Source organism: Primulina eburnea, chromosome 10 (genome assembly GCF_022965805.1).
Source record: "Primulina eburnea isolate SZY01 chromosome 10, ASM2296580v1, whole genome shotgun sequence".
Classification (NCBI taxonomy): Eukaryota; Viridiplantae; Streptophyta; class Magnoliopsida; order Lamiales; family Gesneriaceae; genus Primulina; species Primulina eburnea.
The window spans coordinates 2,805,341-2,943,431 of NC_133110.1; the positions used below are offsets into that span (position 1 = coordinate 2,805,341).

Sequence of the window (138,091 nt, forward strand, 5' to 3'; positions counted from 1 at the left end):
ACTTAAAAAATAATATTTTTTCATCGAATGACTAAAATATAATATGTATCTCAAATAATTGATACGTGACAAAAACTTGTGTGAGACGGTCTCACGAGTTGTATTTGTGAGACGAATATCTTATTTTGGTTATCCATGAAAAAGTATAATTTTTTATGCTAAGAGTATTACTTTTTATTGTTAATATGAGTAGTGTTGGCTCATCTCACATATTTTGATCCGTGAAACGTGATAAATGACCGTGATTTTTTGTGGGAAAAAAACTGGGGAAAAAAAAACTCAAATATATATCCAAACCCTGACTAGAGTTCTGAAATTCCCAAAGCACCCCCCCACCCAAGGCTTCGGCCCACATTTAAGACGAACTAGGTTTTATAAGATTGAGCCTTCACAGCAGTCGAAAGAGGATTGAAGCTAGAAGACGCCGGCGGCGCTGTAGCTTGTCACAGCTGCTAACGAGATGGTCAGTTATATCGACGAGTATTTATATTATTTTCAGAAAAATCTGTTAACTTCTATGTGAGAATGATGTTATGCCTTGATTTGTACATACTTTTTTCCCGTTGATTTTGAGGTGAGAAAATTAGTCATTTCGTTAAAGCTGCATTTTTGGACTCCGATTTGCAGATTTCGGTTCTACGTTGTAGATCTAGGATTCTCTGTTGTGCTTTCTTTCGTAGTTTTGATTTCTTTTTGTGATGTTTATCGTGCAACTGGCAAACTTGGTGGCTTAACGCATGGAATCCTTGTGTATCTTTTAGAATTTTTGTGGCCATTTAAATCTAGGACCAAATTGTATCTCTAGTGAATCGTGAAAGAGCCATGAGTAGAAGAATGACAATACATTAAACTGTAACTCTTGTGTTAGTGTAGAAATGTAATATTTTAATATGTTATTGGAAGATGCATCGACTTTCCCCATTATGACGAGGTAAATAGGCCGGGTTGGAAAAAAATTGCGGCTATTTGTATGTGAATGAAATGGTCTTCCTGTACGTTTATCTTAAACTTATTCATTGTTCCACTGAAATGAAGCCCATCTTTGGTGCTTTGCTTTAACTTCAATATGATGTTATTAAAAAATACAATTGAAGTTAGTGATTTTTTTTCCAACCGTGACATTGTTAACTGGTGTCTTCTATTATTGCTGTTCAATTAATTACAGGCCAGAGGTTTGAAGAAACACTTGAAGAGGCTCAATGCCCCAAAGCATTGGATGTTGGACAAGCTTGGTGGTGCTTTTGTAAGTTACTCGTCCCCTTTTATTTTTTGAGATATTCTTTGTCCTTTTTTGTCCATGTTCTTTTGTTTGGACGTTGTATTATCCTCCAACGTGTTTTAGTCAGATTACCAGGTTTCATAAATCTATATATATGTGTGTGTGTGTTTATGGTTGATTTTAATTTTATGCATATATATATATATACTCAGGCGCCTAAGCCATCATCTGGGCCACACAAATCTAGAGAATGCTTGCCCTTGATTCTTATCATACGGAATAGGCTAAAATATGCTCTCACTTATCGTGAGGTCATTTCCATTTTGATGCAACGCCATGTGCTCGTTGATGGGAAGGTCAGGACAGATAAGACATATCCTTCTGGGTTCATGGGTATGCACTCCATACTGAAATATAAATATTTTAGTGCCCTATGTGTTCCAACACGTGGTGTCTGGGGGATGAAGTAATAGGCGTATTAGAAATTATATGCTCTGATTAAATTTTCTGTTTCTGTTCGTAAAGAAAAGTGCGTTCACCTTTGAAATGGATAGATATTTGTCTAGACTTGTAACTTGACTGTTTTTGCTTTATCCAGATATGTTAATTAATTAACTGGTCTAATTTTATCATCCCTTTTTCTAGATGTTGTCTCTATTCCAAAGACCAATGAAAATTTTCGCTTGTTGTATGACACCAAGGGTCGATTCCGTCTTCACTCTATACGGGATGAGGAGGCCAAGGTCATTCTCTTTTTCCTTCTTTAGTTTTAGATGATTGTACTTCATTTGATATATTACCGAGATGTTATGTGAATTTATTGGTACTTGTATGATCTAGATGCTAGTTTACTTAGCTTTTTTCTATTTATTGACGGAATTTAATCTTAAGCTCATTCAACGCTTGGGCCCCTAAATTTTGACTCATAAAAGATTATACTGATGTTGGTATACAATTGCAGAAACCTCAAACTAGATGAAATGTTTTTCTATTGGTAAATAAAATTTCATAGCTAAAAATTGTTTAAATACAAATACACCAGGCGTACTTGGGCAAACTACATCTCAACATAACAAGAAGAAAACAATAAAGTCTCGAGCAAGCCCAAGTCAGTCTAAACCAAACAACTGCAACTAATAAAGAAAACTAATAGGTGCCATCAGAAAAGGCAATTAGAGGCAAGGAAACACAAAAATCTCGATCTTGTGAAAAATAGCATTCAAATGTTTTTCTATTTACTTGGTTGGGAGTTTATTTGTGGTTTCGGGATTAATTTGATGGTCAGATGAAACACAAACAATGTTCCAATACAGGGTCCTCAATTTTTTTTGTTTGACGTGGATTTCTTTTTTGTAGTGTTGGTTTCTGTACATTATATGACTTTACGTTATCCTTTTATGTCCCTGCAGTTTAAGCTTTGTAAAGTTCGTTCAGTTCAGTTTGGGAAGAAAGGCATTCCTTACCTCAATACATATGATGGAAGGACGATTCGTTATCCTGATCCGCTGATCAAGGCTAACGACACCATCAAACTTGACCTTGAGACCTGCAAAATTGTTGATTTCATCAAGTTTGATGTTGGGAACGTCGTGATGGTGACTGGTGGTAGGAACAGAGGACGTGTTGGAGTAATCAAGAACCGTGAGAAGCACAAAGGAAGTTTCGAGACTATTCACGTTCAAGATGCTACCGGGCATGAGTTTGCTACCCGATTGGCCAATGTTTTCACAATCGGTAAGGGGACAAAACCTTGGATTTCTCTTCCAAAGGGCAAAGGTATCAAATTGTCTATCATTGAGGAGGCCAGGAAGAGGATTGCTGCTCAGTCTGCAGCAACAGCTTAGAAATCTTTATGGGAGCCTTTTAAGGTAGTTTTGTTTCAGTGGCGGGACCTACACATGCAGATGCCTTCGTTTATTCTGCTATATTTCCTTTGAAGAATTTAAGTTGTTCCCTTTGAGTTTTGACATTTTTATCTTCAGTTTGAAACGTTTTGTTGCTCTGGATATTTCTATGTTGGAATTTGATATGTGACGAGATTATGCTAATTATGGAGTAATATTTACCAAAGGAAAAAATTATGTGAAAGGAAACAATGCTAGTCCGTATTTTGACTACAACTCTGAAGGTTTCAGATCCCGATTCCGACGTGTTTCTTTCGAGGGGCGGGGGTGTCGAACCTCGGTCCTTGAGTTTTCTTATAAAACCAAAATAATTTTTTTTATGGATATTGAGATTTGAGAGTAATGATACATCATATAAAATAAATTGTCAATAATAATAATAGTAATAATGTAAACATTTTTAAATTTAAAAATTTATTAAAATTAATAATAATAATAATAAATAATAATATTACCAAAATTAGGGAGGAGTCATGGACAAATTTTTTTAAAACGAATATATCGATTTAATCAACAATTTGGGTTTATAAGAAAAAAATGTTTTATAGGGTTTCCTTTTGAATACTTCTACAAAAGATTGATAAAAATCGAACAGAGAGAATTTTAAATAATATTCAATATTTTCGGTTTATTCAAAAGATTCGATTTAATTTTCATAAAAAGTTAAAAGCATTAGAATTTTATTTTAAAAAATCTAATAAATACTTGTATTTAGAAACTTTGTTTTATTCGGTCTGTTCGATATTTTATAAATAGAAATTAAATCGAATAAGCCAATTTAAAGATATGAAAACCAATTATATATGTCAAAATATATTTAAAGCAATTAAAATTTTATTTAAAAAACTCAAGATGGGTGTTATTTTGGTAAAATTTATTTAAAATAACAAAAAAACCTACCCTTGAATACACCCGAGCCAAACTTCCCCGCCGTCAGATCGTGCGAACCCTAACCCTAATTTCAACATGAGACCCTCTATAAATTGGGGACTTTTCCACTGCCGATGCATCCCCAGGCTCCAGCCTCACCTCTGAATACAAGCTTGATGCATTTTTCTGTTATTATACATGTCTTGAATTTCTTTATTTTAGTTTCGAGCTTTTTATTTTGTTTTCAATTTTCAATCGGGGATCTATGATGATAAATGGAAAGGCTTGTTTCTCAAAACATTCGCGGTGGCCGCCTGAGAGCTTTCGCCTTCGCCAGGCTTGAGAGCTATGCTGCTTTTATCCTTCCTTGGATGTCTGAGATCTACAATCCCCCCATAAATATTTATCTTTTTTAATTTTCCTTCTGATATCTGCTATTGGTCACTTCTTCGATTTTAATTCTTCTCGGTTTGATTTGGATTGGGAAATTAGGAATGAGCACAGAAATCGGGTTGAAAAATTCTCGATTTTTAATTTTTTTATTAGATTTGTGGATTAAATCAACGCAAATACTTACATGTACGCTTATAAAACAGTTTTTGTGGGTTTAAAGTATTTATTTGAAGGATAAAAATGATGAAAGTAAACGATGGTGATGGTTAATTCCACTTGATCAAGATTTCAATTTGTTTTCGCTACGTTCTTTCTGATTTATCCTGCATCAGCTTTTATTTTTTCTAGTTTTGTTTTCAAATTCATTTTTATTAGTTTTAAAGTATTAAATATTAAATATTTTTAGTTATAACTTACGTAGTCCGACCATCACTAAATTTGTGTAGGATTCGGTTCATTAATTTAAGGTTTTGTTCTATTTTCTGAAACATAAAACCAATCTTTGTTCATTTGAGACCCAAAACAACAATTTAAGTTTTGACTCGAATCTGAATTGGAAATGGATACGTTTTCTGTCGGACTTTCCAAAAACTTGTGGAATTTCCTCTGAGTGAAATAATAGCTCATTTAGATGTAGACTTTGCAACAATCGGAGCTCCGTAATGTCAGATAACTCGTATTCGAGCTTATGACAAGTATATTGAATTTCATTCTATCAAGGTCTGCTCGATATCGTTATTTCTGCACTTGGTTTATTTATGTAGGGGAGCAAATGCAACAACTTTCAACCACAGACTATTATCGAACACAAATATTCCACTAGTCAAATTACACCAACAAATAACAATAATAGAATAATAATAAAAAGATGCAGAATTTAAAAGTAATTACATCAAACGACCATCTTAGAATTTTTCTATGCTTATACCATCTCTAAGAACCTCATAAGCATCTCTGTTTCGAGATTTCTTCATATCAGCGGTGAAACAGAGCTTTGAATTCTCAGATGAAATACACGTCACTTTGACCCACACCATCACTTTAGTTTTGATTCCGTCGATGTCTGACAACTTGCCTTTCTCCAGATAACAAGTTACAACGGTGGAGAATCGCAGTACGGATGAATCTCTGTAACCCACCCACTTCACATATTGATGGAATGTAAACAGTAAGCTTTCTAGTCTCCTCGTTGAACTCATAATGGGTCGTGTCACGTGGGAAGATGCCTATGGCAAGGTCATACTCCTTGAGGAGCTCCGGCAATGGCTTTTGCATTTTTCCTGGTTCAGACAAGTTTCGCATTCATGATCTATACAATAAAAACTAGCACATGATAACTTCAAGGGAGCTACATATTGAGTAATCAAAGCAAAACTCTTTTGTAACCAGGAAAACATTGCCATAGTTCTTCTCAATTGAGGAGTCGCGATTTGATTTGGGTTCAAATTCATGCTGAAACTTTCTCATGATTTGTTCATGCCAGCAATCTTTTCAGGCGTCAGATTCTAGGAATCACATGTAAACTTTCTGATAATGCATTATACCATCACTCAGCAGATTATTTAAACGTGAATTATTTTTTTGAGGATATTAAACATGAATATTTCATCGTGTGCAATTCCTTGGTATCAGTCAACCCATACATACCCATAAGCAAACGGAAATATAAGTGAATTTTCACACGAATAACAATTTATTGGCTCGTCCAACAGCAACATCCTATGCTTTCGAAAAGTACACGATAATCGCAAGGACACAGATGCAAATCATCTCTGAAACTCACAAGATCACAATTGACCTATATCTATTATTAGGAATATCACAACTACAACACTCACTAATCCATATCAATTAATAACATTCCCAAAACCAACAAAATCGCAAAAAAAGCAGCATTTCAGCTAAAACCTCAGCTGCACAGCACTAGACAATCCACAGCTTACATCTACTACAAGGATTCTAAATCAAGCGCCATCAAATTCAGCACACACAAAAGCCAAACAAACCAAATTTCAGCAGACAAATGAAAAATGAAAGTGAAAATCCGTAAACCCAAAGAAACAACAGAACTTAAAAACAATAATCCAAAGCCTTACATTAATATCATCGCCAACTGAGCCAATTTCCTTGTTCGCCTTTTGACCCAACCAGTAAGCGATAAAGAGAATTTCGTTGTCTTCCTCGAGAATTTTGCTACTTTTCTAATTTCTACGAATATTCAATGTTCACAATGTAACTATCCAAGTTGAGGTCCCCCACTCACACAATTTTAGTTATTTCATTATATTATTAGTAATATATTCAAACTCTTGATAAAATCATAATTTTTCCAATAATCTTTCTAAATAATATATTATTATTGAATTGAATAATAATGATTATTTTTTTTCTCTGTAATTTTTTTTTTTGCCCAAAATATATATTCCTCCACTATATTTTTCATGAAAATATATATTTAAATAAAATTCAAACCCCAAATCAAATCAAATCGAAAAATTAAAATTCTAACATACTTATAATGTATATATTTAGCATTTTTTCAATTAAGAGTACGTTCGGCAAAACCTATGTAAAACAACTTATAAACTCTTTTAAAAACTTATAAGTTGTAATATTTTATTTTACAAATAATTTATTAAAGTGGTTGGATAAAATAAAACAATAAATTTTAAAGATTTTGATGTGTTTAGTATTAGAAGATAATTTAATATGACAATTATAAAAAAAAACACATAACACTATAAAAATAACAAAATAGTTATTTTAACATATTATTAATTCAACAATAGTTATAACTACAATTATAATATTTAATAATATCAGTATTATTATAATATCTTTTTAGTGTACTCTATTTGATTAATGAGTAAGAATCTTGTAAGACGGTCTCACGAATCTTTATCTGTGAGACGAGTCAACTCTATCGATATTCTAAATAAAAAATAATACGTATTCATTAATGATCCAAATAAAAGATCCGTCTCACAATTTTCGAATTATGCAATTTTCTATATTTTAGTCTGAACTTAACATTTGGTCGGATATGAATCTCTTATTTTCTACACAAACAACGTTTTTTGGTCAAATTCAACACCCGCAATATACATGGATTCCGGCGTGAATTAATCCGACGGCTCAAAATGAACTAGGCCCTGATGCGAGATACGAATTTTCAGTAGATATATCCATCTGAATGAAAAGATGGATTATGTACACAGTGAACCTTTTAATAAATAAAGAATATTACATGAGGGTTGTTCCGTAATTTCAGATCGAGCAAGTTGAATTTTTTGTATAAAGAAAACAGCAAGTGGATCCTACCTCCGATGTCATATCTTCTAAACACATCTATTGCTTCTTTTCTATCAACCAGCCAATAAAATGGCGATTTTCTTGGCAATTTAATTCACTTTCAGTCCGTCTTCTGATCTCTCTTTCCTTCAGCTCAGACATCCGTCGATTGTAAAACAAGAAGAAAATGCCTTCCGATCTCCCTAAATCTTCCCTTTTACTCCAAAGAATCAACGAAGCTGCTGCCACCGCCTCCGCGGCCGCATGCAAACAATCCTACTGCCATCTCACCGCTGCCCAGGTCCCGGACCACGGCGCCGGATACCAACACCACGATGCGAGAGCCAACAAATGCTGCTTCGCCGTCACCCGACACATCTCCGCCCCAGTCTCGGCAGTATGGTCAGTCGTCCGCCGCTTCGACAACCCACAAGGCTACAAACACTTTGTCAAGAGCTGCCACGTCATCCTAGGGGACGGCGGCGTGGGGACCCTACGCCAAATCCGTGTCATCTCCGGGCTGCCCGCTGCCAGCAGCGTCGAGCGGTTGGAGATCCTGGACGATGAGCGGCATGTGATCAGCTTCAGCATAGTGGGTGGGGAACACCGGCTGGCCAACTACCGCTCCGTGACCACCCTGAATGAGGCGGATGAAGGCGGTGGAACTGTGGTCGTGGAGTCCTACGTTGTTGACGTGCCGGATGGTAATACTAAAGAAGAAACCCGAGTTTTCGTGGACACCATAGTCAAATGCAATCTTCAGTCCTTAGCTCAGATCGCTGAAAAATCAGCCAGTATTTTAATATAAATTGTTCTGAGTTATTTCTAGTGGATTCTGGTTCTTGAATATAATACTTTTGTTTGTAATTTTTTTTGGCCTTTTAAAATTAGCATATTTGTCGTTTATAAATCAGATTGTATAGTTTAAAAAAAATTAAAAATGAAACATTATTATTATTATTGAAACTGCAAGTTGGCTGCCCGAAATGTCGGTAGATTCACCAACTTCTTATCATATATAATATATTATATATTGCGCGCAAGTTGCTTTGGGTCTTTATTGACTTTAACGCACAAACGCTTTCTTCCTCTCCATTTTCTTATTTTTATTTATTATTTTTTTAAACACATTTTAATATCTCAAACTTCTCTTGTTTTTTCTTCCTCCCAAGCTCACAAATTAAAGCATGTGAAATTTCAAGTTTTACTATACAGTGATTGATATATACAGATAAAAATTTCTAACATGTGAAACTTTAATTTTGAATTCATACTTCATTTACAAATTCAATTTAAAACGATTACAGCCAAATTCTGTCCGGCCCACTACTAACCGGATTTGGTTTGATAATTTTCTATATTGGAATGGGCTTCGTTATTCTGTCCGGCCCACTAAATTATCAGAATAATGGACCTCATTCCAATCTGGAAAATTATCAAACCCAACCTGGTTGGTTGGCAATGGGTATGAAATAGTTTTTGTATATCATATGGGAAAGTGGCAAAATTTTATTTGATAAAATAGATTTATTTTTTTAAAAAAAAATTAATATATTGTTAGACATATACTATTTGTTAGTCTATCTTTTTACTTACCCTCAAACAGCACAAGATATAAATATGTATGTGTTAGATCGATGATTTATTTAATACATATTGAAAAATAATGAATAACGGTGGTGTATTCGAACATAGAAGAAACTATAAGTATGTACCTAACCTCTTTATTAAAATCTAACGCTTAAAAAATTATATAGGATTATATAGGTTATATTTGGATAGATAGATTTTGATTATGTTTTTATTATGAACAATGAAACGATAGATGCTATAAGAATTTGTTGACCAAGAAAAAAATCCACGCAAGGAAGCAAGCCCACATGCTCCTTCGTGTGGGCTACTTTGCCCTACACTGGCCAACCCACGTGGGGGCAAGCCTATGTGCCCCTCGCGTGGTTGGCTCGGCAGACACCTGCGCGAGAATCCATCTACGTGCGAATACGTTTTCTTTCTCCCACATGCACGCACAACTCGATCCAACACATCCATACACAGTACCTGATTTTTCTCAATTACTTATATCTATAATACACATCAAAACACCGTTTTTTCAAATCATACTCAATAATTTGTACTCAAAAACATATCAAAAAGTTCTTCGAAATTAATAAAACCAGAATTTAACCTTTTCAAACCCTATAAACCCATAAACTCGTGCTTCTAAATTGTCGAGAATGTCTTACGCTTCACGTGTACATATATCATCATACATCACTTCCTTCAAAATATTGAGATTCTTTGCAATAAAATATCATAACTTTATTATACACACATCAATATCAAAATATTTAATATCACTTGGATAATGATTTCAAAAGATTGAACAAAACTTGCTATCTTTTATGTTGGTATGGAATAATCTGGAATCCGAGAACACTATCCTAACCTTCACTGGAGGGAACAACGTCAAAATTCTCTTGAACGTAAAAGTGAAATTTTTGAAAGTGAGGGAATGTGTTGGACTCTGATTTTAATTCAATAGAAATATATGGGCTGGAATCTGGCTCATGAGACTAAAATAAAGAATTTAAAATACTTTACATTCTCCATATTTTAAAATTAAATGCTACATACACTACAAAAAAAATCAGGTGTTAGCGACAAGAAACGGTTTCAAAGTTCGCTGTTCATGTTCACCGTCAGTAGGAGTTTGATTTGTTCAAGGATAACACGGAGGGTCATGCTCGGACAGCGAACGAGGATTCTTGGTTTCAGCATGGAGAAAACACTACCTTTAGCGACTGTTTTCCGAACATCGTGGCCAAATTTTACGAAGATTTAAACAAAAACTGTCGCAATTTAAAAATTTATGACAGTTTTATTAAAATCAGCACAAATTTTAGTGACAGTTTATAAAACGTCGCTGATTAGCGACAATTTAATTAAAACTGTCGAGAGGGACAGTGTTTCTTAAACCGTCGCTAATTCAGAACCGTCGTTATATTTAGCGACCTTTTCTCATAAAACGGTCGCTAATAGCGACGGTTTCCGATTCAACGAGGCGACATTTTTATGAGAAACTGTCACTATTAGTGACGGTTTTTGAAGCTCATTTTCTCCACACCTCTTCAGATTTGTAATATATTTTTTTTCTCTTAAACGATTTTGTTGTTTGCTTATTATCGCAAGATTTAATCGCTTCATAAATTATTTACAAATTTGAAAATCATTAATTTAGATGAGTTGAGGAGATCATTTAAAAATTTGTATAAATAATTATAAAATAATTTTTTTAAGAAATTATAAAACAAGATTTTTTTATATAAAAAAGAAACAATTAACGACGGAATTGGCGACGGTTTATGTCAAAAACCGTTGGCTAGTCTCGCTTGCCTTCGTCACCAGAATTATACACATACCTGATAAACATCAAAAACTAAATTCTGCATAAATAATTTCATAGTTTAAACATTATGGTGTGTGTTTATTCATATTTCTTATCGGTTCATATATATGTCAAAATCTGAGATATTTATTGAAATATTCCTCGAGTGTTTTATGTACGTATTATCAAATAAATGTTCATTTTTATTCATCATAAAGTACAGAAAAAACGGATGCTTAATTAGTTTAGCTTAAAGCAGGCTTTCAACAGCAACAACAAAAAAAAAAAAGCCACAAAAATAACCCAGAAAATAAATAAACCCCGTCACAATCACTGACCCATTACCAGAAAGTAGATGAAAAATTCAAGAATTAGGCGTCCTTCTTGCGGAAATTGAAGAAAATCTTAGTATGGAAGAAAGGATCTGAAGTATCAGAATTGGAGATGGCATCCTCATCATTGTGATCTTCCTAGATTCTTTTCTCTATTTTAATTTACAAAAAAGACACGCCAAGAGAAATAATTTAAGTATCATGCACATGATCGAATTCTTGCCATCGAAATATTTTTTTAAAAAATTTAAATAGTTTAAGCATCACCTGTCCATAATTGTTATGCCAGATAAACAGCTATACAGGGTTGTAGATGCAATTAGTTGTTGATGTCTAAAATTTTATTTTCTAATAATTGCACCAACTTGTAACTATCTCGGCAATCAAACAAATGAACTTGGTTCTTATTGCAATTGTTGGACCGAGATATCCTCTTATATCATGTACTATAGCTGATGATAACTATGCAAACCTCCAACAGATTAATTAAACTATATACTTAGTTGCTCGAAATATTTTGATCGTGTTTGTTTTTTACCATGTTTTGAGGTTCAATGACACTAAATTATTGGAGAAAATAAGAGGGAAAAGGATCGTGTTTGTAGGCGATTCTTTGAACAGAAATCAATGGATATCAATGCTTTGTTTGATTGAGTCGACTCTTAGCTCATCATTCTCTAAATCAGTCATCAGCACGGGGAGGCAAATGTAAGACAACTTTTTCTTTTCCCCTTGAAAATTAAAGAAAGAATTTTTTTTAAAAAGGTTATGATTTATTGATCTGTTCATATTTATAAGTTATAACGGTTTTAAACAAATTTCTTGGTTTATATATACATGAAGGAATACGACGCCAGCATAGGGTTTTACAGTTCTCCATTTCTAGTTGAATCTAACAATGATGATCCATACTTCCACCGGCTAAAAGATCGCGTAATTCGAGTCAAGGCCATTGAAAAGCATGCTAGGCTCTGGAGTGATGCAGATATACTCGGATTTGACTCATTCATGGTGGGTAGTGCCATCGATGACAATATTGTAAGTACATTACATTCCAAGAAAGTGAAGAAACTAATAGCACGATAGCTTTCCCTGCTTCATTTAGCGGTATATATCTAATGCATGCACTGTGTCAGGTGGGGTTCATTTGGGATCCCCGACTCGATCTACAACAAGGTAGAAACAGGGCCACGTCTCTACGAAATGGCACTAAATACATGGTCGGGTTGGTTGGAGTTCAACATCAACCGAACGAAAACAAAGTTGTTCTTCATGAGCCTGTCACCTTATCATGAAGTTTATGCATATTTGTAATGCAAAATATTTGAACTTTAGTTGTTTAATATATATATAAATGTTAACAATAAAGTCGAGTATAGTTCGTTAACATGGAAGGGGCAAAGATTGGGACAAGGAGCAAAACTGCTACGGTGCAAACGAGCCTATTCTAGACGAGGGGCATTGGGGGTTTAATTACCACGAATGGCAGCTTCATACACGCAGTAATCCGCGATGCAGCGGCTGGCCGCGCGAGGGCTAATAGTCGAGTATCTGAATATAACACAAATGTCGGATTACAGGAGGGATGCTCATCCATCCATTTTTGAAAGTTTTTTCACAATGTAAGCGAAGAGTAACTGAGGGATAGAAGAAGTTAAATTGCACGGGACAAATTTTGTGTTAAAGTCTAGTTCGAGAAAATGTTGACGATAAAAACAAATTTCTGATAATTGTCAAACATTCACGTAATCCACAACTCAAACACCTTGAGCTCAATTAATTTCTTTTTGTTGGTGATATGAAGCATTGGTTTATACTTTAAGATAGGCCACACAAACCGATATTTGAAATTCAAAAATATCATTTTTAGTACGTACATAGATATTATCAAATAAAATGATAAACATGTTAACAATGTTCAATGTCATTTTATCAATTTTCGATGTGATGTTAATACTTGGGTAAAATAAGACTAAACTTGAGAATGAAAACCAACTCACAAAACTAAAACCGTAACCTGTAAACTTAAGTGACTAAAAATAAAAAAAAATGGTCTAGTTATAGGACCCAATTTGTATTTTCTCTTAATACAAATATTACTTCGTTTTAACAGCAAATGTTAATATAGAATCGAACATTTACCGTTTTAACAAAAATTATAGTCGATAATAATAATACAACTTTAATATTTTAAATTATATAACAATCCAAACATCACGTTAGACAATTATTACATCTCAATAATTAATTAATACCATCAAAATCTAACATACTAGGAAGAGGGACCTCGGCATTAAATCATAGCAATTATGGGAATACACTTGTGGTGCTCGAGGGGGCAAGGACCATATGCGGAAGCAGGAATTTCAATTTATGAGCAAAAATTCCTGCTTTTTTGCTCATATATACTTATAAAATATTTTACAAGTATATTTTTAAAAAAAATCAGATATACTCTGTGAAGTTGAATTTTACATTTTTGAACAAATACGTATAAAATATTTATAAAATCTCACATTAAATACAATCATTATTTTTTCGAGAAATTGGCCTTCAATCCTCAGTCGTCCATTTTTTTGTGTTCAGTCTCTGGGTACTTTTTTAGTACCACATTTCTACATGAAATATACCACATTTTTATATGAAGTATACCATATTTTGTATGACATAATACCACAATTTTGTGGATAAAAAATGAACCCAAAAAAATATTTTGATCGAAGATTTTTAATCAACTTCCCTTGTTTTTTCCCTCTGGTTACATCCATTGGTTACTACGTATGACCCCACTTACTGCCATCAACCGATCATCATTGCACTTGCACATATTTATTTACGGTTTGGTTTCGCCAGAGGGACCATTCACAATACTTAATTTTCTGTCAGGGCAATCATTTTCTCAAGAAAACGATGGCTGAATTTTACATTTATTTCTGTTTGTGTATTATAAATATAATTTTTTTAACAAAAAAATTATTGTATTCAAACTAGAGAAAATAATTAGCGAAGGGAATTTATGACATTTCAAAAATAAACACACAAATTTTATATTCAAACATTTTATTTTTATGGCAAAAATTGTGTGAGACACGGTCTCACGATTCATATTTTGTGAGACATATATCTTATTTGAGTCATTCATGAAAAATTATTACTTTTTATTGTTAATATCGATAGAGTTGACATGTCTCACATACAAACATTAGTGAAATTGTTTATTTATTTTGGGTTTAAGCGTGTAACCGGCAAATTCTGAAATGGATGCACCCCACATATAAATATATTCCCATCATAAAACACCAAGTTTGTAGACAAAAGTTCGTGCACGAGAGCTTCCACCACATATTTCCGGACCATCTCAGACCTCTGTTTCAATATTTATTTCTTCTATTTCATATATATTCCACATATCAAACTGGGAGAATATATATATATTTTGTTTACTACATTTATTGGCTACGGCATGGACTATTATTATAATTGCAGTTTATAAGGATATTTTAGGGATTGTTTTGTGATTTTTTTTATGGGTTTTTTTTTATAATTTCAGAAAAGTTTGAGGATTTTACTTAAGAGATAAAAGCTAGAAAAATGAGAGAAAACAATTTGGAGATATTGCAAAATTAAAATTACATTTATAACAAAAAGAAGAAGAAGAAGAAGAAGAAATGAAATATTATAGAGTTTTCAAAATAATTGTAAATTGTAACAGATGAAAATTACTGCATCGTTTCCACTTGGCAAGTTGATTTTACATTAAAAGGGGCCCTGGCATATATTTCACCAATCCAGCCAGTTGCTGGGCCTGCCGCTGGAGTTAATTAATATTTGATTTTTTTTTTCCTATAATTAATTAAATTTTTATTTGATAGTCAAAGTGTTAAATTTTTTTTCCTATCGAATCTAAATAATTCCATCCAAATGCTACCGATGCAAAAATATGAGATCATCACATTAATAATAACTTTAATTGTTAATATATATATATATATATATATTATACATATAAATATATTATATATATATATATATATATAAATTATATGTAGAATTTAAAATATGTTGTGGTTTTCTTCAATTTCGAAATATGTTATGGCACGAAAAATGTCAAATCGATTGATTATATTTTCCATTAAGAGAAAATAGTTGAATGTCTTGATTGGTTATGTGAATTTACTTACTTTTGCGAATACAATTCAGCGATTGTTTATAGTTTTTAGCCTCATTATTTTTATCATTACAAACATTTATTTTGTTCTTTTACCGTCTCTAGTTTATAGGTCCTAATAATTACTAATGGTTTCGAATATACGATCTCACATGTCGTATTTTATGAGATAAAAATCTTATTTAGATTATTTATAAAAAAATATTATTTTTTTTGGCTAAAAGTATTACATTTTAAATATCGATGGGTTGACCTGTCTCACAGATAAAAATTCGTGAGATCATCTCACAAGAGACATAGACTGTTATTAAAGCAAAATAAATCTAGATGATCTCGAATAAAAATATCATAAATGAATAATTTTTAGAAAATTCGATATTTATTTATGTATTAAATGTCTAAAATATTTAAATTTTCCACAAAAAGATGGAAACTTTATCGATTACTGAACAGAAGTCGTATCTGACTTCGATTTTATTGTTGAATGAAATCATGATCACTCGAAGACTTGGGAGTCAATTCTGTTGCCCAAAACTAGGACCTAGACAGGGGTACGAGCCTCTCAAATTTGTCTGCTCGTATCCGTGTTTTATTTTACTTAGAAACACTTATTTAATTTCATAAAAATAATCATGCCATGAGATATGTATGTATTTTTTTTTTTTTTTTTGGAGATACATATGTATTAATTTCACATAAAATTTTGTTGATTAAAAGTTTTTTTCCCTTGTAACCTCCGAGTATTTGGGATCTGATAACTTGGGATCAAGCATTCGAGACGTCAAACGATGCAAGAAATTTTAATTTATTATATATATATATATATATATATATATATATATATATATATATATATATATATATATATATATATATATATTCAAGAGTAATGCAATTCATTTCTCCGAAAAGAAAGATGGCCAGTTAATTATAAGATTTCGGGAAAAATTTTGTGTGAGACGGTCTCACAGGTCTTATTTGTGAGACGAATCTCTTATTTGAGTCATCCACAAAAAATTATTACTTTTTATGCTAAAAGTATTGCTTTTTATTGTGAATATGAGTAGGATTGACCCGTCTCACAGATTAAGATCTGTGAAACGGTCTCACATGAGACTCACTCAAGATTTCGATGTTTAACATGAGATGACGGGGTATATTTTACTATTCTTACATTAATTATAAGTTGTTATCTTAAGATATGAAAGGGACCAAAAGGACCAAAGATTTTGTGTTCATAAATCATAAATATCTCGAAGATTAGTGGGAAAAGGGAAAATTATAATGATGAAGCAAGAAAATAAAATTGGACCTTTAATTCAAATTCAACCACACAAATACGGGATATTTGAGAATTACGACTGTACGTCTTCAATTTTCCAAGAGACCCAAAAAGTAGTAGTCGGCAGAGGCATTTACGACGTACACTAAATTAGTGAGGAACCTACTGAATAGAAAACACATCCCACATTTCAATGTCGTAACTGAAAAATATGATGCTTTAATTATGTACATCATATATACAAGAGAAAGACCAAAAATTACATGATATTCTATGAAGTAATAAGCTATAGTTCTTTCAATATAATCAGCCATTGACAGAACTAATTCTTCCACGATTTGAGAAGATAATGCCCTTAAAACTGTTAATTGTTCCAAATCGGTTGAATAAATAACTTGTGAATTGTGTATGTTGGTTTGGACAATCCTCCTCCTTGAGCTAGCTTTTGGGGTTGAGTTAGGTCCAAGTTCCAATCTTAACATGGTATCAGAGCTCGAGTTCCACCGTTATGTGTTGTTCCAATTGTTAGGTCATGGAGGGTGCGAAACATCCGGTTCGACACGAAAAAATTCGTGAATGAATCATTTGGTATAGACTTAGTAGAAAATTTTGCTGGTTGAGACGAAGAAGTAATATATCTAGTAACAAGAGACATACTCGATCGTAACTTTAAACTTAACCCATTTTAATTTACAATATGAGATTTTGTATATATATAGATTATAAAATCCAGTCAAAGATTTCTGAAGGAGGGACTCTTCCTCGAGGGAACAAGTAATTGGCGACGACCAATATCTGCCGATCCCCACGTTACTTTCCTGCTATAAATACTCCCCCATTCGCATTCATATCTCCCCCAACCCTCTCTCATTTTTCGAACAATATATACACATTATCAATATAATAATTATAATAATATTGATGCGGATTTCTGCTTGATTAAATTAGTATGGCGAACCCGCGAAGCTCAGGAGGGATAGCGCCTGATCCGACTATCATCTTGACCGGCGCTATCCATCTTGAGTTTCACGGTTTCTTCGTGCTGTCTTTGCTTCGAGATCTTGATGAATTTTTCATGCATACCAGAGGAAAAGGAAAGGTACTGGAGAAGGGCTGCAAGATCCATAATCGTTCGTATTCATTTATTGATGCTCGATGTTTTATTTGATTTATTATTTCTGAGTTATGCCTTTTTCTTTTTCATTTGTCCCTTTTTTGGGTTTCTTAAAATCAACGAACGATGAGTTTCGATCCTGGCCTGAATTGGTGTAGATTTACCCCGTTTTTCATGCAGGAATCAGAAGCAGTGGACTTCTTGAGAAATCTTAAAAAGAATTATATATTATATAGTAGACCTTTTTCATATGTACGAATGTAGGAAAATTTGGGAATCTGAACCCAACTTTTTTTGTGAAAATTATATTTTTACAAAATTTATCAACTAAAATTTTATTTTTTTAAAAAAAAATCCATTTTAAAGAATTTTTATATAAAAAAAACAAACTGGGTGGTTAAAATGCTCTATTTGCTGTCTGAATTACACTTGCAAATTAACGTAATCAATTATTTATTATAAATATAAGTTTTAATGAGAACTTAATCTATATTAACAACTTTAAATTTATCATTATTTAAACAAAAGTCAACCTTTTTTTTCTGGGTTTATGGTGAAGAACATTTGAGATTACAATGTCTAGCTTTGAATTTAAATCATACTCATTTCTCTACAACTCCATTTATTTTGTAGTGATATTTACAATTGATGACCATAAATTTTATCAATCAGAAAATTTTACATGTGAGGAGAACGAGTTGTTCAGTTCATGAATAAGGATGCACAGATTAAAATTGAGTTATCTTAAAATAACGTGTTGTCAAATTTCAATATGTTATTTTATTTTGATATAGTTATTTTTCCGACGTAACATTAATCAATAAACGCTAATGCCGCGAATGGCGAATTCTCTGGTGACGGATAATCGGGACAGTGGGTGTGAGTGTGACACGGATCCTGGCCCAGAACTGGATGATGTTTCTGGCGGTTCCGTTTCCAAGAGCGTTGGTGCTTAGTTTAAGGTGCTTTATTTTTCGTGTATTTCTAACGTTTCGTTGGGATTTATTGGTTTAGCGGGTGACGCATTTTGGCGTTTTGTAGGAGCGCATTCAAATTTAATGTGCTTGGGATGAAGATATCGTCGACATTGGCTCTTGCTGCTGACCCTATTGCTTCTCTTGTAGATGCCGCATATGTTGGCCATTTGGGTAAAAAAAAAATTGTCAAAAAAAATCTTGGATTAACAAATATTAACAATTCACCTGAAAATGTGTTGCTTAAAGTCGTGACAGATGTGAGCTAGAGATTGTTTGCATTTGAAAATCTATGGAAGGATCTGATATTATTCATTTTCAGTGTTAGATTATCCAACAAACTTGATAACGAGATTTATAGAGCATTTTTTCTTGAGCATGAGTGTCACGCCCCTATCCAAAACCGTGTCACACATCAGCAATATTCTAAAAAGCTCAAAATAAATCTTTAGAACACTAAGGCTCATATATGAAGAAATTCGAACAATAATGTGTAAACCGGAACACACATTTAGACCAATCATTTGGTGCTAAAACATATTTACTTCATTTTTCAAGATTTTATGATTTTAAATCATAAACGTGTTTATTCATTTTTTATATAAAAAATGAGTCATTTCAAGAAGTGAATGACTGAAAGTGGGAAGCAAGCCAAAAATTTATTGTCCTCGCTGGAATTAGTGCCAATGTTGATTTTTATACTTTTCAGAATTCTGTAGCTTTTGATGGGGTATTTATATAGGCGAAATCAGAGGCATTTATATAGGCGAAATCATTTGTGCCTCATTATTTACTGCCATAATTTGTTTGATAATATCCTTGACATCAGCATTACTCGGGGCACTTGTCGTCCAGAAACAAGTCATCTTGCTGTTAATCTGTGATCAGAAAGAATCCTTGTCAAAGCAAGAATTTTGGGGAACACTTACTGTTTTTAAAATTAAAACATAGCAGGTAGCTGAAAAATGATCCCATAATATCCGGGTATGTCAAATACAGTAGGACTGTTGGTCTGAAACCATACTTGATCATCCTTATCACTGTTGTGGCTAAAGAAAATTTTGACTGGCATGAAACAGTCAAATATATGAGCCGAAGTCAGTTGTCCACATTTATTTTTAATTTCATTTCCCAGGTGCTCTCCTGACAGGAAGAACTATAGCAGTTCTTATGACTACAACATTAGCTACATCCATAGCTGCGCATGAAGGTCCCATACAAATGGCTGGGCATCAGATTTGTTTTCAAGTTTGGTTGGCCTTATTTAGTTTTTTTGTATTGTTCAGGTCTTGTAAACTGGTTTAGTTATGCAATGCAAATTCCAGTTTCCATTCAAGCGTGCACTTCATTATTGCAAAGTTTAGTTTGAGTAATTTCATATGGTTACGGAGAAAACAAGAGGAGGAAAATTTTGAACAACACGAGTTAGGGCATTTGGATGTGAGGATTTCAAATCCAAGTTAATTTTAAATCCATCCCACTTGTATTTCAAGTTCTAAAAATATACAGTTATATGAAATGCTTCTCTGAAATCCCTTCCTTCTGCTACAAAACAGCACACTTTTTCGCCCCTAAAGAAAACCGTCAATCAATGGAGGTTAATATACCAGCTAACACTAGGTAATGGTGGAGGATCAAGTATCATTGTCAAAACTTATTATGTTACAGAATTGAGCTGCAAAATCTCATTGTGCATCACCATGGAAATGACAAGAGGAACTGAGCAACAAAGAAGTTAAAAAATATATCAAATAAATAAATAATCAATACATCATTCATTCAATTTAAATAAAAAATATTTACATTTCATAATTTCTAACACAACATCTAATATATAAATATATATTGTCATTCTCACAAGTATTTAGCTAGAACAAATTACATGAGCAAAAGAATTTCAATACAACCTCATATACATACATACATGGAGTGACTATTGAAAAAAGATCCATTATTGTAATTTCAAGGCAAAATTATTAACACCAAAGAATAAAATAATATAGTAAACACTTCAAATTCTCAAAGTGTACTCACTTTTGTCTCACTGCCGCTGTATCACCATCAGAAAGCTGGTAGAATAACATTGGTGTCCATTTCAGGCTTTATTTCCTCCAGTTTCTGTAGAACTTGATGAGCCTCAGGCCGGGCTGTGGGCGAGGGGTCGACACAATGGAGGGCTAATTTCAAAGTACTCAATAATTCATCGCTTATATTCGGCGCATCCCTCATAAGCTCGACATCGAAAACTTCATTAGTCCATTCATCTTTAACTGTTGATGCCACCCACTGAGGCAGATCGAGCCCATCTGTGGCCTCGCTTGGGGATTTCCCTGTTAAGAGCTCCAATAATATCACCCCGAGGCTAAAAACGTCGGTCTTTGTGGTGGCATTCTTGATCTCGGAAAGCTCTGGTGCACGATATCCCATTGTGCCCGCTGTGGCTACAATATTCGTGTTGGCAGCACTAGTCATTAGTCGAGAGAGGCCAACATCTGCTATTTCAGGATTGTTATGCTCATCAAGAAGAACATTGCTTGAGGTAAGATTTCCGTGTACTATATCTTGTTCGGTGTGGAGATAGTAAAGTCCTTGGGTTACGCCAATGGCTATTGCCATTCTTTTTGGCCATTGAATGTTGGTTTCTGGCCCTCTAGCTGCATACAACGAACGAAAATGTGATGGTTAGCGAACGAAAACATAAGTTTAGTTGCATAAATAATGGTTCGGGCGAGTAAACTAACCATGGAGAAAGGAAGCAAGGCTTCCATTAGGCATATAATCATAGACAAGAAGCTTTTCCCCTTTAGGTCCAACATAATAAGCTCTAAGGGCCAAGATATTTGGGTGTCGAATCTTTCCAAGCTCTGAAACCTCGCTTTCAAATTCACTCTGTGGCTTAGTGATCTTCTCTCTGAGCCTTTTTACAGCAACTACATTATTGTCCTCCAATGTTGCCTTGTATGCTGTTCCATAACTGCTCTTTCCCATTATCTCTGCAGTAGCACACAACAAATCATCAGCTGTAAATACAAAAGGCCCATCAAAATGTACTAATTTTCCTCCTGTTTCGCCTCCAGATTCGGCTATATTCCCTGATGCTGGAGTTGCCTTTGCCAGAACACCACCTGGTTCGCTATTTCTTGAAGCTGCTTTCTTTCTGATCAAGCAGCACATCAAAATACAGCACAGAATTAGTAGGACAATTAGAAGAGCTCCAGCAGATATGAGAATTATGTCCTTTGAGCTCAATTTTCGGCGATGTTTTTCTGGTGAAGGCAGATTTTCGGGTGGGTGGGGAGAAGGACATGGAGTCGAGCTACTGTATCCACACAGCTGAATATTGCCCATAAACGAGCTCGAACTAAATCTACTTGCAAGAACAGATGGGACGGTTCCCGAAAGATTATTGTACGAAACATTGAACGAATCAAGATTGGATAAATTCACCAAGGAAGTTGGGATTTCCATTGAGAGATTATTGCGAGAAAGATCAAGAAAGGTAAGAGTGGTGATGTTACCAATGGTCTCTGGGATTTGCCCTTTGAGCTTGTTGTTACTCAAGTTTAGAACAGAAAGATTCCTTAAATTTTCGACTGATTCTGGGATCTGGCTATCTAAATTGTTGTTTTCCAGATTTAGGGTTACAAGAGAAGAGAGATTGGTGAGCCTGGTAGGAAAGGTTCCTGTGATTGCGTTGTTTGATAAATCCATGGAATTTAGCTTCAAGAGATTACTAAACTCTTCGGGTATGTTCCCATTGATTAGGTTGTAACTTAAATTCAAAGACTGAAGGTTATAAGAATGGTTATTATTTTTTCTGTTCCAAGAATCAGGGATAGAACCAGAAAGATGGTTATTTTGAAGGGCAAGGAAAGTTAAAGAAGGGTTCTGAGAAAGTGTTGATGGAATAGAACCAGAAAGGCCATTAAAGCTCAGATTAAGCCTATACAACCTTGTGGAATTTGCAAGACTCGGAGGAATCGTACCAATGAGCTGATTATTACTAAGATCAAGAGTTTGTAAAACCAAACAGTTACCAATTGATGGAGGGATCGAACCCGAAAGCCGGTTATTGAAAAGATAAATCCCCCTTAGATTGGGAAGGAAACCGAGGGACGTTGGCACCGGACCAACAAGAAAGTTGTCATGGAGGCTTAGTCGTCGGAGAGCCTGAAGTTGCCCAATTTTTTCTGAGATTCGGCCGCCTAACACCTTCCATGGAAGCTGGATAGCTATAACTTGTCCATTAACACACTTGATTCCAGTCCATTCACCAGAACAAGCACCATTACTGGTGTCATTCCAGCTCTTTAAAACCCCTTTCGAATCGACCAGTTCGTGCTTTATGGCCTGGAGAGCTTGATAATCTGCTTGCGTCACAATCACCCCGTCCCATTTCTCACCCGAAACGAGCCCCAGACCAGAAAATAGCACAAGAAAAATGTAGAGCATGAGGTGGGGTTTCCATTTTTCTATCTCGGTATCCGAATCAGCCCTGCTCCGACCAGTATTTCCATTAATCAGACAGCCTGAAAAACCGTATGAACCATTCCGACATTGAAATGGCACTTGAATTCGAATACCCATGAACTAGCAACTAGTTCAAATTAGTTTAATGAAAAAATGGGAAAGAAAATCGAGTACATGCAAGCTCCGTTTTTTTTTTTGGGCAGATTTATTTCTCTCGAAGGGTGAAGGAGGGAATCTAGGATATTGTTCAAGAAGAAAAGATTGGATTTTTTTTTTAGAGTGGGGAGTTGGGATAAATGGTTTCAAGTTTAATACATCTCAACGGCTAGTTTTATACTGGTAAATGTTTTGGGTCACAAACCACATTAATAGAATTTTGGAAATTCCCAATAATATTGATAACGACTATATTCTTGTAAGCTGCCTTCTTTCTACTCAACCGTTGCAATCACATTGACTTTTCTCACTACTCTTTTTCACTCGTTACAATTTCGTGATGCCAGTTTTAATTTTGATAAAAAAAACAATTTTTTAATTCCTTATTTTTATTTGTAAAGAATTTGTTTCCGCACCATATATTATATATATTTCTTACATTGGTTATGTGGATTCTAGCTGGTCAAGCAATTTGGCTCAAACAATATTTTTATATATAAGAACCATATATTTTTTTATATAAGAGAAAAAAAAAGCAATTTCAGTTACCATAATAGCGAAATTATTATGTTTCAACTTTTTCAACTTCTAACAACGTGCCATCCAAACATGATTTAAAGGTGTTTTTGTTTTTCCCTTTTTCTTCTATCCGACTTCGTGTCGAAACGCACACTCCTAAACCAACCCGTTGTTTTTCCAACCTCCGTATTTTTTCATGGCTACGAATAACATTAAAATTTTATTTAATTTTAAAACACAAAGCTGAGCTTGAAATGCAATATAGAATTCTAGCAGGTATGGACTAAGTCTTCCCTCCAGCCAATCGTACGGCACAGTACAAAGGACCTTAAGAAAAAGAGTTCACTGTTTCTCAATGAAAGATACACTATGATTTATGTCAGAAAGAAACCATTTTAAAAAAAAGATCCCGGGTCTCACACTTGAATCCAAATTAATCTATCAAATCTGTGTTTCAGCTTTACACAAATGACAAAACAGTGTTTACATAAGAGGAAAAAAAGAAGAAAAACTAAGCGAGTTGCAAATTTTACAATTCAAACTGAAAGGAAATGTATCTAGCAATTAGTATAGTTGTATTGGAAATACAGAACAAAGAAAGCTAACTCAAAATTTGTTGTTTCACGTACATTTTTGAAAGACTTCGCATCAATTTGTTGACAACTTGAGCGGTTCCTGCATTCAAATTACAAACACCCGATCGATTGATTATTCACCCAGTAAAAACATAAATATACCAACCTTTTTAATGAAAAAGTAGGACCACCAACATTCAACTAAGTGATCTGCGTTGTGCAAAAGATAACTGTACAATTACAAATTTTTCGGTCACAAATCTGAAAATATACCGACTAAATATACATGTAACTAAAGCTACCAAATTCAAGTTAGTACAATGAAACAGTCATCTAAACCACAAATCATAAATGTCGTTCACGTGAAGGAGTCGTGAAAGGCTAACTACAGGCAAATTCTCTACTAATGGAAAAGGCAGATAACTAAGGATCTGAACAGTACATATCAGGAATAAATGACAAAGTCATATAATATTGTTGCTTAAACAGGGCAATAATTATCAATCAAGAAGGGTCGGAAGCGTGACAGTAAAACTGCCGAACGATTTTGCGCTCAAGAGAAATCTAAAAAAAAAAAGAACAAATCCAGCAATTGACCGATGATGCTGTCACACTGTCCAGATCAAAAATCCATCTAACATGCCAATATGAAACCAATTAAAGGAAATAAGTTATAGCAAATTAAATTTTGCAGAAAACACTTGTAAAGCCGTTCCGTTGAAAAACACTGGATTTCCTGCAGCATATACATAGAAGATATAGGTAAATAAGCTAGAAAAAGATACAAAAACAGGTAATGAGCATATAAACCCCAATAAAATCCATTTATGAATTAAACTAATAGATGAACTGGCCATCAATAAGACTTGTGCGGGACACGCGACTTTTATTCACATATTATTCATGAAGTTATCTAGAAATTACAGTTACTGAATTCAAATGTATTAGTTGAATGTAATAAAAAGATAAATATGTTTATATTCTTTCTCAAAATATTGTGTAATATATATTAATTTGAGTGAAAAATATTACTTTCCATATTAAAAATATCATTTTTTATCGAAAGCATAGACCAGACCGACATGTCTTACGGATATAGATATGTAAGACTATAGCACAAAAAACTTACTCAAAAATAAATAAGAGTAAAATGCCAAATGTATATAGACTATAATCATATCCCGATTTATTTAAGAAATAAATAAATAACTATTCCTCTATATTAATCCGGCGAAAAAGCCTGCATACCTAAAATACCAAAAAACATAGAGTTAATGATTTAAACGAAAATAATATATATTCGTGTGTCTATTTTTTGATCATAGATCCGTGATATCATTAACCCTAGATGGTTGCAAATGCCCCATGAATTCTCAATAGTCAACTTAGTCACCGGTGAATTGGCACGCGACTCGGACATGGCCGCCGCATTAACATCGTCGCCTGCTTTCACTGAACAATGGTACATGAGTTTCAGACATTTTGACACAACATAAGGTCTCTATGCGATTCACACATTCAAACTTTGCAGAACTACAAGGTTTGGTGTAGTGCACACACTTGGAAATATCACTTTTACCCATTGTACCATTAAAATTTTCTTTCAGAAGATGCCAACATTAAATTAGAGTTTCTTTGACACTTATCTCCCAGCAGCAAGTTTTTTTACGGTCTTGCTAATTTTTTTGAACCAGATTTTGGTGCTTTGCATCCTCCAATTAAATTAATTTGCATATCGCACCTGAAATTTTAATTTTTGTAATGATATCATCATATATGAAAATTTTAGCTAATTAGAGAATAAGAAGTCCCAAAATAATGTCTAGAACAAAAATCCCAGTAAAACCGTTAATAACTTAACGAGGGGGTAAAGAAAATCTAATATAATGACATAAACCGCCAAAATAAAGTAGGGTGTAATGTGCCAAACTGACCCATTTAGATAGTGCACATAACAAAAAAAACCCAAAATTACTTCAAGATTGGGATCCTAGTTCTATCATTAGTTTTGTAAAATAAGCTATAATCGAAACAAAGTTGACAATCAAGAATCAGGTGCAAAAATAAAACAGACCATAATCAAAAAACATGCATCAGCATATAAAGTTATATATCAAGCATCCACCGCAATGCACTTTAAGAAATTACCAAACACAGTCCCAATCAACAAAAGAATATGTCGCGTGAATAAGTCGATAAGATAGATTTTCAAAATTTCTTATGTGGCGTGAATCTTTCAATATTTCAATCAACAAATTAAAGATATTAACACCCTTAATTAGCTAATAAATCCATCCATTACCGTCATAAGTATGATGCTCAAACCCTTGCGGCCACCTGAGTCTGAGTAATCGCAGCATTGGCCCCGGTGAAGAAAGAAAGGAATCCAGAAGCACCCGTGCTCTGCTCCTGCTCGTCAAGGAAAAGATCTTCGGGAACCCTAAAAGCACCGTGCGCGCAAACAATCGCAACACCAACCATAAGAGCCGACACCAAAACAGATCCGACGCTAGTGAGGAAGATCACAACGACGGTGGAGATGACCAAGAAGAGAAGAGTCTCGCGATCCGAAAATTGGCGGCCGAAGACGACGAGCGGAGGATCAGAGGACTGGCGGAAGAGGTAGAGGAACATCCACGCGGCGAGGAGGCCCGCTAGGAGGATAAGAGAAAAAGGGTTTGTTAAAAGGGAGATGGCGAGCACGGCGGTGACAACGGTGAGGTAATTGATGCGAAAATATTGATAATTCTTGCGGATGCGGAGGGTTGCTTCGGAGATGGATTCAGGCTTGGAGAAGGCGGATCGGTCGACAAGCTCCGGCCAGGGGCGACGATTGGAAAGGCCGGATCGGACGGTTTCAGAGATCCCAGCAAAGAACATGCGAACGGCTGATGATGATTGCTGACCGTCGGTGGCAGTGGCGGTGGATTGCTGGGGATTGGAGATGGGTAGGATTGCCGGAGAGGAATTCGCCATGCTATTGGGTTGGAAAGTTGATTTTCTTCAGACGAAACAGAGATTACAAAGCGGACGCATCGCGGTTGAAATCTCTATATATTGTATCTATTTGGTAAACTAAAATTCTACCCATTAAATAATAACTAATGATAATAATAAATACTTCTTTTGTAAGAAAAACAAGTTAGCAATACATGGTAAACGTAATATCAATTTTAAAATAAAATATCATCTTAATACATTATTTGTGTGAAATTCTTATTTGGTGGCACATGCTGTCCTGCTTAGAATATAGTCTGTGAATTCTTCTTTCCTTTTTTAAGCCAAACAAACAAAGTTAATATATATCAAACAACCACGAATGAAAAACAACGTACGGATATTTTTTAAAGTATATCATTCATATGCGAAATAGTCGTGTCTACATCTAAGAAACGTAGCACGTAAACTAATCACCATATCCAGACAAAGTATATGGATTTGAAAACAATATTTCGACAACCTCAACCCAAACGCACACTCTAGGAGAAAGGAGAACGGCCAACAATTGGATAGTTTAGAATACACGAAATAAGAGCTAATTTCAGCTCTTGCATCAATTTCTCCTCGCCTTTGAAATACACGGTTTTTTAAGCTATGAGAGAAATCATGGATTAATGCACTTCCACCTAAATAATATCATGAGGAAACGATTTAATGTGTTGGAATTGGTGAAACTTAGAATTTCAGAGCGGGGGTGGGGGTGGAGATCTCGTATGAAACAGATGTTGTCATGTTGGGAACAGATGACGAGAATAACCACCAGTAGCACTTGTCCATACCATAGATAAAGAATCATAAATATTCCCCGAAACCATACAAAACCAAGTATCATGTCGATGAAGGGCCATTCAATACAAGGTAAACAGATGACGAGAATAACCACCCGAAGCTGTCCAAGATGGTTAATCAGAATTCGGATACATATTATTCAGACATCAAAGTTTCTGAAGGGGTGAAAAATCACACAAAATAAACCTAGAAGGTCGACCCATTCCACCCAAAGTTGGAGCCCTGCAAAAAGCAAACAGATATCAACGAGTGCGACAACATGACAATATATGGAGTCGATTTTTTAAGACAATATAAACAATTGTTTATATGCAATTACAAACACTAGCAAACCAGTACTTGATATCACAATTACATGGACGATCTGATCAATAGTGAAAGTTCATTCACATGATTTAGTACTGGTGTAAAGCATGCAGACATTGTGCATTTTCTTGGCTCTGACTGGCCTAAACAAGCAGCAAGAATGCAATGAGAAGACCCAAGAGCAAATCCAAGCACATTCAAAAAACAACTTAAAGGGTTGACTTCCTTGCCTTTGTATCATCAAATTTGAGGAAGAATCGTGACTTTGAGACAGACAACTTGGTCTCCAGTATGTTGGCAATAGCACCACTCAGCTTTTTGTTCACATCGGGGTTGAGACCTCCGATAGAAACCAGCTCTCCATAGGCAGCAGGCTGTTCTGTCCCTCCAAATGCTATCGGTACAGATCCCTTCAACACGATCATCACATACTGCAAAGAAGAAGGTTGGATTCCTTATCGTGCCAAGAAAAGAATATATAAAATTTCTTTAAGTAGAATAAAAAATGTATTCTACTTTCACGCAATTCACATGATTCAACAAGTAATATATTTCATGATCAAGGCCGTAAGGCTCTTTGTAATAGCAATCCTAAAATCAGAGCAAGGATTGAAACACTGAATTACGAATCAAGGAAAGTGTATACTGTAAAGTAGATTCAAGTTATAGTTATCCCAAATAAAGGATCTACAATACTAAAGCCCAAAGCAATACTAAAGCCCAAAATAATTGAGAAGCCAAGCCCATCCAAGATAGCAAGCCCATGCAATAGCTGTACATCTGATCCAATCAAAGGATCATTCCAGAACAAAGGAATTGGTTAATTTGTTGTAACAAACTATTAGATTCCATTACAGATGTCAAATTCTTAGTGACACTCTTTGTACTTAAATAGTGTAAATGTGTTTCGTGCAAATCAATAAGGGATGACTTCATTTTCCCTGAAATTCAATACTTTTCTTTAACTATCCCGTCAATATTAAGTCATCAACTCAAGTCCAGCACATCTTCTTATATGGTTGAATACGAACATGGTTCCCAACATAGAATGAACCTCAGACTCATGAATACGAACATGGTTCCCAAATTTTGTGATTGCAACATTAGAATTTGGGAGTAGTTTTTTCATAGTGCACCAACTTAACAGAAAAGGAAAGCATTACCACATTCAAATTGCAGTGTCAACTTTGACACTAAATCAACCAATTTAGTAACTCTCTAGCTTAGAATGCTACTATTTCATGTTTGGGCTCCAGCTAAAGACCTCCACTCACTGTAGGTTTCTACTTCACAGATTACCCAAAGAACATTAACAAGCAGACCCAAATAATTAATAATCCAACATGCCAGGAAATTCTACAGCTTTTATAGTCAAGGAACCACAAATCTGCCACAAAATTTTCAGAATGCCATAAAAAATTAATCGCATTACGTCAGTTGCTTCAAAGTGAAGCATAAGGCTGTGGATAAAAATAAAACAAGAAAATAAACAGATGGAATCCAATAAAACATAAAAAAATCAAGAAAATTCCTCAATAGAAACTTGATGAAAATTGATTCCAATTCAGTTAACCATTGGAAACCAAAAAAAAAGATACAGACAGCCTCGGGTTTTCCGATGATCTTGGCTACAGTGGAAGTTGCTTCAGAGAGGATGGTGGAGGTGTCCACGCCCTCCAGGCTCACGTTAGTCGACAAGTTCAAACACGGCATCGTCTATAAACCCTATCTCGCAGCCGCAGGCTCTCTTCCTTCTCCCGCAGTTTCTTATCTACTGTGCTGTCGAAATCAACCAAAAATAATAATTTTTATTATGAAATTTTGAGTTGCATTTGCATTTTTGGTCCTTTTATTCCACGAGTTACATTTAAGCCCTTATCATTTGTGAGAGTACAATATTTGGTCCTTTTATTATGTTTATTTATTTGTAAATGAGAAAAAAACATTTCACTAAAATAATATAATATCTCAAGTTTCATGTTTCGATTACATTATTTTTTTAAAAATCGTTACTTTTCAACAATTAATTTCAATGAATTGCTATCGATTGGATATTTCAACTCCTATACCAATTTTAAGTACTTCAATGATCACAATACAAACTCTTTTCATTTGTTTTTGGCATCAACACTTTATTCATGATATATGATCATTGTTTTATCGATATAAGATATTTAAACTCTACGGAATAATAATAAAAAAAGATCTAGCTACTTATCATCTTATATTTTACTGTTGTTTTAAAAAATACTAATATACACTCGTGCAGTGCACATAGTGTTATTATGTAATTAATTATTAGAATCAATAAATATTAACGATTGCATAAAATTAAAAATTATTGATGTAATATAAAGAATATATTTGAATTTTAAATATTATCATAAAATATTATATTAAACACTGGTGAGAACTAAATATGTGAAAGTTTCACAAAACTCAACTATATAACTAAAATTAAATGAAAATGTAATTTATATTTTCAAAAGACATCATATTCAAATTTGAAGTTTTAAAAAATAAACTGAAAATATAAAAATAACACAAAAAATAAAATTCATAATCGAAATTAAATTAAATGGTATAAAAAGTATAGAAACTTAAATATAAATTATATTTTCATGAGACAACATATTCAAATTTGAATATTAAAAATAAATTGAAAGTATTTTACATTTAATTATATATTTATTTTTTATTTGTTTTCAAATATTTTAGAACTGACAAAAAATCAATTACTTTCAGAATTATAGTTCAATTTTACTAATATTCTCATATATATGTCTCTTAAATTTTAAAAAAAAAATGGTAATCTCACTCATATACATGAACTTCTGATTGTCGTTTGTCCAAACATGTTAGTTCAACTACAAATAATTAATTATAACATTTTCTGCCTTAATTAATACGATTAAGCGTGCAAACTTCGAGTAATGAACATAGACAATAAAAATTTGTGAGACGGTCTCACGAGTCGTATTTTGTGAGACGGATATTTTATTTGGGTCATCCATGAAAAGATATTACTTTTTATGCTAAGAGTATTATTTTTTATTGTGAATATCGCTAGGGTTAATTCGTCTCACAGATAAAGATTCGTGAGACCGTATTACAAGAGACCTACTTATGAACATAAGCTGATTTATAATCGACGTCAAACTGCATTGGTGTGCGATAATAAATCAGACAACCTAAATTTTATATAGTAACGGCCGTACATGACGTGGAGTATGTTTTATTTGAAACGAGACCGATCAAATAAGAAATTCATCTCACAAATTTGATTAATAAGACGGTGTTATAAAACTTTGTATCAATATGTTGAGACTTGAGATTAGCAAATGTACATGGCTGCGTTTGGTTGAAAGATAAAATAAACTAATGATTAGTATGTAAATGATAAAGAAAATGATTGTTGTAGAGATGTAATATACGGTAGTATGTTTGGTAAGATTTTTAAAAATAGGATAATTTTGAATTTTTTTATGAAAAGACAAAATTGCCCTTCCTCTTTTATTTTTCTTCTTCCACTCCGACGGCGGCGGTCCGGCGGTCTGATGGTGGTCCGACGGCGACGGCGATCCGACGGCCACGTTCCGGCGACGGCGGTGAGTCAACGGTGGTTCGGTGACGGCTGTGAGGTGGCGTCCGGGGACTGTCCGGCGAGAGTGGCGGCGGCGACGGGTGTCCGGCAACGGCGACGGTCCGGCAGCCGAGGTGGTTAAGGAAGAAGGGTAAAATTGGGAAGAGAGTAGGGATAAAGGAGCGATTAATAATCCTACGGAAGAAGGAGGTATTATTTAATCACACGTAATACCACCTAATCACTTATAAGAGGGATTGAGCTGGATAAATAAAAATCGTACCAAACGCAGGATAAAGTGTGATAAAAAATTTAATCCTTCCTAATCCGGCCTACCAAACGCAGTCTATAAAGTATTAAGTATGACAAAAAACCGATCAAAGAACGTACTACAATATAACAAAACTTGTGTAATGAAGTTGGGATAAAATTTTATTGAATCAAAACATAGAAAAGTGCAGGCAGAGCAGAATAATTGAAAAAGTGGGTTACAATTTAGAAGTATTTTGGGTACTCCTTACGTTAAAAACCTTGAGAACAAATCGAGTCTTGGGAATGGAAAGTGTATTTTGTAAAATGGAACCAATGGTAGCAATGAGCTTTCTTTTAACTTGAGAGTCGATGCCACTCATGGATATGATTTCAGCCAGTGCTGCGGGTTCTTTGTTCCCTCCAAAGGTCAGTGCTACCGATCCTTTCATCAGAATCATCACAAACTGGACATCATTCAGACAAGCACATATCATTTTAGATAATATATTCTAAAAAAAACGTTAATATATAAAATATATCGTGAAAATCGCAAAAATCCGTAATGTATGTTTGATGATCTTTTTACTATTTTGGTTCTCTGTTGTCGAAATTGGGTATTTTTTTTGTAAAAATTAAAATTTGATAATATAGAAAATCAAAATTATAAGTATACGAGAATATAAAATATTAAAGACAAAATTTTGAGTCCGCTCCAAAAATTTGCATGCCCACTCAAATGTATTGATGTTTGTTTGGTTTTGTTTTTCCAAAATTTATTTTTATTCCTCGAAGCAAAAAACAAAGTAACTTCATAATATTGTCAATTATTTTCTTTATATCAAATCATTGCATTATATTGTAAAATTTTATGATTTCTTACTTATTATTTTCAAAAATATACTAATCTATCACACGAACCGACGAAAAATGAACACGACGTTACTATTTTTGTAAGCTGATCAAATAATACTAACCAATTAACAAAAAAATGTTTCAATTTATAAAATTTGTTTAGAATTTTTTTTCCACGTAAAATATGAATTGATTCGAAGATATTTTCAATAAAATATCAGATAAAATTCAGGATCAGGTCAAATCCTCCTTATTCCCCGCCATGATAGAACATGAAAGTTTTTTTTATTATTTTTTTTAAAAATAAATTATAAAGTATACAAGTGGGGTACACTATTTATTGATTATAATTTATTGCATTAACTAGTTGGAGGAGAGTTGTTTGTAAACTTGTGGTCTAAAGTTTTTGTACCACCATCCCGGTGCTCCATTATTATCCTTGTCTGTCTCAATGGTAATATGAACACAAGTGGACCCTTGAATAAAATAATAGAGAAGTCCAAACATGTCACTCCTTTTGTTTTATTTTTATCATAAATATTTCTATAATCTCGGGCAAAAAATATTAATCTAATTAATTTTCGATGTCATGTTCTGTTTTAATAATTATATTATAGCTCAGTTGATAAAGTATTGTATTCTCTGACACATTCTATTCTTAGTTGGATCTTTTTACTGTACTTTTTTTTCATTTATTTTTTAATTCATATTGATCGTGTAATATTTCACTATTTTTTATAATTATATTTTGATCTTTATTTAAATATAAATAAAATGAATTATTAAAAAATTATTACACAAAAAGTTTAAGTAAAGGAAAACCTAGCTATAGATTGAATTTAAGTTTAAGTTTCCAATTATATAATTAGCATGTACGAAGAAGAACCTAAATTATAATCATTATCCATCTCATTAGAAAGACAAACAATAGTGAATTTGGACAACGGAGTAAATCTCGTGTTTGGATTGAAGTAATTGATTTTGAAAAAACGAAATTGGATAAGTTAGATTTCCATAACTATGATCATATTTTACAATTTTGAAATGTCTCCAAAATTTTGCAGAGACCGATGAATCTACTGTTTCATTCCTAAAGTTGTTCACTTTCACCATTGATTTTCACACGGAGAAGCCGAAAGGAAGCCATTGTCGATCATGCTTCTGGTTAAACGACTTCCAACTCAAATCAAGCATATTCAAACTGGAATTCATATAAACAAGAGCAAAAAAATCACTTACGTTTTCGGGTTTTCCGACAATCTGAGAGACGGCTTTCGTGAGCTCGGAGAAGATGGAATCAGTGTCCACTCCATCAAGATTCACGTTTGTGGAAATATCAAGACAAGGCATCTTTTCTTCTTCTTCTTCTTCGTGTTAATTGGACCTTATTTCTTTCCGCAATTTGCCAATTTTTTCTAAGAGGGGGACGATGGGTTTTTGTATTTCAGGACCAGCGATTGTTGAGGCAACAACTAATATTTATAGATTGGACAAGTTGTCTCAATATCGTTGGTCGTTTGGCCCATTCAACAACGTACCGTATTCAATTGAGGTTGCTTATTATTGGACTGTGTGTATTTTTTCTTGTAAACTCAGTCAAATAAGATTTCTTGACTTGTTCTAATAGTTTCAAGTCTTGCTTGAACAAAAATCAGGGTATGCATGCTTCGAGAATCCAAACTCAGAGGCAGTGGATTTAGATTTTTTATTTTTCATGTTCGATGGATAGATACAAGTTAAGAATTTAATACTTCAGAAAAAATAAAATAAAATAAAAACTCATGTTACAATAAAAACATTTCATGAGATTAATAGTTTAGTCCATATAGTTTTCAAATAGAATCCTTTGTATATATGATCTTTATATAATTATGTGTAATTATATAATCTTTTAACTATATGTAATTTTACTTATATAATCTTGAAAAGTGTGAGAAATTGTAAAATTGATCTTTATGTTGGTCTGATTGTAATTTTGACCCATTAAATAGTCGATATCAATCTTAGTAAGCAAATATATTTTTCCATTTTATTTTCTCTTTTGCTCGCCTCCCTTTCACAAACAAAATAATAAACCGAAGTATTTACTTTATAGTAAATTACGCGTATTGTATAAGATATTATGTTAATGAAATTATCAGTATTCTACGTAGGTATGGCCAGTTAAATATTTCAAAGGAAAATGTAAAACTAGTTTCAAAACTTTTTAAAAGCTCTATAGTAAAAAAAAAAAAAAAAAAATCAACAAACGAACACGTACAGAAATATTAGGAATCCTAAACAAGAGAGGCGATGCGAGGTTTCAAAACGATAATCGAAGATTAAAATCAGCAGTATGCCAAGTTTGACACAAACAAAAGGCTCAACTAATTTCGGTTTGTAATGCAATGTGTTTTCAGAAGCTTCTTGTTCTTATAATGTAAAAAAAAGTCAGTTAAGGAAATTACTGTATACTCATTCTCAACCTCCAGAGAAATTTGTTTCTGCTATGATATACGTCATCTATTTACTTTGTGTTTCTATCATCAAAATAGTCAACATAGCATTAGAAAGGAGGTGAGTTGCCACAGATTTGGCCCTTACCAAAGTCAAGTGTGGTCTTTGTCCATCGACTACGTTATTGCTGAGTGCTATCAAAACAACTTTAGAGAGTAGAGCTATCAATTCAGGTTGGGCAAGTCCACTCTGCCCAACCCGCTAGCAAATTTAAGTGGTTATGTGTATAAATAAGCAAAATTATCTTCAAGGATTCGTAGAGTGAGAAAGTACAAGACTTAATTGAGAGAAGAATAAATTGCTGAGTTTTTGAGTTATTCAATGTGAATAAATGAGCTCCTACACCTTTATATACAAATCTCGTCATACTTAGATCTTTCTAATGTCTAGAAGATTGTATACTGCTCTACACAATGGAGTAATCTAGATCTTCTTACATATTATGTGGGGACCCGGACGCTAATCATGTTCTTAATCATCATTGGGACTAATTAATCAATTATAAAACAGGGTCTAAATTTTTTTTTAAAATACAAAGCGGAAACGTAATGTAATTTTACTCAAATTACATATTAAACATGAACATAAAAATCTTGTGTTATCTACACAATTAAACTAGGTTCAACTATATATCAAAGCTGAATCCTAAGTTGCTGCAAAGCCCGGATCTCCACGCTATCTATCTTCTCTCATCCTCTTCTTGACCCTGATCCAGCCCCACCTGTTGTCATGCACACATACAAAACAAGACAACAGCCGGATAACTCCGGTGAGATATGAATATCCCAGTATAAACAATGTAAACATGCAGTCATATAAAAGCATATACGAAAGCATATAAGAGTTATTCATAACATGTCTCAAATCAGAAACATAATTCCATATCAAACATTCAATAATCATGAATGGCATAAACAATGTAAATCCACATGTCATATCATACCCAACTCAACCGACGCGTCATCTCAGACTCGACTCAACTGACGCGTCGTTTCAGACTCGACTCATTTCTATTCTAGGGATCCCGATGTCTGAATATAGGTAATTATATCGAATCTCAGTCGCTAGGAATGAATCAATCCCTAAACGGCATCGATATAAATCATATATCAGTGTCTGGGCGAATCAGCCGCAGAATTGACGACTCAGTCAGTAACCCGACGAATCAGCCGGTAATTAGGCGAATCAGCCAATAACCAGACGAATCAGCCTGTAATTAAGCGAATCAGCTTAAGTTTAGACGAATCAGTCAATAACCAGACGAATCAGCCGGTGACTAGGCGAATCAGCCCATGACTCAACAACTCAGTACTCAATACATACAATCAGTATCTAAACCAATCAGTCAATGACTAGCGAATCAGCAGTCATTACATGCAGTAGTTATAAATCAATAGACTACAAATATCAATCTTATCAATTGCAAATATCAATGCAATAAATGAAAGTATGTGATTTAGGGAGACTCGAGTCAAACCTCACTCGAGTTGTGCAATCCCAACTCAACATTAATTTATACCTTTCTTTCTGATACTCTGGCTCTGTCGAAGTCTCGAACCCCAAGCCTGTCAATACTCAGTCTGACAATAACAATATCGAGGAGTATAATATCAATACACCATTCGAATTAAATCTGTCCTGCTCAATACTCAATCTAATTCAATATCGATGGTATAACGGTATAATATCAATATACCCAACAATACCATATCAATCAGATATTAATTCTAATATCTCATAATCAATAACAACTCAATTCTGATATCAACTCGACTCCGAAAATCATAACAATTCCATAATCAGTCCGTTTCTTAATCTGACTTCGATTCTATGATGTCTAATATGTCAAGAACAACATATATGAGTTCCATTCAATTCTGACAATATCATAATTTCAAAGCATGTCAAAACATAGCAAAACTTACGTCCAGTTGTAGCCTACGTTGCTAGGAACTCGATACCGAAGTCGGATTCAAAATCAGACGGACGGATTTCTCGCAAAAGGCGTAAGGATTTTCTTTCCTTCTCCAGAGACTTTTCTCGATTCTTTCTTCTGAATGCTGAAGAATTCGTTTGTACATATATATATATATATATATATATATATATATATATATATATATATATACACGTAACATGCAACAAGCCAAATGTCAAATTTTCGTTTCGCATGCCTCGCGCTCGGGCGGTAAGAAAGTACCGCTCGAGCGCGGCACTTTCTGCCCGGATTCTTGGCTTATCACACATTGGCGCTCGGGCGGTAATATTCTACCGCTCGGGCGCCACTTCTTCTGCCCGAGACACATTTCTATTGAACATTGGCGCTCGGACGGTCAAAAACTACCACTCGGGCGCCACTAGTTCTGTCCAATTTTGTATAATTCATACACTTGGCCCCGTTCGGTCTCGGAATAATGCATCTCTAATCATATCAGATCCAAAATCAATAATCTCAAATCATTCCGGATTACAATAATCAAAATCTTGGGCCTTACATATTATTTACATTTTACAAAATATACTAGTGTTGCAGAATCATTTAAATCTCCATTTAATTCACCACATCTTGCTAGATTGCACCATAAGCTTCTAGATTCAGCCTTTCCGACAACATTCTAGGTAAGTCCAAATAAGCTTAGAATGTTTAAGTCGTGTCCACAATGTTTTAGGTTTTTTCGCACAAAAATTAGAATCTTCGAGTCTTTCTCAACTTCTTAATATATCCATACCCAAAAATCCAAGAAACAAACATGTTCAAAAATGATTGGAATCTTCAACAAGAGAGGCAATGCGAGGTTTCTAAACGATAATCGAAGATTAAAAATAGCAGTATGCCAAGTTTTCAGAAGCTTCTTGTTCCTACAACCTTTGAAATAAATGATTGTGAAGGAAATTATCATATTCTCATTCTCAACCTCCATTGGATTTGTTTCTGTACAGTGCATGCCATCTATTTACTGTGTGTTTCTGTTGTCAAAATAGGAAACATAGCATTAGAATTTAGCTTACTGTCCAAGAGAAACATCGCTTTCCCTAATGGGATGGTGAGTCAACTGAAATCGAATGAACGAAGTCTTTATGCGTATGAACTGCAAGGATTCTGTTTTTAGACTTCTAAACAAATGTCTTCACACTAATCTTTTTAGACCTTGATTTCAAGTTGAGTTTACCCTTCTTATGCACAAATGAAATGAGTTGCTGATTAACTTTGGAAACGATCATCTTTCTTTCGTTAAGAATTGTGTGTGTGAGTGGAATCTTGGAAACTAATGAACACTCGAGCAATATCATCATCTGACACAACACAGATTCAAACCAACACTTCAAAATCCGTGAAGTACAAAATCAAAGTGTAAAAAAGGAGACTTCACCCACCAGTATCCAATAATCACAGTTCTTTCCAAGAGCATATCTCTGTAATCAACCGCACAGTCGTGGAGAATTTGTAGCTCATACTCAGGTAGATACGGAGAGATTAACAAACCATCGAAGACAATAAAAGATTGAGCATGCGTGGTGACAAAAACACCACCTTTTGAGGGAACTTCGGCATTTGAATCTTCAACAGTCACTTCTAAATCCATTGATCATGTTGTCATAATCATATTTGACCCATTTCACTCATTTCAGACAATACAGAAACGGGAAACTTAACCCATTGATCAGCATATGATCATTACTACCAACTGCGCGCATAATGTTCACTAATCAATCCTCTTTGCACTAATCCTAAGTAGCCCTATATTTAAAATATACGAAGATCCCAAAGTCCATTCCGCTCACACTTTCTATCAACGGAAACAACCCCAAGACTAAACTTCTAATATCCATTTCAATTCCAGGCGGTATTCGGACCTCGATCTATGACATAAAGAGCAGCCGAATACGTCTCGAAAGTGAATCGGTTGATCATGATTCCACTAAAAAAAAATTCAGCCATCTTCAAGAGTGCCTAGTCCTAGATTCAGGAGTTTCTTGAATGGGCCTTTGGTATGAAATGGGCTTGGATCACAACCAAATAATAAAATAACAAAGAAACAAAGTTCTTATTTAGGTGGACAACAACGTTGCTAATCCATTAGATTATGGAAATATGGGAGGTCGGCTTGCTGAGCTCTCGGATGATCTCTTAACGAATCTGGATAAATGGAGCTCAAGAAGGGTCTCTAGATGACCTGACAGATCAGGATAAATGAGATGACCTCCTACTGAACCTTGGCCATTAAGATGATCTCCTGAACTACTTCGATATTAGGCATGAATTCTACCGAACTATCGATAATGAGCCGAGTCTATCTCTTGGGATATCATGAGTTAATTTTATAAGACATATATTCTATCCAGCCGACCTATGAAAAATATTATTTATTATGTCAAAAATATTAAATTTCATTCAAAATATGTATCAAATCGGCACGTCTCACAAGAAATAAGTGGTTGAAGTCAAAATATAAACAACAGTATTAAAAAGTGACGAGATAAAAAAATTTCAAATTAGATAGATGTTACAATATAATTACCATTTTAATTGGAAATGATAAATCATACACGTAGGATACATGTGTAGTATATATACCTCCAAATGTATAAAACATATGTAGGGATGTTATTGGGTTGGATAGGATGTCCTATGGATCAAATTGAATAGATTTTGGGTTGTGAGGTAATGGAACCAGACCAACCCGTGAGAATGAATATAAGATTTATCAGATTCAGAGTGTAGCTCAATCTGAAACTAGAATTGAATTGAACCGGATTAGATCTAAATTGAAATTTGACAAAAAAATTCAATCATGTAATTAAAAATTTAATAATCAGACAACATACTCAATTAGATATATTACTTATTAAATTTAGAATATGAATGATAATTATAAAGTAATATATTATTCAAAATCATTTGGAAAAATTACAGATATGATAGTTCATAAATTAATTACGATATTTACCATATTCAGACCAAATTCAATCAGATCGGATTAAAATGGTTTCCAATATGTTTTTTCGCAACCTAATTAGTGACATATTTGATCCAACTTGGAACCGATTTAACTGATTGAAGATTAAAACTGATAATATCATACTAGATCTTGATTGATTCCGATATAATCCGATCCAATAAACATCCTAAGTCCAATAAACATCCTAAGTTGTAGAATGTTAAAACATGAAAGATTTGGTGGCCCTTTCCAACCGATATAGCAACTCATTTAATGATGAAAAAGTTTCATAAAATTCAGACGCGGAAACCTTAAATGGAAGCCGACAGAGCCAGCTTCCCGTGGGCCATGGAAACGGGAATTCTGTCCTGTCAAAGCTTCCATGGCCTGACCAATCACAACTCTCCACGCTGCCAAATAGCTGTATTCTGACTTGGAAATCGAATCAGGGTTCCACCCTGAGACCCAATAATTGATTCAATGATCGTAAAAAGTCACACGTGTCTTTTTATATTGACTCACATATTACATCAAATTTGATGAGAAAGAAAATATGTATACGACACCTCTTTTTTTAGCCGTTGGATTAATCTTTTTATGAACTAACCGGTTTCAGCTTTGCCATCCTAATCAAACGAATAAATAAATAAAATATTTGCCACTTTAGTGTTTTTCTTATATTAATTAAATATTTATTATTTTTTGTCTTTTTAATGATATTATTTTATAGTATTGACAAGTAGGGTTAAGCAAAACTGGATTGGATCGATTTAAGATAAAAACTCGAACCAAATCAATATCGTCTATCGGTTTTACAATCAAACCAAACCATCGATAATTAAAAACCAAACCAAACGAAACATTGGTTTCAGTCCCTAGAATGAGAAGTTCGTGGCATCATATGTGTAAAGAACAAGCGAAAAGTAATTATCCCGTTGCTATTCCAGTTTGGATAAATTTATTAAATATTAGAAATTAATGTGGCAAATAATTATCAGTGGGAAGAAAGATTTTAGAAAATCGAAAGGAAAAAAAAATCCTGACCAAAATATCATTAAATATTTATTATACACGATTATTTTAGGAAGAACAATGAAAACAAACTAAGAAGAAAATATATTGATATATAATATAATATAATATAATATAAGACGTTAATGAATTATAACAATCCACGCTATTATCGCGTGTATAGATATTTTGATTCTAATTAATTAATTTTTATGATTCTTCAAATTTAATAATAATGTAACATTTTAGGTAATTCTTCATAAATATTTATTATACACGATTTTTTTTTCTTGTGTATAGATTTGTTGAATCTGATATGTTATAAATCAAAAGCATATATATAATGATAAGTAACATTTTAGGTAATTTTTAGAATTCGAAATATGGTAGTTATAAGCGGGTAATAAATTCATAATAGTATTTTATGATACATACTTTTATTAAATGAACCGTTCCAAAAAAAAAAATCGGGTTTTGTTTGTTAACTTGAATGCATAATATATTTATATAGTTGTGTTTGGATTGATATATTTGAAACGATGGATTTATATAGTTAACAATTTTAATAGTAATTTTAGTGGATTTTAGATACTCAACAAACGAGCGTCATTTGACATTCATTCTCAAATATGTCTCGAATCAAATTCATTAATCTAAACGCAAACTAAGATATTGAGACTTAATTATACAATATAGATAATGTGGTGAATATATATACAATAAATATAGTGGTGGAAAACGGTAGATAAGATCCTACCTATGTGGATACTACCTTCACTTCATTTCAAAGAGTAAGATCTTGTCACACATACAATTTCAAAAAAGAAAAGTGGGTCCTATATATGCATGGGCAAATCTTGGTCATCCATCCGGGGCAATGCCCACATGAGTAGGATGAAATAAACCATGGAAAACAACTCTGCTCTCTAAAAATGTCGAGTATGATATTTATCCTCATTTCCTGAGTTATCAATATGTGGTGCATGTATTGATTTATGGCTCAAAGATTTGAAATACATTATTATCATTAACTATAATTTTAAATGAAGATGCAAACATTTAGTCTTACATTCATTATAAAAGATAAGCATATTCGATTTCCATAAAATATAAATTGTAGCAATCGAAACATCAAACACGAGTTGTCGTATGTGTAAAAAGATTCAGTTACACTCGATTCTGTGCAAAAGTTTCATATAAAAATTTTTTCGCTTCCAAAAATATGTAAATAGAAGCGACGAGTATATTAGAAAAATGCAAAAACTTGTGTGAGACAACCTCACAGGTCTTATTTTGTGAGACAAATCTTTTATTTGGGTCATCCATGAGAAATTATTATTTTTTATACTAAGAGTACTACATTTTGTTGTGAATATCACTAAGATTGATCCGTATCACATATAATGATTCATAAGACCGTCTCATAAAAGACTTAACCTTAAAAAAAAAAAAAAAAAAGCTTGGAAATGACATTGAAACACTTGACTACTATATATACAGTACAAAGTTTAAACGACGACAAATCAAAGTCACCCATTCACACGAATCCCTCTGAGTTGTCTCCTTAAATCTCTCCCCGTCATACATAATTATAACAACGAAAAAACGAACCGAGGATTCCTTGTTCTTCCACCCCGCGTTTTCTTTCTTTCCATGATCTTCCTTCCTATAGAGGTTTGTTCCATTTCCGTCGTTTTCTCGCCGCGAGATGTCAAGCGGCGGAGCCACAATTAATTCGTCCACCGCCAGCAGCCCAATTCACGGCGGAGCCACCGTGACACATCACCGACGACGCGTTCCTGATTCGATGAATGATCAGGAGAAGGACAAGCCCTCCGAGGTGGTGCAGATATCCTTAGAGCATTCGAAGAGCGACATAGATACAGAAGCATTGTTCAATTGTAATAATGGCGGTGTTGTGTACCCGTACAATAGTTTGCATCATCACCACCCGGTGGTCAGGTACTTCTTGGCACGTAAGAGGCTGCCGGAGAAATGGGTTTTGTGCGTGGAAGAATGTGTTGTTTCCGTGGGGGGAGCTTTGAATTCTTTGACGAAGAGGAAGCACTTGGGGCGTGTTGTTTTTGTGTTGCTTTTGATGATGGTGGTGGTGTCGGCGTTCCTGAAGTTTTCTATCCTGATGGTCGTCGGTGGCGGCACGGCGACGGACATCGCCAGAAATTTCGTGAGGCCGAATTTCAGGAACGAATATTCATCTAATGCTCAGAAGGAGATCTTTGGGTCAGAGTCATCGAGTTCAGTCGGGCAGAAACGGAAGATGAAGGAGTTTCCGGTGAGTTACCAGAATATTATGTCATTTATTAATGGAAATTAATCTGAGAAAAAAATTATATCAAGATTTTTTACTGCACCGAAATTAAATTTTAGACTTTTGAATGGAGTCAATGGATTTTCTTGGATTTTCAGTTTCTGATTTTCCAAGATTCATCTGTATCTGTTACTAGATATATCCAACATCTTCCATTTACTGAATTTTGTTACTACAAAACTTTCAGAAACTTTCTTGTTTACATGACAGTTATTTGTGAGTAATATTTAGTATTAAATTTAGAATTAGTTATTTTTATATATTACCTTAAATTCAACGAATGTTTGGAATATTATCAGTTGATTTTTGACCCATGATAAGTTGGTGGGTGGCAACCATACGAGCGTTGGAATTTTACTCCTTTTTTTTTCCTTTGACCACAATTACATTTCATAATAATGATGCATTAACGACCTTTGGGCATTTATACCCCTTATTTTCCCTAAATTCAATTAGGCAAAAAAAAGGTTGAAAAAAATAAACATTTTTTTTCTTGTACGGAAAGGTTTTCTTGAATTTTCTAATGGAAAGGTTTTCTTCCCCTAGTGTATTATTACAAGTGTTGTACGGAAAAAACTTTAGGCTTCGTTTGGAAGTTCGAAGGGAAAAGAAAGGAAGAGAAAGGCAGAGAAAAGAAATTCTACGGATGCATTCCCTCTAACATTGTTCATGTGTTGTTTATTTATGGGCCTTCATTGCCTAACATTTGATCTATATGTCCCACCATGTGAGTTATATTCATTAGTAAACATAAAACTAATCAGTAATCAATGCCCTGCTCTGCTTATCAGGCAGCAGTGGAAGAAGGAAAAGAAATTCTTTTCCTGAGCTTATATCTACATATTCTTTTATGGCAGGTCCCAGAAATATGGACGAAACCGAATAGTGACAACTTTAATCAATGCATTTCGCGATCCAGAAATCATATAAGTATGTAATCTCCCCTACTGAAATGTATGTCAACTGATGCAGCAAGCCCTTTTCTCTTCTCATGATCGATATGTTGTAAATCCTTGCAGAGACGGGAGCTGCCACGAATGGCTACATTTTGGTTCATGCCAATGGAGGATTGAATCAAATGAGGACAGGAGTGAGTCCTAACTTCAATTTTACATACCTTTTAGCCCATAGACGTTCTTAAATCGAATTTGAATTCCTACTTTTTTTGTCACAGATATGTGATATGGTTGCAGTGGCAAAGATAATGAATGCCACACTTGTGTTACCTTCGCTTGATCATGAAAGCTTTTGGACAGATCCTAGGTTTGATTCTTCGTCACCGAGATTTTCATTCTTTTCGTTTGTTTCCATCTTTACTAAGCTTCTGTTATCTCCACAGTGGTTTTAAGGATATTTTTGATTGGAGACGGTTCATCAAAGTTTTAAGTGACGAAATTAACATAGTCGAACAGTTGCCAGAACGATTTGCTAGAGTGAATCCTGTTAACAAAGCTCCTATTTCTTGGTCTAAGGTACATAGACTTAAAGAACAGAAAACAAATACATATGGTCATAAACTTTAGTTGAGTTCAATCTAACGGTTGAGGATTGGCATATATACAGGCTAGTTACTACAGAAAAGACATTCTTCCTCTGCTAAAGAAACACAAGGTGATCAAGTTTACGCATACAGACTCACGGCTTGCAAATAACGGCCTTGCCTCGTCTATCCAGAGGCTAAGATGTCGAGCAAACTATGAGGCCCTTCGCTACACGCCTGCGATTGAGGATCTTGGAAAAAAACTCGTGGATAGACTTAGAGATGAGGGTGAACCCTTTATTGCCCTTCACCTGAGGTGACAATTTCACCAATTTTTCCGGCAGAAATTTTAATAATTTTTTTGAAATGAACTAAACTTTATATGTATCTCAATTTTTCTCAGATACGAAAAAGATATGTTAGCATTCACAGGTTGCAGCAACAATTTGACTGCATCTGAGGCCAATGAGCTTCGTATAATGAGGTATAATGTGAAGCATTGGAAAGAGAAAGAAATCGACCCCAAAGAAAAGAGACTTCAAGGGGGGTGCCCGATGTCTCCCAGGGAGGCTGCGCTGTTTCTCAAGGCAATGGGGTATCCTTCTTCAACCAGAATATACATTGTGGCTGGAGAAATTTATGGTAACAACAGCATGGATGCATTTCGGGAAGAGTACCCAAATGTTTTCTTTCACTCGACTCTGGCAACAGAAGAAGAGTTGGAGCCCTTTATCAACTATCAGAATCGCCTTGCTGCCCTAGATTACATCATAGCCTTAGAAAGTGATGTTTTTGTTTACACATATGATGGGAATATGGCAAAGGCTGTGCAGGGGCACAGGAGATTCGACGGGTTTAGGAAGACTATAAACCCCGACAGGTAATTTAATCAACTGTGAATTCCATTTACCTTTGTCTTGTCGGTCTACGGCAATTTCTCTTATTAACCTATAGGACTGCATAAACAATACCGTTTAGATTGTTCTATGGCTTAAATTATTTGAATTGTAATTGTACCGTAGCTCTACCTTTTGGCACAACAGATGCTCAACCTTATGATTAGCATTAGAACTAAAATTCCATTTTTTATTCCCATAAACTACTGGAATCGGATACATTGATGCGAGTAGTTACCAATAGGCCATATGATTCTTATTCTTATAAGATTAAAACTTTGAGTTTTAACATCACCAATAGTGATAACTTTTGACATAACAAAAACCATTCGATCTTACCCTACCCACTTTGTATTTATGTGCTGAATCGAACCTTAGCTCTTGTATCTTTTGCTATGCAGGTTAAATTTTGTTAGATTGATAGATTTGTTGGATAGGGGCTCAATTTCTTGGGAGGATTTCACATCAGAGGTCAAGAATTTACACACCAAGAGAGTTGGAGCGCCATACGAAAGAAAACCAGGAGAATTGCCTCGACTAGAGGAGAACTTCTATGCGAACCCTTTTCCTGGTTGCATTTGTAACAAAACCCGGGAGCATATTAAACATCAGCAACTTGATCGAAGACCTGGTCTAAGAGTTGCTTCACAACGTTAGGCTTTTCTCCTTTTGCTAGCATTTTTTCGACATCTAAAACTGTACAGTACACGAAGAGAGACGGACAGGTGTGGCAAGAAACTGGGTGTCCACCAGCCTTGATAAAATTAGCAAGAAATGGGATCACAAAGGTACAGGTGAAAATTGGTCCTTGTGTCATACAATCGATAAACTATCAAGGTTTTAAGAGCTCAAAAAGTGGTCAGATTTCAGGAAAACACACAGCAGAGCAGAAACAGTGCATTCTTGTTACAATGAAGTACAGATTTATTGATTTATTGTGTTGATTTACATAATGTAACAACCGAATCGCAGTTTTGCAATGTATTATTCCTTTTTTTGACTTCTTCTGCATGTGTTTTACAGCTCTCTGTTTTGAGATTATCTCAGCAAAGGAGAATTACATTAAAGGGACAATAATAACTGGGAAGTACAAGTCATTTTCATAATATCACTGGAGAAATCTGCAAGTTTATACTCGAAAAAAAAATAAAAACTATCCATTCATTTACCAAGTTGATGCTGTATTCTAATGATCACAACATAGTTAAAACTTACCACATGATGATTGATCACTAAATTACAACACAACACAACACAACACTAAACCAACATTCCAAGCACAAAAAACAAGGAAAATATTCAAAAAAAAGCACCCAACCAATCTGCAATTTAAGCGCTCACTTTATACCATCCTCTGCAGCCTTGTCTGCAGAAACACTGAACTTTTTGTACTCGGACTCCTCGGGTTGGACATCATACTCCTCCGGCACCACAGGCCGCCTTTTCCCAAGAATGGTCCACACGGACAAAACAAAGAAAGCACCGAGCGCTCCAAATCCAGATCCAAGAATTAGGGCAGTAAGTATCTTTAAGGCACAATCGTTTCTTCTTGAAGCTCTCACCTCTTCTCCCTTGTGCATGAATTTGTTTGGATCCACTGGTTCGGAATGCATCCAATGTGGCACAGTTCTCAACTCAAAACGTAGTGAATAAATGTTACATGTGTGAGATGAATTCCCATTTAAAGAGCTTAATCCTACTGAGACATCAATCCCTTCCCACATTTTGGACAAGTCCATGGAGTAAAAGAGCACTGGTTCGACTGGCCTATCGGCACCTAATTTACTCAACCTAACTTCAAATCTTTCAGAACTGGCTTCATAATCGATCCAAGCTTGTAATCTTTCCCCACTATTCAGCTCCAAATGAAACGATGAAACATTACTGACCTTAACCGACACCATACTATCAATATCAACCCCGACGTGATTATCATTCACATCGCCATACTTCTCATCCTTAAAGGTATCAAATTCTATAGCAAGGAACTGATGTTTTCTCACATCAAAAGGATTCAAAATAAATCCACTAGGAACCATATAAAAAGCCAATCCATTCCCATGTTCCCTAGGCATAGAAAAAACAAAATAGATTGAAAAAGACATCTTCTTCCTCAAGCCCACATCTACAAGATTAATGGGATTCTTTAGTACAATCCTCCCCCCGCCAGTAACCCCTGAACCAGAAATCTGAACTGACGAACTACCATTATCAACCTTAGCATCACCGTACAGAACAAGCTGTGAAGTAAAGTTCGAATCTTTACCAAAATTCTTGAAAGAAAACGATCCATTGGAATCAGCAGACAAGGCTTTCAAGCAAAAATACAGTAACAAGAAAGCCATCAAGTCCCTTGACGATGAGAACGAAGCCATTCTGGATCTTACCATGTTCCTCAGCTACAACTCGAGCTTGTCTCGTCCTATATCCTGGGATCACAAGGGTTTCTTGAGAAGGAAGAACCCGTGAAATATAAAATGATCAATTTTCTTCTTTTTTTGGGTTTTGAGCGCAGAGAGAGATGTAGACTGCAAAAATTCTCGGGGAAATGGATAAAGTACGTAGATTCAACTTGGAGGTCGGGAAAATTAAATAAGTTTGGCTTTGTTTATGTACTCTCTCTCTCTCTCTTTACAGAAAACACCCGAACAAAGCAACATAATATAACTACACGATTATATCTCCCTTGCTCACAGTGTTGGTACGTAGTATCACCATCATTTATTACATCTTCTGTATAATATGTAACTAATCAGCTTTATAATTTTAGTAATATATATTAAAGTTGTCTTCCGTATGAAACTGAAAACAAGATTCCTCTGTTCAACAACTTTGCATTGTGCGCTAATCTTTTTTTGAATAAATCGTAAATAAATACTTTTCTTAAACAAAAAATCAATTTATTCTCAAAATTACTTACTAACGTGTAGCGGAGATCAAAGGGAAAAAGGAGTAGGAGAATTAATGCCCGCGTGCCCGTTTTGTCTTGTTGACTCTTATATGCAACGGTCCAGTGCCCGAGTTATACATACACTTGACTTGTATGTATAGGAGTTCCATTTACATCCATATTGGTCACAAAACATACAGACAGAAAAGCACACAGTATGGATATAGAGATGACAGCACGATGTGTGGACCCGTGTTATGAGAGGACGACTGGGGGATATTTTTATAATTTGGTTTTCTTGATCATCTGCGGGAAGGACCACCGGAAGGGTCGAAATCAAAATACTAATATCAAGATTTGGCCTGATTCCTTCAAATATAAAATTTTGGTCTGTAAATTTGGATGATAGCGTTGGTCAATCAGTCTGAGAAACTTGAACAATTGAATTTGTCTGTCTACACGATTCTAGCAATAATTCGTCTAGATAATAGGGATGACCACCGACAAATAAATTTTAGCAAATGAGTGTTTATTCTAATCGTGTCCCAAGAAAAGTCTAAAATGCACTATAGATTGTCTTGAGCTACATTATAATAATAATCACAATTCCATCCCCAAAAGCGGACTGTGGAATTGGCTACTCAGATTCTTTTGGTTGATTCGTTGAATGCTTCCTGGGTAAAGCGGTGTGGCAGGAACCATTGGAATTTATTTCTTCTCAATATAATTTTGTTTATTAAAATAAATATAATATTTTTAAAAATAATAAATTACCCATTTTGTATTTGTAAATAATCTATGTAAATCTTCGGATACATTTATCCAAATTTAAACTACGATAATTCAAAGTATTTGCTTACCAAAAATACTTCGATTTCTAGCTAATTGAAGACATTCAAACTTGAGGTTTCAATATAAAAATATGAATAATATTGGATTTGAGCTTGCCCACCATTTTATGCAACCAGTAATCTCTCTTAAAACTTAGACATATATACACTGATAAAATTGAAATCCTACGATGATAAAACTTTCTATATTGGAACGCACGGCAAAGGAAACAGAGAAAATATAGAAATTAATAAACGAACATAATTTAGTCATCGAAGCAATAGAATTCAAGAATTCATTGAATCTTGCTACAACGTTTAAGTACATGAGAAAATTTATCAAAACTCACGTTCTCAATCTATATATTGTTAGATTTTCCAAGTCCTATATACAGAATTTTCTTCTATTGTAAAAACTTCTCCAGTTTCTCAACTTCGTCTGGACTGCCGATGAATATCGGTGTACGCTGATGAACCTGAAAAAAAAAAATCAGACAAGACAAACATATTGGATCAATTTAGTATCTTGAAACACTACAAGTATCTGTTAGCCTATAAGAAGCAAAACCTAAACTTAAAATATGAGTTTAATAGTTAGGAGAATCCATATAAGTTACTATTTGTTCCACAATTGTTTGTAAAGCTGTTACGAAACATACGACATTAATATGAGTGCATTAGCTTTCAGAGTCCTCTCACTACTACTTATGAAGTAGATGTGAGAGGACCAATGTTATCTTCTTTTAATCGAAAACGAAGGAAGAAAATGATAGCAAAATTTTATAGAAATGTATTGTTGATCTATTTTGCCATTTTGGGTCTCAGTTCTTTTACCTGATCTGGCTTAATATCAAGTATTCTCTGGCATCCATCTGTTGCTTTTCCCCCTGCCTGTTCGACCAAATAGCTCATTGGTGCACACTCATACAAGAGCCTCAGGTTCCCAGTCTTGCTCTTCTTGTTTTTCGGGTTCCCATAGATTCCACCAACCAGTAACATCCTATGAATCTCACCAACAAGGCAACCTATGTACCGACCGGAATATGGCCTGCCATTGGAGCCCGGCTTTCGTAAGTCATCCAGGTATTTCTGCAACTTTTCATCGAACAGGTCATAGTTTCCTTCATTGAAGGAGTAAATTTTTCCAGTATTCGGAATCCTGATGTTTTCATGTGTTAAAACGAATTCACCATAGGCTGGATCGAGCGTGAAGGCAAGCACGCCTCTGCCTATGGAGAGGCTGAAGACTATTGAGCTCGAGTAGAGGCAGTAACCTGCCGCTAGCAAGTTGCTTCCCGGCTGACAAACGCTGACCACACACTTCTCTTGTTCTTGAGCGAGCTTTTTGGATCAAATGAAGTCGTTAGCGCATCAAATTTTCAATTTTTATATATAATTTATTTTACTTATTTAAGTTCTGATCAGGTCCACCAAGAATTCATTAAACCTTTGCACACGCAATGAAAACAATGTAGACTTCGAAAATTATGGGCTACATCTTATTATCCCAATAAAATTTGAAATTTGCAAAAATCCTCGTATGTTAAAGAAGTACTAAAGATCCCCACGCAGTTTTTTTTCCTGTATATACTATGTCACTGAAACCTGGATTTTCTAGGAAAATCTTGAACAACAAAGAAATACGAATCAAACCATAAAATAATAGAGTGAAGTCAGACAAATTACAAATGAAGACTGCTTCTAAATCTGAGTTCCCGAGACTTTACCGTAAAATCATCGTCTATGTCGAATAGGCATTGCTTATCGGGAGCGTATATCCCGAAAATGGAGCCTGTAGTCAAGCTAGTGTCAATATTAGCAGAGCCATCAATGGGGTCGAAAACCACAATGTAATTGCCAGAATACGTCTCTTCAACAGCAACTGGCGCGTCTTCTTCCTCCGATGCTATAACCCCTGTCCGCCCAGTGGATCTCAGACTGCTGCAGAACAACTGAAACATCGTAGCAGATTACTCAATTTAATGCATGCATTTGTTCTTGAATCCTAATTAATTATGTTTCCGGGTTTTATCGGTGTGTTGAAAATGCAGATAAATGAAATTTGAAACTGGTTTTACCTCGTTTGCGATAACGTCGAGTTTCTTCTGATCTTCACCCTGGATGTTCATGGTTCCCTGAGCTCCGGTGAGGTTGATGATATTGGATCTTTGCAGCAAAGACGCGATTTTCTTACATGCCAAGGAAATGCTGGAAAGAACAATTGCTAGTTCTGTATCTATGTGGCCGGCCTGTTCTTGCTTCAAAAGCCATGTCGTTAAGTTCTCGATTTCATATCTGCTATTTCTCTTTGGTGCCGCTGGGGTGGCGAAGGCTGCTGATTCTAGTTCGATGGCTTTGCAGGTGACTCCGCGGCTGAGATTGGCGGTGGAGAGTGATTCTTTGCCGCCGTGTGATAGCGGGTGGATATGGAGAGAACCGAGGCGAGAGATGGAAGAAGAGGCTGAGCCGAGGCGGTTCCATGTCAGCAACCTCGGAACTGCTTCAGCCATCTTCCTCAGTGTGTGTCTGTGTGTGAATTGGGGCCTGCTTATATCATCCATCCGCAATATTGAAAATTGTGTGAACAATATTTCTTTGGCTGCAAATTTTTAACAATCGCAACATGGTGTCTATTTTTTAAAAAATAAATAGAAAAAGAAAGAGGAAACAGACAATAAATATAATATTTTTATACTAAAAACTTTTTTTGGAATTTATAACCAGATCTCGAGATTCATATATATTGGTTATTCTTCACACGCGATATGTATGTACAAGTCTTTTTTATCATTATTAATGTATTAAAGTGAAATTTAATAAATTATGGAGAGATTAAATCGATATTTGAATTGTTGAAATAAAAAAATAAAAGTGTGTGTTGACATTTTACAAAAAAAGTGCAATATTAGTATTATATAAAAGTAAAATTGGAAAATATAGTTTGTGTCCTTCTTATATGGTTAATATCATATCCTCAACTTTAATAAAATAAAATAGATTATAAAATACTTTTAATGATAATTTTATTGTTATTTCATTTAATAAATGATGGTAAAATCAATGTAAATTAATAATTATAATAGTTCCTCTCCATCATAGTTTATACTAGTAAAATATACACAAGTGTTGCATTTGTTATTATTATTTGATAAAATAATACTAAACAATTAGCACGAAATTATTTTCAATATAGAAGAATTGTTTGATTTAAAAGAGAACTTTTGTTTAGCTTTGGGCATTTAAAATATAGAGTGACTTGATGAAATTTTAATATGGTAAGAAGGGTAATTATGAAATTAAATATTTTGATGTTCTCTAAAATAGTTACTCTAAGAGTTTCGCATGATAATATAGTATAATATAGTATAAATATGCCATTTTTGAAAACATTTATTACATAGATAAACAATTAATTCTTTTCGAGCAATTCAACACTGGTTTCCTCCACATCTCAATATATTTTACAGAGATTCTAATAAAAATCACTTCTTGAGAGAGTAGTGAAAGCACATCAATTCTATATTTGATGTAATGCAAAAATTGTAACCTTTTTCCACAATTACATTTAAGCTAAATATTTCTCCAATTTTTCGACCTCTTCCAAACTTCCAATGTACAATGGAACTCTCTGATGTATCTGTAAAAGAGAATCAGCAACGTATTAGAATCCTATCCAAAACCTTAAAACATGCATGATATAGCAAATGCCTCATGCTAGCCATACAACTGAATCGAATCGAATCGACGAGCAATCATCTCGAGTTCATCCATATTTTCGACAGGGAAGAGGTTTTGGAGAGTTTTTAGGGGAAGAAACATTTTAAACTTATAATTTCATTATACTTAGATCATTACTCACCTCTGTTGGCTGAATATCAAGAACTCTCTGATGTCCATCAGAACCTTTCCCACCAGCTTGTTCCACTATAAAGCTCATTGGTGCACACTCATATAAAAGCCTCAGCTTCCCATTTTTGCTCTTCTTATCTCTAGGATAGCCATAAATCCCACCATAAAGCAGAGTTCTATGGAAATCACCAACCAAACTACCGATATATCGAGCCGAATAAGGCTTCCCACTCGGGCCAGGATCCTTCAGATCATCTATGTATTTCTTCAACTTATCGTCCCACAATTGGTAGTTCCCTTCGTTGAAGGCGTAAATCTTCCCCTTTTTCGGAATTTGGATGTTTTCTTGGGTGAGAACGAATTCCCCAAACATGGGATCCAAGGTGAAGGCAAACACTCCATTGCCTAAGGTGATGACAAATATTATTGAGCTTGAGTACATGCAGTATCCTGCTGCAAGAAGGTTGTTTCCAGGTTGGCACACATTCACGACACATCTTTGTTTCGCGTTGTCAAGCTGCGAAAAATACATTTTCCAAGCAATAAGTGTTTTTTGACAAGTTGGCTTCGGCACATAGCTACGAAGCTAGAACTTAGCATGCTTGATCATAAGTGACAACTAATGATAATCTAAGTCAACAGTATCTGAATCGGAAAGACGTCGATTCTTAAGAACCGAATAAAAAAAAATTAATGTTGGACTATTTGGGTCCGGCTTATGACCCCGTCAATATTTGATATGACGCATGTCTCTTATTGAAGAGTGAGAGTTCATATCCAATAAGGAACAAACATCGGATTTGTATACAACATTTTCAGAAAATAAGCACAACTTCCACATGTTTTGGTGCCATTCCACCATCAGATTACTTGTAACCTGGAATACGAATTAAAGCCTTTATGCTAGAGTTCAAAACGTAACTAATTAGTATCTTTTTCCTTAACTTTTCATTTACTTTCCATCTACTTCCCATCTTTAAATCCTATACTCAAATGAAGGAAATGGATTGAATCATAAGAAATATAGACTTGCAAGAAATGCATTGCAATTTACCGTTGAGTCATCTTCAATATCTGCAAGGCACTCATCATTCGGACTGTAGATCCCGAAGATGGATCCCGGTGGACACAGCTGCATCAATGTTGGAGGATCCATCAAGAGGGTCGAATACCACAATGTAGTTGCCCGAATAACTCTCTTCCACAGCCACTGGCACGTCCTCTTCCTCCGATGCAATTATCCCGGTTCTTCCACTTGACCTCAAACAATTAGAAAACACCTGTTTCAAAACAATTCAGAATCTTTATCACCTAACAGTTGGAGGCGTCATATAAGACCCGTCCCCAAACAAGAACCCGCCAATTGCTAAAATAGCTGTAAGTTGCGATTGCAATGGAAAAAAGTATACGAATCTACAAGCAAAATTCAATTAATATTTAAGATGCTATTGAAATTAACAGCTTTCTTTTACTGAAAAGGGCCGGGTCTCATTTTCAGCTAAAATCTCTTTTAAACGGTTTAAATCCCGTAAAATAATCAAGTATGGTCGATTAGTTTTCCTATTAGAAGGGGAAAAGGTGAACCTCATTGGAGACAACGTCGAGTTTCTTCTGATCCTCCCCTTGAACATTAACGGCACCCTGAACACCAGTGAGATTAGAAATGCTAGCCCTCTGAACAAGTGAAGCTATTTGCTTGCAAGCCATTGAAATGCTCGAAAGAACTATGGTAAGCTCAGCATCAATGGTCCCCGCCTGTTCTTGCTTCAACAACCAGCTAGTCAGAGTGTAAATCTCGTAACCACTTTTCTTCTTCGTTTCCTTCTCCGCCGTCACCGCCATGCACTTCACGCCGCCGCCAACCTCGTAGGTGGCGGGTGCGTCCTCCGGAAGAATTTGTTGACGTTGTTTGAGCATGAAGAGAGCGTTCGGAAAGAGGAAAGACGAGTGATTGACTGTGAGCTACTGGAGAAGGGAAGATGAGATGAAGCTGTAGCTGTGGATACCGTGGCGGCCATAACTACAGCTTTATTTTATCTTTTCTTATTGAATATAAAAAAAGATTTCACCACATTTTCAGAATTTTCCCTTCACTTATTTGGAAATTGAGAAGATGATCGGATTGTAAGGTTGACAAGGATCTCTTATCTTCAAACTATAATATCTTCTGAGCGCCAGCATGGGTATTAAGGAAGAAAATGCGAATCTTAGTGTAAGTGGGCCGAATGAGTGGCCCAGATCAACAAACCATGACTGAGCCCAGTTTTTTCAAAAGACGGAACCAGCCAACCTTCCATACATACGTGAGTATTTTCCAATAGTATTTTTAGCGTATAACTCGATAGATCAAGTATATACTCTAATTTTTTTAGTTATGCAAATAGTCAATTTCAATAAATATTTGAGAATTTTTTTTAAGAATATGAAGATAGGATTTTAATAATGGATGTTAAATTTGTTTTTTTTAAAAAAAATTGACGATTTGACATGTATGTCTAACTCCAAATCTAATCAGTGATGCTGCTGGATTGATTTCAAGTTGAGCTCCAAATTATAAAACGAACACTTATTATAGAATAAGTTATATTTAATTAACCCTAACAATATTGAGTGATTTTTCTTTTTCAGAATGACTTATGCGTCTAAACAATCGCATATAGACCAATATAACGTGGAGCTAGCTTCCCTTTGCGGCCAAATCTCATAATACCACGAAATTGTGATACTTTCAAGAAAAACTAATCGTCAACCTGAAATTTTGAAGGCCCAAAAAGAATATTTTTAATCGCTTTCGCTGTTTACATTAACGAATCATGGTTGTTTGATCATTAAACGTTAATCAAGAGCACGGGTTCCCACAGTTGGTATCAAAGCCAGTGTGAGTGAATGCGCACTTTGTGACGCATTTTAAAGTCATGAGGCATCGGACCAAAGCGGACAACTCGTCACTTCTCTCTGGGTCCAAGTAACACTTGGTATGTAATTACTTAGATAATAAGTATGATTCGATTAATTATGTCGTAAACCCATTGACATTTTCTCAATATGTATATATGATTATAATTTGCCGGAGAAACTTTGTTCCTTTGCCATTGCATCGTCGGGGAAAAGGTGCGTGTTAGAAAACTACAGGAATAGAGAAGGGAATCTTGATTACGCATGTAAGATATCGGAGGTGGTGGTGGGGAGATTGGCCGGATATATCGAGACCGATCGCCTTCTCCATGCCGGGATTCTTTCTTTGTTGATTAATGTTGTGCATGGGTGTTTCTGCCATCTCTATGTGAGAAACAGAAGTACTCCAGCCACCGTACCATGCTGGAGCTTATGAGCAGCAGTGGTGGCACCCAGTGGCGGAGCCAGGCACCGCCCCTGGCCCGGTGGCGGGCGAGTTTCCTGGTGCTCCCGCCCCTTCATTTTTTTAAGTAATTCTCTGAAGTTCTTTGCCTTGTATTGGCTTTTGATCATCAAATTTTACTTTCGTTGATGATTTACCATTTTTTATATCTTTTTATCAATTTTTTTTATTAAATGTGTGGAAAAACAAATATAATACGCTATAAAAATCTCATTTCTGTACGTTCTTTTTTAATTGTATTTCAAATGGTATGTGGTGATATATTATGCCACAAACCCTATTTAGTTTGGCTGTCGGTAAAATTAGAAATAAATCAAATTTATTGTACATTAATTAAAAATATTTTCTTAAAAATATATTATAATTAGATTTTACCTCTATATGATCTATTTTATACTATAAAATAAAAAGAATAGGTCTCTTGTAAGACAATCTCACGAATATTTATCTGTGAAACGAGTCAATCCTACCGATATTTACAATATAAAGTAATACTTTTAGCATAAAAAGTAATATTTTTTCATGAATGACTCAATTAAGATATCTATATCACAAAATACGACCAGTGAGACCGTATCATATAAGAATATATTGTTTTAAATGTTGACCTTCAAATATTAAAACTAACAAAGAGTATCCTTTAAACCCGTGAGGTTATACAACTCTATAGGTAAACATTTTTTTGGTAACATCTCTTGACTTTATAAACTAACATCTACATACTAATTATTTTTATTTTCCATGACACCAAATTTTTATTTCCAAAACACCATTTCTCAACATTATTTTTTACTTTATAAGAAAAATATCATTAAAAAATACTAAAATGCAAAATCAAATTAAACAGATTTGAAGTATTTGTCGTCATATATTAAATATTAATGAGCGAAGTCCACACTAAATCTATAAATGGTGTAATTTCCTTAGAACAATTTGTCATATATAATCAAATTAAACAATGACTATCTAAAATAAATTTACAGTCAATTCTGATAATAATATTATTATCACTTGATTTTTAATACATTTTAATAATATTTTATTATAATTATTGTAATGATATAACTTAAAGTTTGAGAAACATAATTGGTTTCGTTACACCTTTTGACGTGTTAAAGAGGTTGGAAAATGTTCCCCAACTCCATGTTTCATGGTTGTTACTTTTTAAATATACAATTTTTTTTTTGAATGGAATCGTATCCAATGTAATATTATATTATTTAACATAGTCTTGATTATTTTTATTTTATTTAGTAACTTGAAGTATAAGATTTCAAAGTTCACATGGAGACACAGACTTAAATCATTGTCACGTGAAAACGTGGATCAAATTATATTTCGTACAAAAGAAGTAGAAATTTACAATTGTAAAAAAAAAATTATTGTATGATATGTTGATTAAATTTACCATACATCTAATAATGTTTTTTTTAATCTAAGATATGATATTAGATGTTTCTTTTGAAAAATAAATGTTTGTAACTTCATTTTTAATAATTTTTATACAAAAAAGTAATATATTTTTTCCCTAATAAAACCTTTGATTTCCTATCATCAAATTTTAATTGGTCCACGAAGGTCAATCGAATATCCGATGATATTATTTGGTATTTTTACACAATTTTTATAGCACTCTCATCTTGAAATTGCTTTCTAAAATTGTTGAATTGAATCAGGCAAAAAATGTACTAGAACAACTTGACGACCTTTTTAAAACTCTATCTCCTATTCTATTTGGTGTGTTAATCTAACAATCAGAAAATAAAATAACAAAGCAACTCTAATTATAATTAATCTCCATATAATTGTAAAAGGTTTTAGAAATTCGATTCAAATTCTATTTATTTACACTTTGTCAAATCGGCTTGTCCTTTTCTACAGATATTTCACATTTGTGTTTCGTACCTCGTCAAATCTTTGTTTCTTTTGTACCATTTCCAAGTCAAATTACGTAAATGCTAAACATTTTCTTGCGCTTTGTTGAAATTTATAATGTGGGTTGTAAGAAATAATCGAGTGCAGTTACAGTACAGTAATGGAAACTTGGAAGGGTCACCTAATCCCTGATCCTCTTTTCTTAATCCACACATTTTTTTCTCTCCCACTATGATGCCATAATGAAAACACATGGGATCTTTAAAGATTTGCCTTTGAATGCCTTAATGAGCCGTCCTGTGGAGAGACAGAGGCGATAGCTTGCTGAATTCCATTAATGGGTTCTTTAAAAATCCAATCTTGAGAGTTATTTTATAGTATTTTATGCATTTAAAGGTTCTTAACTTCTAGTCCTTCAACACGATTACAGTAAAAATGTCCCACGTAGATTTAGAATGTGGAGGAGGCGTCGCCAGTGAGACTGAGGAGGAAGAGGGCAGTGTTTGCTTCTCCGACGCCTACTCCACAGCTGATGGTGAGGCCTCTTCTGATGAGATTTTGGAAGCCGGGGCTTTGGAATCTAGGAAAGCTTCATTGATGGTGGATTCTTCTGATTGTTCAGTTGACATTGATGTAGAAAGTGGTGAAAAGAGGGTGAGTATAAGTAGAATCGAGAGGGATTGCAGGATTTGTCATCTGAGTTTGGTGAGCAGAAGCCCTGGTCTTGGTGTGGCTATCGAGTTGGGGTGTTCTTGTAAGGATGATTTGGCTGCTGCGCATAGGCATTGTGCTGAGACGTGGTTCAAGATCAAAGGAAACAAGTTGGTGACCTCAAACATTTTTAACTTGATTCTTTTTTGTGTCTTTGTTTGTTTGCTGTAGCTCATCTTTCTTGTTTTTTTGTGAATCTTGATGGTGCTCTACATGTTTGTCTTGGAAGGGATGAGGGCAATTTCCAACTGGGAAGGTTTTTAAAAACCTTTTTTTCCAAAAAAATTGTAACTCAAAGTTGAAATACATTGAATCGCCGTAGGAATGTGGTTTTTGTAGAATTAAATTTGCTTAAATGCATTCCTTACTCGACAAATTACTCATTTTTACTGTGAGATTTAAATTGCCCCCGACAGATTTTGCCCTTTCCGTCGGGTTTTTTTTGGTACCTACGATGCAGTTGAATGGCGACTCAATTTAGTATGTACTTTGAGAGAGAGTTTTATATAAGACATGAAATTTGGCCTTGTTTTGCTCCGTCTCGAAGTAAAATTTGGCCTTTTTTTAGTACCTATATGTTTATGGAGCATACGTGAATTTGTCTTCGGGGATATTGCGTTTTGTATGCTTAGCTGACAAGAATACACTTGCTTTGATGATTCTCGTAACTGCATTTAGTAAGGATAAAAAGATAAAGAAGAATGTGATTATCTGCGACATAATGAGGGCAAAAAGTAGAGCAAAAGAAAAAGAAATTGGAGTCAACATTTTTGCACAGATTTTCTTTCTTTTCTAAAGTGGAGGTTTGATCCCTGTTTGATATGCCTAATATTTTCCCATTATTATTTTTCATTTTGTTGCCCATCATTGGATTCCAGAGTTTTCGTCGCTTCAATGTATCCAATGATCACGAGCTATCCGTTCTTGATAATTTCGTTTGAATTTGAAAATTTTCCCCTACAAATGCCATGAAAGCCTGGGAGAGGTTGAAGCCTTTTCATGACTGATTGTGTTGTGACTAATAATAAGCTTGGGGGGTTCTCCATCTTTTGGCATTAGACTCTACTCTCGAGTTTATTTAGGAGTTTGAACCCATCAAACTAGTATACATAAGAAGATAGCAGAAGGCAGAAGCCCAAAAATCACTTTATTTGGGAAGACTGTAGGAGAGCCCCTCGAACTCAACAATCACACCAAGATCTGTTATAGAGTCAATTCGTAGTACGTGATATAAAGCTTGTGCGGCTACAAAATGAAGATAGTTCCTAGTTTACGATATCCATTCTTTTCCAAATTGTGTTTCAAAATGTTAAGACCGTTACTGTTTTATCTTCAATCTGATGTTTCACTGTGACTCTCATTGTCAGGACTTGTGAGATTTGTAATTCGATAGCGTGGAACATAGTCGGACCTAATGATATTGAGGCTTTGCAACAACAGGCAGGCGACAATATCGCCCCTGCGACAGCTGCTTCCTCATCTGTGTCACCTTCCACCTCAGAAACTCGAAGCTGCCTGAATGGTCACCGGTTTTTGAATATTCTTCTTGCTTGTATGGTATTTGCTTTTGTCATATCTTGGCTTTTCCACTTCAATATCCCATCATAAAGTCTTGTATAATATTAAATCTTGATGAAGATTTTACGAAACTTGAAGAAGCTGTGTATCGTTCTTGATGTCATGGTTCTTGTGAATGCTAGTTGCTCGTTCCCATAAACCCATTGTCGCCCGATTGAAGTGATGAAGATCAGCCATCCAATTACGTGCTTCAATATAAAATAAGAAATAATTTGAAAAACAAAATTTACAAACAATGTTCATATTTGATTTTTGTTTAATTTATTCAAAAAATAATTGCATGGTTTTCAAGATTAAAATTAGGACTATATATTTAGAACAGCGAAAAAAATAACGAAACCTATATAATTAGAACCGATGAAACAGTTTATAAGAATACAATACTCGATAATTGTGGGTATTAGGATATTTGGTTGAAAATTGCAATCAACACATGTAGGTCTATTTCAAGATCTTTGTCATTCCCTTTGATTTTTAATCTTACGGGTAATTTACGTTTAGCAAAGAAATTGGATTCGATTTGGATTTGAACTTGACTATGATGTTTGGCTTATTCGAAGAAACTTTTCATTTATCTTGTAAAAGATAGCTAATTATTAGTTACGGTTAACACATTGAATCAATCCAAATCCGAGCCGAACTTGGTTCGGTATAATCCAGAACCAAATGTGAATTCAACATTGGTATTTATGTCTAAAAGAAAAATATTGCCACAAGAAAGTGCACACTATCATTTGACATAATATTTGTTGCAGGCCCGAATCGTAATATGGCGTGGGCCTTCAAATCGTAAAATTAATGATAAGGGAAAAGCATGTACAGTTATTTAATTGTGAATAAGAGCCTAGTTAACGGAAAATCGATATTTAACTAGGCTCACGAACATTCGGTGTATCATTTTTCTCACGTAGTCAAGTAGGATCCGTACAATCGATCGTTTAAGAATCAATGTGAACTCACATTTCCAGACCTCCATGTTGTTCAGATTAATCATATAACATGTTTTAACCTGTAGTTCATTGGACTCACATTTCCGAGCCGAAGCCGCGTTGTCCAGTGGACTAACAGTCTGGTACATAGAACGATGTTCAGGCTCAAGTCATTCATTCATTCAATCAGCCGATTGGTAACCATTCAAGAACCAATAAATTCATATATTCAAATATATAGTACTATATGACCACTAAATTGTGACATTCACAACATGATACAATATATGAATAAATCAATAGTTTATAAACTTTACTGTAATTTCCAGGTCAAATGGCAAACTCAATTATTGAAAAAACTGGTAGAAAAATCTCACGACAAAGAAAACATCTCCCGCATAACTTATTATTTCGTCCGGTTGATAAGCTCAAGCCAAGATAATTTCCAATAAATAATTTGAGTAATTAAACTTATTATAACCCATATTAAGTGTTTGAATATTTAAAAATCATTTTTGTACAAAACTGTTAAAACTTTAAAAATTCATTACAATTAAAATAAATGTCCAAAAATTATCAAATTTTCTAAACATGCCTAAAAATTGTACAAAATCGTTTGGAAGTCAAAAAATTTATGAAACTCGTCAGTGCGTGTTACACGCTACGCTTTGCCAGAGCATGACTGAGCTTCGACCGCCACGTGCAGCCGGAACTTTTACAGGAGATGCGCCTTATCATTTCCTTCAACTTTCATATCAAACACTTTTCAAAACTCAAAACGAATCAATAGCAGATTTTGAAAAACTACAATGACTGTCAAGTTCATTTTAAATAACCAAAAACAATATTTTCGACGACTGTTGGGATGATCGAACAACACATTTGTCAAAATAAAACATTTTGGACAACTTTTATTTTAAAACCAAATGTAAATTCGTTCAAGAAGAAAGAGTAAATCGAGATTGAAGTGGCTACCTGAAACATAAGTTTTTTGAATTTTCCATAAACTATTCTTCGTGGTTCTTGATTTTCTGGGCAAAATCGGTTGATGACGTTGTTACACCTCTTATGCACTTTGATTTCTGGGTGGAAGATGAGTGTTGTATAAAAATTTCGGATTGTTTGGAGATGATTTGCTATTGTTTTCTTCACTTTTTCTTATTTCTATTGATTTTTGCTTTATTCCTCAATCCGCCATTTTTCTTATTCTAGCAACCTGGGATCTCGAAAATGTGCTTAAAAGTGATAGAAAATGGTTCTTTTACAGGCATAATGCAGTGGTTAAAGGCCTTAGATATTTGATACTTTATTTTGGCCAAATAGAGTGTTAATTTTTACAATTTGTATTAAAATATAAGTGAGTTTCTTGTCACTTGTTCCAGTCTCATCTTAACGAGTATCAAGCTAAATTCTCATATAAATAAGAAGCTTATATATTTTATTTGTTTATTATATTTATGGAAATGTTCTTATCTTACATTCTTTTATTTTATTTATTCATTTTTTATTTAAGTTATATTATTTTAGAACATTTTTCATATTTTGTAATGTTTAATTTATTAATTTTTATTTGTAAGAGAATAAAATTCATTTATTTGATTTATTATTTGAAAATATTTTCATTTATTTTAGTACAAACATTTTAAATGTAGATTAATGTTTATGCAAATTATTTATATATTTCAACTCTTTTGTTAGACTACATAATTTTATTTATTATCACTATTAATTTTTTAATTTTTGATTAAAGATCTCAAAAGTTTATAGTCAAAATTCATTTATCAGTCTTGTGTAATATATAAAAAAAATGTAATATTTCTTTAAGTTAAATTAAATATTTTTTTACAAATCTATATTTTTAAAAATAGAAACATTTGTCCTACTTGAAGTGATTTTACATCTAATTCTAAAAAATACGGGGTTTTAAAATATATCATTAATTTTGTATAAAAGATTATATATTTTTTAGTTTTCACTGCAATGCTAAATATTATAGCCCTCCAAACCGCTATACACACAGCATGTGATGGGTGAGTCTATAATATATCTGCAGTAGACCTCTTACTTTTTGTTTTTGTCTAATATGATCAGTTTAAATCATGGAGTTTAAACATTACTTCGGTTTTTGTTCAAATACGAGAGTTATCAGTATTTATCAACTCTATAAAAACACATGTGAGATAAGAACTCACGATCACATGGGTATCGCGACCTTACTCAAGGGATATTTGGCCTGCTATGGAAATGTATGCTTGATACAGAACTAAAGATAGATGGGGCAAATTAACTTGTGCTATGTATGTGCTCATGAAATTTTTTAATACGATCCTCATGAATAACATTTTTTAGAGCATGGTAATAGACAATGAGTTGATAATTTCTTCCCAATACTTGCCCAAAATTATAGCATTAGGACAGGTGATAATTTTTTCTCATAGCAAAAGTTTCCCAACCCCATTATTTCAGATAAGAGGGAATTTCACGGACCCAAACTCGACGGAGTGTAGCATATTCCAAGTTTAGGCATGGTCCCAGAAATTTTTCGACAGAACGAACAAATTCAATAGATGGGCTCCTCTAGCACATGGGATTAGGCCAATTTTCATTCATTTCTAATCAAGAAAGGTATCCTTTCATGGGTGGAAATAGTGGGGGTAGCCTCTGCAAGACATGTGATACAAGATTCATTTGGATATAAGATAAGGACGTGTTTCTAATATCGAAAGATTCTTAAATCTTAACTAGCAGGGCAAATTTTCTCCTGTCAAGATTTAAGTCAAGCATGTGTTGCCCACAGATATGTCCATTTCACCACCAAAACCATCCAAACATACAGGTATGTTGGCCATGATAGCTGGGAAAGTAGGATTACACAAAAATGGACTCGAGTTCATCAAAAGCTCCTTTGCGTGTTAGTGGCTGACACTTCTTAGGGCCGACCAAAAGGTAAGTGAGACAAACTGCTCACGGGCCTGGTAATTGAGTCAAGCTTAAGAAATTTCAGCAGTTCGTGTTCGAAAATTCTCAAACTCGATTGACATTGTATCGAGTCAACTCAATAAGCTCCCAAGCTGATTCAACTTAACTTATACCTCTATGCAAGACTGAGTCTTTCTCCCCTACCACAACCAAACACATTGAATTTCTAAATCCACCTCTGTCGCTTTATATGATCTCGCAGAAGAGATGATAAGATTGTTTTCTTGATAATTATAATTAATTAAAGATTCCCATTTATTTATAAGAAATGGAGAATAGATAAAGGATGAAGGTAAATAATGATTCAAGGAATAATAAAATATGGAATTCCGAGATACATTATGGAAATATTTATATGACATAACACAACTCCATCTATGGATACAAAATTCAGAGAGGAGTTACCCGACTCGCATGATATTGAATACAATTGATGTCTGCTGATCGTGCAGAGAATCAAGAAGTTTCTTGATTATAAACCATTGATAATTGCCTCAACATGTACAATGTTTCCTTCTTCCATAATCTTGCCATTAATTTGAGTTCTTGGCCTCTGAAGAGAAAACAAGCAATTTCATATTACAAATCAAATTCGTCAAGCAGGTAAAAGAAATGTAAAATGTAATTTTTGTACCCAGTCAGCAGAATCTCCAGTATTTCCATTCAAGAGTTTGTGATTAATTTCTTCCTTAGTCTTGTTATCCTTGCTCAATGGCAGCAAGAACGCTGCAGCTCCAGAACGATCAGGAAGTTCTGCAGAAACAATTAGCAAGTTAAGGCTCGAGATTTAGCTAAAATAATATATTAAAAAAAACAGATATGTGTGTTTGAAGAAAAAGAAATGCCAACCTGGCAATTTTTTATCTATAAAGAACACGACCAGATTAACGGTGTACCTGGCACAAAATCGGGCGTCAGAAATCTACATCATCAACATTTGAAATTCAAAGAAGGAATCTTTAAGTAGGCATATTTTTACCATGCCACAACAATATCAACTGTGTAATGTTTTCGCGCTGCAATAATCAACAAGCTCTGGATTACAACAGTTAACCAGGCACACTGCTTCAGAAACCTGGGACAACTCACCGATATGCAAGCAACAACTTTAGAGAATAGAGGTTAAAAGAGTGCATTTTGGGGTTAAAAAAAAAACCATCCGCTCTCATAATGGACCCTTTTTTCTGTATGTTACAAACAAAGACCGCATATCAAATTATTTATGTATGTATCTGTTCTATTAATAAAAGATAATGTATAGGTAAAAATATAGTATTGAGATAGGCTATGATATTTACCTTCGAGTACCGTACTTATGATATGTCCGAACAAAGACTAGGGAGAATATCATGTGAGACGAAAATATCAAATCACCACAACCAAAAAGCACTCCACTAGGAACTGCACAACCATAAGGATTCCAATGAAAAAAAAGAAATTTAAAAAACTATTCAGAACAGCAGAAGGAAATCAAGGCAATTGTTACCTATTAATAAAACTTCCAAAATATTATCAGGACGAGGCAGCGTGGCAAATTTTGATCCCTATATCATTCATAACAATGTTCAGATGTAAATTAATATATATATCTATTTATATGTTCTGAAGGAAATATTAAACGAAGGCAAACATCTTCAGCAGAAAGTGAAAGCACAAGATATCCACAGAGAAAAGAATAATTTGTGCTATTTTTACCTCCCGACAATGGTAGTTTGGACCGGGCAGTTGTGTAGAGTAGAAAGTTATGATTCGAAGAATTTGACAAGCCTGCAGAGGGAATTAGCTACAAAATTATTATCGTCGATTCTTTGGGAATGCTATAAAATAGAGCATAGTGTCCCACAGCCGGGCGTTGCATTTTCCATTAAGATAGACAATTGACAAGGTTGAATCATATTACAGGTCGTTATAAAACAATGTAATCACAAACTTAGTGCACAATGACTTTATTGAAGGACCGTCAAAATTACACTTATTGAAAGGACCGTCAAAATTACACTTACAACTAAGCATGCCAAAACTCTGCACCAGATGAGGACAGTGTAGATCTTCTTGCTTTTTGTAATGAAAGGATGGAAAGTCCACTGTAGGAAACGTCATAAATATTTAGTGCATTAGACTTCCCAGAGAATTTGAAAAAAAAAAGACTGAAACAATAGAAGGAAAACTCACCAACACAAAAGATAAAAAAACAGATGTAAATACAAATTCACTAATGTAAGCTCTGTCTTGCCCGAGCTCCTACAGTTTAGGAAATTGAAACCACGAGTAAAAATCCCCAGAAGCAATAGAGTTAAGCAACAGCATTAGAAGAATATTTAAGCTTACTGGAAGAAGATAGAAGCCAACATCCTGAAGTATTGGTCCTGGCCGATGAAAGTAATGGACTCCTCGAGCTGCCAGCCCATGGATGTACTGGTAAAAGGCAATGAAGACAAAGATCACAAATTACAAACTAGAGAGCACATAGCCAATTCCCATCCAAGGAAATCTTAGTCACATTGACAAGTGCTAGAGAGAAGCTTATCATCCTTCCAAAAAGACCAATATCAATGCCCGGAGAATGACAATTATCTAGTAAATATTGCATTTATAAAATAAACTTCCCAAAAAACTTGAGCCACTGGCCAAAATATTGGAATGAGCAACAAGAAACTCGTTATAGCTCTAGAGAAAAATCTTACTATAAGTGGCAAGTTTATCTTGTATAAATGTAGGCTCCCATTTAATTTACTGAATGAGTTTAAAAACCCAAGTGGTCTTCCCCATCCTACGTGATTTACTTTTCCCACTATGTAATTCCTCAGGTTTTGCAAAAAATAAAATGAAACTCACAACATGACATGCATTTTCCTTTGGTCCAAGAAGCCACCACATTTCTAAAATAAATTCACCATATCTTCACACGTCAGATATCCCATTCTCCCACTAATCAGTCCATCTGAATACACCTCTAAATAACAAAAAAAGGTAGCCATTAGAAGTAAAAAAGTATTTTGAAACATGGGTTCTTCTGCGGACATCCATTTTTAAAACACATTTTTTTTCTTCAATCACATATTCAAACATGGATGTTCATGCTTTTGTTGACTTTCTATTGAAAAGCCAACAGAAGTAAGCTTCGATGCGTTGACTTTTTACCACGCAAAAGTTATAGCCACGGATATCATAACAAAAATTTCAGTCATCTTCACAATTGGTTGTTGATTAACTGAAGAATAACTAAAGAATCAGAGCGCATTATACATGGAGTTCTCAGGTTTTTACAACACGTGTTGTCCATTAAAAATATTGTCTTTGCCAGAAATTAGCTCTGATTCTATAACCAGCGAAACCCAACACCAGAATCAAGCAGAGACTGATCCACTAAAATTTAAAGGTGCACAAACCTGGCAGATGAGGCCCCCTAAAATATACTTCCAATTTTCTGCAAGAAGCTTGATTTCTGTTGTAATTTCCGCACAAATTCTCTTCCATAACTTCACATCAGGAAGACAAAAACACATATCAATAAAAAAGAAAAGATATAATCAGCATGAACATTAAAGTAAAAACAAGAAAGACGAAAATCAGAAATCAATCAACTGAAAAAGCAAAAGTGTGTATTAACTAAAAGGACAAAGGGAAAAAAAGGAAAAGGAAAAAGCCCAACCTTTGAAGCCTCGCGACCTATGTAATAAAACGACATCTTCTATGAGAGTTCCAGACGACAACAATGCCATACTACATCAGATACAGACTTTTCTGAAAATCAGCTTCCTTCATCCCTCACAAAAATTCAATTTCTTTCGATATTCGATTAAGAATCCACGGAGAAAACCGAAAATTTCGCTCCAATATCCGAAACGCACAGAACCCAGTTACTAAATCGAGGATCTTTGAAGATAACGGCCGATATTTGCAGTTGCAGTGCGAAAAGAAATTTCGAATGTTTGAAATCAAAATCGCAACAGAGAATCCTCTCTCTCTTAAAACTGGGATATAGAGTTTGTTTATTTTCCTCTATTTTTTCGCTCGTAGTTTATATTTAATTCTGAGTTGTTCTCTCTCTCTCTCTCTCTCACTGATTTTGTTTTGATTTCTCCCATGAACGCGAGTTGAACACGGACACGCACAAAGTTAAGAACGAGGGAGGAGGGAAGGTAAAGATTTATTTTATATATAAATCAATTAAGAGGGAAAAATAAATTTTAATTTCATAGGAATTGAAACTTATAATCTTGTCACATGGAATATATATGAGGTACATATATATTTTAATTTAAAAATTTAATAAAATAAATCGCTCTTTTTCCTTTATCTAACTCTAACTACATATTTTCTCATAACTAAATTTTATGTGTTACAAATTTGTATATATAATAATTGAAAAAAATTGAAAATATTATTTTAGAATGAAAATGTAGAAGATAAAAAATCCAGTTTTTTTTAAAGTAATTGACTTAAAATTTTTAATGCGATATTTTGCTTTTCATAACTTCTATATATTTTATATATATATATATAAAATAAGAAGTTGAAGAAATCAAAGATTCTCGATGATAGTTTACAAACCTAAATTATTATGGAAGACCTTCACACTTTCATGTTGCGTATATAATTAATTAATGTTTTCATAATATAAATTTTTTTGTGAGACTGTTTTATAGTTCGATCTATTGAAACATATTTTCAATTCAACTTAAAATTATTACTTTTCAAAGTATATATGGTACGGATCGACCTATCACATGAATATAAACTCGTAAGATCAAGGCCGTGCCTATTAAGAGGCAAATGAGTCCAATGACTCGGGCCCATCTATTTTTCGGGGCCCAAAAATTTTAAAAAAAATTATTAGATATAATACTAGTTATTAGATAGCCCAAAACCAAGTATTTATTAAATGAAACTTGCTTAGCCTGTTATCGATTTATTCCCCAATCTTCCCAATATTCATCTGCAGACAAGCTTTAATCGACTCCAGTCGTTGTGTCGTCTCTAGGTTTGATTGAAAGACCCGTGAGGAGCTGTAAGTCTATTTTCTTGTAATTGCTTTGTTCGGACTTCTAATTTTTATTGTAGTTTTTTACTTTCTTCGGGGCTTTATGTGGTATCTATAATCTACGCTTTTTGACTGAAATTTTGGTGGATGTAATGCTTACCCGACTTTCAAATGCTCATATTGCTTATAAAATCTTGTTGACTTTCCTGGTCACAGTAGCAAGTGCAGAACGAAATTTCTCAAAGATAAAGCTCATCCAAACTTTTCTCCGATCAACCATGTCACGAGAAAGATTGAATGGATTGACTATGTTATCGATTGAGAAATAAATTACTGAACAATTTGATTATAAGACTTGATTAGTATTTTTAGCTCTAAAACTGTTAAGCGGGTTGTTTTTTAGTGATCATTTTGGACATGTTTGATATTTTTATTCCTTTAGTTTTTTATCTTGTTTGTGACGTATTGATTTAATTTGAAAAATTGCTATAGAACTAAAAAAAAATATGAACACACATTATGATTCGGAGGCCTCTTTTTAAAAGTTAGACTCAGGCCCAAATATTGTTAGGATCGGCCCTGCGTAAGATGGTAGAGAGCTACTCTTTTTACAAATTTAATAACCTTAAAAATTAAATTTAAATTTATTTTAAAACATTCGTATAAAGAAAACAACCAAAAGACCAAATAATCTTTTACCTTGTATTCTTTTTCTTTGAAGCCACATTTCTTTACTTGATTGCTTTGGTATTATCAAATTGCCGTTTCAGAAAAAAATTTAAAATACTTTGACGTGATAAATGTAGTGAATATATAACAATATTTTGTCAGATTGTAACTGTTCCTACACAAATATATATAATATAATATTCTGACCAAGCTTTAATCTATGTGCCATTGGGCTAAGTCAGTGTTTTTGACCATCCATTTCTCATTTAAAAATTAACCCAAAAGAAAACAGTTTTTGCATTTAAATAATATCCGAAGCACATGTTTGGCAGTGTACTTCCGTTATCATTTTCACCAATAAATCCGGCCTGGCCTATCAAGTGCAGGACCATAATGAATTGTTAAAGTCGAATAATTTTAACTCTGCGGTATATCAAGAGATATGGTTTACATATAATACGTTTCAAATTATATATGCGAGTTAACAAGTGTTTTGTCATGATTATCTCATTTTCATAAATAAAATTGGACTAACCGTACGTCATCTTGTAACACAGTTTCACGAATTTTTTTTCGTAACACATGTCAATCCAATCCATTCTAAATTTGAAAAGTAATATTTTTAGTATAAAAAGTTAAAAAACAAATATGAATTGGGTCGTGTGGATGATATGTTTAACATAATTGAGCTGTGAGACCCTCTCACATTGGTTTTGTGATTGGACTACAGAAATAAACAATGTCAATTCAGTCCAGCTCTCGAATAACAGTGTTAGCTGCCCTCTTTTTTCGAACCCAATTCAAGCAAAACACCTCTTGGCTGATCCTTTTTTTTTTTTTGGAATGAACAAGGCGTAGGAACCTTGCTCACTTGGTCATGTCTGCGTAAGATTTGTTGCATTCTTCATGCGATGGTTACGTTGTTTATATCTGATATTGTAACATCAATGTGACTTTGAATCCACTGTTTTAGTTGTTTGCTGATTCATGCTTTGTTACTTCCACATTCAATTCCAGTATATATGTTGGCTAATTGATGATAAAGTTAGAGGAAAACTAGTCATATGGGTATCATCAGTTGATATAATTTTGATTCTGGTCTTTTAATTAGTGAATTTTCAATAAAAGTTCTGTTTGTTAGATTAATCAAAGTTTTATACTAAATCCCGAAATCAAATCGAACAATGACGTTTTCAAAAACAAAAATCGAAATTCCAAATAACCGAACTTAATTTTCCAGTTAATTCAGCTCTGTCCATTATTTTGGTTGAAATCCATATTTTGCTCACACCTAGATTTAATTGATGCTTGCTCTTATCTTGAATCCAAAATTGAATTTTTTTTTTTTTCCATTTTTTTTAACTCTTAGAAACCATTATTGTCAACTGTCAAAGCTAGTTCACATCATTTTTTTAAGCCAACATAAAAAAATTAATAGATATATTTTGACATTAACAAACACCAAAAAATAAGATGGACATTAATAGGAAGTAAGAAGTTTGATATATCATCCAAACCATTATACTCGAAATTCAAATCATTGATAAATCATAGAATATCACATAATATGATTCACATTGATATTTTACAAAATATGAAAGGTATTTTTCTCAAAATCAATCTTTATAAAATACAGTAATTTATACTGAAAATTTAAAATTTTATAAAAATTTTAGCATCAATATAAATTAAATAAAGATCTAAATGTAGCAAATGCATAATTATATTATCATATTAACTCAATTTAACATGTCTTTGTGTTGATGTATAAATGATCTAAAATATAAATTGGAACTTAAAGTTATGTCCTTCAATTATTTGAGCGTATTGCGTCAACAGTCATATTTGATTATATTTATTTATAAAATAGTATTTTAAAAAATTAATAGTAAAATAATTCATCATATTTGTATCAATAAATCAAGATTCAAAAAAATAATACAAAAATAGATAGAGTTAAAAAAATTACTCAAAAACCAAAACCCTAGTTAAAGGGTGGCGGTCCGCCCCTGAAGAGTGAGTCTCATATGAGACCGTCTCACGGATTTTAATCTGTGAGACGGGTCAACCCTACTCATATTCACAATAAAAAGTAACACTCTTAACATAAAAAGTAATACTTTTTCATGGATGATCCAAATAAGAGATCCGTCTCACAGCTACGACCCGTGAGATCGTCTCACATAAGTTTTTGTCGCTCCTGAATATAATGTATAGACAACATGTCAACAACATCTATTAGTAAAAGATAGGGTAATCCTCTGCCTCAGATATTATGTATGCACGACATTTCAACTACATTCATAGTTATATCAGCATTCAAAAAAAGTAAAGCTAAAAACTTATAGGACCAAACTTGTATAATTTTCTCTAAAATTATAATAAAATCGAGTTCATTATATTTATTGCCAAGTTTATTGGTTGGTACCATTTGATGTCATGATCATATTTATTTTATTTTATTTAAACAGTATATATTTTGATGAAATCCAAGTGCTTTGTCACGTCGTTAGCTAAGATAAAAGGGCTCGGTCAACATGACCGAATCACGACACGATACACCCACAAAATTATAATGCCCCACCATCTTCGTCCACGTGCCCACCATTTTAACTAATCTTTCTTAATCCCACTATTTCCAAAAATTACACACACAGCCGACAGAATAAATATTTGGAATTAAGCAAAAAATTTGTATGAGACGGTCTCACGGGACGTATTTTGTGAGACGGATCTCTTATTTGGGTCATTTAATGAAAAAATATTACTTTTTATGCTAAGATATTACTTTTTATTGTAAATATCGTTATGGTCGACCCGTCTCACAGATGTATAAAGATTCGTGAGTCCGTCTCACAAAAAACCTACTCTTAGATTAATATATTACCCATTCCCAATTGACAAACATTTGGAGTGATGAATTTGTGGTTAAGTAGATTAAGTAATAAACTCGGTGAGTTTATTTGGACAAATTTATTTTTTTAAATGAATTTTGTAGATGTTATTTTAAGTACTTTATACTTTTGAGTCATTATGACAGATTTGAAATCAAAACTTATACGAATTTTTTTTTTAAAATGTAATTTTTGAGTAATGGATAATATAATTATCCATAATTTTGAGTTACATAAATTTCGCTTATGAATATTTAGTATATTTATTTTAATAAGTCTATAATGTGATACGATTCATATTATTTATATTATAGTGCTCTGAATTTTTTGTTTCCCTGATTAATCTTTCATTTCACTAATTCTACAATATTGTGTTCATTTTTTTTATGAGGTGCAAACTCTAATTACTTGTATGATTTCTATTTGATTAGGAACCGGCATATATTTTCAAATTTTATTTTTAGTTATTTAACTTTAATTTTAGATTTCTTATAATAATATTATTTAGAGAAAAAAAACGATTGAATATGCATGCAACACAACACGTACATATGAACGATAATTTCTATAATATATAAATGGAATAGAGAATACCCTCTAGAGTTATTTCCAAGCGTGTTCAAGAAGACCCTTTATTGTGTTTTTCATTTGAGATTTAAGCTTCTCAAATAAATTTTCTTATGTGAAATAATAAAAATTTGTACTATTATCTCTGTAAATCATTAATTTAGAACAAAATGAGAAAACCGAAATTTTTAAAAAGATGAATACTTGAACCGAACTCGACACTATCGATATGCAATAAGTCGAGATAGTTCGAAAAACCTGACTCGTGCCCACCCCAAACTTGACCGGCGGTCACTTCAAATCTTAATAATTTCATCGTGTCAGCAAAACATCATCGTATCATGGGAAAACAATAGCACTAAGCACGCGTCATTGAATACTTAATTCCATCACTTTGTAATTTGTACACTTCACGCGTAATTTGGATTCAAAACGAGATTGAGATTCGTGCTATAGTGGTATGGTCTATTTGTGCTTTATTTATTTATTTAACATTTATGTACTATTCTTCTATAAATCAAATATCTAGTGTGACTCCACCTCAATATTTTGCTTTAAACTATATAATAACCTATTTTAATTGGTATTCCAATAGAATTTTGAAGCTTTCGATTAATTCTATTTGCTGTTAATCTAGTCTATTACTCTATTCTATGACTAAACCAGTAGTTCATGAATCAAGGTGGGGGTCAAGTGTTTCTATTTCTTTTGTAATAAGGATGAGGTATATGTTCAACCACCTCCACAAAATATTTCAAAGAATGAGAAAGAAAAATGTTCTCAGAGTTGTATTTGCGAAAAAATAAGTTGATTATGATAGACCGACAACTTGCGAAAAAATGAGTTGATTATGATAAACCGACAATTTACAACAAACATCGGGAAACAAATTACGCTCATACAAAACTATGAAATAAATTATTCCAAACTTTAAAATACAACATCATTAACGAATTTATGTACGAATATGTAAATAAAATAAAGTAAATAATAAGATGAAAATGTTGTTGTATTCAATAAGATTAATACTGGGGAAAAGATTGCTTGCAAAATATTAATATTCCCTCAGGCAGGCAGGCAGGCACCTTTGCTTTTTTCTCTCAAATTGGAATCAATCTTTGTGACAAAAGTTTCATTTCTTGACTTTATAAACCTCAAATTCTAAAATCCTACAACAATATCAAGAAAAGATTTTTTCACAACAAAATTTTCAAGAATGAACTTGATCAATCCCCTACAGGCACACCACAACATAGCCTCCGCCCCTCCACCGCCCGGGGCCGCAGCTCACATCCACCACAAGGCATATTTCTATTGGGGAAAAGAATCCGAATTCCTGTTCCAGGGTTGGCCCGATAACAATTCGGGTATGTACGCACTAGCACTTGTATTCGTCTTAGCCTTGGCCATTCTAATCGAGTTTCTCTCAAATCTCAATTTGGTCAGACCCGGTTCGAACCGGGTGGCTACGGTTTTCTTCCAGTCCGGCATCCACGCTATTCGGGCCGGTTTCGGGTATCTCGTTATTTTGGCTGTGGTGTCTTATAATGGTGGCGTTTTTATAGCTGCAGTTTTGGGCCATGCAGTCGGGCATGCAATTTTCAGGGGTCGATTCGCTAAAAAAGAAGTGGCCTAGGTCCGATTGATTCGGGTTTGAAGCTAAAACTTTGGGCTTGAAGTCAGTTGAAACTTATATATTTTGCTTTTTCAGCATTAAAAGCTCCCAGTCCAGAGAACATGCATGCCACGTTCAGTTTGTTGACAATGTGGATAAAATGATGTGGCTTATATGTTTAATTTAAAAGGAGTTAGTGGACCGCACGATATCTATGTTTACGGATCATGGTTTGTCTAAATCAAATATTTTGCATAAATAATGGAACATGGACATCGCCAAGGGCAAAATAGTAAAACAACCTACTCTACATTCGAGGTATTTTAAGATTTACTATTATTATTATTATTATTATTATTATTATTATTATTATTATAAACTTTTTATGAACTGCAATTAAAGAAATTGAACTTTTTTCCCTTAAATCCAACTCCTTCATCGAGTTTAGCCGCTTATATTTTACCAATCGTTTATGTATCTTATGAGACAAATCAACTCTTCTTATATTAAAATTTAAAAAAAATTTATAAGTAATTCAAATAAAATATTTGTCTCAGATTGACTAGAAGTTTCGTACATAACACACGATCACCGTGCAAGGGAAAAATAGACCTGCGTGAAGTTTTAAATGTTAAATCAAACAAAATCTTTGATTGTCGAAGTAGCTATTAAACCGATGTATAGATGGAAACCACCGAACCATACTCATGATGAATGCATGGACACTTTTCATGTTTTTTACCAACAAAATAGACATGACCGAATCATGTAAAATGACAAAGACGAGATGTTACGTTCAGCCGTTCAGGTCAAGCAAAGCAACATGCCGTAAATAACTCTTCACCTCCAACCAATCAATCCCTTAAATAAATCCACACCCACTCTAATAAACAGAAACCCTCAAAATATATGTTAATAAATCGACTAAAAATATCAATTCTAGGAAGTTACAATCTCATAAAAATCAAGGAAGGCACCGCACCATACTCGAGTCATGTAAAGATTATAAATATCTTGGAGCGCAAAAGGCGTGAGGTGGGGCATTTTTCTTTGAAATTTAACAGAGAATAAATAATAACCAAACCCATTATTTCTTCCACCTACAGAGCTCATCAAACCCAATACCCTCGAATTCTTCCCCTTACGGTACACACCCACTCTTCTACTCTACCTCGGTTCATGAAAGGAAAATATTTAGATTTTATTATAAATTTAAACAACTTAAAGATACATACTTCATTATATCGAAAATTTTGGATTATGTAAAAGAACTTGAGTGAAAGATTTAAAATGACTAAAATTCAAGAAACTCGTGAATTTTCCTAATAGATTTATCCTATCAACGGAAGGCGACACAACGAAGCATGCCCCAAAAGGAAACTAAAGGAGACACAGTGGTCAAAAGACAGCACCAAAGCAAGTGGCAGATTATGCACTTGCTTTTACTCTTCCCCATGTAATCCCACCATTATATATCAAATTAGTAATTAAAATAACAATAAATGTGTACTTAAATAAAGTATTAAATTGGCAACCAACACTGAACCTTTCTCTTTATTGATAATAAGATAAGATATTCAATACAAACCAACTGTAGTTCACACAACTAAATATGAATAAATTAAAAAAAAGGAACAGGTTGGAGCATCAACCAAAAAGAGACCCCAACTCGTTGGTTAAAACCCACCAACTTGGCGGGATTGCTACTATGATACTACCCCGTCTAAACAAGCTTAAAATATAATATAAGACCCTATTTGTTCCTATATAATAGATTATTATATAATAAAATAATATATATCATTAAAATTTTCCAAATGGGACCAAAAGACCAACTGTGATCCACCACTTTCTGGAACATCCAAGCCTTTCAAAGTGAAGATTTCATGAAAGATTTATTCTTTCTGAATGCAACATTAGTTATTATTATAACCTACTTAATTCCCGATTAATTCTATGATAACTACCCCTAATCACTTGACACCAAAAAACTTGGTCCTAAACGGAACAAAAGAAATCCTCGACACTTTCCCACCATTAAGCAAAAGATCATCTTGAGTTTGTTAATAACTCCACTCCTGGGGAAGCCATACTTCTCGATTCATCACTGGCTGTGGGTAAAAATCTCTCTGTTGATCCATTCTGATGCGAGACATAGGTTTCAAAGTGGCACCTGCGAGAAATAAGAACTCGTTCATACATTTATAATCTACTCAGGTTAAATGAAATGGCTAATTACTAATAAAATTTTACCATATTCAGGTTTGATATTTGAAATGCCTCTGAAATGGGCTTGGGGCCGGATGTCAATAGTTTCAAGATTCAAATTCAGGGCATGGACCACTCTCTCTGCTTTAAATCCACAAAAAAGTCAAGACTATTATCAGCACAAATGGACGGAGAATGATATCCAACAATCACAAACATCGATAATTGTTCAAGCAGGAAGTTACCTGGTTTCTTGCGAGTTTCAGGAGGGGTGGTCTCATATCTTCGGGGCAAAAAAACTCCAGTTCCGGTTCTTTCCTTCGTGGCTCCGTTTTCCCCGGAATAAACAGCCCTCATCCCTGAACGTGGTACCAGCGGCGGTTGCTGGTGAGACTGCTGTAAAGTAGGCCAAGCAGCGGCGGATAGCCCGTTTCTTCTTTCCCCTACATTCCTTCCATACTGAAACTGGTTCCCTAGTTTCTCCTGGACAGAAATCCCACTCGTTATCTTCTGAAACGGAACAACGACATCTCAATTATGAAAATTTTGAGATCTAAATATGGGAAACAAATAAAATGTGGAGACAAACAGAGTTTTACTAACATTGGCTGCCTGCATATGCTTGTGGGAGATTTGGTCCTGTATTTCATGATTCGCGTAAATACAAGGCATGGTGCTAGGGTTCTTTTGGGGAACAGCAAAAGGGATGGCTTTGGTTGAATAAAACGATTTCTTCTCTTGACTCGCCCGCATCCTCGCAACCTCCCCGGCAGCAGCGTACATCAAATCCCACCCGGCGGGGTATTTAACTTCCGTCGGCGAAAGAACCTGAGAAACGCATTTGGGGTTTCCTCGACTGGAACCTGATTTACACCCGCATAGAGTTGACTGCGGTGAGCCATATAAGTTCAACCCCTGAAAAGAAATGAAACCGAATGACTCAAAATTTCTTCAAAGATGAGACGGAGGTAAAAGATAGAGCAATAATATTTACCTGTTGATGGCACTCAGACGATATATTGGAGTCTTTAAGAGTAGAAAAAGCTATCTTCCGAGTAAGGAAGGCAATGAAGTCATCTTCGTCGCTCTCGGTTTCCGTGGAACCCATGAATGACTCAACAGGCGAACTCAGATCTGAGCTAAATCCCGAAGAACACCAAAACCCACGTGAAAAATCATCACCCGGTTTCGTTCTGAAGCGATCAGCTCTAAAATCAGTCAGCAGTTCATCGTCAGTCAGGAACCCCGAAGGCAGCCAGAACTCCCCGTCAACCAACTCTTTCGCCATAGCAACTGAGAAAAGATACACAGCAAAAGAATCTCTTTCTTCTTCAAGAAAGGGAATACCAGACACAGAAACTATGTGTGGCGGGAACCGAAATGGGGAGGAAATTATGGGGATCTTGCTGCAGTTCGCTGAATCACTTCGTAGCGCCACTAAAATGGTGGCGAAAATCTCAGGGTCCCAGCGAAGAGCGGGAGAGTGGCGGATGTGGGGGAATGAGAAGTTGAAGAGTGGGTTTTATAGTGTACAATAGACAACACACTGGAAACACTGGGTTTCCGCAGAAACCCTAGGGATTTCGTATAACAAGCGCGTCGTTTGGAGGTGAGCAACACGTCCGTGGAACAGTGTGCAACTCTTCAGGGAAAAAAAAGCTGTAAAGAGCTGTAGCCAGGTAAGAAGGCGAGTGGGGTCCGAAATCTGACAATGGTCACTCGCTTCTCTGTGAGGCAGTCTACGGCTCAGTCTTAATTTACTTCACCTATTTTATTTGACCTTATATTTTATTATTAGAGTTAAATTAAAAAAATATATTATAAACAAATTTAGACGCATCACACTTTGCGTAAATCAATTTAATTGTAAGTTTATTTTTATTGATCTAATACTTATATGTGTCTATATATATTAGGTTTCTTGTCAAACGAGTTTACAAATATTTATCTGTGAAACGGGTTAACTTTACCGATATTCATAATAAAAAAGTAATACTATTGACACAAAAAATAATTTTTTTTAATGGATAACTCAAATAAGCTATCCGCCTACAAAATACGACCAGTGAGACAATCTCACACAAGTTTTTGTCATATATTTATATTACATTTTAAAAAATATATAACTTTTAATAGAAGTCAAATATCGAAAACGTGCGAAGAAACTTGATGAAGATAGCATATATATATATATATATATATATATATATATATATCTGTTTGGGCTAAAAATAATTAATTATACAAGCCCAATTCAATTAGTGAAGCCCAATTTAATTATACAAGCCCAATTCAATTAGTGAAGCCCAATTTAATTATGCAAGCCCATCAAACTTGGCGGACAAATTTCCATCGGTTCAAACTGATCACGAGGCGCTGAAGAGGCAGAAAATCGTGGGAGGAGGTTGAGATCGTGGCGTAAAATGCGGGGAACATGGTTCATGGGGGAGTGGAGAGAAACAGCCAGTGGCAAAGAAGAAAAGAGATCGGCAAACACAGATAAAAAAAAACAACTCAACTACGCACAAAATTCTGCAAAATACTCTCTGCAAAATTGCAATCTTCAAGCTTTAGTCGTTAATCATTCCAGCATATTTCTAGCAATTTACATCTTCTCGTTTCATGTTTCAGCAATTCTATTTGTTATATTTTTACGTCTTGTAAATTCCTACGGTTTATTGAAAATATAAACAATGTCAGGGATTTATTTTCTTCAAATTCCAATAATTTTCTTAGTTTTGGCGTTGCATTTGTTTTAGGAGATTAGAACCGACGGTCAAATTTAGTATCCATAATCGTCAAGTTTTTAGAAGTTAGATTTTTATCATTTTCACACATATCGGTGCACTTCGCACCTGGCACGCCCGCAAATACCAAATATTGTGCAAACATATTTTTGGCACGCCCGGTGAGACCCGCACTATGGCGCCAAGGAGAAAAGAAAACGTCAACCAGGAGAGTGGGGAGTCTCTGGCTAATCAAGAGGGAACTCAGGTTCCACAGCCAGAGCAACCTACTGTTGAACCACATACTGAAGAAGTAGATCTGCAGATTCCTACTACATACGATCAAGTTTCAAACAAGGTGATGGAAGAGTTAACTGCTATAAAGATTGAGGAAATCTCACTGGCCCTGTCCAAGGCAATGGCCGACTGTTTGAAGACTTTACTGAGTAGACCGAATCAATCTACCAGAGGGGAGCAAAATACCACTGTCAAAGAGACTGGCCAAGGAAGCAACCAAGTCCAGGAATTCGACCAGGGAGTTGGAAACTCAAGGGCTGGCGATCCTCGCCGCCCGGAGTTCACTCTCCCAAATCATCCAGAGAGAAGGTACACACCACCTCACAAGAGAGAAGAAACTTTAGGTGGAAGATCACAGCCATATTCACGTGCTCACGGAGTGGGGAGCTCGAAACAACCAGTTACTCAAGTGTACAGTGTGACCAATCCTCTGTACCAACCGGGAGCTTATGATGACATGTCCCACATGGATCATCAAGGAGTGGATGGTAGCGTACCAGGAGATAATTTTGGTTTAAATGCAGGGTTCCAAGCTCGGGGGGCAAATTACTACCATCACCAACTCCCCGCTCGGAACATGCACGGGATTGATCCAGAAATGGTGAGAGAAGCTGTTCAAGAGTTATATGGGCCGGCCTTGAAACAGATTGGCCGCCCAGAGTTCCACAAACCCTATCCAGACTACATTGACGTGAATAACCCGTACCCAAGGAGTTATAGAGTTCATGATTTCAGTTTATTCTCCGGGGAGGATGGCCAGTCCAGCATGGAACACATAGCCAGATTCACTATCCAGTGCGGGGAATTAGCCAACTTGGAGAACTTCAACAATCTAAAGTTGCGGCTATTCTCGAATTCCCTCACTGCGACTGCATTCGCCTGGTATGCTTCACTCCCCAGAAATTCAGTAATGAGTTGGCAAGAGATGGAAAGGCAATTTCACATCCAATTCTATAGAACAGAGCCTGAAGTGTGCATTGCGGACTTATCCAGAGTCACTCAAAAGAAAGGAGAGTCTGTGGAATATTTCATAGACAGGTTCAAGAAGATGAAGAATAGGTGCAAGGTGTTCCTACCGGAGACCGAGTTCGTGAAAATGGCACAAAAGGGGCTAGATTTTGAATTGAGGAAGAAATTCCAGGGAATGGAGTTCAGGGATTTCTTCGAGCTAGCTGCCAAAGTGGCTGAATACGAAGAACTATTGCGTGAAGAGTCGTACAAGAAGAAAACTACTATGGGGTCTTATTATCAGGAGTTGGAAGAGGTGGCATTGGCAGAGATGCAATCGGCCGGGTCTTGCACAGTTCCCCTGCTAAAAAAGAAGCCAACAGAGAAGAACAGCTCCCAACTCCCCAAAGACATGCAGTACACATTCGATGTATCAAAGACCGAAGAAGTTTTCGACTTCTTGGTGAAAGAAAAGTTCATCACGTTCCCGCCTGATCACAAGATGCCACCTACAGAAGAGCTGAAGGGACGAGAGTATTGTAAATACCACAACTCCTATAATCATGCCACCAAATCTTGTTGGGCGTTCAAGAACATTTTGCAAGATAGGATTAACAAGGGAGTTGTGAAATTCCCCAACAAACAAGAGTCTATGGCAGTGGATGATGATCCTTTCCCCCCGGTAGCTTTGGTTAATGTGAATGTGACAGATTTGAGGAATCTTCTCAATGAGAAAAGAAGCCGATCCTTTGCAGTGAAAGACCGAGTAATCAAGAAATACTGGGTTCCGAAGGGTCAATTGTTTGAAGATCGTGGAAGACATAGTGCCAATCAAATGCGCACAATTCAACCACGTTTCCCCAGAAATGTTGGTGAATCCACGGCCTTTAGGCCGAGGAATCAACATTTCCTTGAAAGACCAGTGGTGGAGAAACAATGGTTTAGAGGGGAGTCATCTTGCAATCATCGTCAAAGGTATTCGGACAGGGGAAATGCATATGCATTTGAGTCACAAATGGTGGAAACTAGAAAATTATCAGCTGATCAAGGCAGAGAACGGCGTTCATACGAAATCACAAAAGGAAAAATGATTGAGAACAGTGGAGTAAAGCCGAGATACGTCCTTCCAGCCAGAGGGGAGTTCAGTGAGTCTTGGAGAGTGGCCCAACACAAAAAGTTCCCTAGGCCACCGACTAGGACACAAAAGAGACGACTGTTGAGAGAAAGAGCTATTGCAAGAAGAGAGGAGTCCGCTAAGCTGAGGAATGAATCCAAAATTGATGTTCCAGTCTCCAATGAGCCAGTGGGGAGTAAATCTAAGTTTGGAAGATCGGCTACTGAGGACAAGTTTGTTGAAGACGATGATGATTTATTAAGCGAAGAGGATGATCAAGCAAGGAAATCAATTAATTTTCGCGTTGGGGAATTTCACATCACTGTGGATTGTGCCACTGGAGTGGTGATACTACCCGAGAGATTTAAAATGGTAGAAGAAGGGAACGGGGAGTTGATACCCCATGAATCGTCGCAAAAAGAAGATCAGGCAAGTAAACTCCCTGAAGGGAGTTCAAAAGTGATTATCAAGGAGGGTCACCGAAACAAGCCTCAGCAGGTGATACTTGAAAAGCCTACACCGGCCATGACCAAGCACATAAGGCCGTTGTACATCAAAGCCCACTTGAATGGAAAGCCAGTGTCTAGAGTGTTGATTGACAATGGCTCAGCGGTAAACGTTCTCCCAGTAAGAATGTTGAAAAGTCTGGGCAAAAATGAGGAAGACTTGATTCCTTCAGAAGTTTCGGTTGCTGCATTTACAGGGGAAACTACCAAGACCATTGGGGTACTCCCCGCTGATGTTACTGTGGGGAGTATGTCATCTTTATGTGCATTCTTCGTGGTAAACTCCTCCGCCAACTTCCAAGCGTTGTTAGGCAGAGATTGGATCCATGCAAACCAGTGCATACCATCCTCAATGCACCAACTGTTGTTATTTTGGAAGGGGGATGACGTGGAGGTCGTAGAAGCGGATGGACAACCGTTCCAAACAAGTGCAAGTGCAGTAGAAGCCAGATATTACAATGGGGATTTTGGGCCCATCAAAATCCGTAGCAATAGCAAGAAAGAAAATCCACTGTACATGCAAACACCAACTCCAAGCTCGGTGTTGGAAAGAATCCTCAAACCTACTGTTATCGTGCCGTCGAGGCCGATAATTCAGCCACTGATTGAGGAGATTGATGATTGATTCGAACCAAGAAGAAAAGGAGGTAGCTGCAACCTCTATATGGAAGGCACATGTGCAGCAAGTACTGGAAAAACTAAAGGAAGAGGAAGCATGGGACACTTATGGAACTGAAGTTGTCCAAGAAGAAGAATACGAAGATGATGAGCTCCAAGTCGATGAGTTGTTGATGGCGCCATCTCAACTGGAAGATGGCCAACATGAAGTTCAAGACCCATTGGAAGAGATTAACTTGGGGGAGCTTGAGAATCCAAAAGTAGTATATGTGAGTAAGCTACTGGAAGAGCAGTTGAAGCAAGACTTGATCAGCATGTTGAAGGAATACAAAGATTGTTTTGCATGGAGTTATGATGACATGCCAGGGTTGGACCGAAAATTGGTCGAACACCGACTTCCACTCAAAGAAGGTTTCAAACCATTTCAACAGTCATCTCGTCGCATGTCAAAAGAAGTTGAATTGAAAGTGAAAGAGGAAGTTGAGAAATTGTTGAAGGCCAAGTTTATAAAGCCAATCCGATATACCGAGTGGCTTTCAAACATTGTGCCAGTAATGAAGAAGAATGGCAAGGTCAGAATATGCATCGACTTCCGAGACTTGAACTGTGCAACTCCCAAAGATGTATATGTGATGCCGATACCTGATATGTTAATTGATTCAGTGGCTAAACATGAGTTGTTGTCTTTCATGGACGGATTCTCGGGCTACAACCAAATCAAAATAGCCGAGACTGACACTCACAAAACAGCATTCAGATGCCCGGGAGCTGTTGGTACGTTTGAATGGCTTGTTATGCCATTCGGGCTAAAGAACGCGGGAGCCACGTATCAAAGAGCCATGAACTCCATCTTTCATGACATGATAGGACATCATATTGAAGTATATATAGATGATATCGTTGTAAAGTCCAAACAAGCTACTGATCACATTGAGCACTTGAGGAAAAGTTTCCAAAGAATGAGGCAACATGAATTAAAGTTAAATCCATTGAAATGTGCATTTGGCGTGAAGGCAGGAAACTTTCTGGGATTTCTTGTGCACCAGAGGGGAGTTGAAGTGGATAAGAACAAAGCCAAAGCTATTATGGAAGCAAATCCACCTAGGAACAAGAAAGAGTTGCAACGCTTCCTTGGGCAAGTGAATTACTTGAGGCGTTTTATTTCTAACCTTGCAGGGAAGACAAAGGAGTTTTCACAGCTGTTGAAGCTCAAAGACAGCGGGGAGTTCAAATGGGAAGAGTCGCATCAGAGGGCTTTTGATGTGATCAAGAGATATTTATCTAATCCACCTGTGCTTATGCCCCCCAGGTATGGAATGCCCCTTAAATTATACATCTCTGCTGCTCATGAATCAATTGGGTGTCTACTAGTTCAAAATAATCATGAAGGAAATGAACAAGCCATCTATTATTTGAGTAGATTCCTTACTCCAGTAGAGGTAAAATACTCTGTGATTGAAAAGCTATGCTTAACGCTGTATTATGCATGTACTAAGTTAAGACATTATTTGATTCAATCAAGAGTGTTTGTGGTGGCTAAAACCGATTTGATTAAATACATGCTTAATAGACCCATCCTCTCTGGGAGAATTGGCAAATGGTCTTTAGCGTTGGCCGAGTTTACATTGACATATTATCCCCAAAAATCAGTAAAAGGCCAAGCTATCGCCGATTTTTTAGCTGATCACCCTTCACTTGATGAGTTTATTGGAGAACAGGTTGGGTTTCCAGTTTGTGGAGTTGGAGTCCAACCCTGGGAGTTGAAGTTCGATGGATCAAGCACAGAAACAGCAGCTGGAGCTGGTATTGTGATCACCTCCCCAAGAGGTGTGAAAACCGCTCTATCCTTCAATTTGGATTTCCCATGCACCAACAATCAAGCAGAATACGAAGCACTGGTCATTGGATTGGAAATTCTGAAAGATCTAGGGGCAAGAGAATTATTGATATCAGGGGATTCTCAGCTGGTACTCAAACAGCTGTCAGGGGAGTTCAAATGCACAAGTTTGTCCTTGGCACCTTACTATACCGCCGCATCCCAACTTCTAGATGATTTCGAGGAAGTGTCATTAGTCCACGTCCCAAGACAAGAAAATTGGGAGGCAGACGAGTTGGCACAGGTTGCTTCGGGATTGAAGATGTCTCCAGAACTCACTCACAGACTAGTGTTGATTCAGAAGAAAAACCACCCTTCAATTCAGCAAAGAGGGATTCAGGTAGACACGCTCAACTTGGATGTAAATTTAGCTGGGGATTGGAGGGATGACATGAAAATGGTATTAGAATCAACCGGGAAAGATATTCCACATGGTTTAAAGATGAGAGCTCTTAATTACGTTTTAGTGGAGGGTGATTTGTACAGGAAAGGGTTAGATGGTCTGCTTCTCAGATGCATAGGCTTCCCAGAGGCTTTGGAGATCATGAAGCAAGTTCATGAGGGAGTGTGTGGAGCGCATCAATCTGGAATAAAGATGAGATGGTTGATAAGGAGGTATGGCTACTATTGGCCATCCATCCTGAAAGATTGCATCAAGTATGCTAGGGGATGCCAGCCATGTCAGAAACATGGGAACATCCAAAGAATTCCAGCGGATGAACTTCACAGCGTTGTCAAACCATGGCCATTCAAAGGCTGGGCCATGGACTTAATAGGGAAAATCTACCCTTCATCATCTAAAGGCCACTCGTTCATCCTTGTGGCTACAGATTTTTTCACCAAATGGGTAGAAGCAGTGCCCTTGAAGAAAGCGGAGCAAGGGGATGTTATTAACTTTGTGAAAGAGAATATTATTCATAGATTTGGAATTCCAGAGTCATTGACCACAGATCAGGGAACTATGTTCACAGGCTCAGATATGAGGGAGTTTGCAGAAGACTATGGAATTAAATTGATAAACTCATCCCCTCATTACCCACAGTCTAACGGGCAAGCCGAAGCGTCAAATAAAGTGTTGATAAAGATTCTACAAAAGATGATGGAAGAGAATCCTAGGGATTGGCCAAGGCTATTATCAGAAACTTTGTGGGCATACAGGACATCCAAGAGGACTGCCACTGGAGTGAGCCCTTTTTCCCTTACCTTTGGCCATGATGCAGTGCTCCCATTGGAGATTATGGTGCCATCAATGCGAGTGGCAAAGCAAAATGAACTTTCCCTCGAGCATTATAATGAAGCAATGATCATGGAGCTAGAAGAACTAGATGAGTTGAGAATCCAAGCGTACAATGCTTTGCTGTTACAGAAACAGAAAGTGGCAAGAATCTACAACAAAAGAGTTAACAAGAAAAGTTTCCATGAAGGAGAGATAGTGTGGAAGACCATACTACCACTAGGAACAAAGGATAGAGAGCTGGGTAAATGGTCTCCCAACTGGGAGGGACCATTCAAGGTACATAAGGTGTTAGACGGAAATGCATATTGGCTATCAAGCATAGATGGCCATCCACACAAAAGATGCATAAACGGCAAGTATCTCAAGCCGTATTTTCCAAGTATGAGGGAAGAAGTAGAAAAGTGAGCGAATAAAGAAAACTAAAAGACTGATATTCAGTGGGGAGTTGGCCTTCGGGGCCACTTTCGTATATTTTTAGTTTCTTATTTCAGTACGTAATATGACGTAGGCCTTAGGGCCACTGAGGTATCCGTTGTTTATGTTTCAAACAATAAGATTGTTTAGAGAAAATGAGACTTCATTATTTTGGAGGCACTTTGTTTCACTAGGGAGTTGGCCTTGCGGCCACTTATTATTCATTCGGCCCATATTTCTAATGTTCCATTCTGTCATTATATAAATCGGTCGCTTGCATGTGCAGTGACAGACCATGAAGTAGGCTTTCAGGCCACTTGGAATATGGCAGGCAAGAAACACACCGAGCGGGGAGTTGAGCTTGCCAAGCGGAATAGCGGGGAGTAAAAGAAGAACAGAAAAGAACAAGGACGCTATGCAAGCCACAAGAGACCCAGAAGTTAATTTTAGTATAGAAATAGGCTACTCAGCCATTTTTATACTGTTTTTAGCTTCATGTTGTAAGAATTTTATTTGAAGTAGGCTGTATGGCCACTGATGTAAATATTTGTTATGATTCAGAAAACGAATGATTAATAAAAGTCGGCCAATAGGCCACTTTCATCATATTGGATTCATTGTGTATGGATAATGGATCAAGGGAGAGAATAATCTTGAGTGGGGAGTTTTAAGTCAACCTATGGTTTTGATTTGAAGCTATTGAAGTGAGTTGTGTTAAGTTGATTAAGAACGAATGTGAACTCCTTCCAATACATAACACCCCGTACAAATCCACCGTCACCAAACCAACAATCAATAGATAAGAAGCGGAGCCACCGCATGCAAGAACAGTAAGTAAACGTGTATGCGGGAAAGGGGTCCAACTGAAGTGCAAATACGTGTATGCGGGAAAGGGGTCCAACTGAAGTGCAAATGCATATACGTGTATGCGGGAAAGGGGTCCGACTGAAGTGCAAATGCATATACGTGTATGCGGGAAAGGGATCCGACTGAAGTGCAATGCATAATGTTAGGGGCGAGGGAATCGTCTTGAGTGGATGCAGCACATAGGAGCACATAAGAGCACATAAGAGCATGTAAGGGCAAGACTTACCGGTGTTTCAAAGAGCCCCAAACGACACCAAGGTTTAGGTATCGAATACACCAGAAAATTAAGGCCAACCCATGGCCAATCCATGCTACCTGCTGAAAATAAACATGCCAATGTGCACGAAAAGAATGAACCAGCAAAAGAGGAGATATAGGAATATAAAAGCCCAAAAGCAAGAGTGTGTTCGTAAAGTGTCCTCAAAACAAGTTGCCCTGAACACGACAATCGCTCACATTCATTGCATACTAAGAAACTGAACAAATGAGGAGTCATGGAAATAAAGTGCGGAGCTGCTCCCACTTGGCCAGACACTCGGACTGGGTAATCTCGGCCTCGTGAAGTCTACTGGTCCACATGTGATAATCATTCTTGAGGCCGAAAAGTTGATGGCCGATGGTATGCGAGTTTTTCCTTGTTTCTAACAGAGCTGCTTCCAAAGTTTCTGCCTCGTCCAACAAAGTGACCATCCTAGCTCTGCGCCTGTGAATCTCCTCTTCCAATCGCTTGACTTCAGCTTCTTCCACATCATAACTAGCTGTCACTGCGGCGATTTGCTCACGGACCACCTTATCATGCTTGTCCAACTCTTCCTTCTTTTCGCGCTTACTCTGGAATGACGTGCGTTGGGATATCATATCCGAACTAGTAGCAAAGGCAGCGTCTGACTTAGAGAATATAGTAGGAAGATCGTCAAGTATACCAAACTCTGAAGTGGCGAATTCCGAGGAAGTCTTGAGAATAGAGACAGATGACAGCATAGCTAGTCGTTGGGACTCCCCAAGTTGATGCAAGCCAAGGCCAAGGAAATTTCGAATGGCCATCTTTGCATGAGCGAGCGCTTCCACAGACGGTGTACACCTTTCAAGATTGGAAGGCATTGATGAGATATCGTCCGAGAAGCTCAAATCAACCTGGATCTCGGGTTCCCCTATAAGCTTGAGTCGAGCCCTCCGAGATGTCAAATCCTGTCAAATAAACAAAGTCAAGGTTGAGCATAGCAAATACACGGAGGTATTCAAAACGAAGAGAAAAGTTGAGAGAAATTACCATAGAAAGGGTGACCGCAACGGGCAATGAATTGGGAGAATTTGGACTGAATCCAGCAGTAGAGGGGAAGTCCCTCAAGATAGAAGGGTTATCAGTGGCTCTTTCCTCAGAAACATCAGGATTGGTATCAAATTTAACACCAGATATTCCAGCTTGAAGGACTCCCTGTTCAGATGTGGCTGGACTGAAGTCAGTGTCAAAAGCTTCATTAATGTCTGAAACCTCGGGGCTAGAATTCTTGGGGCTCGGTCGCTCAGAGACAAGAGGTGGATCATCTTCACCAAGGATGATGGGGTCATCAACGGTGTTGCTAGGGCCAGAAACCAGTTTAGTTGAATGGCGAGTATGATATCGCCGACCCACCGTCTGGAGCCTACGAGTGATATTTCCTGTCGGAGCAGCTTTAGGAGCGGCTTTAGTCTTCAAGGATTGAGATTTCGGAGGCACTGTGACCTGCTCCTGTTTGAGTTTCAAACTCCCTTGAGTATCCATTTTTGGGAGCTTGACAGACACAGGACTGTCTTCACTCGGAGCCACATCTCGCTTGCGAGCATCTACAAGAAATCACAGAAACAATGCTGGAATAACAGATATCGACAACAAAGCGTTATGTAAACATAAAGAAGGATACCAGACCATACCAGGGTGTCGAATTACTGATGGAATGAGGTCTAGATAGCGTGACTTCCACCAAATAGCAAATGACTCGGCCATCTTTCGGTCAAGTGGCACCATCGGGCTGAGAAACCTCCCGGATAAAGTGGATAGGAGCTGTACGGTTGCCTTGGAAAGTCTCCTAGAGGCGATCTCTGAGACAATATGAGTCAAATCCACCGGGAAAGATAGCGAGGTGTGAGGAACTGCCGGTGAGAGCCAGAATTGGTACGCATATAAAGAAGGATTGTAAAATTCGAACGACCAACTCGACTTGTCATTATATGGCGGGCGTGTGGAAGAACAATCAACTACCAATAATCTGGGATGGATATACCGAGTCAAGATTAGAGCAGCAATCTCATCGGGAGAACGACCATTAAAGTCCGGAAAAGCACCAACCCAGAAAGGCCGGGTAAGGCAAGAAACGCTCGGTCGTGCTGGAAGATTGAGTGTATCAAGCTTCAGCCGCTGCAAGTAATCCATCAGATCAGAGGCGGAAAGAGTAAGGTGGCTCCCCATCAGTGAAGTAATGCGCAACATGGTAGGAGGGCCAGCAAGAAAGTCCATCACGCCAGGAAAATAAGAGAAGGCCCATATTTGCAGAAACCATGATACTCCCCCCAGCTTGGAAATAGGATCGTGCCGAACACACTGATTCAAACTGCGGTATACGGACCCTAGAAGCATCACCGCCAAATTATACACTCTACCGGTGCTGAGGGAGCATGCAAGGGGCAGGTATTCGGATGATGGCTTGCCGGACGAAGGGCAGAAAATGTAATGGCAAATCAAGACCCATAGAAACATGACGTGTTCAACCACAGAAGGAACACCTGTATGCGAGGACCATTCCTTGACCACTGCCCGATAGGAGGGATAGCAGTAACGGGTATGAGCTAAAGTCGGGGCAGCGGGATCATCAATGAAATAGGGGGAGTCAGGCCCAACCACAGGCAACCCGAGGAACAAAGAGATGTCATACAAAGTTATAGACATTGGGCCAAAGGGGAAGATGAAAACATTGCTGGAAGGGGACCAAAACCGGAGAAGACAATCAAATAAAACGGATTGCTTGTTTATTTTCATCTTGGAAGTCACAACCAGTGGCCACAAGCCCTGATGGCGCCACTGCTGCCCAAAATGAGGGGTCAAACGATCTATCCACTCAACCCAACCCTCAGGAACCCGTGGCCAAGATTTGAACTGGGAAGGCTCACTGTGGGGCAATAAACGTCTGGAGAGCAACAAATCCCTCGAGTGTAGTGAAGGCAGGGGAAAGAACAACTGATGGACTGATGGAGGGAATTGATTCTCATGATAGGTAGGATGCCGCACAGGGCCAATAGTAGCAAGAGCCAGAGAAGCAAAGGTCGAGCTCCTACAGTGGAACAAGAGATAAGTTAGAAACATTGCAATACACAAAGGAGACAGATAACCATGAAAGATGCAATTCATACCTAGCTTCAACTTCAGATTTGTGTAAAGCTCCTGGCTCGGATGCAAATGGATTAATAGCTGGTGCACCTACAAGAAATGAGTGGATACTTCAAACATCTCTACCAAACAAATAAACCACAACCCAAGGGCATACCAGATGCATTCGAAGAGGGAATCAAGGGAGTGGCCATCACCGAAGTAATAATCGAAGCAGAAATAATAGCAGGGACAGATGGGACAACTTCCATCGAAGATGGGGTCACCATATTGAGAGCAGTCAGAGGTGGGGATGACGTTGCAGCTGGCAACCTGAAAACCAACAAGGGAGTGAGCAAAAGCAAATTCACATTCTATTTAGTAAACAAATACCACACATACCCGGTGTGTGCGGCCTCAATTTGGGTGGCAACAGGGACATAATTAGAGTCAATGGACTGTTTGGGGTCAAAAACCACTGCATAAAGCAAGAAATGTTCAGAAAAATCAATTGTCACTGATGTACAACACAGGGCCAAATAATGGCCGCTTTACCACACATACAAAACAACGGCTAATGAATGGTCTAACAATAATCCATCACTCCCCACAGAAACCTGACGTCCAAAGAGGTAACTCAGTTACACAGATAAACCCAGTGTCCATCATTTGTTTTCTCAGATGCAAAATCAATACAAAACAGTAAAGAGAATTGTAAGTCAATCGCGACGACAAGCAATATTCAAGGAATCAAGAAACGCTGAGTAATGATTCAAGAAAATGAATGAAGAAATACCCATGGCCATCGTTGAGTTCTGACCGGAGCCGAGAGGAACACTCGCTCTTGCGGAAGGAGGCTGGCCGAAACGCGAAGGTACGCCTGTAAATAACCCAGAGACAACGGCGAATGGATTGGGACCAGGATTGGAGCCGGCGAACGCCACGGGCAATGTGGCAGCGGCGGCGTGAACTTGAGACGTTGGAGAATCCACAGTGCCAGAGTCACGGAGAGGCGCTGAAAGGGAACCTAGAACCATTGGGAAGCCCTCAACAATCGCGGCAGAATCAGCAAGCGCAGCGAGCGGGGAGGCCGAGATGTTGGCTGGAGCAGAAAGGGTACCCTTCGCGTTTGGTTCGGAGGAACTCGCCGGAGAGGAATCTTGAACCATGGTTAAACCCTCAAGCAGCAACAGCGACGGCGGAGGAGCGAGCGGGGAGAGTTTCAGGGCACAAGAACGCGAATGAGAACTGCCGCAGTGGAGCAATCGGACGAAGCGGCGTCTTCCACACCAGCGATGAGAGCAATCGGACGAAGCGATGGCAGCGGGGAGTGAAGAGCGGGAGCGCAGAAGGAGAAGAGAAAGAGGGCCGAAGGTTATCGATTTGAATCTGAGAGGGGAATTGGTAATGAAAAATCTAAATTGGGCTTGGCCCAAAATCACAAGGTCACTCCACATAAAATGCTCACGGGCCGTTCCAAATAAAAGAATTAAAGCTGGTTTACATGACACAAGCATTTTGGCCCAATGGGCCAATGCTTGCGGGGGGCAATTGTTTGGGCTAAAAATAATTAATTATACAAGCCCAATTCAATTAGTGAAGCCCAATTTAATTATACAAGCCCAATTCAATTAGTGAAGCCCAATTTAATTATACAAGCCCAATTCAATTAGTGAAGCCCAATTTAATTATGCAAGCCCATCAAACTTGGCGGACAAATTTCCATCGGTTCAAACTGATCACGAGGCGCTGAAGAGGCAGAAAATCGTGGGAGGAGGTTGAGATCGTGGCGTAAAATGCGGGGAACATGGTTCATGGGGGAGTGGAGAGAAACAGCCAGTGGCAAAGAAGAAAAGAGATCGGCAAACACAGATCAAAACTAAACAACTCAACTACGCACAAAATTCTGCAAAATACTCTCTGCAAAATTGCAATCTTCAAGCTTTAGTCGTTAATCATTCCAGCATATTTCTAGCAATTTACATCTTCTCGTTTCATGTTTCAGCAATTCTATTTGTTATATTTTTACGTCTTGTAAATTCCTACGGTTTATTGAAAATATAAACAATGTCAGGGATTTATTTTCTTCAAATTCCAATAATTTTCTTAGTTTTGGCGTTGCATTTGTTTTAGGAGATTAGAACCGACGGTCAAATTTAGTATCCATAATCGTCAAGTTTTTAGAAGTTAGATTTTTATCATTTTCACACATATCGGTGCACTTCGCACCTGGCACGCCCGCAAATACCAAATATTGTGCAAACAATATCATTGAAATCAAATAAAGAAGTTACTTAACTCATTTACCGAATGATATTACGATATTCACTCGAACGTGCATTGTTTATTATCGCAGTTTATGTGAAATTTATACATCTGATAATAAATTATAAAAAAAATTCCTTAAAATTTGCATGCATTAAACCGATAAAATGGAAATGAATCCATCGGGAGAACGTGTTAGCGCTTTTTCTGATGAGAGAATAGTAGAAGAAGCACAAAGTATAATTCTATACTCGCACGCCCCGAAATTGCGCTTTCCCTTTAAGCAATAGCAATTAATGGGAAATCGCAAGTTCAGATCTGCGTCCAAATTTTAATTATGTGATGGAACTCACGGTTTATTATCTAATTCAAACAAGTGTATGAAGAATTAAAAATGAGAAGAGTTAGACCGATTTTTAAACGACAAAAAAAAAATCGACTAGGAATCGGAGCTGACCCAATTAGATCCATGTCTGCTTTAGGTTTTCTCATGTGTATCATCACCCATTAATTAATGGAAACAACTCAATTCATGCATATTTATTCAAAATTGAAACTGAAATCAATTCGAATGATATGTAATTGTCAAAACTGATTCATGAAATCGTAAAGTAGGTCGACTAGTTCTGATTCTGGTCCTATTTTTAGGTCGACATGAAAAAATATATCAATGTTCTCGACTCTCTTCATCGTTGCAAGTAATTATATTATGAAGTCATAGAAATATTTTAAATTCAATGTAAATACCAAAACGGTAGGCCATTAGATCAGAGGACAAATTGAGGTGTGATAATAGTTAGAGAAATCCCAAGTGTTGGAAATATTCCAATCAAAAGGAATCCGACCATGCGGGATTTTAGTCATTGTTGTCTCTTTACATTTTTAAAGTTATTATTTCCCCCCATATTTTTTTGGATAATCCACTCTTTTTGTCTACTACTCGATGAACTTTATTCTTATTATATTAAAAAATAACCAATTAATGTATTTTCAATTTAATATCTTCGTGAGATATCACCGTCCCACATTTATTTTGTGTTATATAATATAATATTAATACTCAACAAAAATTTAAGGTCTGATTCTAGCAATTGTTAATAGTTTAGACGCATGTTTTGAAATTGTCGTGAACCTGAAATCACGAAAAAGATCGTTAGAAGGGGGCCGGAAAGATGTCCCGAAATAGCCCCTCCAACGTTCAAATCAGATACTGAGAATATATGTAGAGAGCAGCTAAAGGTGTTGCTGAAAAATAATATATTAAATGAATCAGTTATACACCCGAGTATGATATTTATAAGAGAATACCTATATTTGTGATGAACATATCTTCCATTTAGACTAAAAACGAACCAGAGATAATGAACACATCCACGAGGTATCCAATATAATATAATTATAATATATTAAACTGGAATATTTAAGGTAACTAGTTCATGCCTTTGAGAGTGAAGTGAATTTTTATTCCAGCTTACGTGGCATCAGTTTGGCACCTGCAAATTTCGGTTAATGAGATCTTACTCATGTGGGCATTGTCCCCATGAAAAGGATGGATGGCCAAGATCTTGTCAAACATACAATTTCAAAAAAAAAATTGTGCGTCCTACATATGCATGGACAAATCTTGACCATCCATCCTATCATGGAGACAATGCCCACATAAGTAAGATGAAATAAACCGCAAATTCTGCGGTTTACCTTCTCTCTATATCCGTTAAAACGTTTTTCCGTCTCTTTAAACGGATGGAATTTTAAACGGTGAACTTTCACGTCTCCGTCGTTTTCAATGCCGGCGTTATCTGGGCCGCCGTTCCTCGCGGACGCCAACTATCTGTTAATTGGATTTGACGAATTTATGGCGTCGGATTTAATAAATATTATGGTTGAAATTTTAAGGAATCATAAATTTTGATTTAATTTAAAAATAATGAAAATTTATTAGATACAACTGAACGTCATATCACAGCTTTTAAAAAATATCTGCAATCACCAAAGTATTTCACTTATTTTTACACAAAATAAACAACAATCCTTTTAAAAAAAAGTGAAATTACACGAATTCTAATTATATATTTTTCTTAAAATTTACAATTTTTTGTGAAAAAAAAATGGATACAACATTTACTTGATTCAATTGCATAACGACGGACAATTTTTTAAATATAATATTAAGTAATATTTCATTTTGTGATATTAAAAACCTATTTATTATGTCACCACGATTTTCGAGCTCTTTCAATATTTTGTTTCTGAAAAAAATAATTTATATATAGAGTTTTTATACGATGAATATCTACCGTAGACAGTAGATACTAATGTGAACAATCATTGAAATGATATATATATATATATATATATATATATATATATATATATATATGTATGTATGTATTTTTTGCAAGGTGAAAACAAATTTGGTAATAGAAGATGAAAAAACAAGGGTAAATTTGTGAAAAATACATCTGTCAAAGTTTAACTTAAGATTCAGTACCTAGTCATCTTTTTTTAAGAAATAGTACCTGACAATGCCATTATTTTAGTTTTAGGTACCTACAAACTTAAATTTACATTTTTGTCCTCTATTATTTAAATAAATATATTATATTATTCACAAAATTACATTTGTCTTCTCCATCTAAATATAATTTTAAAAATATTATTTCTAAATTATCATGAAATAAGAGTAAATACTTATTTTGAGATACAAAATACCTATTATGGTGTTTCAGATACTTGATTTCGCTATTTAATACTTCAAATGTATAATAAAATACTATATTTTTTTAATTTTTCCTCTATATTATTTAAATAAATATATTATTTTATTGACATACAAAATATCTATTATGATGTTTCAGATACTTGATTTCGCTCTTTGAATACTCTAAATGTGTAAAAAAATACTATATTTTCGATTAATCACCACAAATTCAGTCATTGTGGGTATTTTCATGAAAAATGCATTAGGATGACTTATTCATGTCATTTTATTTTTTAAAAAAACATAGTTCATCACTCATCATTAAATAAGATTAAGTATTTATTTTGACCTACAAAGTACCTATTTTGGAGTTCCATATGCTTGATTTGGTTGTTTGAATACTCTAAATATGTAATAAAATACTGGATATTTAGGCAATCGCCATAAATTGAGTAATCGCAGGTCTTTTCATTGAAAATGCATATAGATCATGTCATCAAATTTTAAAAAAAAAAACACAGTTTCTCACTCATCATGAAATTTGAAAAAATAATTATTTTGGCCGATAAAATACCTATTTTGGGGTTCCAAATATTTGATTTGGCTATTTGAATACTTCAAATTGTTAAAAAAAAAACAAATTTGTAACTAAACATTGAACTTTTTCAAGTACTTAGTTTTACTTACGAAATACCTAATTTCAATTTTAAAACAATTGATTTGGTAAATGAGATACTCAGAATGTGTATTAAAATACTAGATATTCGAATATGCAACGTAAGTTCACCAACTGCTCGCATTTTCACCCAATATACATTTGGATGACATGTTCATTTCATTTAATTATTTTTTTATAAAAAAAACAAATTCGCAACTAAGCATTGAACATTTTGAAGTATTTACTTTTATTTGTGAAATACATAATTTCAATTTTAAAATACTTGATTTGGTAATTGAGATACTCATAAAAGTTAATAAAATACAAGATATTTTAGTAGGCAATGTAAGATTCATTTGGATGACATTTACATTTCATTTAAATTTTTTATTTAAAAAAATAAATAAATTTGCAAATAAGCATTGAACTAGTTGAAGTACTTAGTTATATTTGCGAAATACCTAATTTCAATTTTAAAATACTTGATTTGGTAAATAAAATACTCAGAATGAGTATTAAAATACTGGATATTAAAATATGAAACGTAAGTTCACCAAATGCTCACATTTCCATCCAAGATACATTGGATGACATGTTCATTTCATTTAATTATTTTTTATTGTTAAAAAAACAAATTTGTAACTAAGCATTGAACTTTTTCAAGTACTTAGTTGTACTTACGAAATACCTAATTTCAATTTTAAAATACTTGATTTGGTAAATGAGATACTCAGAATAGGTATTAAAATACTAGATATTCGAATATGCAATGTAAGTTCACCAAGTGCTCGTATTTCTATCCAAGATGCATTTGGATGACATGTTCATTTCATTTAATCATTTTCTTTATTTAAAAAAACAAATTGTAACTAAGCATTGAATTTTTTCAAATACTTAGTTTTACTTGCGAAATACCTAATTTCAATTTTAAAATACTTGATTTGGTAAATGAGATACTCAAAATGAGTATTAAAATACTGGATATTCGAATATGCAACGTAAGTTCACCAAGTGCTCGCATTTCTATCCAAGATACATTTGGATGACATGTTCATTTCATTAAATTGTTTTTTTATTGTAAAAAAAAAAAACAAATTTGCAACTAAGCATTGAACATTTTCAAGTATTTAGTTTTACTTACGAAATACCTAATTTCAGTTTTAAAATACTTGATTTAGTAAATGAGATACTCATAATGAGTATTAAAATACTGGATAATCGAATATGCAACGTAAGTTCACCAAGTGCTCGGATTTCCTTCTAAGATGCATTTGGATGACATGTTCAAGGACTTTTCAGCATCTACAAAGCTTTGAAAGAGAAAAATAGGTTTGAAGCGAATATTTGAAGATTTCCAGACAATGTTCTTCGAGAGAATAGCCTCTGATAGGAACGAGTAGCATAATTCGTGGATTTACAATTTACATAGAAATATGAAGTCGGATACCCGTCGATAGTCATAGTCCAGTAGGTCGAAATAAAATGACATGCAATTCACCCTTGATAAATAATTAAAGAGATTTAATTACTTCATTGAGTTGAATTAGTTTACCATAGCTTGAGGGTGCATGTTCAATTGGATAGGAAATCTCTTCGAAAGAATAGATCATTGTCGAACGAATTATGTAGATTAGCAAGAGGTAAGTGAACCGAGATTCTCAACAAATTCATTTATCATTGAACTTTAATCAATCATTCTAGCTTATTTATTTCACCATTTAATCCTTGAACCATTTCATTGAGTTTTTTTTAATAATTATAGTAGTAAACAATCATCTGAAGTATCGCTGCTAAAAATTGAATAACTGAGAATAATAATTGAGAAATACAGTCCTTAAAGGAACGATATTCTTACTCTTGTACACTATATTATTACTTGATATCGTGCACTTGCGATTATTTCGAGCTTGAATATTATTAATTTTTACTAAGAATTTTACAATGAAAGTTTTGCTCGATCGCTAAGCATTGAACATTTTGAAATACTTACATTTACTTGCGAAATACCTAATTTTAATTTTAAAATACTTGATTTGCTAAATATGATACTCATAATATGTTATATAATACTGATTTTTGAATATGCAACTTAAATTCAGTCACGGTTGGTTTTTCCAACTAAGATTTATTAGAATACTTATTCATGTCATTTAAAGAAATGAACACAGTTCATTACTGATCGTGGAGTAAGAGTAAGTTGTTTGTAGATCAAAATAAGCACTTACTTTTAATAAAAATATAGTAGCATACTTGTCCCGGAGTAAAAGTAAGTTCTTTCTTTGTATACCGAAATAAATTGTTATTTTTATTTCATGAGGAGTGATGAACAATGTATTTGTTAAAATTTCAATTGCATTGAAATTGCACTATGATGCATATTAGAAATATCCAGTATTTTATTACCTATTCTGAGCATCTCATTTATGAAATCAAGTATTTTGAAACTGAAATTAAGTACTTATCAAGTAAACTAAGTACTTTAAAAGTTTCATGCTTAGTTGAGAATCTGATATTTTTTTTACAAAATAAATATCACATGAGAAGGATATGTCGTCCAAATGTATCTTTCAAGAAAAGACCAACATTTGGTAAACTTACGTTGCATATTTGAAAATCCAGTATTTTAATACCTATTATGATTATCTCATTTATCAAATCAAGTATTTTAAAATTGAAATTAGGTATTTCTCAAGTAAAAGTAAATATTTGAAAAAATTCAATGCTTAGTTACAAATTTGTTTTTTGTTTTTTACAAAATAGATATCACATGAGAAAGATATGTCGTCCAAATACATCTTTCAAGGAAAGACCAACACTTGGTGAACTTACGTTGCATATTCGAATATCCAGTATTTTAATACTCATTATGACTATCTCATTTATCAAATCAAGTATTTTAAAATTGAAATTAGGTATTTCGCAAGTAAAAGTAACTATTTGAAAAAATTCAATGCTTAGTTACGAATTTGTTTTTTTTTTTTACAATAAAAAATAATGAAATGAACATGTCATCCAAATGCATCTTGAATGGAAATGCGAGCATTTTGTGAACTTACGTTGCATATTCGAATATTCAGTATTTTAATATTCATTCTGAGTATTTCATTTACCAAATCAAGTATTTTAAAATTGAAATTAGGTATTTCGCAAGTAAAAATAAGTACTTCAAAAAGTTCAATGCTTAGTTGTGGATTTGTTTTTCTTTTAAAAATAAAAAAATATTTAAATGAAATGTACATGTCATCCAAATGCATCTTGGATGAAAATGCGAGCATTTGGTGAACTTACATTGCCTACTAGAATATCTAGTATTTTATTAACTTTTATGAGTATCTCAATCATCAAATCAAGTATTTTAAAACTGAAATTAGATATTTCGCAAATAAAATTAAGTACTTGAAAAAGTTTAATGCTTAATTGCGAAGTTTTTTTTAAGAATAAAAAAATAATTAAATAAAATGAACATGTCATCCAAATGGATCTTGGATGGAAATACGAGCACTTGGTGAACTTGAATTGCATATTCGAATATCTAGTATTTTAATACCTATTCGGAGTATCTCATTTACCAAATCAAGTATTTTAAAACTGAAATTAGGTATTTTGCAAGTAAAACTAAGTACTTGAAAAAGTTCAATGCTTAGTTGCAAATTTGTGTTTTTAAAAATAAAAAAAATAATTAAATGAAATGTACATGTCATCCAAATTGATCTTGGATGGAAATACGAGCACTTGGTGAACTTGCGTTACATTTTCGAATATCCAGTATTTTAATACCAATTCCGAGCATGTCATTTACTAAATCAAGTATTTTAAAATTCAAATTTAGTATTTCCAAGTAAAACAAAGTATTTCAAAAAGTTCAATGCTTAATTGTGAATTTTTTTTTAAAATACAAAAATATTTTAATTCAATGTACATGTCATCCAAATGTATTCGGGAATGATGAGTGGAAAATGGAAATAAAAGGACCAACAAAAATAGGAATTTATATAATTTTTTATTATTTAAAAAGGGTAAAAAGGTAAAAATACTTGAAACATGTAGTAAATATTAAGTTGATCTTGTGTCAGGTATCAAAATACAAAAAAAAACTTATGGGTACTGAATTTTAAGTAAATGATGGACATGTGCATTTTTCTCTAAATTACCGAAAAAAACAATTGTACTCAATAATTGCATCCGGTTCCACAGTGATGACTAATTATATATTGTTACCTGTCCGAGACAAAGTATTTTCAACTTTTTTTATTTAGTGTTGATGTAAATAATTATTATTATTGTGATTATTATTTTTTTAAATCTGCTAATGGAAATTGTTGGGACACTACGTATCAGCCATCTCAATTAAAGGGGCGAAATCATCCTGATATTAGATAATCATTAATATTTTATTATATTTAAAATTAACAAATCACAGGGTAAAATTCAAATCGAGCTGAAAATAATATATTTTCCGGTCTCGAGTCAGAGTAAAAACTTTGATGTCGAATTGTGGTGCTATTTTAACAAGTGTTATTGATTTTCTATATAAAAAATGAAAATATAATATAGGAACTCATACTTTTTTCCCAAGCAAAATATATAATAATGGGACTTCATTTGTTTCGAACAGTTATTAATAATTGAATCATTTAATCAAGATTGATTTATGATATTTAAATGTTTTGCGTGAATTTGGATGATCCATTTTGTGAGTGATATATTTAAAAAAACTTATGTTATACACACAATTTAAATCGAGATATTTACATATACATTTTAACCAAGGTTGTATATCAAAATATTTATGTTACACACATATGTAATTGAAATCATTTAATTTTTTTAGAAATATTATTTTATAGTTTCAAGGCATTTAATCAATTTTGACTTGAGTAATTTTTAATAGCCTTCGACACATTTTTCAAAACATGCAAATGTTTTAATCGACAATGTCAACTCTACTTTTTTAATATAATTTTGGATGGGAAAATGTCGTATTTCTTATTTTGATTTTTGACAGATGAATCACACGTTAATTTTTAACCCGTATACTGTCTATTTTCCTTTAAAAAATGTTTTATTTGCAATTACACGATCTCTATGACTTAATTATCTCGCATGCACATAATAAGAACATTGTAGCGTCAGTTCTCCACATGTTCAAGGTTTAAAATAAGCCCACGTAACTGGTGCATGCATGATTAAGTATTCATAATCAAATTTTGACAACTATAATCAATATCAATATCAATATCAATTGAAATATTGGTATTTTTTCCTGACTCAAGGGTTGAAATGACTATCGTAAATATCCTCATCAACATTGGGATGATGTAAGATCGTTCATTGTCTAGCTCGTGCGCGCACACTGTATAATAACATATTCGGATTTTGACGTTGTCATAAAAAAAAAAGTCTAACATCACATATAAAAATACATAACCAAACTAATGTTGTGGGGATTGTTTTCGTTAAATTCCATAAAGCTATGATTGAATTAATGCCCCGTGAGTTGAAACGAAACCTAAATGCATCTTTTAAAGCAAAGGAGAACGTGGTAGTTGCACCTGCCATGTATACATATACTAGGTGTGCTATTGAATGAATTATACAGATATAGTTAATTAATAAATGCACAAGGTGTTGTATGTAGCCCAATCGGGATTGTGATATCAATGGTCATCATATTGCGATGTGGTATAAATCTGCAAAATGCTCTTTGTCTTGTGTCGGCTGAAACTACTTCCACCTTGATCCTTTGGCCACTAGGGTTCTTTGATGGTCTTAGCTGATTTACTTGTAATGTAGAGGGTGAGTCTATATTACGTCAGAACATTTACTATCGGTTTTTGTTTTGTACAAGATGATCGGACGATCATTTTACTTGAAACCAAAAACAAGGAGATGATTGAGTGATCATTTTATACAAATATAACTGGAGGTAACGTAGACTCACCTTAATGTAGAGAACTGTCAGCAAAGCGGTTCTTCGGCAAGTTGAACTTCTTTTGAAAAACTATGGTGAGCACCGGAAATACATGTAATCATAATAATTGGATGTGGTGGACCTTACATGGAGAGTGAGCATAGAATTTTCTATGAGCACGGATATTGCCGATGTTCCATACTGATATTTCATCTAAAAACTGAAGTAAAATTCTAATTTGAAATAGTTTTTCATGATAATAGGCTATCTCAAAACCATTACAAGTGTGCCGGTATTGTCCAAGAGAATGAGAGATCAAAAGAGAACATTTTACCAGAAAAAAACGAAAAATCAAGGACTGGAATACATTCCCATGTCTCCAAATCTGGTATACAAAATTGATAAAATTATCCCTCCCACTGATAAAAACCAAACATTAATCACTTCAATCCTTCTGTCATACCTGGTGGCATTTCTAAGCTTTGGATTTAAGATTTTTTTAGGAAAAATGTGAAAAGAGAAGTGAAACGGGTATAGTTTTCACCCGAACGCTTCTGTCACCAAAAGAGAGTTTCCAGAAAGAAAACGTAAAATGACTAATAAATTGGAGTTTCAAGTATCCGAGAGTATAAAATTCGAGGGAATGTGTCATGCTCTGGTCCTGAATTTGTCCCCATTTACAATATAAGCGGGGTAATGGAGCCCTTCACTATTAAGCCAGTAAGTATTACTAGACAAACTTACTTCAGCTCTCAATTCCATGGCAGCCTGGGTTATCTATGTGCATACTGGTTGTTTGGTTCCCAGAAAGCGTTGCCTGAAAAAGATTTTATCAAACAAACCGAGCGTTGCCTGAGTCTTCAAGAATTCTATGGTACAATAAATCTACCTTTATTAGCTCACCTTCGTAGTAAACATCAAATTAAGATCTGAAAAGTGGGACAAGAATATTCAGAACAAAATAAATTGTAGCACAAAAATGATAAATCCAAGAAACAAGCAGCCAATGTAGAACATGAAACCATAGTTACATGCACTGAGAGGCGGATCTACATGATGTACCGCCCCCTTTTTTAATTTTTTTATTATTATATTCGTGCACCCCAAATTTTTAATTTTTGTTATTGTCTTATACAATTATTTTTTATAGTGTGTGTGTGATATATATATATATATATATATATAGAGTGGTTAAGTTAACTTAGCATTTGATAACTAGTTTAAATGGTAAGACACCCTCTTTTTGTGCTAGACTAGACAAAGTGTTTGATTCAATTCTTTGATGACCCTCAAGATCTCACTGACAAATGTTTTTTAAAACAAAATCACCAATGATGCTGAAAGGAAGAAAACGGATACGGCAATCCTCTTTTGTGCTAGACTAGACAAAGTGTTTGATTCAAATACCTTAAATCTTGGATCCGCCCTTGATTCACGGCAATTTCCTTTTGCACTTTTACTGCCTCAACCTGGACAACCATCTGCGCCTTGTTTACTGTCTCATATAAATTCTGCATGTTTCCTAAGATTCCAGCCTATTTTTATATAGCATGCATAAGCATTCTATCAGAGCTCTATCAGTATACCTTGGAAGAATTATTGTCACTGTTATCACCATTATCCTTCTCTCCACCAAATAAATGAATGCACTTTGAGACATTATATTCCTTACCAAACATTTTAACCATGTGATTCAGTCAATGTATGATGGATCCCCCGATGACATACACTCGTCTCTTCCAAAATGCAGACTTTTCAAAACTAGTGGCCTGTGGAAACATTCTCAAAGCTTAAAAATCCCATCTTTATTTTGCATTTCGGGTACATTAGGCAATCAGAACCCATTGATTTAGCTAAAGCAAGTTGAAGAAGACTCGCCAAGTAAAATAGTTTTATATTTAAAAAGTTTAAATAAAAAAACTCTTGCTTTGTTTGTCGAGATGATACGACTTTCAGCAGCTGGATTGGAGATGTGTGCTTTCTTTGTCGCGTTTCTTTTAAAACTCGTCCCTTTTTAATACACGGTTTAGGTTAAAAAAGAAACACTTGGGAAGAGTTGGTTTTCGAAACTAGTTTGACCACTGTCTTTATCAAGTAGTTATCTTTTTAGATGATTTTATTAACGTATGTTTGTGAGACGGATCGATCCGCTCTACACCTGATATTCTCGGAGATGAAAGAAGTGTTTTTACAGATATAAGATAAGGTGGACTCACCTATTGTTTATTAAAAAATATCTACTGATGTAATATAATACAAATTAATTTGAATAAATACTCACAGGTTTAAATTTAGCTTAAAAAAACCATCAAATATGTTCGATTTTTAAATATGAATCAAATCTTTTTGTGACACAAAAAAAGAAACTATTTTATTCATATTCTAAATTATCGACACCAGTTGAAATTTGATGTTCTGTTTAATGTTTATTTTGTATTATTATATTTACAGACTAAATGTTATTCAGACGACACTCCACCTTATCTTTAGCTTCCCTAACCATTGTCCTTGCGCTTCTCAGCCTGGTGAATCGCTGATTATCGAAGGGGTGATATAATCGTATGTATCTCCTTTCGCTCCTCATTCTCTTTATTTTTTTCTCTCTTCGATGTCTTGGAAGTTGATGTGAATGAGAATGAATGGGCTTTGGCTGCATTCACAGGTATCTATCGGGCGTGGTGGGATTCAAAGCATTACAGCCGCACACTTCCGACTTTGGAAGTTTCTGGTGTGTTCGCGGTGGTTATAGTAATCTCTGTTGGTCTCGAAAAGCTTCTCCATAAACGTGGAACGGTTTGCAACTTACCTTGTTTTTGTTTCTATTTTTTTATTTGATTAATATTTTTCAGTATGTTATTCTTTTGGGTTTGCCAAATCTTTTCGTTGTTTCGTTTGGAGACATGAATGTTTGGTTACCTCATTCTCTGTTCAAAGTTAAGTTACAGTTTTTCCTCGGTTTTTTAGGTGTTTATTTTATTATCTTGTTTTTTCAATGGAATATGACTACACGGTATCATCGATTCTTTGTATTCGTACACCGTTTGGACTCTCGCTATAAATTTTTAGATGAAAATATCCCAAAATACCCGTCCCATGTAACTTTTCCTTTAGGAATGGCCCTTTCTGGTATTTTTCAATTTATTATCTTTACGTTGTGTCAAAGAATCCATATTTTTGTGATTCAAATATAATTAATCTTGTTGCAACATCATTCAAAGAACTTTTTTTATTTTCTGAATTTTTTGTATGTTTTGTGTAATATGTAGCTCGACTTTGGAGTTAGCAAGAGATAAGGCTCTCGCTCTACTTTGTCCAGACGCAGTTAGTTTTTGACACCATTAAGTCTGATCTTGGCTCGAATTTTTTGTGGGTTTCATATTTCAAGACATAATCAGTTGGTGAACATTTATTTTGCTGCTAAGATTTGCTTTGGATCCACCCTGTTATATGCTCCACTTATGGATTTGTTGTAATTTTATTTTAAAAAATTGTTGTTCTGTGGTGTTACATACCTCTGATTCAAATATACTCAAATTAAGGTTCAAATAACTTGAATTTGCCCCATTTTTAGATATCGTTCGAATATGCTTACACCATGTTTTGAACAACTCGAACTGAACTCGATCTTGAGCTAAAATAGTTGTACTTTCAAACTTTAAATCAAATTAGAATATCACATATTTTTGGAGGTTGAACTTAAAACCAATATTTTTATATTATTCGTTTCATTACACTTTGAGTATGTTTAATGTATATGTGTTGTTTGTTTCCTTATTTTTTAACTAATTGTGTATTTGGATGTTGAAAGGGACGAGTTTAAAAGAAACGTGACCAGCCAAGCACACCTTTCTAATCCGATCTCACCCTACACTATTGAAAGTAGTATATCTCTGTAAAAGCTTGACAAAGACATGGCAGTGGCTCCAATTGCAGCTTCAGTGGCTCAATTTCCCTCTTCGTTTGCGTCTTCCTTCTCTTCCAGTAAGCTATTTCACCATCCTCTCTCTCTCTCTCTCTCTCGCTCTCTCTCTTTGTTGTTGGCTTGATATGTTTTCTGTAGAAGGATTTTTTGGGGTGATTGTATCCGTTCTGCTAAGCCTGGATGCTGATTCTGTTTGAGATTATGCAAACAAACTATTTGGCTATGAGGGTTCTCCATAAACTTGCTTTAGCTAAATACTTGGGTTTTGATTGCCTAATGTACCCTAAATGTAATATAAAGATTGAATTTTTTTAACTGCGAGAGTGTTTCCACGGACCGCTATTTTTAGAATTTATATTATATGTGCGGCAATTAGTCGTGGAAAATGGGAAATTAAATGAAATTGTGTAAATTTTTAAACTTTGGTACCAGAATTCCTTTTAACTCTGGCGCGTCAGTTGAAAAGTCTGTATTTTGCAAGAGACACTTGTTTGCTATTAGGGAAATGTTTCTTTTAGGTTGCTTTTGGATCAAACGATTTGCATCTCAGAAGAGTATCTGTAGCTGTGACGTCAAATTATTGAGTTTAGGAGGGTATGGGATCCATACTGAATGAAACACACTGTTTAAAATGTAGTAAATGATTTGAAACATCTAATGGAAAAGGAATCTAAATGCAAAAGATGGATTTAAATCTTACGCATCCGAAGTGAAATACTTAATGCTTCTTTTGAATGATTGTGTTTTGCTTTTCGACTATTGGCTTGAGAAAATAAGTTAACATGGGAGACAGATTCCAAAAAATGCCAAAGAATCAGGTAAATGTACGGTTTAGAGTATGCTCTTGCTTTTTAAGACATGGCTTCTTCTTATATATTATTATCCCCAGTAGGCTGGGAAAAATGGATCTCTATCCCAGCTGTGTTTGTGGGACTTGGGGTTTATGCTATTTAGCACTAGTAGTATTATAAATTCAGCAAGGGTCCTAATGGTCTTTAGCACACAATGTTCTTCAACTTGGGTACCTTATTGTAAGTATGTTGAAGGGTTAAATTTTGGGCTTATCGCGTCTTTGATACCGTCAAATACTACAACCGAATAGAATTTACATTTAAAGAGTAATAGCAGCTTATGAAGCACGAAAGGTGCCACACAGTTTGTATATGTTTAAATGATAGGCAAGGAGAGCGAAAGGTGTTATGTAAATGTGCAAAATATACACAATTAGGAAATTATAGCCTATAAACTCAATGTGCGTTTTGTTTTTCTGACATCGACATGGTATTTTCCATTATCTTTTGTTTCAAGGTAAGTTCTATCACAATGCAAGCCATGTTGGTGGACCAAATTTGCCATTACCCAGAAGCCTAAGTGGAATGGTTAAGAAATCTCTCAGAATGCATTCATTATTTGGTGGAAAGAAGGATAATGATGATAACAGTGACAATATTTCGTCCAAGGTACTCGTAGAAAATTCTGTCTTTAGATAAATAACGGCTTGCTTGGTTTTGTTTTCAGAATTTATTGGGAAGAGTTTTGTGAGAATATCCCGGGGAAATGTTTTGGTTGAATAAATTTTGTGTTTGGTTTGTTTAATGAAATAATAATATTAATGTATGTGTCAAATCACGTCTGAAATTATTTAAAAATTTAAGAATAGTATATTTTGCGTTAGAATATATAATATAGAATATCTTTTGAAATTGACGAAAAATTAAGTTAAAGACAACGATTGTGGAATGAAACCTAAAAATAAGGTAAATGTGATTTTGAAAAAGAAAAGAAAAGTTAAAAATAGTGTTTGTTTTCGTATTGGGGGGATAAGTAGTATTTCCTGAAAACCAAAATCAAGCAAGGTCTAAAGTCTTTGCACAATGACTTATTGTATTATATTTAGTTGAGACCATCCATGAAGAGTCAGTGCCTTTCGTTGCAAATGAAGGGAAAAATCAGTAAAGACATGTCTTCGGAGGAATTAATTGGGATATTGAAGTCAACTCAAGACTTGGATCAGGCTTTTTTCCTTTTTAAAACTGTTGCAGAACTTCCTTGTGTTATACACACTACAGAAACATGCAACTATATGCTCGAGCATTTCAGGGTGCATGGAAGGATAACGAATATGGTTGTTGTGTTTGATATGATGCAAAAGCAAATTATTTACAGGAACTCAGATACTTACTTGATCATATTTAAGGGTCTAAGCATAAGAGGAGGCATTAGGCAGGCACCGTTTGGGCTTGAAAGAATGAGAAAAGCAGGGTTCAGAATGAATGCATATTCTTACAATGGATTGATACATTTGCTTCTTCAAGAAGGGTTTTGTAGGGAGGCGTTAATAATTTATAGAAGGATGATATCAGAAGAATTAAAGCCGAGTCTTAAGACTTATTCTGCACTAATGGTAGCCAGTGGTAAGAGAAAGGATACTGAAACAGTCATGGAATTGCTAGAAGAGATGGAGAATTTGGGATTAAGGCCAAATGTTTATACTTTTACCATCTGCATTCGAGTTCTTGGACGAGCTGGAAAAATTGACGAGGCTTATCATATATTAAAGAGGATGGATGATGAGGGATGTGCCCCTGATGCTGTCACTTATACTGTTCTCATTGATGCACTTTGTAATGTAGGCAAACTTGACATTGCCAGAGAAGTGTTTAAGAAGATGAAATGCGGCAGCCATAAGCCAGACCAAGTTACTTATATCACTATGTTGGACAAGTTTGGCTGACTCTGGAGATTTGGATGCAGTTAGAGAAATTTGGGCCCTGATGGAGGATGACGGTTATAAAGCAGATGTAGTTACTTTTACTGTACTGATTGGTGCGTTATGCAAAGTTGGGAAAGTCAATGAAGCATTTCAGGTAGTAGATGAGATGAAAGAAAAAGTGATATTACCAAATCTTCATACTTACAACACGTTGATTAGTGGGCTTTTGAGATTAAACAGGTTAGATGAAGCATTACAACTATGTGAAAATATGGATTGTCTGGCATTAAACTAAATGCATATACATACATCCTGTTCATCGACTACTATGGGAAGCTAGGAGAAGCTGATAATGCTATTGAAACTTTTAAGAAAATGAAAGCTCGTGGCATTGCTCCCAGTGTTGTTGCCTGCAATGCATCTCTTTACAGCCTCGCCGAAGTTGGTAGGCTAAGAGAGGCAAAATTGATATTTGATGGAATCAAACATAGTGGACTTGTGCCAGATTCAATCTCCTATAATGTGATGATGAAATGCTATAGCAATTCCGGGAAAATTGATGAAGCTGTTCGATTACTTTCTGAGATGATAGACAGTGGTTGTCAGCCTGATGTGATTATTATCAACTCTTTGATAGACACACTTTACAAGGCTGATCGGTCTAGTGAGGCATGGGAGATGTTTTGCAAAATGAAGGACTTGAAGCTTGTTCCAACAGTTGTGACATACAACACACTGTTGGCTGGATTTGGGAAGGAGGGCAAAGTTCAAGAAAGCTTCAAATTATTTAAGAGCATGATGGACTGTGGATGTCCTCCAAATACGATTACTTTCAACACTTTTTTGGACTGTCTCTGTAAGAATTATGAGGTTGATTTGGCTGTGAAGAAGCTTTATGAAATGACTGAAATGGGTTGTCTCCCAGACCTTTTTACATACAACACGGTCATCTATGGGTTAGCAAAGGATAATAGGATTACTCAAGCCTTTTGGTTTTACCATCAGATGAGAAAAACAATGTATCCTGATTATGTAACTCTGTATACTCTCCTCCCAGGTGTTGTAAAAGCTGGCATGGTAGAGAATGCTTTCAAAGTTGTCGAGGATTTTTTTTATCATAGTAGGAATAATTTGTCGAACAGTTTCTTTTGGGAAAATCTGATGGATGGAATTATGAACGAAGCCAAGTTAGATCATGCTATTTCTTTCACCGAAAGATTAGTCTCTGCAGGCCTTTGCAAAAATGGCTCAATAATGGTACCCGTTTTTAGAGTTTTGTCCAAGAAAAAGAAATCTCTTGATGCTCATAGGTTATTCGAGAAATTTAAGAAATGTTTTGGGATTCAACCAACTGTGAAAGCATATTATCATTTGATCGAGGGGCTTCTTGATATCCATCTAACACAACTGGCATGTGATGTTTACTGAAGAGATGAAGAATTCTGGCTGTGTCGCTGACGTCTCCATCTACAATTTGTTACTCGATTATCTTGCGAAGTCTGGGAAGGTGGGTGCACTTTTCAATTTGTACCATGAGATGCTTCATAGAGGAATTGATACCTAACACCATAACTTATAACATACTGATTTATGGTCTAGTCAAGTCCAGCAGCTTAGAGAAAGCCATAGATCTATACTATGAACTTATAAGTGGAGGGTTTTCTCCTACTCCTTGTACATATGGTCCTCTTATAGACTGGTTTTTTGAAACTCAAGAGACTAGATGAGGCAAAGAATTTGTTCGAAGAGATGATCGAATATGGATGCAAACCTAATTGTGCTATCTACAATATCCTAATAAATGGATTTGGAAAAATAGGTGACATTGAATCTGCTCGTGGTTTTTTTTATAGAATGGTTAGGGAAGGGATTAGACCAGATTTGAAGTCCTACACCATTCTTGTTGACTGCTTTTGCTTGCTTGGAAGAGTCAATGAAGCCATGTACTACTTTGAGGAAATAAAGCTGGCTGGCCTGGATCCAGATTTGATTTGTTACAATCTTATGATCAATGGCCTTGGTAAATCAGGGAAAAACGAGGAAGCTATGTCTCTTCTTTGTGAGATGAGAAACAAGGGGATGACCCCGAACCTGTATACCTTCAACTCCTTAATAATTAATCTTGGAATTGCTGGGATGATAGAGGAAGCGGGAAATATGTACAAAGAACTCCAAGTTACATGGTCTTAAACCTGACGTGTTTACGTACAATGCTCTAATACGAGCATACAGCAAGTCAGGTCACCCTGATCGTGCATATGAAATGTACGAGGAGATGGTGGTTGGGGGATGTAGTCCAAATCCCGGGACATTTGCTCTGCTTCCAAATCATAGTTAAATTCTTAACTCAAGTTTTAGTTATGATTGACACCAGATAGATACAGGTATCGTTCCTATTTTAACATCTTCTCATAGCGATTTTTTTTCTTTTTGTATTTCTTTCAGTTAAAAAATTTAGTGAGTAATCTCTTTCATCCAAACTTTGCTTTCAGTGAGAAAGGGCCCGGATTCAACCTGGTTTGGAGTAGGAACATACATTTGATGCATACAAAATGGCTAAAAAGTGAAGCATTTTTGTTGTGATTATGTCTCTGGTAACGTGGAGTTCAGGCAAGCCTGACGATGGTGTGCTGACAGAGATTAAGCACATTCATTAAATGATTGTCTTTGTACAGTGTATAGATTTTTTATTGTAAAAAATATTCTTGAAATGTCATTATTGCAAACAAAAGAAGATGTCTTATAGTGCCTTCAACCACAAAAAAACAGACCCTCACAAATTTAGGGGGCTTTATTTTGCTTTATCACATTCAAAGATTAAAGAATAATCTTTCGAATTCTTTTCAAGATTTTGGACTTTTTACATCTCTTTTGTTGGAGTCTCTTGATATTTTTTCCCTGTTTTTTGGTGGGTTTTGATGTGTTGAGGAAGAGGATGAATAGAGATTCTGTTCATTTTGACCAATCCCATGGGATTAATGATGAAAAAAGGCCAAATTGAAGTATCAAACACTTGGAGGAGAATTCTTCAAACTTAATAAGGTTGGTTTTTTATTGTTTCGTTTTTCTTGATTGATGCAGAAAGAAAAATTTTTTGTTACGTAAATTAGTTGCTTTTTGGGTTCTTTAAATTTTGTTTGAAACATTTATTTTTTCTATAGAAATTAACTTGGTTGAATAACTTGAATCCTTTTGAATACTTGGTGCATTTTGACTACTGGGATTAGTTGTTTTTAAAAGAGATATGTTGTTATAATGATTATGTGGCAGTGGACCCCATGCTTTTTGATGAGTTGGTGGGTGTTAACACCCAACGAATGCGGATGCTCTTACTAGTGGGCTATAGTTTTCTGAATTTGATCCATGTCCTTTGACAATTTGTCAAATATATTTTTTATTACACTTCTTGATAACTCAATTAATACCTATGAGCTAGCAAGATAATGATACCCAACTTTAGCTGTTTTTGGGTACTTCTTTCAATATTCAGTATTCCTTTTGTTTATTTGCATCTAATTTTTATCGAGTTTCTTGCGATGAAGTTGTCATTTGCATGTAGTTGGCATATTTTGTTTATATTTCTTCTATGTAGGTTTAATCTTGACCATTCAACTTGCCATTTCCTGTTGATACATCTCTAATAGAAAGTTTATGCTCTATAAAAATTGGCTGGATTCTTAAGAAACTCGCAGAATTTATATATGACAGTAAAACAGGCTCAGATGGTCGGCAAAGTCGAGGCGGTGAAAATGCAAAAGGAACTCGCTGCACATGTGACCATGGTTTATGTTCTACACTGGTTTCTTGGATTTTCAATTTTGTGTTTCGATGTATTGTATATAGGAATATTCTTGTCCTACTTTTCGGGGCTGAATTTGATGGTTTCTGCGAAGGCTAACTAATGAAGGTTCTTGCTCAGTTTGTTTCGTGAAATCTTTTACGAGCAACCCTGTCTGGGAACCAACAACCTGTACGCATCCAAAGAACCGAGCTGCCATTGAAGCTGTCGTATGTTTTTCAAGTAATGCTTACTGGCCTTAATTGGATACGATTTTCTAGTCAAAATATCTAGAAATTTTAATAGAAACAAATGTCATATCTTCACGTTGCAAGTTTTATTTTTCATTTTTGTCTATGCAATATCGAATATTTTTAATGTAGAAAAAAATTCAATTTTAGTTTTATAAATTAGCATATTTTGGATTTTATTTATGCAATTTGTATTTTTTTTTTGTTTTGATAAATTTTTCATGTGAAGTCACTAAATTTAATTAACATTATTTATTTCACATTGATGTTCTCTTGCATGGCTTATGAGGTAAGAATAAATATACATTAAAATCTATGTAACAAAAAAATAAACAACAATTTTTTAGTTCACATTTTGAGATATTGGATATCTTTTAGTTTTATTTTTCTTTCTTTTTTGTGACTTATTGGATTTTAATGAACACAATATAGACCTTATTCTCGCATCAAGAGTCGTGTAGAAAAATGTTGATGTCAATTAAGTAATATTCAATGAGTTTAGTGATTTCTGATGGAAAAAAAAAAGATCAAAACAAATATAAATTATTGGATATAAGCCAAAATTTTAAAAATTATATGATTAAAATCCAAAAAATATCGATTTATATGACTAAAATTGTAATTTTTCTTTTTGAATGCTAAATAGTTTTTCTATTATTAGTATTATTATGTCTTTTTCAGTGGGTTTCTTGATAAATGATCTCATTGATTTATATTGGCAAAATAGGTCGATCAGGTCCAAATGTAGAATGAAAATAATATTTTTGACATAAAAAATAATATTTTTAATGAGTCAAATAGAAATCTATCTCACATATATGTAAGGGGATTTTATAGGAATTTTTGTGTACCCTTTATAGAGTCTAATAATCCACATATGTACGGTTTCTACCCAATTTTCAAAGTTCAAGATGTGGCTTACAAATCTCAGATAGAGCCGTTCCTATTTTTCTTATATTGTAGGGTTACAATAATATAATCTTTACTTATAATAAAATAAGTTAAAAAGGCAATTTGATGGTTGGATGATGATGAACGAATGAATAGACATAGGAAGCAGCGTGGAAGCTCCCTTTCTATAATGTATTGTGATCAAATTCATTTTTCGTCTTTTACTGTTAGATTTTTCCCTACGCGTCTTGTATCCAAATATTAAGTTCTTTTTATTATAAAATATGAGTATGTCTTTTGTAAAAAGATTTTACTGATTTATCTCTTTGAGACGGTCGATTCATTTCATATATTTTTTCATTAATCAAGTTAGATATAAAATCCGTCTCGGATAATATTTCAAGATTATCGTGATTAACTTTGATGCGGGCATAGAAAACTGTAGTGTCATTCAACATATAATCTTAAAATATAATTTAATCAGCAATATTTAAATTCAAATGGTAGAATTATTTTGGCATCAAATGTGAGAATTTGATTGTTCGGTACGTTATCATACTTGTACGCAAGGATAACAAACCATACCCGAAACGCGCACAACGTGGGTGACCCGACCCATTTCACAATTCATACTGATGCTACACGCGTAAGCTTTACATCAATGACAAACAGTCAGACGAAGAAGGAAGAGAATAAATTCACACACACTCCTCGAGACAGAATCAAATCTGCTTTCAGCTTCATCACGCGACAGTCTTTGTATTTCTCCTGCTGCAATTGCACATTGGCCTGAGAATCCATCGTTATTGTTTACGTATTTCGGGAAAAGATGGTGAAAGACAGGAAAGTTGGGGTGGCGATGGACTTCTCCAAGAGCAGCAAAGCTGCACTGCAGTGGGCCATCGACAATTTAGCTGACAAAGGCGACAATTTCTATATACTCCATATCAAATCCCAGTCCATCGAAGAGTCGCGCGATCGATTGTGGTTTAAATCCGGTTCTCGTACGAATTTTTCTCGATTCATTTTTTTTTTTTACGATTTTGTTTGCGGATTTACTAGTGTTTTTCATGTGTGGTTTGTGAAGCATGATCCAAACACTTTTTGATTGTTTGATAAAACGGGGGGTTATGGGGAAATCTGGATTCGAAGTGGTTTCATGATTTCATATATCTTAAATCAGTCAATATAGATTACAAGTTACAATTATGGAGCACAATTGGTCAAACAATTCCATTTCATTGTTAGCAACGAGAGGGCCTTGATTTTGAAGTTTGAATGTTGAATTTGTAGCTCTGATTCCACTGTCCGAGTTTCGCGAACCTACGGTCATGAAGAAATACGATGTTCCGATCGATATTGAAGTTCTCGACATGCTCGACACTGCAGCCAGGCAGAAAGAGGTTTATTTTTCTTTTTATTTTCTTCGTCATATTTTTATTTCATTCTGTGGAATTTTTTAGCCATATTATATCAATGTGTTAATCTATGCGTATAATCACAGTTTCATTTGAATTTTGATTAGATAAACATTATTACAAAACTGTACTGGGGAGATGCGAGAGAGAAGATTTGCGAAGCTGTTGAAGATTTGAAGCTGGATTCTTTGGTCATGGGAAGCAGGGGACTCACCACCATCCAAAGGTACATTTTTTTTAACATTACAATTGCAATTTTTACTAAATATTTCGGTCAAATATGAGCAGAAAATATGTTATGAAAAACATAATGTGTGTATTTTTTAAAACTATAAAAGTTGGAATCACATTAGATCGCCACAGGCCAATTTCCCGGATCCACCTGATTCAAGGTCATTTTTTGAGAATAGGTGCAAAGAAATCGAATTGGTTTGTCCATTTTCGACTTGGATGGAGAATATAAAATAAATATCGAAGGGAATGAAATATATCTTTGGTGTCAGTCGTTTTGGAAAACTAAATTGTTACTGCAGGTATAAGATTATGCCAGAAATTGTTAGATAAAATTATTTTTAGATTAATCAAAAATTTAGATTTAGAGTTTTATATTTTGAATTTGGAGATTTTATAATATAATAAAATAAAAGAGTATGTTGTAAAGTAATGAAAATTTTAATCAAAACACTTGTTATATGTGATTTCAAGAATTGATTTTGTTTTCTTTATGTTTTCAATGTAATACAGGATAATATTAGGAAGCGTGACTAATTACGTGATGGGAAATGCATCATGCCCTGTTACAATCGTGAAGGATCCAGACTTCCACAAGAACTGAGTCGGTAAATTGTCTGAAAAACTAATGTTATTTTCTTTTAATAAATATTTGGTATTTGGGGCATCAAAATACTGTGCATGAGTTTTTCCGAAAGCCTATGGTACACCGTGTTTGTAACAATATTTAATTAAATTTTGCATCTGGTGGTTTGGATTTCTATGAGTTTTAAACCATTTTTTCCCGTACTCAGAAGATTTTACGTTACGTAAGTCACGTAATCATATATTTTAATTATCTTACACAATATAAATAATACTAGTATCAAAAAATCTAATGTTAACATGTCACACATAGATTGGATAGAGTTCTAGGAGTTGTATATATGGATTTGGACGATCATCTCGCATTTGTGTTTTGAGGTTCAGATAGGTCCAAACATCAATCTTACATGATATCATATCTCAGACACACTGTGTCCATAGTTGGAACACTTATAAACTTCACGTTCCAGATGTTTATTCATGGATCTGCGTAAGTGGTGTGTCCATCGGTTGGATAAAATCCCGATAGTTGCATGTATAAACTTGGACAATCTATTTTTTTGAACTATCTTTTGAGATGAGTTAGGTCCAAAATCTTAGTCTTTTTAACACTTGGCCTTTGAAAAAACAGTAGAACAGTAGCCAAAGCCCCACTTCACTCGAACAATCTTTGTTTCCTCCCACTAGACAAATAATGAACTTGGATCTTATTTAGCAGCACTGCCACCCAGGAACATGAACTTGTATATCTCAATCAATCTATCCTGATCGGGCAGATTCTCCTTGACGAAGCTATAATTGACGTACTCGTCGACCCACTTGCATAAATTTGGCAACTTTTCCTTCGTTATGAGCTCGAGTCCCGCCACTTCTGAGATGAGCCTATACCAACAGGCACTGAAATCGGCTGCAATATCAACAAACCCGATGGATCCTTGGTCAAGAAAGACCATAAAATATAACAGCCTTGTTAAATTTTATTTTATTTTATTTTTTTTTTATTTTCATGCAATGGGGTGGGGAAATCTATCTACCTATACCAACACAAGAAAGACTAATTTACTACCATTTGGATCTACCAAAGAATCCTCGACACCTTTGATTTTTTGTTAAAGCTGAGGTATGGCATGAGCTCAGCAAGGTGAAATAGGAGTCGTTTTCTTTGATTTCTTGACTTTTGACTCAAACAGTTAGGGAAGACAAGATCACACGATATTAAATTTTGTGGAGGAGCCATGTAATTCTACAACTGTGCTCTTCCTAAATATGTATATCTATACTCGTGCACTCACTCTTTTACAAAGATGCTCGTTATTTTCGCTCATCTTTGTATCTAGAAGATTACAAGTAGTCAAATGTTGGATTGGCTGGTTAGATTGATTTACCAAGTTTACATCGTCTCTCTTAAGTGTAAATCCAGTGAAGATTAGAGACTTAATTTTTTAAAAGATTGAAATAACTTTTTACAACACACGTTTAAAATCATACAAATTACGAAGACACCGAACTCATGTAATGACGGAAACAGCTCTCAAATATAAGAAAAGAGAACACATAGTTACCCTTTATTGACACACCAAGTTTAAATTGATTTCCACTCAACATTAGCCAAAACCCAAAAATCTTTTTCCCCAACAAATATTCGTTTCCTCCCATTACAAGAAAAACAAACTGGGTCTTCATTTAGCAGCACTGCCCAGAAAGATGGCCTTGAAAACCTGAGTCAATGTATCCTGATCGGGCAGATTTTCCTTAACGAAGCTATAATTGACGAACTCGTCGATCCATTTACATAAATTCGGTAACTTGTCCTTCGTTATGAGCTCGACTCCCACCACTTCTGAGATTATTCCACACCAATAGGCACCACAACTGACCGCAATATCAACAAATCCAATGGTGTCTCCCCCAAAGAATTTCTTGCCCTTTACTTCATCGTCCAGAAATTTCAAAAGCTCAACAGCTTCTTCCTTTGCCTTCTCTCGCCCGTCCCCTGCAGTCCAAGCCTTCATCATTGCAGGAAGACACTGACATAAAGCAAATCAAACTTAATTTCATCAAATGAAGTAAAGATAATCTTAAATCTCATATAACAATGAAGTCCTGTATGATCTAAAGAACAATTTGAGACCGAATGTCTATTTTTTTTTAATTAAAATGTTCCACGCATGATGCTCAGAATATCCCTAAAATGTTGTCGTATTGTTACTATCAAATATAGTTTTTTTTTATATGACAAATGATTGATGCTACAAAAAATCACATAGTGATTAATTAATGGCATCACCGGGAACTCAAAAACAATGATGAGATGAAATCATAAAAACTGCGATATATTATACCGTTTCATCGAAGTATTTAGCCCAGAAACGGGCCACAGCTCTGTCATAAGGTTGTTTCGGCAACACTGATGGACCATTTTCCCAAGTTTCCTCAATATATTGAATAATCACCAAAGACTCGGCTATAGCATTGCCATTGTGCAAAAACACCGGAACCTTTTTGTGTACTGGATTGTATTGAAGAAGCAGAGGGGACTTATTGTTCATATCTTCCTGTACATATTCATATTCTATTCCTTTCATTTTGAGTACCATTTCAACTCTCCAGGCCATTGAGCTTCCCCATGCACCAATCAACTTCACTTCTCCCATTATAGCTAGCTTCTCCAATTCTGCTGTGAATATTATGTGTGTGTCTCTGTGAGGAGCTTTATTTACAGATGGGAATGGACTTGGTTATAGTCGAGGAAAAACCCAATAAAATTCCACAATCATCCTTAAAATTCCATAAGGTTGATTTTCTTACTAAAGCTGAGGCATGCCATGAGCTCAGCCAAGAGGTTGACTTTGACTTGAACATTATTTTGAGGAAACTTTGACTCGAACATTTAGGTGAGGCTAGCATTGTCTAAATTATTTTTACTTATGGAGGTACGTAGGATGAGGAATAATTGGTTTACATAAAAGATAAATAATAACTAATGGACGAAATTTTTAGGGTTTTTTACTTGTAAAAGCTAAAATTGTGTAAAATTATCTTCTATTTTTTTTTCATAATCTTGACGAGTATATTTTGAATTTTCTGAGTTTTTTTAATTTTATTCGATCCGTAGAAGAATATGAAGTAGGAGACCTCTCAAAATCTGAATGGAAATTAAATAATAAAAACACATGTTACATTTAAAATAATAACACAAAACAAAAACAAAAAAATCAAAAGCAAATCATATTCTTATAACTCGATTGATATAAATGGCGATATCATAATGGAAAGTAATTAACTACTGTCGTCAATGAACTGATTCAACTTTAATTATCAAATGAAATTATTATCGTGAATGTTTAACTACTGCCTATTCTTGTTAAATGAAATAAATTTTTGGTCTAGTATTTTTGTTCAATTTTGGATTTTGGTCCACTAATTTTCAAAATTTTGTTTTGACAGACTTCAACTGCTGACATTATATATTGGTTAAACCGAAAATTTTCAATACCATATCAGTAATTTTTTATGTTATGTCAGCATTTTCCGCTTACACATCTGCAATTGGACAAAAAATGTCGGAAATTAACAATTTATATACTAAAACCCAAATTTGAAAATCTAGAAATATTGAGTCAGCTAAAAAGCCTATAGTTATACAAGAGTCAGCTAAAATGAACATTTTGCGGGTGGAGAACAACACAATTGCTAAAAGTCTTGAGATTATATATGATCGTTGCTACATTAAAACTTGGTTCTTTATGATCAACAGACCAAGTACATAATACTCGGTCCCTATGCCAAATTCCCCGGACTTTGCCCAAACTTGAATTTAATCTAACATGATAGAGGGAGAGAAAACTCGTGTGTCCCGAGTTTGAGCACTCACTGCAGTGAAGCGGAGCCGTGCCTGTGTCCAAGTTTGAGCTCTCACTGAGTGAACTGTGAAGTTCTATTTTAGTTTTGGGTAAATTATCACTTCTTGATTTTTCAATTATTGAGAAATGTTTGTTTGATATTGCTTGTAAATAACCTAGCTAATCGACTGTTACATTATTGTTTATTACTTTCGAGCCGGGTTTGGTAAAATACGTGTCAAAAAAACTAATCTATCATATGGCTAGATCGACTAAAAATAATATTCGGTTTCAATTTTCAAAGTGTAATTTCAGATGAAAACTGAATTCGATAGAACTTCATTCCATTATTTTTATTTGTTTGGAATTAATTGACCTGTCTTATTATTATTATTTGAAATCAATTGGCCTGATTATTTAGGATGCAGAACAAAAATAGTTTCTGATGTGCAACTAGACCGGCATGCCGAAAAGATAGTTGGGGCAAATGGTAACGAGGCACCAAAGTACAATAATTTCTTACTCGAGGACAATTATTTCATTATTCATACACTCGAATATGAGGCACTCTTTTTTCGCTCAATCTCACATGCACGACGACAACATATAATTGTCAACAACAACAGAGATACTAACGAAAATCAATCAAGAATGAAAGTGCACGAGAGATTTACGTGGTTAGGTCGAAACGATCTACATTGATAGTAGATCAACCACCAATATTATTGAACCAACAAGTTTTACAAAAATTTTACCAAGAACATAAAAATTACGCAAAAAGATTATCACCCTCTTTTCTCCATTGCCCTTTGAACCTTGCCGTAGAAGATGAAGAAGAAAGAAAGAATCGCTAATTCTTGTGTACCAGCACTTATTGATCTGTTTTATACCACGCGGTTATCCCAACTTCTTTTACTAGCCTTCGGTCTTTGGCGTTCTTATCAATTGTGGCCATCGACTGAAAAACTTTCACACCATCAAATATAAAATGATCGAAGAAATCAATATTATGAGATCAAGACATAATTTGTAAAATCAATAATTAGAATAGTTTTTTTTCATGAAGACAGTTCATTCTGTCTGAGAAAATTATCCTTTTATTTCATCAAACAGTTTTATATATAATCTCATCAAATAGTCCCCATTATTTCATAATGACCAATCCACCAAATCTGAAAAAGCTCAATTCAAAGATAAGAAAGAGATGGGACACACCATTCATACAAAGGTTTATTAATTTTTATATATATTGTCACCCACAAATTAAATGGCATAGATTTATAATATATGAATAGATTAATATTCGACTTAAATATGTTTAGAGTTCGCGACTCGAGTTCTATTGGGTTTGGCCCAAAAAGCTTGTAATACTACAGTGTATATGGTATAACTTTATTTATACGAACTTTTTATTGTTTTTCACGAATATTTATGCATAATAAGAAATTAGGGTTTGTGTGAACCGACAATCTTTCCTTGTACCAAATTTTCCGATACGGTCAATCTGCTCCGATCCTGATCTGCTATAGTTTCTTAATTTCCATCTTGAAGGTTTCTGTTGCATAATTTTGAAATTACTGTGTCAAATTATTCAAATATTGCGTAATAAATGTCCAAAACTAACGAGTGAGACTTAAAATTTATTTTAAAAAAAAAACAATGTCACAAAACTGCAAGATTAATTCCTTGCATTGTGTCTTAAATGAAAGACGTTATTACCTCTATACATACAATATACTGTTATAAATTCGTGTGTGTGTTCTATTTATATAATCCAATAAAAGAGACTTGAAATTATTGTAAAGTCCTAATAATGATAAGGTAAATGTTACATCACTTGATCGATCTAAAATCCAAAATAGAGTAGGAGTTGGATATAGACTTGACACAATTGTGGTCATTCCAATAAAAGCATTCACATTTGATGTAACAACGGAATAGAAAGTTACCTCAAGGTGTAATTGAGTTGGTAGGATATGTGTGCACTTATCAAGAAATCTTGTGATTGAATTTTCATGTATAGGTCTTTCTCAGTTGAGCATGTTAAACATACTTGTCCAGTATAATTTATCTGATCAGCGGTGTTTATACTTTATTGTGTTGACACGTGAGTTTCTCCAAAGCACACCAAAAGATAACGACTAAGGTTCCATTGATTTTTTTAAAAAAAAGAATTGAAAGATTTGTTGCATTATCATTAATGTCATAATACCATTAAGATCAAGAAATTTCATTTTAAAAAAATAATTTGTAATAAAAATTACAATCTTTTGAATGTGTAATATATCACATATGTGGGTTTATATATTATATCTTTGAGTTCTCAAATAAAATATCTGATTAAAAGTCGCTATTTTTTTGTTGGAAGTGAAAATCAATAGAATAGTCAGATTCCATTCTTATAATTTTATATTGGCTTTTAGACAGAAATTTCTTTCTCAGTTTTGGAATCGGCATCAGCAATCTCATTGATTGAGTCTCATCGGATGAATGTATAAATGTCATAGTTGACTAAGGAATCGCCCCCTGTCTTCAAGAGTGAGCAGTAAAGCCGATCCTCTTCTTTTGAATCGAGTAGGGATTATGATTTTGGGTAGGGATGTCAATGGGTCCGAGTTTTACCCAGATCCGCAATGGACCCGCGTGTATGGGGTGGGTTTGGGCATACTAAATGAGTCATGGGGTGGGTCTCGGGTTCAATTTTTCATACCCGTTTGGATATGGGGCGGGTCATGGGTCCTATAATACCCGTCCCATACCCGTCCCATATATACGTGCATATAAATATTTTAGGGTTTTAGTTTTATTAATTTTCATTTTTTAGTAACTCACCTCAACTATAACGATCTTAGTTATTCTTATGTCAACTGATGCATTTGAATCTGCTTTTAGCAATAGTGGAAGAATAGTTGGTCCTCATCTTAGTAGACTTAAATATTATCTACTCACTGATTTTATATTGATCTGTTTAAATAATGTTATGACTTTTTTTGGGGATGTCAAGATTTTTTTGGAAAGCTAGTAACTCTTTTTTTATGTAATTCTTTATGTCGTGAAAATACTTGTTTGTTATTATTAAGTGTGGTCGAAGACATGAATTAATTTTTCACAATGTTGTATTTAGAGGCTTGTCTGTTTCATAACTCAGTCATGTGAGAAGAAAGATTACTTTTTTATTTTAAAAAATTTCGGGTCTCATGGGTCTACCCGGCTCCATTTCGTATTCGAGGTGGGGTGGGTCCGAAGAATATTTAACCGGGATGGGGCGGGTAATGGGTCAAAGCTTTTTTCATGGGGAGGGTCTTAGGTTTAGCTAAACCCAACTCATACCCGCCTCATTGACATCTCTAATTTTGGTCCTTATTAGTCGGATGGGACAAGTATATTCATACCAAACTTTTATTAATTAATAAACATAAATCTAAAAAGGGTGTTTTGTTATTCTGATCTTATAGTTAATTATTATTTTAAAAAAAAAAAAAATCAACCCGTATTGTATTTCAAATACACTCTTCGGATTTTTTTATTTTTTTTTTCAAATTGTCGATCAAATCCATTAATGATGCAAGAAAATTATGATCATTGTGATTCGACTAGTTAAAAGACGTGAAATTAGAAAATAAATCTTGATCATATTTTTTTTTTTAAAATAATATCCTAAAATAAAAATAAACTATAAGTTTTCATAGTGATGAAATTTGATGTCGTTATTTTTCGATTCGTATTCGATAAATCTCCATACTAACAAAATATTTTGTAAATTACGTTAGACAAGTAAATTGTATATACAAACTCGATGTGAAAAACTCTTCTGAAAAATGTTGGTATGAGAAATCAAACTATTAACTATGTCTAACAGTCAAATAAACCTATTTTAACATATGGAGGTCATCGTTTTTAAAATTTATATAACTTGATATATGATATTTTTTAAATGCTCCATCTCAAAGATAAAAAAAGAAATTGTGGTGGTAATTTCTAGGAGAGAATGTAGCAGCAGTAATTCTCCCTTAAATCCGGAAATTGGTCTTCAGTCTCCGGTCGTCGATTTTTTTGTGTTCAGTCTCTGAGTATTTTTTTAGTACCACATTTCCACATGAAGTGTACCACATTTTATATGACATAGTACCACAATTTTATAGGTAGCAAGTGAACCCAAAAAAATGTTTTGATTGAGAATTTTTCATCAACTTCTCTTTCTCAAATCAATTTTTTTAATTTAAATTAAATTAAATTACCACCCCAAGATTAGGTGATGAGATTGATGACGAAGAAGATGGAGACATAGGTGTGGCGGAAGAATGAGACCCACACGTGTAGCATGCGGCGACTCTCGGTGCTTTTCTCACCAACAAATTGCACCACATAATATATATATATATATATATATATATATATATATATATATATATATATATCGATGCACGTATTATATATTAGTACAATAATTTTTATAATTCATTTAATTTATATTTAAATGAGAATCAAAATAAAATTTTTATGAATTTGTGGAGGATTACAATGCAATTTTGATGAAATTGTCTATAATGGACGGACAAAAATGGATATACATATTCTGATGTTCTTGACGGTTTCTATCATGTTTTCAACTTTAATAATATATATATATATATATATATATATATATATATATATATATATATATATTATATGTTATGTTTTTTTTTGTCAAATTTGATTATCTTTGTGTTCATCAAAGAGTTGATAATGATGTTAAAAAAAATTATATTAGCGTATTTCACTTAAAAAATAATTGATATTTATGTCTTCTGAAACTTGGATGAATTGATAATGATGTTAAAAAAATCATATGTGAATGAATAATGAGATTTGGAAAAATCATTTAACAAGTTGAATTTATTTTTGGTTGTTAAACTTGAAATATATTTATATATATATATATATATATATATATATATATATATATATATATATATATATATATATATATATTATTTAAAAGAAACATTTTTTTTTGATACACAATCCCGGAAAATTAATTATAATTTTTTAATTTTTACATAATAATTTGGGTATATATGATATCAAAGTAAAATTTGGATATAATTTGGATTGTCGTGGTAATTAATGTCGTGGAATAATGATTTATAACTCCAAGTGGGGATATTATAATTTGGATTGTCTATGTTTTTATGATTTCATTTTGAAATTCAATCTTACCCATTTTTATACTCTTCAATTTTTTTATTTAATTAATGGAATCATATTTGACAAAAATAATAATAACAACAATAATTTAAGGATGTTAGGATAAGAAGAAAATTATAAAAAGTGTTGTCACTTGTCCCACCTTCCTAGAATCCTAGGCCCAAGCCTTGACAACAAGTCACTATTTTTTTGGGAACCCGTGTTGTTTGTATTTATAATTTTATTTCATTTAATAAATATTCATATTATATATAAGTATATAATATTTTGGTTTTTGATTTCTATTTTCTTATCAGTGTTTTTTTTATTTTATTTAATATAAGTATAATATTCGGTAATTTTGAGAAAAATGCATCTGTCAATGATTTATTTAAGAATCAGTACTCACAAGTTTTTTTTTGTATTTTAGTACCTGACACAAGATGAACTTAGTTTTTACTACTTGTTTCAAGTATTTTTACCTTTTTACCCTTTTTAACTAATAAAAAACTATTTAAATTCTTATTTTTGTTAGTCCTTCTCTTTCCACTCATAATTTACAAATATATTTGGATGACATGTACATTGAATTAAAATATTTTTTTATTTAAAAAACAATCACAACTAAGCATTGAACTTTTTGAAATACTTTGTTTTACTTGGAAATACTAAATTTCAATTTTAAAATAATTGATTTAGTAAATGACATACTCAGAATTGGTATTAAAATACTGAATATTCGAAAATGTAATGCAAGTTCACCAAGTGCTTGTATTTCCATCCAAGATCTATTTGGATGACATGTTTATTTCATTTAATTATTTTTTTTATTTTTAAAAACATAAATTCGCAACTAAGCATTGAACATTTTCAAGTACTTAGTTTTACTTGCGAAATACCTAATTTCAGTTTTAAAATACTTGATTTGGTAAATGAGATACTCCGAATAGGTATTAAAATACTAGATATTCGAATATGCAATTCAAGTTCACCAAGTGCTCGTATTTCCATCCAAGATCCATTTGGATGACATGTTCATTTCATTTAATTATTTTTTATTTTTAAAAAAACAATTTCGCAATTACGCATTGAACTTTTTCAAGTACTTAGTTTTATTTGCGAAATATCTAATTTCAGTTTTAAAATACTTGATTTGGTAATTGAGATACTCATAAAAGTTAATAAAATACTAGATATTCTAGTAGGCAATGTAAGTTCACCAAATGCTCTCATTTTCATCCAAGATGCATTTGGATGGCATGTACATTTCATTTAAATATTTTTTTATTTTTAAAAGAAAAACAAATCCACAACTAAGCATTGAACTTTTTGAAATACTTATTTTTACTTGCGAAATACCTAATTTCAATTTTAAAATACTTGATTTAGTAAATGAAATACTCAGAATGAATATTAAAATACTGAATATTCGAATATGCAATGTTAGTTCACCAAATGCTCGCATTTCCATTGAAGATGTATTTGGATGACATGTTCATTTCATTTAAGTATTTTTTTATTGTCCAAAAAATAAATTCGTAACTAAACATTGAATTTTTTCAAATACTTACTTTTACTTGCGAAATATCTAATTTCAATTTTAAAATACTTGATTTGATAAATGAGATACTCATAATAGGTATTAAAATAATGGATATTCGAATATGCAACGTAAGTTCACCAAGTGTTGGTCTTTCCTCGAAAGATGCATTTGGACGACATATCCTTCTCATGTGATATCTATTTTGTAAAAAAAAAAAAAAAAAAAAATCCGTAACTAAGCATTGAATTTTTTCAAATACTTACTTTTATTTGCGAGATACATAATTTCAATTTTAAAATACTTAATTTGATAAATGAGATACTCATAATGGGTATTAAAATACTGGATATTCGAATATGCAACGTAAATTCACCAATTATTGGTCTTTCCTCGAAAGATGTATTTGGACGACATATCATTCTCATGTGATGTCTATTTTGTAAAAAAAAAATATCAAATTTCCAACTAAGCATGAAACTTTTAAAGTACTTAGTTTACTTGATAAGTACCTAATTTCAGTTTTAAAATACTTGATTTCATAAATGAGATACTCAGAATAGGTAATAAAATACTGGATATTTCTAATATTCATCATGATGAAATTTCAATGCAATTGAAATTTTAACAAATACATTGTTCATCACTCCTCATTAAATAAAAATAACAATTTATTTCGATATACAAAGAAAGAACTTACTTTTACTCCGGGACAAGTATGCTACTATATTTTTGTTAAAAGTAAGTGCTTATTTTGATCTACAAACAAGCTTATTTTGATCTACAAACAACTTACTCTTACTCCACGATTAGTAATGAACTATGTTCATTTCTTTAAATGACATGAATAAGTATTTTAATAAATCTTAGTTGGAAAAACCAACCATGACTGAATTTAAGTTGCATATTCAAATATCCAGTATTATATCACATATTATGAGTATCTCATTTACCAAATCAAGTATTTTAAAATTAAAATTAGGTATTTCACAAGTAAATGTAAGTACTTCAAAATGTTCAATGCTTGGTGATCGAGCAAATCTTTCATTGTAAAATTCTTAGTAAAAATTAATAATATTCAAGCTCGAAATAATCGCAAGTGCACGATATCAAGTAATAATATAGTGTACAAGAGTATGATTATCGTTCCTTTAAGGACTGTATTTCTCAATTATTATTCTCATTTATTCAATTTTTAGCAGCGATACTACAGATGATTGTTTACTACTACAATTATTAAATAAAAACTCAATGAAATGGTTCAAGGATTAAATGATGAAATAAATAAGCTAGAATGATTGATTAAAGTTCAATGAGAAATGAATTTGTTGAGAATCTCGGTTCACCTACCCCTCGCTAATCTACTTAATTCGTTCGACAATGATCTATTCTTTCGAAGAGATTTCCTATCCAATTGAACATGCCCTTTCAAGCTATGTCAAACTAATTCAACTTAATGAAGTAACTAAATCTCTTTAATTATTTATCAAGGGTGAATTACATGTCGTTTTATTTCGACCTACTGGACTATGACTATCGACGGGTATCTGACTTCATATTTCTATGTAAATTGTAAATCCACGGATTATGCTACTCGTTCCTATCAGAGGCTATTCTCTCGAAGAACATTGCCTGGAATCTTCAAACATTCGCTTCAAGCCTATTTTTCTCTTTCAAAGCTTTGTAGCTGCTGAAAAGTCCTTGAACATGTCATCCAAATGCATCTTAGAAGGAAATTCGAGCATTTGGTGAACTTACATTGCATATTCGAATATCCAGTGTTTTAAAACTCATTATGAGTATCTCATTTACCAAATCAAGTATTTTAAAACTGAAATTAGGTATTTTACAAGTAAAACTAAGTACTTGAAAAAGTTCAATGCTTGGTTGCAAATTTGTTTTTTTACAATAAAAAACCAATTAAATTAAATGAATATGTCATCCAAATATAGCTTGGATAGAAATGAGAGCACTTGTTAAACTTACATTGCATATTCGAATATTCAGTATTTTAATATGCATTCTGAGTATCTCATTTACCAAATCAAGTATTTTAAAATTGAAAATAGTTATTTCGCAAATAAAAGTAAGTACTTTAAAATGTTCTATACTTAATTGCGATTTTTTTAAATAAAGAAAATAATTAAATGAAAGTACTTTAAAATGTTCTATACTTAGTTGCGATTTTTTTAAATAAAGAAAATAATTAAATGAAATGAACATGTCATCCAAATGCATCTTGGATGAAAATGCGAACATTTGGTGAACTTACATTGCATATTCGAATATCCAATATTTTAATACATATTCTGAGTATCTCATTTGCCAAATCTAAGTATTTTAAAATTGAAATTAGGTATTTCGCAAGTAAAACTAAGTACTTGAAAAAGTTCAATGCTTAGTTACAAATTTGTTTTTTAACAATAAAAAAATAATTAAATGAAATGAACATATCATCCAAATGCATCTTGGATGAAAATGCGAGCATTTGGTGAACTTACATTGCATATTTTAATATCCATTATTTTAATACTTATTCTGAGTATTTCATTTACCAAATCAAGTATTTTAACATTGAAATTAAGTATTTCGCAAGTAAAACTAAGTACTTGAAAAAGTTCAATACTTAGTTGTAAATTTGTTTTTTAAATAAAAAAATATTTAAATGAAATGTACATGTCATCCAAATGCATCTTGAATGGACATGCAAGCATTTTGTGAACTTACATTGCCTACTAAAATATCCAGTATTTTATTAACTTTTATATGAGTATCTCAATTATCAAATCAAGTATTTTAAAATTGAAATTATGTATTTCGCGAATAAAAGTAAATACTTCTAAATATTCAATGCTTAGTTGCGAATTTGTTTTTGTTTTTTAAATAAAGAAAATAATTAAATGAAATGAACATGTCATCCAAATACATATTGGATGGAAATGCGAGCATTTGGTGAACTTACGTTGCATATTTGAATATCTAGTATTTTAATACACATTCTGAGCATCTCATTTACCAAATCAAGTATTTTAAAACTGTAATTAGGTATTTCACAAGTAAAACTAAGTACTTGAAAAACTTCAATGCTTAGTTGCAATTTGTTTTTTAACAGTAAAAAAATAATTAAATGAAATGAACGTGTCATCCAAATGCATCTTGGATGGAAATGAGAGCATTTGGTTAACTTGCGTTATATATTCAAATATCAGTATTTTAATACACATTCTGAGTATTTAATTTACTAAATTAAGTATTTAAAAATTTAAATTAAGTATTTCGTAAGTAAAACTAAGTATTTCAAAAAGTTCAATTCTTAGTTGTGATTTTATTTTTTTTAAATAAAAAATTTTTAAATTAAATATACATATCATCCAAATGCATCGATCATGAGTGGAAAGAGAAGATAACAAACAAAAATATGTATTTATATATATTTTTTATTAATTATAAGGGTAAAAAGGTAAAAATGCATGAAACATATACTAAAAACTAAGTTTGTCTTTTGTCAGGTATTAAAATAGAAAAAAAAACTGATAGGTACTGAATCTTAAGTAAATCATGTGCAGATGTATTTTTTTCCAAATTACCTTATAATATTTGGGTTTTTAAATATTTATTTTTTACATATATAATATAAATATATATTTATTTATTTATATAAAGTGCAAGATATTTATATTTTTTACGTATATAATATAAATATTGATTGATGGATTTTAATCGTCTTGGGATTTTAATTTTCTATATATTTTATTCCTAGTCTTTAATTTTGTTTGTTTGGTTTTTACTTTTTATTGGTGGAGATATTTTTGGTAGTTAATAGTTGACACATGATTAAGAATCTACGCAGTGTTTGTAATCTCTAAAACTTGGGTTAGTTTTTTCTTATTTAATTAAAATTTCAAAACAGATCTCAAGGTCACCATGAATTTTCAAAAGTGATTATGATAGTTTAGTAAATAAATAAATACTATTTTTTAGGACACTCTCACACCCAAATTTATATATATTATTAAAAAAGTGGGTATAATGTGAGACCGTCTCACGGTTCTTAATCTATGAAACGGGTCAATAATATCATATTCACAATAAAAAGTAATACTCTTAACATAAAAAAATAATAATTTTTCATGGATAACCCAAATAAGATATCCATCTCACAAATACGACTCGTGAGATTGTCTCACACAAGTTTTTGCCTTTTTTTGACTCAATATTAAATAAAAAATGAGTAATATGAATATTTTTTGTTTATAATTGATCAAACTCGATCTTTTCTTCAAGTTAGGTTTGAAAAATTTAAACAATATAAAGAGACATTAGAGCATTTGTCGAGTTTGGAAAAGTTAACAAGTTTGTATTTAAATAGTTTGATGAAGTATTGTATAAAAATTCAACTATTTTTTAAGATGCTACGGTATTTGGCAAAACTGAATAATTTATTCTCAAAGACTTATATTGTCTATAAAATTTTGATAACTATCCTCGTAATATTTGTATAAGCAGAAAGAAGTTTATCGAAGTTGAAGTTAATAAACACTTATTTTCGATCAATAATGTTACAAAATACACTAAATGAGCTAGCTATATTATTGATTAACAGAGAAATGATCTGAAAACTAGATTATACAAATTTGATATATATTTTTCCTCTAAAATGGCTAGGTGATTATTATTTATGTAATTATTTCAAATATTTATTGACTTGTTTTTTTATGTAAAATTGTTTCTTATGTATTTATGAATTATTTATTGTGTTTATTATTTGCTAACTGAATTTTAGAATTATTTATACTAACAAGAAAATCTATTTTTAAATTTTTATTTCAGGTCTAATCGAACACATATACGACTTTGTGTTGCAGCATTATTCATTCGAAACAAGATAATGTTTTTCACAAGAGCTCATATTTATATATATGATACGAGTATATTCGATCAATAATTATGATGAAATGTAATATTTTTGATAAAAAAATAATATTTTTCATAAGAATAGTCGGATTTAAGATCTATCTAATAAAATTGATAGTTTTTGTGTTAAAACAATTAATATTGCACTAATATGATTGCTACTATAAAATATATTTCAAATGAATTTTAGATTTCCAAATGCTAATGCAGTACGTCGAACTCTCGAAACCAACAAGAATCACGCTATATCCTCATCGGAATTCATTAAAAACGTTAATATGAATAATTTCCTCAAAAATTATCCAGTAAAACAGGAAGATGGGTCCGATGTTGGGCCACGGCTTTTCCACTTGTCATCTTTCACTTAGATTTGAAGGAGCAAAGGAAGTGACTTTCCGAGGATCAAAACGCAGACTAACTGGATCATCGAGCGGATAAACAAACTGAAAAGGAATCAAGAATTTTTAAAAAAGGAGTGGATATGCATATCCCTAATTTTATGAACAATAAATAGTAGGGGGGAAAACCTAGATCAGGCGAGAGTTCCGTTTTGGCAGGATTTATATTTTTCTTGCTTTTTTCCGTCTCTTTTCTCCTTTCTGTATTTATTTATTTAATTTATTCTCTTTCCTATGTATTAAATATACTTTTTTGCGTGTAAATATGCATAAGAGAGAGATCATTCACGTGTTTTGCTCTGTTTCTTTCTCTTTTTTCTCGTCTTTATGAATTTTATTTTTGGCAATTTTTTCGCTTTCTGTACAAAAGTTTCTGTTTTATGTGGGAGAGATTTTCGGCGGTTACGTTTCTTGGCGGTGGTTCTTGTCTATATATACCAGCCACCCTTTGAGCCAAATATCTAATTTCATATATTTTCAAGTTTTTAGGAATTAATTTATTGATTTCGGAATAGGGTTATTTTAGAGAGAGAATGGAAGGACGCAAGCCATCGAGTTCTTCATTTACTTCTGATCTTTTTGGGGTTAATGATTCTTCTCCTGCTGCTTCATCTTCTGCGATTTTTGGCTCAATTTTCACCCCTACTGCTCAGGTATCGGAAATCATTTCTTGGGTTGATTTGTTCTAGATCAAATAATTGAATTTTGTCAATGCTTTTTTCTTTTTTGGCTGCAAGATTTTTTTTGACTGCATATGTAATTTTTTGATATTCTTGTTCTCTGTGTCTTGTTTCGAAATTTAGTTGGAGGGCTCCAGTATGCTGATATATGCTTAGAAATAAGGCGATTTGAAAAAAATTGGGACTTACAGGTTGTAAAATGTCCATTGTCATCCGTCGAAAAGCATGTTAAGATCGTGTTAGATGAATTATAAATTATATAACCTGTTGTTTTAAATGTGAGAAAGTAGATGGAATCGATGGAAAAATCTTACCTTTTTTTGGCTCTGTTGAACGTCAGGCAGTGCTCCTCCCTCGAGTTCTTGCATGTGAGCGAATGGCGCAGCAGGATATTTAATCAGTCAGTGGGAGTAAAATTAGAAGATAAAAGCATTTTCAATTGAAACTGTCTATAGTTGCATACTTGCACTAAATATTCCGAAAGCTCTTCTTTCAACAACTGAAACTGAACCTAAAGCTAGTAACGATGAATTTAGTGTGTCCGAATCCTGGTAACTTAACGATAAAATTTAACAAAGACAGTTTTTTTTTATCTATTTTAAATTCATATGTTGGTTTTAGGTCACTGGGAGTGAGTCCTTGAATGCATCTCAAGCAGAGAAGAAGCACGATTCTGGAAGTCAAGCTTTGATTGCCAAGAACGGAGTTTCGGGTATATTTCAGGAGGGGTTATTTATTTTAATTGTTTGCTTATTCTTGAATTGTAGAGATTTATACCGTTTTTTGGGGGGGTTGGATTAATCTTAGGCTCTTTTCAAGAAAAAGATGTTTCAAGTGGTGAAGGACGAAGCCAGAACACGACAAACAAGGAGATGAATCCGTATCATCATGAGCAAAAAGCACATCCATTCCACTATAGCTCATCACTTTACTACGGGGGTCAAGATGTCTATTCTCGACCCCCGACTGCTCCAAATCCTTGTTTCACTACTGTAAGTAGCCTTATAGTAAATGTGGGATCAAATCCACATGTTAACATAAAGATCAGATTACTTTAGTAAAACACCAAGAATTTCTTTTTCTCCTAAGTCAACTTTTGTCTCCGTGAACAGTTTTTTGTGGTTATATCTTATGAGCTTGTGTGGTTTCTAACATTGTATCAGGGTCAAAGCGTTTACTGGCCCCATTTCATGAAATCTTATCGATTTTATCAAGTTGGTCTTGGTTACATAATCTCCAGCGTATATGCCAAGTAGCATATTAAAATATCGACAATACTTTTAGTCGAAAGCTCGTGAACTCGGGTTTTGAGAGAAGTAGATAGAACTCTTCAACCTTTTTTAAAGTGATTGATACTAAGGGGAATTCACTAATTTGTATGTGTGGGAAGGCTATAATTCTTTTGTCTCTCGGCTGATTCGACTAAAAGAGATACGTTTTTACCATTCACACACATTGTTACAGTAGTGTTATGTCTAGGGAAAGCTATTACAACGAAATTAGCTATATGCTTTAATGTACTTTTGGTTTATGATTAGTTTAATAAAGATGGAGGAGAAGATGAGTCAGGCAGTGCCTCAAGAGGGAACTGGTGGCAGGGTAGGCCAGTTTTTTAAATTCATGTACCATTTGCTGGCGAAATTTTCCATTATTGACTGCTTTTTTGTTTCTTTTGCAGGATCTCTTTATTACTGAGACCCCATCTTCATGGAAAGTGAATAATATACTCATCACGGTATTTGTTCTTCACAAATATATTCTTGATACAAAATTTCAAGATTTGGTTATAAGTTTTGTTACAATGTTTTCCAGGACAATATGGTAAAAGGTAGTTGAAGCAACAGCATCACCCTTTTTTGTAATAGGGATGGTAGATGCATATATAGTGATAGGTTGCCTGTGGTTATAATGTTCGGGCATGGGAAATATATATATAGCTAGCGACTGCGCCTTTCCTTTCTTCGTAAAATTCGTTGATAATAACGGGCTCGGTGCTTTCCAGCCGATTGGATGTTGAATATATGTTATATTGCTCAATCTTTGTTCCTACAAGCTTTTGTTTCATGCTAATTATGTATTGTTGATTGCAAGAAGTGTTCCACGGAAAAGTGTACTGGTTTGAATATGGACCACTTCTGCTTCTTCAGTGTTTTTTTTTTTATAAGTTTGCTCTGTAATGATCGGGATGTTTACAGTAGCTGACCCTTGAATGTTGGTGGGGCGATGAAACTTGGCATATCTTGTGTCAAATAGTCGTGGAGGCCATCATGGAGATAGTCGCAATGGGCATTTCACGAGATAGTCGCAATGAACATCAGTGCTTGTTTTAAATAAAAAATTAGTAAAAAGTTGGAAAATATTTAATGAAAAAACTGGAAAATTTGGGCACAAAATAATAATAACAAAAAACGTTCTGCAGCAGCCGTTGTGGCCAAGGACCACAAAAATCACAACTTCCTCCATCTTTTATCATCCAATGACTTGGTCTCTTGGTCTTGGTAGAGTTAAATTCCCAAATCTGTTTTTACGTACTTTTAGTGATGAACCTGAGCTTTCACAAAAATAAAGTAAAATCATTGTAAGCCTTCTTATCCAAAATATAAGCATCAAAATCCAGAATGGAAAATAGTGAGATTTCCAGAAAATGTTATGACCATTATGTATGATGCGATTCAGATGAACTAGGTCGGACAATCCATCCCATCTGATAAGAATTTCGTGGACGGAAAAATAGCAACAAAATATATCCTGGGGTGAAAATATATCTCTGTGGTCTGGTTACAACGATGTCCTGCAAACAGGAACATAAACATGTGAATGGACGTCGAAGGGGTGTCCGGTGTGGCCATTTCGATTATTAAGTCAGCATGTAAAAATGAAGAAAACATATGTAGTTTTTTTAATAGAAAAAGTATGCCACTGGTGTATATATGTGAATTTATGTGAATAATCTCTCTTTAATGCAAAGTAAACCTGTTATTTATAGGAAGGAAATCAATGATTACCTACTTTTTAGTGTCCACTTATTAATTAAGGCATACTGATTGCCAACACCCTACTTTCTGACAGTTTTTTTGACACGTCAAACCCCTGTGATTCTGATAGTAATGATTACCAAACATAAGATATCTTATACTTGTGTACTCGAGTGCGATGTTACTTTCGAGGTAACCCGGGTAGAAAGCTATCACTCGAGAATTCACCCGAGAGCTCGGGCTTCTGATTTCCCGGTAAATGACGTCCCAAGCGTTCACCTGTCCGGTTACTTATGAGCTCCTTCTGCAAACTTACCATGATTCGGGTTATCCTTTTATTGTCTTGGGCCATCCATAACTTGGACTCTTCTTGAGCTATCACCCATGAATAAATTATTATGGAGAATGTTTTCAAGATGTAGCCCAGTAAATGTACAAGGGATTCCCAGAGGTTAAATGCTTAATGCAAATTTTCTATCGGCCAGTGTGTTTTAACTCTTAAAATCTTCTTGGGTATCCCATCATGTCCATTCCTTAGTGTAAGCCACATAAATAATCTTACTTGGGAGCAGCCTATGCAGTTATTCAAACAGGATAAACTGATAAAGTGTATAGCTCCGCCGGATGGGAGGGTGGCGCCACCGGGGTATTATATGGCGTTTGCTGTCAACCTAGGTGTACCAAGTGTGGCCAAGTGGGTCCAATTACTCTCTTAATTTTGTAATAATTGTCCTCTAATTCAATAGCGTTTAAATTAAGTGTTAATAATTAGTTCCCTACAATA

At 34.3% G+C, this 138,091-nt stretch overlaps 19 protein-coding genes, 1 long non-coding RNA gene, 2 other non-coding genes and 1 pseudogene across 29 annotated transcripts; 11 read left to right on the plus strand and 12 right to left on the minus strand.

Moving 5' to 3' along the window:
* The first annotated feature begins 308 nt into the window (after positions 1 to 308).
* On the plus strand, positions 309 to 3,267 carry LOC140842487 (small ribosomal subunit protein eS4x-like). The gene is made up of 5 exons (XM_073210440.1): positions 309 to 463; positions 1,166 to 1,243; positions 1,432 to 1,612; positions 1,865 to 1,962; positions 2,629 to 3,267. Exons 1-5 carry the CDS (start codon positions 461 to 463, stop codon positions 3,061 to 3,063), a joined length of 795 nt encoding a protein of 264 aa, XP_073066541.1. The 5' UTR covers positions 309 to 460; the 3' UTR covers positions 3,064 to 3,267.
* A 986-nt stretch (positions 3,268 to 4,253) lies between these two features.
* On the plus strand, positions 4,254 to 4,376 carry LOC140804073 (small nucleolar RNA SNORD14). Its single transcript, XR_012112033.1, has one exon. It is a non-coding gene; the product is annotated as a small nucleolar RNA SNORD14 (small nucleolar RNA).
* Positions 4,377 to 4,587: 211 nt separating this feature from the next.
* LOC140842488 (uncharacterized) lies at positions 4,588 to 4,940 on the minus strand. Its single transcript, XR_012120428.1, has 2 exons — positions 4,820 to 4,940; positions 4,588 to 4,730 (listed from the first exon to the last, which is right to left on the minus strand). It is a non-coding gene; the product is annotated as an uncharacterized lncRNA (long non-coding RNA).
* Positions 4,619 to 4,710, plus strand: LOC140804129 (small nucleolar RNA R32/R81/Z41). Its single transcript, XR_012112087.1, has one exon. It is a non-coding gene; the product is annotated as a small nucleolar RNA R32/R81/Z41 (small nucleolar RNA).
* A 2,723-nt stretch (positions 4,941 to 7,663) lies between the features above and the next one.
* LOC140803567 (abscisic acid receptor PYL12-like) lies at positions 7,664 to 8,544 on the plus strand. Its single transcript, XM_073159472.1, has one exon. The coding sequence runs from the start codon at positions 7,865 to 7,867 to the stop codon at positions 8,483 to 8,485; it is 621 nt and encodes a 206-aa protein (XP_073015573.1). The 5' UTR covers positions 7,664 to 7,864; the 3' UTR covers positions 8,486 to 8,544.
* Positions 8,545 to 9,085: 541 nt separating this feature from the next.
* LOC140803683 (protein trichome birefringence-like 34) lies at positions 9,086 to 13,020 on the plus strand (annotated as a pseudogene).
* A 7,742-nt stretch (positions 13,021 to 20,762) lies between these two features.
* Positions 20,763 to 23,990, minus strand: LOC140842489 (probable leucine-rich repeat receptor-like protein kinase IMK3). The gene is made up of 2 exons (XM_073210441.1): positions 21,674 to 23,990; positions 20,763 to 21,586 (listed from the first exon to the last, which is right to left on the minus strand). Exons 1-2 carry the CDS (start codon positions 23,517 to 23,519, stop codon positions 20,994 to 20,996), a joined length of 2,439 nt encoding a protein of 812 aa, XP_073066542.1. The 5' UTR covers positions 23,520 to 23,990; the 3' UTR covers positions 20,763 to 20,993.
* Positions 23,991 to 24,493: 503 nt separating this feature from the next.
* Positions 24,494 to 27,705, minus strand: LOC140842490 (PRA1 family protein B4-like). 4 transcript variants are annotated; one of them, XM_073210442.1, is made up of 2 exons: positions 26,955 to 27,702; positions 24,494 to 24,752 (listed from the first exon to the last, which is right to left on the minus strand). In XM_073210442.1, exon 1 carries the CDS (start codon positions 27,626 to 27,628, stop codon positions 26,972 to 26,974), a length of 657 nt encoding a protein of 218 aa, XP_073066543.1. In that variant the 5' UTR covers positions 27,629 to 27,702; the 3' UTR covers positions 24,494 to 24,752; positions 26,955 to 26,971. The 4 variants fall into 4 exon arrangements, with proteins under 4 accessions (XP_073066543.1, XP_073066546.1, XP_073066545.1 ...); XM_073210445.1 differs by lacking the exon at positions 24,494 to 24,752 and adding an exon at positions 24,858 to 24,882 and having other exon boundaries at positions 26,955 to 27,705; XM_073210444.1 differs by lacking the exon at positions 24,494 to 24,752 and adding an exon at positions 24,889 to 25,388 and having other exon boundaries at positions 26,955 to 27,705.
* A 718-nt stretch (positions 27,706 to 28,423) lies between these two features.
* LOC140842492 (uncharacterized) lies at positions 28,424 to 30,566 on the minus strand. 3 transcript variants are annotated; one of them, XR_012120429.1, is made up of 4 exons: positions 30,350 to 30,566; positions 28,978 to 29,178; positions 28,781 to 28,890; positions 28,424 to 28,663 (listed from the first exon to the last, which is right to left on the minus strand). XR_012120429.1 is itself a non-coding variant. In XM_073210446.1 (4 exons), the coding sequence occupies exons 1-3, from the start codon at positions 30,458 to 30,460 to the stop codon at positions 28,837 to 28,839; spliced, it is 366 nt and encodes a 121-aa protein (XP_073066547.1). In that variant the 5' UTR covers positions 30,461 to 30,566; the 3' UTR covers positions 28,424 to 28,663; positions 28,797 to 28,836. The 3 variants fall into 3 exon arrangements, 2 of the variants coding, with proteins under 2 accessions (XP_073066547.1, XP_073066548.1); XM_073210446.1 differs by having other exon boundaries at positions 28,797 to 28,890; XM_073210447.1 differs by lacking the exon at positions 28,781 to 28,890.
* Positions 30,567 to 32,736: 2,170 nt separating this feature from the next.
* On the minus strand, positions 32,737 to 34,897 carry LOC140803568 (uncharacterized). The gene is made up of 2 exons (XM_073159473.1): positions 34,674 to 34,897; positions 32,737 to 33,046 (listed from the first exon to the last, which is right to left on the minus strand). Exons 1-2 carry the CDS (start codon positions 34,782 to 34,784, stop codon positions 32,819 to 32,821), a joined length of 339 nt encoding a protein of 112 aa, XP_073015574.1. The 5' UTR covers positions 34,785 to 34,897; the 3' UTR covers positions 32,737 to 32,818.
* An 8,471-nt stretch (positions 34,898 to 43,368) lies between these two features.
* Positions 43,369 to 47,371, plus strand: LOC140842499 (O-fucosyltransferase 19-like). Its single transcript, XM_073210457.1, has 8 exons — positions 43,369 to 44,174; positions 45,068 to 45,140; positions 45,230 to 45,300; positions 45,385 to 45,473; positions 45,550 to 45,682; positions 45,774 to 46,006; positions 46,094 to 46,570; positions 46,988 to 47,371. The coding sequence occupies exons 1-8, from the start codon at positions 43,590 to 43,592 to the stop codon at positions 47,241 to 47,243; spliced, it is 1,917 nt and encodes a 638-aa protein (XP_073066558.1). The 5' UTR covers positions 43,369 to 43,589; the 3' UTR covers positions 47,244 to 47,371.
* A 362-nt stretch (positions 47,372 to 47,733) lies between these two features.
* Positions 47,734 to 49,666, minus strand: LOC140842501 (lectin-like protein). The gene is made up of 2 exons (XM_073210458.1): positions 49,507 to 49,666; positions 47,734 to 49,015 (listed from the first exon to the last, which is right to left on the minus strand). Exon 2 carries the CDS (start codon positions 48,974 to 48,976, stop codon positions 47,924 to 47,926), a length of 1,053 nt encoding a protein of 350 aa, XP_073066559.1. The 5' UTR covers positions 48,977 to 49,015; positions 49,507 to 49,666; the 3' UTR covers positions 47,734 to 47,923.
* Positions 49,667 to 50,558: 892 nt separating this feature from the next.
* On the minus strand, positions 50,559 to 52,879 carry LOC140842493 (fructose-1,6-bisphosphatase, chloroplastic-like). The gene is made up of 4 exons (XM_073210448.1): positions 52,385 to 52,879; positions 52,034 to 52,258; positions 51,141 to 51,647; positions 50,559 to 50,782 (listed from the first exon to the last, which is right to left on the minus strand). Exons 1-4 carry the CDS (start codon positions 52,865 to 52,867, stop codon positions 50,711 to 50,713), a joined length of 1,287 nt encoding a protein of 428 aa, XP_073066549.1. The 5' UTR covers positions 52,868 to 52,879; the 3' UTR covers positions 50,559 to 50,710.
* Positions 52,880 to 53,737: 858 nt separating this feature from the next.
* LOC140842494 (fructose-1,6-bisphosphatase, chloroplastic-like) lies at positions 53,738 to 56,317 on the minus strand. The gene is given in 6 exon segments (XM_073210450.1): positions 53,738 to 53,943; positions 54,166 to 54,672; positions 55,210 to 55,275; positions 55,277 to 55,435; positions 55,740 to 56,116; positions 56,119 to 56,317. Coding segments are annotated over 6 exon segments (1,236 nt in total). The 5' UTR covers positions 56,174 to 56,317; the 3' UTR covers positions 53,738 to 53,871.
* Positions 56,318 to 59,449: 3,132 nt separating this feature from the next.
* LOC140803569 (uncharacterized) lies at positions 59,450 to 61,798 on the plus strand. The gene is made up of 2 exons (XM_073159474.1): positions 59,450 to 60,209; positions 61,467 to 61,798. The coding sequence occupies exons 1-2, from the start codon at positions 59,824 to 59,826 to the stop codon at positions 61,705 to 61,707; spliced, it is 627 nt and encodes a 208-aa protein (XP_073015575.1). The 5' UTR covers positions 59,450 to 59,823; the 3' UTR covers positions 61,708 to 61,798.
* Positions 61,799 to 65,865: 4,067 nt separating this feature from the next.
* On the minus strand, positions 65,866 to 69,725 carry LOC140842495 (phosphatidylinositol:ceramide inositolphosphotransferase 2-like). The gene is made up of 12 exons (XM_073210451.1): positions 69,238 to 69,725; positions 68,975 to 69,064; positions 67,914 to 68,000; positions 67,758 to 67,826; positions 67,589 to 67,669; positions 67,281 to 67,352; positions 67,072 to 67,129; positions 66,884 to 66,986; positions 66,565 to 66,660; positions 66,435 to 66,481; positions 66,220 to 66,338; positions 65,866 to 66,138 (listed from the first exon to the last, which is right to left on the minus strand). Exons 1-12 carry the CDS (start codon positions 69,271 to 69,273, stop codon positions 66,058 to 66,060), a joined length of 939 nt encoding a protein of 312 aa, XP_073066552.1. The 5' UTR covers positions 69,274 to 69,725; the 3' UTR covers positions 65,866 to 66,057.
* Positions 69,726 to 75,915: 6,190 nt separating this feature from the next.
* Positions 75,916 to 76,335, plus strand: LOC140803684 (copper transporter 4-like). Its single transcript, XM_073159580.1, has one exon. It carries the CDS (start codon positions 75,916 to 75,918, stop codon positions 76,333 to 76,335), a length of 420 nt encoding a protein of 139 aa, XP_073015681.1.
* A 1,506-nt stretch (positions 76,336 to 77,841) lies between these two features.
* LOC140842496 (uncharacterized) lies at positions 77,842 to 80,032 on the minus strand. The gene is made up of 5 exons (XM_073210452.1): positions 79,517 to 80,032; positions 79,126 to 79,437; positions 78,768 to 79,032; positions 78,568 to 78,663; positions 77,842 to 78,487 (listed from the first exon to the last, which is right to left on the minus strand). The coding sequence occupies exons 1-5, from the start codon at positions 79,808 to 79,810 to the stop codon at positions 78,378 to 78,380; spliced, it is 1,077 nt and encodes a 358-aa protein (XP_073066553.1). The 5' UTR covers positions 79,811 to 80,032; the 3' UTR covers positions 77,842 to 78,377.
* Positions 80,033 to 89,077: 9,045 nt separating this feature from the next.
* On the minus strand, positions 89,078 to 93,220 carry LOC140842497 (uncharacterized). 3 transcript variants are annotated; one of them, XM_073210455.1, is made up of 6 exons: positions 92,644 to 93,220; positions 92,510 to 92,576; positions 91,037 to 92,430; positions 90,396 to 90,949; positions 89,595 to 90,313; positions 89,078 to 89,440 (listed from the first exon to the last, which is right to left on the minus strand). In XM_073210455.1, the coding sequence occupies exons 1-5, from the start codon at positions 92,753 to 92,755 to the stop codon at positions 89,618 to 89,620; spliced, it is 2,823 nt and encodes a 940-aa protein (XP_073066556.1). In that variant the 5' UTR covers positions 92,756 to 93,220; the 3' UTR covers positions 89,078 to 89,440; positions 89,595 to 89,617. The 3 variants fall into 3 exon arrangements, with proteins under 3 accessions (XP_073066556.1, XP_073066555.1, XP_073066554.1); XM_073210454.1 differs by lacking the exon at positions 89,078 to 89,440 and having other exon boundaries at positions 89,500 to 90,313; positions 92,644 to 92,798; positions 92,868 to 93,220; XM_073210453.1 differs by lacking the exon at positions 89,078 to 89,440 and having other exon boundaries at positions 89,500 to 90,313.
* Positions 93,221 to 106,406: 13,186 nt separating this feature from the next.
* LOC140842498 (uncharacterized) lies at positions 106,407 to 113,019 on the plus strand. The gene is given in 11 exon segments (XM_073210456.1): positions 106,407 to 106,559; positions 106,663 to 106,793; positions 107,809 to 107,981; positions 109,231 to 109,382; positions 109,820 to 110,650; positions 110,652 to 110,913; positions 110,916 to 112,060; positions 112,062 to 112,175; positions 112,177 to 112,332; positions 112,334 to 112,816; positions 112,818 to 113,019. Coding segments are annotated over 9 exon segments (3,369 nt in total). The 5' UTR covers positions 106,407 to 106,559; positions 106,663 to 106,793; positions 107,809 to 107,911; the 3' UTR covers positions 112,974 to 113,019.
* Positions 113,020 to 116,227: 3,208 nt separating this feature from the next.
* Positions 116,228 to 117,965, plus strand: LOC140842503 (universal stress protein PHOS32-like). The gene is made up of 4 exons (XM_073210460.1): positions 116,228 to 116,559; positions 116,849 to 116,958; positions 117,081 to 117,199; positions 117,718 to 117,965. Exons 1-4 carry the CDS (start codon positions 116,385 to 116,387, stop codon positions 117,806 to 117,808), a joined length of 495 nt encoding a protein of 164 aa, XP_073066561.1. The 5' UTR covers positions 116,228 to 116,384; the 3' UTR covers positions 117,809 to 117,965.
* Positions 117,966 to 119,327: 1,362 nt separating this feature from the next.
* LOC140842502 (probable glutathione S-transferase) lies at positions 119,328 to 120,541 on the minus strand. Its single transcript, XM_073210459.1, has 2 exons — positions 120,132 to 120,541; positions 119,328 to 119,816 (listed from the first exon to the last, which is right to left on the minus strand). Exons 1-2 carry the CDS (start codon positions 120,441 to 120,443, stop codon positions 119,469 to 119,471), a joined length of 660 nt encoding a protein of 219 aa, XP_073066560.1. The 5' UTR covers positions 120,444 to 120,541; the 3' UTR covers positions 119,328 to 119,468.
* A 13,139-nt stretch (positions 120,542 to 133,680) lies between these two features.
* Positions 133,681 to 136,455, plus strand: LOC140842504 (uncharacterized). Its single transcript, XM_073210462.1, has 6 exons — positions 133,681 to 134,305; positions 134,954 to 135,044; positions 135,140 to 135,324; positions 135,871 to 135,931; positions 136,011 to 136,067; positions 136,145 to 136,455. Exons 1-5 carry the CDS (start codon positions 134,186 to 134,188, stop codon positions 136,025 to 136,027), a joined length of 474 nt encoding a protein of 157 aa, XP_073066563.1. The 5' UTR covers positions 133,681 to 134,185; the 3' UTR covers positions 136,028 to 136,067; positions 136,145 to 136,455.
* The last annotated feature ends 1,636 nt before the right edge of the window (positions 136,456 to 138,091 follow it).

Bases quoted from the DNA above. Each gene is read 5' to 3' on its own strand.
- LOC140842487 (XM_073210440.1), top strand. The intron at 1,244-1,431 runs GTAAGTTACTCG...ATATATACTCAG, and splicing joins ACAAGCTTGGTGGTGCTTTT to GCGCCTAAGCCATCATCTGG. The intron at 1,963-2,628 runs GTCATTCTCTTT...ATGTCCCTGCAG, and splicing joins TACGGGATGAGGAGGCCAAG to TTTAAGCTTTGTAAAGTTCG.
- LOC140803567 (XM_073159472.1), top strand. From the start codon at position 7,865: ATGCCTTCCGATCTCCCTAAATCTTCCCTTTTACTCCAAAGAATCAAC.
- LOC140842489 (XM_073210441.1), bottom strand. From the start codon at position 23,519: ATGGGTATTCGAATTCAAGTGCCATTTCAATGTCGGAATGGTTCATAC. The intron at 21,587-21,673 runs GTTAGTTTACTC...CGTTGTATGCAG, and splicing joins CCTTGCTTCCTTTCTCCATG to CTAGAGGGCCAGAAACCAAC.
- LOC140842490 (XM_073210442.1), bottom strand. From the start codon at position 27,628: ATGGCGAATTCCTCTCCGGCAATCCTACCCATCTCCAATCCCCAGCAA.
- LOC140842492 (XM_073210446.1), bottom strand. From the start codon at position 30,460: ATGCCGTGTTTGAACTTGTCGACTAACGTGAGCCTGGAGGGCGTGGAC. The intron at 29,179-30,349 runs GTCTGTATCTTT...TCTTCTTTGCAG, and splicing joins TCATCGGAAAACCCGAGGCT to TATGTGATGATCGTGTTGAA. The intron at 28,891-28,977 runs GCAAGGAAGTCA...CTGCTTGTTTAG, and splicing joins TCAAATTTGATGATACAAAG to GCCAGTCAGAGCCAAGAAAA.
- LOC140803568 (XM_073159473.1), bottom strand. From the start codon at position 34,784: ATGCCTTGTCTTGATATTTCCACAAACGTGAATCTTGATGGAGTGGAC. The intron at 33,047-34,673 runs GTAAGTGATTTT...AATGATGTCCAG, and splicing joins TTGTCGGAAAACCCGAAAAC to TTTGTGATGATTCTGATGAA.
- LOC140842499 (XM_073210457.1), top strand. From the start codon at position 43,590: ATGTCAAGCGGCGGAGCCACAATTAATTCGTCCACCGCCAGCAGCCCA. The intron at 45,474-45,549 runs GTTTGATTCTTC...TTATCTCCACAG, and splicing joins AGCTTTTGGACAGATCCTAG to TGGTTTTAAGGATATTTTTG. The intron at 45,683-45,773 runs GTACATAGACTT...GCATATATACAG, and splicing joins CTCCTATTTCTTGGTCTAAG to GCTAGTTACTACAGAAAAGA.
- LOC140842501 (XM_073210458.1), bottom strand. From the start codon at position 48,976: ATGGTAAGATCCAGAATGGCTTCGTTCTCATCGTCAAGGGACTTGATG.
- LOC140842493 (XM_073210448.1), bottom strand. From the start codon at position 52,867: ATGGATGATATAAGCAGGCCCCAATTCACACACAGACACACACTGAGG. The intron at 52,259-52,384 runs GTAAAACCAGTT...ACGATGTTTCAG, and splicing joins TCGACGTTATCGCAAACGAG to TTGTTCTGCAGCAGTCTGAG. The intron at 51,648-52,033 runs GTAAAGTCTCGG...TGATCCAAAAAG, and splicing joins ACATAGACGATGATTTTACG to CTCGCTCAAGAACAAGAGAA.
- LOC140803569 (XM_073159474.1), top strand. From the start codon at position 59,824: ATGTCCCACGTAGATTTAGAATGTGGAGGAGGCGTCGCCAGTGAGACT. The intron at 60,210-61,466 runs GTTGGTGACCTC...TCTCATTGTCAG, and splicing joins TTCAAGATCAAAGGAAACAA to GACTTGTGAGATTTGTAATT.
- LOC140842495 (XM_073210451.1), bottom strand. From the start codon at position 69,273: ATGTCGTTTTATTACATAGGTCGCGAGGCTTCAAAG. The intron at 68,001-68,974 runs GTTTGTGCACCT...GCCTTTTACCAG, and splicing joins TAGGGGGCCTCATCTGCCAG to TACATCCATGGGCTGGCAGC. The intron at 66,339-66,434 runs GTTGGCATTTCT...TTGTTTCTGCAG, and splicing joins TATAGATAAAAAATTGCCAG to AACTTCCTGATCGTTCTGGA.
- LOC140803684 (XM_073159580.1), top strand. From the start codon at position 75,916: ATGAACTTGATCAATCCCCTACAGGCACACCACAACATAGCCTCCGCC.
- LOC140842496 (XM_073210452.1), bottom strand. From the start codon at position 79,810: ATGGCGAAAGAGTTGGTTGACGGGGAGTTCTGGCTGCCTTCGGGGTTC. The intron at 78,664-78,767 runs GTAACTTCCTGC...GATTTAAAGCAG, and splicing joins TGAAACTCGCAAGAAACCAG to AGAGAGTGGTCCATGCCCTG. The intron at 78,488-78,567 runs GTAAAATTTTAT...TATTTCTCGCAG, and splicing joins AAATATCAAACCTGAATATG to GTGCCACTTTGAAACCTATG.
- LOC140842497 (XM_073210455.1), bottom strand. From the start codon at position 92,755: ATGGTGACCCCATCTTCGATGGAAGTTGTCCCATCTGTCCCTGCTATT. The intron at 92,431-92,509 runs GTATGAATTGCA...GTTCCACTGTAG, and splicing joins AAATCTGAAGTTGAAGCTAG to GAGCTCGACCTTTGCTTCTC. The intron at 90,314-90,395 runs GTAATTTCTCTC...TTTATTTGACAG, and splicing joins TTGCGGTCACCCTTTCTATG to GATTTGACATCTCGGAGGGC.
- LOC140842503 (XM_073210460.1), top strand. From the start codon at position 116,385: ATGGTGAAAGACAGGAAAGTTGGGGTGGCGATGGACTTCTCCAAGAGC. The intron at 116,560-116,848 runs GTACGAATTTTT...TTGAATTTGTAG, and splicing joins GTGGTTTAAATCCGGTTCTC to CTCTGATTCCACTGTCCGAG. The intron at 117,200-117,717 runs GTACATTTTTTT...AATGTAATACAG, and splicing joins GGACTCACCACCATCCAAAG to GATAATATTAGGAAGCGTGA.
- LOC140842502 (XM_073210459.1), bottom strand. From the start codon at position 120,443: ATGGGAGAAGTGAAGTTGATTGGTGCATGGGGAAGCTCAATGGCCTGG. The intron at 119,817-120,131 runs GTATAATATATC...GCTTTATGTCAG, and splicing joins CTAAATACTTCGATGAAACG to TGTCTTCCTGCAATGATGAA.
- LOC140842504 (XM_073210462.1), top strand. From the start codon at position 134,186: ATGGAAGGACGCAAGCCATCGAGTTCTTCATTTACTTCTGATCTTTTT. The intron at 135,045-135,139 runs GTATATTTCAGG...GATTAATCTTAG, and splicing joins TGCCAAGAACGGAGTTTCGG to GCTCTTTTCAAGAAAAAGAT. The intron at 135,325-135,870 runs GTAAGTAGCCTT...GTTTATGATTAG, and splicing joins CAAATCCTTGTTTCACTACT to TTTAATAAAGATGGAGGAGA.